The 121,896-nt window shown below is 37.0% G+C and overlaps 8 protein-coding genes and 1 long non-coding RNA gene across 18 annotated transcripts in view; 4 read left to right on the forward strand and 5 right to left on the reverse strand.

Moving 5' to 3' along the window:
- The window catches only part of LOC139967924 (monocarboxylate transporter 10-like), a 12,245-nt gene extending 8,608 nt beyond the window's left edge, over nucleotides 1-3,637 (forward strand). For both annotated transcript variants that reach the window (XM_071972146.1, XM_071972145.1), the window contains exon 7: nucleotides 963-3,637. In XM_071972146.1, coding sequence (XP_071828247.1) covers nucleotides 963-1,150 — 188 coding nt within the window. In that variant the 3' untranslated portion in view covers nucleotides 1,151-3,637. The remainder of the gene's footprint in view (nucleotides 1-962) is intronic.
- A 10,966-nt stretch (nucleotides 3,638-14,603) lies between these two features.
- On the forward strand, nucleotides 14,604-44,432 carry LOC139967929 (monocarboxylate transporter 13-like). 3 transcript variants are annotated; one of them, XM_071972154.1, is made up of 8 exons: nucleotides 18,619-19,473; nucleotides 21,051-21,258; nucleotides 24,106-24,266; nucleotides 38,887-39,025; nucleotides 39,872-40,257; nucleotides 41,642-41,864; nucleotides 42,390-42,533; nucleotides 43,362-44,432. In XM_071972154.1, exons 2-8 carry the CDS (start codon nucleotides 21,111-21,113, stop codon nucleotides 43,595-43,597), a joined length of 1,437 nt encoding a protein of 478 aa, XP_071828255.1. In that variant the 5' UTR covers nucleotides 18,619-19,473; nucleotides 21,051-21,110; the 3' UTR covers nucleotides 43,598-44,432. The 3 variants fall into 3 exon arrangements, 2 of the variants coding, with proteins under 2 accessions (XP_071828255.1, XP_071828254.1); XM_071972153.1 differs by having other exon boundaries at nucleotides 18,620-20,157; XR_011793188.1 differs by lacking the exons at nucleotides 21,051-21,258; nucleotides 38,887-39,025; nucleotides 39,872-40,257; ... (1 more) ...; nucleotides 42,390-42,533; nucleotides 43,362-44,432 and having other exon boundaries at nucleotides 14,604-20,157; nucleotides 24,106-24,244.
- LOC139967931 (uncharacterized) lies at nucleotides 24,543-38,819 on the reverse strand. Of its 5 annotated transcripts, XR_011793190.1 has the most exons (7): nucleotides 37,704-38,819; nucleotides 36,806-36,923; nucleotides 32,927-33,087; nucleotides 32,336-32,626; nucleotides 31,553-31,753; nucleotides 31,240-31,444; nucleotides 24,543-28,455 (listed from the first exon to the last, which is right to left on the reverse strand). It is a non-coding gene; the product is annotated as an uncharacterized lncRNA (long non-coding RNA). The 5 variants fall into 5 exon arrangements; XR_011793191.1 differs by lacking the exon at nucleotides 36,806-36,923; XR_011793189.1 differs by lacking the exon at nucleotides 37,704-38,819 and having other exon boundaries at nucleotides 36,806-37,158.
- LOC139967930 (uncharacterized) lies at nucleotides 41,740-47,829 on the reverse strand. Its single transcript, XM_071972155.1, has 2 exons — nucleotides 45,681-47,829; nucleotides 41,740-41,862 (listed from the first exon to the last, which is right to left on the reverse strand). Exon 1 carries the CDS (start codon nucleotides 46,705-46,707, stop codon nucleotides 45,772-45,774), a length of 936 nt encoding a protein of 311 aa, XP_071828256.1. The 5' UTR covers nucleotides 46,708-47,829; the 3' UTR covers nucleotides 41,740-41,862; nucleotides 45,681-45,771.
- Nucleotides 47,830-48,072: 243 nt separating this feature from the next.
- LOC139968200 (uncharacterized) lies at nucleotides 48,073-53,454 on the reverse strand. The gene is made up of 3 exons (XM_071972592.1): nucleotides 53,075-53,454; nucleotides 51,123-51,591; nucleotides 48,073-49,751 (listed from the first exon to the last, which is right to left on the reverse strand). The coding sequence occupies exons 2-3, from the start codon at nucleotides 51,532-51,534 to the stop codon at nucleotides 49,411-49,413; spliced, it is 753 nt and encodes a 250-aa protein (XP_071828693.1). The 5' UTR covers nucleotides 51,535-51,591; nucleotides 53,075-53,454; the 3' UTR covers nucleotides 48,073-49,410.
- Nucleotides 53,455-61,867: 8,413 nt separating this feature from the next.
- On the reverse strand, nucleotides 61,868-67,260 carry LOC139967936 (oxaloacetate tautomerase fahd2, mitochondrial-like). The gene is made up of 6 exons (XM_071972161.1): nucleotides 66,828-67,260; nucleotides 66,271-66,547; nucleotides 65,094-65,256; nucleotides 64,063-64,171; nucleotides 63,576-63,666; nucleotides 61,868-62,947 (listed from the first exon to the last, which is right to left on the reverse strand). Exons 1-6 carry the CDS (start codon nucleotides 67,103-67,105, stop codon nucleotides 62,885-62,887), a joined length of 981 nt encoding a protein of 326 aa, XP_071828262.1. The 5' UTR covers nucleotides 67,106-67,260; the 3' UTR covers nucleotides 61,868-62,884.
- A 361-nt stretch (nucleotides 67,261-67,621) lies between these two features.
- On the forward strand, nucleotides 67,622-75,727 carry LOC139967937 (mediator of RNA polymerase II transcription subunit 28-like). Its single transcript, XM_071972162.1, has 4 exons — nucleotides 67,622-67,850; nucleotides 71,345-71,417; nucleotides 72,665-72,777; nucleotides 74,045-75,727. The coding sequence occupies exons 1-4, from the start codon at nucleotides 67,791-67,793 to the stop codon at nucleotides 74,342-74,344; spliced, it is 546 nt and encodes a 181-aa protein (XP_071828263.1). The 5' UTR covers nucleotides 67,622-67,790; the 3' UTR covers nucleotides 74,345-75,727.
- On the reverse strand, nucleotides 75,719-89,515 carry LOC139967934 (cytosol aminopeptidase-like). 3 transcript variants are annotated; one of them, XM_071972158.1, is made up of 14 exons: nucleotides 89,376-89,515; nucleotides 87,634-87,842; nucleotides 86,435-86,550; nucleotides 86,155-86,209; nucleotides 85,444-85,618; nucleotides 84,871-84,976; nucleotides 83,896-84,072; nucleotides 82,679-82,834; nucleotides 81,884-82,097; nucleotides 81,236-81,341; nucleotides 80,029-80,108; nucleotides 79,326-79,438; nucleotides 77,994-78,124; nucleotides 75,719-76,863 (listed from the first exon to the last, which is right to left on the reverse strand). In XM_071972158.1, exons 2-14 carry the CDS (start codon nucleotides 87,793-87,795, stop codon nucleotides 76,811-76,813), a joined length of 1,644 nt encoding a protein of 547 aa, XP_071828259.1. In that variant the 5' UTR covers nucleotides 87,796-87,842; nucleotides 89,376-89,515; the 3' UTR covers nucleotides 75,719-76,810. The 3 variants fall into 3 exon arrangements, with proteins under 3 accessions (XP_071828259.1, XP_071828258.1, XP_071828260.1); XM_071972157.1 differs by lacking the exon at nucleotides 89,376-89,515 and adding an exon at nucleotides 89,067-89,220; XM_071972159.1 differs by lacking the exon at nucleotides 89,376-89,515 and adding an exon at nucleotides 89,036-89,152.
- A 25-nt stretch (nucleotides 89,516-89,540) lies between these two features.
- On the forward strand, nucleotides 89,541-120,789 carry LOC139967933 (PDZ domain-containing protein 7-like). The gene is made up of 17 exons (XM_071972156.1): nucleotides 89,541-89,680; nucleotides 98,476-98,995; nucleotides 101,068-101,214; nucleotides 101,942-102,113; nucleotides 102,580-102,717; nucleotides 103,110-103,315; nucleotides 104,308-104,519; nucleotides 105,302-105,482; nucleotides 105,980-106,198; nucleotides 106,660-106,848; nucleotides 107,533-107,702; nucleotides 108,227-108,318; nucleotides 108,986-109,083; nucleotides 109,522-110,500; nucleotides 111,179-111,387; nucleotides 111,965-112,065; nucleotides 112,984-120,789. The coding sequence occupies exons 2-17, from the start codon at nucleotides 98,623-98,625 to the stop codon at nucleotides 113,119-113,121; spliced, it is 3,624 nt and encodes a 1,207-aa protein (XP_071828257.1). The 5' UTR covers nucleotides 89,541-89,680; nucleotides 98,476-98,622; the 3' UTR covers nucleotides 113,122-120,789.
- The last annotated feature ends 1,107 nt before the right edge of the window (nucleotides 120,790-121,896 follow it).

Genomic DNA, 121,896 nt, shown 5'->3' on the forward strand with positions numbered 1-121,896 from the left:
ATCCCATGGAGACTTTGTCCAAGTCATGATCGAGTAGTATGAGATATTCGGGAAAAGGTTTTTTCTCATTTACGTTCATGATTTTTCTTGTTAGTTTCAACAACAAAAAATCATCTAGTTTCATTAGAACTGCATTTTGCCTGCAAATACGCAGTATTGTAGTGCGCATGGAGTGCTTGCAGTATTAGAAAGAACTTTTCGCTTGTTCATGGTGTTATTTTTTTGGCGGACAACACACCAGGGAGTAAAGTCATTTAGGTACCTACAAAGTGAGGGCGCTTGTTAGCGCCGTGACAGGCTCAGAATAATTTGGCTACGCAGCTTGCCTCTGAAACTGCAAATGTACACAGACTAAATAAAACTTAAGGTTTCAACGTCCAGTCATGTTAGTATCGTTCATCACTTGGTCAGCAATGCCAATATTGTAGCGCGCTTGCGCACTGCAATAATTCCGCTGAATCTTCTATTCCATTTGGGAGGAGCGAGGGGGGGGGGGGGCGGGAGAGAGAACGGGAGATGAGAGGGCGGAACCTGTAATTAAACCTCAGATAAGGATCAGCGATGTTTTGGCTTTTGTTATATGAAAAACCAGTTCCTTTGCTGGTGAGCGCTGACTTGAAGCTAACATACAATAGCCTGTTATTTTATTTAAAAGCAAGTGACCAACTTTTGCAAGCTTGTAAATACATATTGCACATATACACTGCAATGCAATAATGCAATGCAATTCATTGTCATGAATAGCGTAGAGATGGTTGTCAATAGCGTAGAGATGGTTGTTCAACGCATTACTATACGATAGCCGATGCCACTAGCTAGTGTGGTGCATTCCGAACATCTATTTTATGTTACGGAATATTGCAACCATGAGAACCGTCTGTTCTGCCTACAAAGATTCATGTCATGCAGATATAATAGTAAACTGATTATCATTTTCTTTTGTAATTTATTCCCGCAAATAGGTGCAATCTACGATGCAACCGGCTCATATACGTACGCCTTCATCATCAATGCCTTGCTGTATCTCATTGGGGGACTGATGCTCGTCCTTTTACATGCGCATAAACGCATGCGTAGAAGGAAACTTACAAGATGCAATCAGCATATTGGAGCTGTGCAATTTGCCCTAATGAAGGAAACAAATGTTTAAACTTCTGAATTTACAGCCCCAATTGGAAATTCGACCCGGGACTTCTTGCTCGTTAAAGGAATAGTCCCATGCTATTTTGTGTTTACATATATGCTTACTAATATAATAAACTTCAAATACATGCATTACGTTCATTTGAAAGTGATCCAGGAAGGCAGAAATAATGATGTTTTTAAGTTAATTTTTGATATAAAAAACGACGGGTTTTCCTTTGCCAACATTGACCTCGCTCGACCTGTGACGTAGCAGCGACAAATACAACCCTTACGCGTTATCTGATACTGCACTCGGCTGTCGGTACGAATCGTCTTTCAACTATTATTACTCTTTGGATTTGCTTATTTACCTATACCGTTTTTAATATTTACAAATGGAAACATTTTTCTTTTGATTGCGTGGCTACTGCTTACCTTCAATGGCTGAAAATTACGACGGACCCGTGGGGTATAATTTCGAGCCGGAATTCACGGACGCCTAGTAATCATACATGTTGGCAAAAACAACAGTACGTAGGCCAAATCGAAACTAGCTGTACTAGTAACGCGTAGTAATATTTATGCTTCCTTTTATTATTTATATTTACGCAATTTTTATCTTCCATTACGTAGAAAAGACGTTGATCCATGTTTCGATATATATTAAAATATAAAATTACGACTTACTCGCCGGGTTTTCATTCTGTTCTTGGCTTCGGACTAGGCCAAGTATATACGAGTCTAGGTACACAGTTTGGCGTGTCCTAAGTCTCGACCTACGCTACGGTCGATTTTTTTTAGGCCATAAAACTAACTTTCCGTGACCAACATGTATCTGAAAAACAAGTTGTTAAAAGATGAAATATTGATTTACATATTGCTTATCTTACCTGGACAACTGCAAGGTATTTATCCCGGAATTCCACTGCCACTCTGAATAGGTTTATGCACTGACAATTGCGATGTTTGTATACAGTACAGGGAAAGCACTCAAACCAATTTGTAGCTCCTACGTCATCACCCATCTTACACGTGACTTGTTCAAGATTTTTTGAATTATGAATTTCGACGTTTAAAAATCCTTTTTACAAAATATATGATATTTTTGACTCTAAGATTTTGTCAGTTCATTTCAAAAATCCCAATTGCAATTATAAGATTTTTAAGAAAGGCATGGGAAAAATCCTTTAAGCGGACGCCCTAACCTATATAGGCTATAGCGTCACTGATGTTTTTTTAATTTTTATCTACGAGTGCAAACCAGTAAAGGTAGTTCGCATAGCACTGTACACCGTGCCCAATTTATCGAACAATACTAGTCCATTCTGGTGACATATTTGCTCTTAAACTCGAGTTCAATCATGATGCTATCCAACCCGAAAATACTTGAGGATCTCAATTTCGGAAAGAACTGTGAACATAACTCTGTTCAATACATTCGAAAATTAACCACTAATGCAGATCCATACATACATATATAAATCTATCAATTTGCTTGTGGTTGATTTAAGTAATGTATTCATATTTGACATCAAATTGTGCTACTTATACTGTCTGTTTAATTTGTTGCTCCATGCAAGCGTGTAAGGAAACTAGCGGAGGTCTCTTCCGTGTAGTATGTATTATCTATAAACTAACTCCATACTTACATAAATACAAAGATGCATTTAATCCAAGAGAGGTTTTGGGTGGTTTCTTTCCCGATGTTACTTTCGTTCCGGCGAGGGGGGGGGGGGGCATTCTAGTAGCTACGGAAGCGTAGAAGTGACATTGCATTGACGACTGCTACCCATTCTTAAACGACTGGAAATTACCGTTCTAACGAGATGTACTAACCGTGCAAAACTGGACAAATCTGCTCAAATTTCCGTTTTTCAAACTTAGTACAAAATTTCTGACTAGATTTTTGTACTACTTTTTAGGTTTAGACCTTCTCGTTAAAATGGCAATTTTTCAGATTTTTTGACGAGACGAACACACATATAAGCGTACATATCATAAGACACATATAAAGAACAACAGATTCCCGCCCCCTCCCCTCCCCCACTCCCCTCCCCAAGTAACAATAATGATTCCGTTTGGGAGGTTTCATGTTTTCAACGTTACCCCTTATTAAGTAACCTGAAGACTTGAGAAAGTTTACAAAAAAGATTCATGAGCATGCATTGATATTTGTAATGAAATACGCGAAATTATAATGATCTGTTGTTAGTGGTACTAAGAACCACAAATGACAGCCTCACAAAGTACTTGTAACTTGTTACTAACAGAAACCTCAAGTTCATATCGTTGTGATATTAAAGTGCTATGAGAAAATGTATCTTTAGAGAATTGTTCTTACTTCGATTTGACGAATGTTAGTGCAGTTGTATATATGTTTCATGAAATGTTATATTTTTTTTACATTTTCTATACTGCGCTGTCTTAATATTTCATGTTATAGTGAACTTTCACAATTTTATAGAAAAATAAAGAAGAAGAAAGATGTAATAAAGGCCAAGCGATTACAGAATATATCGTGTCTTTTTGTTATATATACTTTGGCTTTTGTTATGCTTTTTTTTTGTTTTTACCACTTAAAGGGTGTGAAGACTCGTGCAAAAAGAAACGTCTAATGGCGGTAATCTGACCTAGCTCTAATGTGGTGTAACAGAAGTGTTAGACACCACCATCGATCCCAGAAAATACACACACAGCTTGCTACCGTCGGTAATTAGACACTAGTGTACATGTCAGTACATACAGCTGCGGTCAATACCCACAGCACAATGTACAAACGATACAGCGATGGACATCTCAGGTCCAGCTAAAGATAAGCAGATATCACGTTTCATTACTGTCTGCATTATGTAGCGACAAGAGAGAAACGTCACTTGCAAGCAACAGAAAGTTAACTTTTTAACGATGGCGGTACGCTATTTAGGCCAATTCTTAATGCCTTTAAATCACTGAAGAGCAAATAATTCAACAATTTTTAAACCACTTTCTAATCCAAAAAGTATGTTACATGAGTATCAATCACGACCCATATCAACCAATATATCTGACAGAACAATTCACTAATAGGAATAATATAAGAAATATAACATGATAACATTACATCTTGAGAACAATGCCGGAAAAAAGTTGGAAATTGGGAACCCAACCTTGATTTTATCCTCCTTTGTTTTTGGTATATGCAATTTTGCGTGACGGCAAACAAAAAACTAGCGAAGTCTAAGAACCGTGCAGGATAATCAGATAGAAATGAGACAACACTGTAACCGTAGATTCTACGGTAATAGATAATTGACATAGCACCATCTATTAAAAATAAGGTGTTTGTTTACGCGTCTGTAAACCTATCGTTGATAATTGTCAGTTTTTTGTCACGTGACCTGTTCCCAACCTCACGTTTCGTCTGTTGGATGTGATGCCAACAACAACAAAACTGGAATTCGACTGATGGCACACCCAATTGGACATGCGGGGAAGGGGACGAGGTTATTTGCTTAAGCGAAAATATTCATTTCCTTCTTACCTCGTAAGGTATACGTATATGACCGGATTGCAACAACCTTTGAAAGAAAAGGGATGAGATTTTAAGAAAGTATTAAGAAATAGCAAATTCAAACTTGTAAATTATTTTCCGGTTTTTCCCCGCGAGATGGTTTGTATTGCAACGATAGTGATCACTGACTGTATCTTAAAGTCAATATTTTAGGTATGTGGGGGGGGGGGGTGGGGAGGGGGAGGGGGAGATCTTATTCATCTAGATCTGAAGATAACCAATTTTGTTAATTGTTCAAGATATGTATCACAGTTGGTGATCATCACCATGGTGTTCTTCAAGGTTTTGGATCTTAGTGACTCCTCCAAATAATAATTAATACAAACGCAAGAGTTTTGCCTTTAAACGGCAATTTATTCTTTCTTCCTCTGTACTCGTTCTACTATACTTGGTTGACGCCCAACTTTATAATGCAATAATTTCACTAACAATTTCTACACTACTTCGCACATATAACTTTTTGTATACCAAAAAAATGTACCCTGGCAGGTATCTAGGGTCAAGGGGTTATCACTCTGGTATAATTGGCTACAGCTAAGGGGTAATGGTTTATATCAGGGTTGTCCAACCTTTTGCTGAGGAGGGCCACATGGAATAATTATGATGAAGGAGGGGGCCGCATGAACCCCACGCTCGATATTTCGATTTTTTGCCCAAAGCCCAAGGCAACAAAATGTGAGCACTGCGCGCGGAGCGCACTGATTTATTTTCCTTCCTGATAAAACATGAATAAAGTCCAGCCGCAAAGCTGCAGATTGTAACGTCCTGCTTACGATCACACAAGTTATTTCCGTGATGGTTAGAGTTTTTGTATATCAACTTGGTTCTATGAAGGGATTTGTTTATATTAGGAGACTCGAGGTAAGTTGTGTACTATTTGGTTTGCTCGTTGTGTGTGTGTGGGTGCGTTTGTTTGGCTATCTGACCGACGACTTGAACAAAAGAATTTCAGGTCCTCGGTTGTGATTTCTAAAGAATCACCACGTCCTCGGAAGAATTCTATTGCAAGGGTATTGTTAAGGTTAGGGTATGTTGATTTGAACAATGGAAAATACAATGGGGTCCTCGGACTGAATGTAATACAAACATGTGTGTGTATGTATGTGACTGTGACGCCCAGCTTCTAAACACGACATCTCAAGATAAGGATCATGGATAATTTTCACACTTGGTATATGGATTTCCATATTGAGTACAAGAGTCATGTTGTTGTTTAGATAGATAGTTGTTGTTTGTGAAGGTAAAAAGTCATTTGAAGTTACTAGAGGTCAAACTCTAAACCGTTAAACATGATATCTCAAAGGTATCAATCATGGCTACTTCTCATACTTGGTGTGTGGATGCATCACTTTGAGTACAAGACCCCTAAAGTTGTTGGTGGAGGTGTGTATTGCCACGTACCATATAGACTGACATGTGTTTATCATGCCATGGTATAATTGTACATCAAAATAGTGGTTCGGGACATTTATATTATAAGAACTATTTCTGGTAAACAAGCAGAAGTCTAGTGTAATGAATGTATTGAAACCTCAATTCATTGTGCATTCTGGTTTCTATATAAAATGATTTTGTATTTCCTTTTATTCCCATGATGTTTTGTTACATCACTATGTTAACATTACATGGTTCTAAGTGGTAAATACAGGAACACCCTCTCGCGAACCATCTTTTAACTGCCAACAAAAGTTAGTTTTGAACTAATAAGTTATCAACAAAGTAAACGCACCTTTCATTGCATGAAGGAACAATATTGTTATCTACGTATTACTGACTAACAGTATAGTATAGTACAGTATAGTATAGTACACCACAATTCCTTGCTTCCAGATCACGATTACAAAATACTTTACATGCAGAATTTTTGGTAACTTGTAGCAGAGCGGGTGATCTATAGTGGATAGGCGTATATGAAAATGTAAGCCTAGCTGGCCTATTCTCAATTTGAATGTTCGTATTTACAAGTGACATATACTCTCTCGCAATGTGAAACATTTGTTGTGTTTGTTTACTTTAATGCAAATCATTTAAAAAAAACTTGGCTCATGTAATTTACCCCCCTCCCCTCCGCTGAGAGTGTCAAACAAACTGACCTGTATGCAGTTTTTTGGACCCAGAAGCTTCGAATGATTGATTATATAGCTTCAAATTGTTATCAATAAACCTGCTCACTAAAATTTCGCACCGTACAGCATCTCTGGCGGGCCGGACGCAACCCTGCGGCGGGCCGGACTGTGGCCCGCGGGCCGTAGGTTGGACAACCCTGGTTCATATCAAGTTGACAGGGAGTGGAGTTATATGGGGGAGCTCTATCTAATTTCTAAATATAATCTCTATGCCATTTTTTGCTTTCGCCCTCTATTTTAGTTGTACTTCTCAAGCACGGAAGCCACTAAATACTAACCCCTACAGCGGGTCGGACCATTTCGAGTGCTCTCGGAACTCGGTTTCGGGTGCAACTGTGCTCGGCGCTCTCGGTTCCCGAATTACGTTATTTTGCCCAGGTCTCGGAAGTTAGTTGACTCTATATATGTAATAACTTGTGAGACCTGCTACTCGAGATAGAGATAGATATAATAGCGGTTTGAAACGGTTCTTGTAGTTTTTAAATGATATTTGTAAATAACCAGGTCTTGGAGGTTAGTTGACTCTATGTAATAACTTGTGAGACCTGCTAAGAGATAAAGATAGATATAATAGCGGTTTGAAACGGTACTTGCAGTTTTTAAAATGATATATGTACACAACCAGGTCTTGGAGGTTAGTTGACTCTATGTAATAACTTGTGAGGCCTGCTACGAGATAAAGATAGATATAATAGCGGTAGTTGAAACGGTACTTGCAGTTTTTAAATGATATTTGTAAATAATCAGGTCTTGGAGGTTAGTTGACTCTATGTTATAACTTGTGAGACCTGTTATTTGAAATGACGATAGATCTAAACGTTTGAAGTGAATTTTGCAGTTTTTAAATTTGATATTTGTACACAACCAGGTCTAGGAGGTTAGTTGACTCTATGTAATAACTTGTGAGACCTGTTATTTAAAATGAAGATAGATCTAAACGTGTGAAGTGAATTTTGCAGCTTTTAAATTTGATCTTTGTACACAACCAGGTCTTGGAGGTTAGTTAACTCTGTGTAATAACTTGTGAGACCTGCTACTTGAGATATAAAGATAAATACAACAGTACTTTATTGCAGCTTTCTAATATACATTTGTTAACTTAAAATGTCAAGAATAAACCGTGAAACGCTTGGATATTTGGGTATTTGTCTCCTATTTTCCCCTCTTTTACTTAATCGCGAGCGGGACTTTGCCCGGCAATTCGTACGTGTTACACGAGCTCGTACCCGCACTATACACGTGAAATGTACACCATGTGCATCTACGTAGTTATGCAAGACTGTGACGTCAGGTGAGATCATTCTCGCTCGGGATCCTTACCGATGAACCGAACCGCTACGCGGGTTAGTATTTAGTGGCTTCCGTTCTCTACTTAGTCGATATACGCGCGCGTATGGCAAGCCGTTTTAACATTTACCTCGCAATTCGACTTAAGTCGAATACATTTCACTTAAGTGGAATTCAATTTCACTTAAGCAGAATACTATTTAACTTAAGTGGAATTCTATTTCACTTAAGTGGAATACCATTCCACTTAAGCTTAATTGTATTTTACTTAAGCTGAATTCATCAACTTGTCACTGCATTTTACTTAAGCTAAATTCTATTTCACTTAAGTGGAATTGCATTCCACTTAAGTGGAATTGTATTCCACTTAAGTGGAAATGCATTTCACTTAAGTGGAATTGTATTCTACTTAAGTGGAATACAATTCCACTTAAGTGGAATTGTATTCTACTTAAGTGGAATACAATTCCACTTAAGTGGAATGTCCTGTCTATTTCACTTAAGTGAAATACAATTCCACTTAAGTGGAAATGCATTCCACTTAAGTGAAATGTGATTGGATAGTCTATTTCACTTAAGTGGAATGTGATTGGCTAGTCTATTCCACTTAAGTGGAATGTGATTGGCTAGTACATTTACCGCTAAACTTTGCCCATGCCTTTGCGCGCCATTATAAACAACTTGCCGCGATACGTGTACGTACATACGTGGTGTCGATATGTGCACAATGAATATCGGCTGTCCATCGGGATCCAGCTAGCACTTAACATCCGTGCAAGGTGTGTACGTACGTACCTGACCTGGTACCTGACGAATACCATTACCAAAATAAAGCCATAGCAAATACATTATAAGTGGTTGGAGCTACAGCCGAAAACGCATTGACAAGGGCAAGAAAAAGTTTTACTTTTTGTGGATCTGGGGTTTTGGATGGAATCTTTTATTTCGTCAAAGTTTCACTATCTAAAAAGTTACGAATTCTGCCTATGTTACTTAAACAAGATGTAAGTCGCCTCTGTTGTGCATCATACTGATTGTTCCCCTGTGCAAGTGAGGAAACAACACTTCGAATTGTGTCTCTAACAACAACAATTATTTGATCGCATTCCAGCAATGTTAGATGTGAATGATTAGCCGTAGCCATGATGTACACGTGCAACGAGGATCGTCTAAATCATCATATGTGATGAGCAATTGAATGCGTTACGACGAACATTACCCTAAATTGTATTTATATGTAAGCCACATATCAACATTTCCACTTAAGTGGAATTGTATTTTACTTAAGCAGAATAGAATTCCACTTAAGTGAAATTGACGCCCAAAAGATGTTATTCCACTTAAGTGAAATTGTATTCCACTTAAGTGGAATACAATTCCACTTAAGTGGAAATGCATTCCACTTAAGTGGAATTGTATTTTACTTAAGTGGAAATGCATTCCACTTAAGTGGAATTGTATTCCACTTAAGTGAAATAGATGGGCTATTTAGCTTAAGTGGAATACAATTCCACTTAAGTGGAAATGTATTCCACTTAAGTGAAATACAATTCCACTTAAGTGGAATTCAATTCCACTTAAGTGGAATTCAATTCCACTTAAGTGAAATAGAAATGTCCATTTCTACTTAAGTGAAATTGAATTCCACTTAAGTGAAATTGAATTCCACTTAAGTGGAATACATTTCACTTAAGTGGAATTCCATTTCACTTAAGTAGAATGTATTCCACTTAAGTGAAATGTATTCGACTTAAGTCTAATTGCGAGGTAAATGTTAAAACGGCTTGCCATACGAGCGATCACTTACCGGTAATTTTGTTGCAAATACGCACAGTCTTCTCTTTCCAGTCGTTTTCATGTAGAAATGTTTTGATACTCGACCATCACAAGTTGAAACAACGATATCTTCATACGTTGATCTACGTTTCCGCATAAAACTTACGTAAATCATGTTGTAACGCTTATAATAACATTATTGAGTCATCCTGACTGTCATAACCCTTGTTCAGAAAGCTCATCTACCGGTTGGGTTTTACAGTGTAGCTTGAGCCCTCTCCCGCCACCTCTGTACGTTTCTAAAATTTCAGTGGGATGAAACATACATTAAAGCTGTGGAGGGGGCATATAATGTAATTAATCGCTACCGCCTGATTATACGTTTGTAAAACTATGTAAATATATCCAAGAACGCATAGTATCACCCGAACTGTAACATTCTAATCGGAGGATCTAAGATGTATAATTATACTGCGCACTTTCAACTGTATGGAAGCAGTGTGGGAACATATCAAGTACTTGGATGTAATGCGATACACTGTTTCACTTATTCTTGAGATTTGCGATTTCGAAAATATAGCGATAGAGATATCTGTTTATATTTGACGAGTATTTACCCCCCCCCCCCCCTTTTTCCTTTAAGAAAGAGAATAAGATCTTTTCCTATTCATTATATAACAAAACCTGATGCCCCTTACCTCAAAGCAATAATATATATATGCCATAAAAAGTGCTATTTTTTACTTCTTCTGGGTTCATTATTCAATTTTCGTGTTGAGTTTATCATTCAATATAATTTCTGTTAGTCTTATTTTAATTTTCCCCATTTTTGTGTTTCAACTTCCAGGCGCAATATTTGATATAACTGGCTCATATACCATGGCTTTCGTTATCAACGCTGGTCTATATCTCTTTGGAGCGGCGCTTCTTATTTTTTTACAATGTTGGAAACATTTGCGGCGCAAAAGACGAAGGCGGTCCCGTCAGAGTGTCCATAAGAATCCGTCCTCAGACCTTCAAGGTGTTGACAGCCACATCGAAGTGAATGACTGACTTTAACATACTTTAGTCAGCTAGGGACACCGGAAAAATATTGAGATTGGTGGGGCTGTTAAACAATCCGATGAGCAATCTGTGTCCTCCGGAAAAGATCTAAGGTTGGGGGAGGTGGGGGGGGGGGGGTTGGAGGAGGTTGGGGGGCTAGTATAATGAAGGGTGCCTTGCATCCGAAATGGTGCTGTTTTGCTACTTTTGTATAGTAGATTTGTTTCTCAAAACTTGACGGAAACTCTGAAGAAAAATTTATGATCGACCAAATTATTGGTGGGGTACATGCCCCATCTAGAGGTCTCTCCAATATTTTATAAAGGAGAATTGTGGCCCTTGGGCCGTTCAAGCCTACTCTGCATGTATGGGGCTTGGAGCATCCTTCCCTAGGTCTTACAGCAAGGTTGTTGCTAATATCCACTTTTGACTTCTTGTATATGCGGTTAAAAGGCGGTTGATCCGCCCCATCCAGGTCCCTGAATCGGTACCTGCGACCTGCTCCACCCAATCTCGCGCCCTTGTCAGTGTTGAACTCTCGACGTATGATAAGTCACATTTTGGTTCCTGAATATACCAGCGCCCAATATGACACAAATTACATGGAGGAAAAACATATCACATAGCCTAATTTTATAGTAGGCAAGCCCGTTTAACTTCCCAATGTGCAATTACATATAGCACCATGTATCTGCTTAAGTGCCTATAACCTTTGTTCATAGAAAGTATTGATGTTGTAGATCTGTACTATGGAGATTTGAACAGCAGTCATAGTGGCGAGTGAATTTTGCGTTTTAGCGAGTAGATTTTTAGTCACGGTCGCCAAATAGCGAGTACTTTTAAAAAATATTTCAGTCTCGAGGACTGAAAACCTTTAAAACATAATTTCTCATAGTAGAAATCATGGATTCTTTTCATACACTGCATATGTATTTGCCATATTGAGTACAATAATCCTGTTGCTTGTGAGGTCAATCTCATTTGAGGTCACCAGAGGTCAAACTCTGAAAACCCTTTTACCTGATATCTAACGATGGTAATTGTGGATACTTCTCATACTTGGTGTGTGGATGCATCACATAGATTACAAGACCGTCCTATTGCTTTTGGTGGAGTTGTGTATTGCCACGTGCAGTAGACTTGCGTTTACCATGCCATAGTGGTATTGTACATCAAAATAGTAGTTCGGGCCATTTATATTCTGGCTAACAAGCAGAAGTCTAGTGCTATGACGTCATCGAAACCTAAATGCATTTTGCATTCTGGTTTACTTGATTGTACTACCGTAAAATGATGCAAAGATGTGTTCGAATATTTTTTTTCTAACATATAAACTGTACGCTTGGCTGAAGCGGTCACATATTTTTGAAGCTTTAAAAATTATTCTAGTCGCATCCATCTAGTTATAGGGAAATTACAATTTTAAAATTAAATTCCTAATCAGTCGTGCATGCAGTCTGACGCTTAACGTGATGAGCCAATGAACTTTAAATATGTAAAAAAGGAAATTATGACTATCGTATATGGCAGGATAATCGTATTGAGGTGAGTAAGGAGTCATTAAAACTACTTATCAACTGGTCAAACCCGTTAATTTAATATTAGCAAGAAGGCTAATACTTTACTACAACAACGCTAGGTGAGAGTTTACTCTAGCAGTGTTATAAACACAACTAAAGAGCGTCGTATTGTCTAAAAGAGGCTATGCTAAATTTCAAATGGTGTTTTAAGTGATTCTATAATCTTATCGAAATCGGTAAGTAATACAAACAAACACATACAGCCAATCCCAGTAAGCTGATACAACAAGCATATGCCAATACATGTGTTTGTATGTATGTGTGTGTATGTGTATGTAAAGCTTCATTAACATCTTCACTAATATCTTCATACATGGACAGTCACGATGCGTTCTTCCTCTATGAACAAAACAAGAACCCTATGAAAGTCAATCGACTATATCCATCAGATACTTGGTTTTGAAAATAAATAGCCACGGAGTATATACTTTGCCAGAGCATTCGTACTTCCTCATTCGTACTTCCTCGGCGGAGTGTATAGCCTAGTGGTTAACGCCGGCGTCTCCCAGTCATGAGATCCCCGGTTCGATTCCCCGCCAACAGCAATGTGTGTCGTCTGGCAAGGGTGTTGTTCAATAACAACTTCCCGACATGGACGTTAAATGAATGTGTGCCGAGAGATTGGCTTCGGTCAGCTTGCGAGTCTACAAGCCTCCATGGCTTCTTTCGCGAGTTCCTGCTTGCGGGAAGATCACATATACATACATATACTATACTGGCGGATTGCGAGACGAAATAAAGCCATATTTTACAGTATACTATAGTGTAAGATTCTATAAGTTTCACCGTATGAGTTGGATGAATGAATACTAAACCCTTGTGCGGGATGGTTTACCTTCCGTCACAACAATCACAAATCCAGCATCCGTAATAATGGTATAGAGGGTTACCAGATCACGGCTTAGATGACCTAAGTTAAGTTTGCTATCATAATGGGGGGGATTATCGTCGACTGAGGCACGAAGAAAGCAAGAAGACTAATATTCCGTTGTGGGAACTCTAAATACGGCCTCAATAGAGATTTATCATTCATGTCTGATATTGTGATCGTTGAACTGTTCATGTTTAAGACATGTATTAGACTAAACGTATGGAATCACTACAAATCTGGCAGGTTGTATTCGATTCGGTAGTCTTACTATATTCATAAAAAAAATAATGTTTTATCGATTGATGAGCTTTGGAGATTTATTAAGCAAGTAATTTATTTACATCAAACCTCGCTCTGAAATTGTTAGATTATTTCAAAAGGGTATTTCTCTCTGGAAATTAGAATAAAAATGCAATGGCATAAAGGACTATAAAAAGAAGTTTATATCTTAAAGAAGATAATGTTTCTTTGTTGATAACGTTTTTTAAAAGAAAATGTATAACATTTTATTTAAGTAAGGAACTTCATGCGTTCTAAAAGTATGAAAATATAAACATATGACTTTGTTGAACTGTGACCGATTCGTAGGTTTTTGTAAAAAACCGAACTTTTGTTGTTCTTGTTGTCGATTGTGCACAATTGGCGATCACACATAATTTGGAAACATGATATTCCTAAAAAAACATGGTATTTCAGTTTTGCTTTTCGCTTAGTTTTTCTGGTTTTATCTATATTTTCCACTAATATGAATGCCCACACACACATATACAAAAACACACCCGATTCAAATTCAAATCAATTAAAAATTTGATTCCACATATCATATAAAGGTATGGAATATTCATAAGAACAATGATTGTTTGTCAAAAGTTTTATCAACATCCGTTTCAGCTCTTCTTCAGCAACGGAAAATGAGCGATTATGTAGACATTTTTTATAGTGCTCTTTGTCATTTTAGTGGACTCGATTTCGTCATCGTTTGTATAGCCTCAGTTAATACCTGTTGTAGAAAGTGTCAAACATAATTAGGAAGGCCCACACAAGCCCCTTTTACGATATGAATATTAAACAACCTCCGCTGATTTCCAAAACTCCTAATCAAGGCGAAACATATATCGTAAGTTATTAATTTCTAAGGTTTCGCACATATCTTGACCCCGGGCAGTGGCGTAGCCAGAGGGGGCAATGGGGGGCAATGCAACCCCCCCCCCAAATTTGCTCTGTGCTACAGTCTTCCCCCCCCCCCCCAATGAAATCCAGTGATGTATTCAAAATACTTCTTTTTTACATTTTTCGAGTTCTAATCACAAGTGTTCATACCTCAGGGCTCATGTTCATACTTCATATAAGGTCAGAACTTGGTAATCAGACCGAGATATTACACATTTTGGGCCTTCATCATACCCACATACGGAGACCGTTGATCAATATCGTCCTACAGAATAAGCGCCAATGATTTGGCCGGTTGTATACCATTACAAACTAGCGCTAGCAACCCATGTTCATTTTCAGCGACCAATGATGCCACTCGTGGAGAATTTTCACCGCACGTATAGGCCCTATAGGCCTAGTGAAACTTGTTTGCGTGGAAATCTGGGCATGTAGTGAATTAGAGTAGTTAATTTATTCTTTGTATCCTTTTCATAATTTGCGGAATTATTTATTCATTTTCACATGCTGCGTTACTGTTATTTCTTAAACCATAGCTCCCCTATAGCGTATTTCGAAACGATGGAATTGAAGATCATTATATTCATTTTCGTATCTCACATAGACCTGGGTGTGTTTTTGTGCAGACGAGGTGCCCATTCATACATATATTTCTTGGTAATTCCTACCATCAACCATCACGGGGTTGCCCCCTTAAGAAAAATCTTGCCCCCTAACAATAGAATGCTGGCTACACCACTGCCCTGAGGGTTCCCATTTGTGTAATAATTACATTGAATCCCTTTTGAAATTCCACTTCCATGTAAAGCAATCAAACAAAACGCTCATCATTCCACAATATGTATGTTATAAACTTTACCTCGAAAAGTCATCAGTGTTGGCCCACACATTCTAGCATGATACACACACACAAAAAACATGCTAGAATTTTTTCAAAAGTACTTTGCCCAGAGACTCTGATCTTTCAAATTCTTCCTTGCTAATTTGTGGATAATTGAAATAAACTTAAAATGATTCCGTGCCTACCGAAAAGGGGGAAAACACACGATAATGTTTGATCTTGTGTTTTCTTTATTTTCAATGTACCCACAGTGTTATTCATGGATGAAATATGCCATTTCTGGGGGCCTGTCCGGTTTGAATCTTATTACTTGTTCTTGTCACTGGTGCGTGAGATTGCTGTAAACATTCACTTCTATACATAGAAACTTTAATTACATAATTTACAGAAGACAGTTCATTATGAGTTTCGATGAATATATGTGTCATGGTAAGGAACTAGGTCTTACAGGAAAAGAACTATTAGACTTCGCTAGGGGAACGGGAACAAATCCAAAGGGAACGTGAACAAGTCCAGAGGGACGAACGCCAAGCGCTTAGAGAGCTTGAAGCAAAAGATAAAGAAAGAGAACATGAAACCAAAATGAAAGAGTACGATTTAAGACTGGCAGAAGAGCGAACAATGGCAGATCGTTCTTTTAACGAACATGAAACAAGAAGGGTTTCAAGGGCTGTTGAAAGTAGAAGATTGCCAAAATTGCCGAGTTTCGACGATAAAAATAACAATATAGACAGCTATCTCAGGCGTTTTGAGAGATATGCTGAAGCCATGGAATGGGGGAAAGAGGACTGGGCACTGCCACTAGGGGCGTTGCTCACTGGTAGGGCTCTTGAAGTATATTCCAGGATGGGTGACATAGAGGCAAAAGACTATGACCAATTGAAAAGGGCACTTTTGAATAGGTACGAACTTAATGAAGAAGGTTATCGCAGGAGATATCGTACTGCAAGGATCCAAAACGGGGAGACTTATGCGCAGTATGTAGTCGGGTTGAAAGGGTACTTACTGAGATGGGTAGACATGGGGAAAGGCACTAGAGACTTTAACCCATTGGTTGATTTACTGTTAAAGGAACAATTGAGTAATATGTGTGGTAGAGATTTGTCTTTATTTTTGAGGGAAAGATGCCCCACTGAGATCAAAGAAATGGCAGAGCTTGCCGATAAGTACGTTGCGGCACACGCAAAACGGGAAGACAGAAATTGGGGTGAAAACAGGTATCAAAGTAAGGTAAAGAAAGCTAGTACTGAAGCTAGTACTGAGAGTGTTGAACCTAGCTAAGGCTCGTGACACTAGAACTTGTTTTAAGTGCAATCAAACAGGCCATATTGCCAAATATTGCCCGTTAAAAGGTCAAAGGTTTAATAAGTCTGCAGCCCTCCAAACGATAGGGAAAATGTCTGCTGGAGCAGGGGTAGATAAGGCAAATGAGAATCAGTCACTAGGTGCTTGCATAAAGCAAAATCATGTAAAAGATAGACATGATCGCAAACCTGGCACGTACATTAGGGTGCCATCAGGAACAGAGGTTCCGGTGATCAGTGCAGTTAACGTAGAAGTCGGTAAGATACCTGTAAAAAGGGGTTTAGTGAACAAATGTCTGGTGGACGTGTTGAGAGATAGTGGTTGTAGCACAGTGGTAGTGCGCAAGAAGTTTGTTAACGATGAACAGTTTACAGGTGAAACACAGACTTGTGTATTATTAGATGGCACTGAAAGAGATGCGTCTGTAGCATTAATATCTGTAGATACACCATTTTATGTAGGAGAGGTGGAGGCATTGGTAATGGAATGCCCATTGTATGACCTTATTGTAGGAAATATAAGCGGTGTTAGGGATCCGAATAATCCAAATTCAAACTGGGAGGTCACACAGGTGACCAAAAAGATAGGTGTACTGGGTGCAGAAGGGGGATTAGCTCAAACACGTAGTCAAAGTGAAGTCAGGAAAGCACTTAGGCCTTTGGCTGTAGCGAATGCACCAAGTGTAGTAACAAAGGAGAAAATTCTAGATGCCCAAAGAAATGAGATTGGCTTAGCAAAGTTATGGAAATTAGCAGAAAAGGGTGAATCCAGACGATCGGGGAAGGGAAACGACACTAGGTTTGTCATTCGTCACGGAATGTTATTCAGGGAGTTTATGTCCCCAAAAGAACAGGACGTGCAACCTCTTGTTCAGTTGGTTGTCCCATCAGAGTTTCGTGGTCATGTACTTAAGATAGCTCATGACTCTCCCCTGACCGGTCATTTAGGGTGTAACAAGACGTTAGATAGAGTACAAACGAACTTCTATTGGCCAGGTGTACACGGAGATGTAACACGCTACTGTCTTTCATGTGACTTATGTCAACGGACGGTGCCAAAGGGTAAAGTTGGAAAAGCCCCTCTTGGTACCATGCCCATGATCGATACGCCTTTTCGGCGGGTAGCGGTTGATCTCGTAGGCCCAATCACCCCCATGACCGACCGCAAAAACCGGTATATACTTACCGTGGTCGATTACGCCACCAGGTACCCAGAAGCGGTTGCTTTGTCGGGTATTGATACCGAACGTGTGGCGGAAGCGCTTCTAGAGATTTTTACACTGGTTGGAATCCCAAATGAAATCCTGTCTGATATGGGAAGCCAGTTTATGTCTGAACTTATGAAAGAAGTAGGACGTCTTTTGTGTATCAAGCAGCTCCACACCACCCCATATATCCGCAATGCAATGGATTAGTCGAGCGCTTTAATGGCACTCTGAAACTCATTCTAGTATGTGATGAATATAGTTTAATGAATAGAATGAATACATTAATGAATATGCAACACTAAACAGCGACGGTGTCAGCGTTATAACTAATGCATACTACTCAAGTTTTATTTTTAGATTCCAAATTTAAATTAAAATGTTGAACTGGAAGCCAGCCACCCGACGTGGAAGTTGTATCCATACATCGGGCTTCTACAAAAGTGATCGTAAAATTAGGTGCCTCGTGGCATGTAGATAAGTGTTTATTTTCATGGTCGCGCTACCATAGTAATGCAGGTATGCAATGTACACTAAACCTGTCAGATAGTACAGTAGTCCTGTACTACTATAGTGATACCGGTTGTTTTCTTTCTTAATTAATTCTTCCTCTACTTTAGGTTTAATTACCGTACAAAGGACCTTGAAAGCGAAATTATTGCTGAATTGAATATTGACTCATATTGAATATACAATAAGTATGGTAAATCAGTGTTCCTTTGATTAGTTATACTGTAGCTAACTGTTAGTATATAGCCTATAGGTGTCAGTATAATATTAGTAGCCTATAGTCAGATTCCTATTTCTAATAAAGTTACGCTATTAGGTCTAGTCAGAGAGAGATTGTGAAGATGATCAACTTAGGTCTCTGGTACCTAATGTAGTATTATGTATAACCATAGGCTAGGTTTTGCACATTTATTACTGTTGTCACTAGTCTGCTAGTCGCAACGACGATCAGCTACTCTTCGGGAAAGAACCGCTACGTTTGTATTGAATATACATTACAGTGCGTTCTCTCATTGGCTTTGTTTGAGGCATGACGTAACAGAATACGTGGATTTTGTTTGTGTGGATACTTTCGTTCATTAATGTCTCATTAATGAAAAGTTTTTGGCAAAATCAGCTCGGTGAAACCTTCTCATATTTCATGGTTCGTCAGATAAGCCGCTTAAACCAAGTTTCCATTTTTTGCAAAATGAACAGTTTTATTTTTTTTGTGTCCAAACGCACGGAATCAACTTTATATATTTCCGAGGATGGGTCGGCTACTTTTACAGTGTCGGTAACATGCTGTTGAGATCCTAGCATGGCTGACCGGTATCATTTGACCTTCTAACACACTTGAGGGCACCGACACTGTGACCTTATACGTTCGATAAAAGTCCATATACAATAAGGAAGAATGAGGAGATTAGGTACAACAATTACTCCTTTGAATAACTGTTAACGATCGTAGTTCTTTTACGGATACTCAGGATTCACGAATCCAACAAAGGATTTGTACTTCTAAGTATGTAGGATGCCTTCTAAGGATGCCTTACAATGTACACCGTTCATCTACTGAAACCATTACCTTCGCAATACCGTTACGGTATGTGTCAATCTTATAAATTCGTGTATATATTTTTTATATATATATACATATATATATATATCATTGAAATCGTAGTGAGTTGGAAAATCAAGAACAGTGAAAAAACTTCCAGCCTCCACCGGGATTTGCTTAATATGCGGACACCCTAACCACTAGGCTATGGACGCTGAATGTATGTCCAGAGGTTCGAAAGCTGTAAGGAAGGTCATAGATATACAAACAATTTAAAATTCAAGAAAGGTGCAACGGTGCAATGGAACCGTGTTATTGTATTCAGTGATGTAGTATAAAAGTGATTCGTTAATTGATAGTGCCGTTTGCCCGCCGTTTTATTTCGAAAGAATTCTCCAGGATTTAAGGAGTTCAGAGAAAGGGTTAGCTATTTTCTCCAATTATCATTCTCAGTATCTGGAGCCCCCGTTAAAAACAGAAAGAAATGTCTGTGTGTTTATCTTTATTATAAAGAGAGAGAAGAGATCGAGACATACCTAATCTGATTATGCCTGTGGCGGATTCTGTAGAGATGAACCAAGTCTTTTCCATAGCATATAAACTGAAAATAAACTGAAACGTGTTGTCAAGTGACATTTTGAAGTTTGAAAGTATAGTGTGTTTTTTTTTTAACGAAGTCCGACCAGCACATTGCAAGAGCTTATCGTTAAGGTTCGGAATTAGCCATTGGTGAGTATATGCCTACGTATATTTTTATCACTATTCTTTACATTCGAATCAAACGATATTAATATCAGGTGGTCACATTCGTTGTGGCAAGGGCCTTAGGGGCCCGGTGAAAGCCTGCTGAGAGATGCATTTGGCCCTTCACCCATCTAATCTGCACTCGACGCTATGCCATGTAAGTGTAATAAAAACAGATATGTAAGAAAGATGTCTGGCCATATAAGACTTACTTGACGGGCAGTTGTTAACCGTTGACTCAACTTTTCGGAACCACTGTGGCCATTGTGACATTCAAGGTGGGCCCGGATTATGAATGAACCCTCGGAACCTCTGCTGCGCCTCTGGTCACAATATGTTAGGTTTACGGAGTCGTGGCGTGTGAGAGGCCGAGAGAGGGGGGGGGGGGCGCACATAGTTTCATGCGCACCGTCGATATATTGTAGCTCACTGGTGAAGCCATGTTTAAAAATGTAACATGTAGGTATCAAAGGTGAAACAAATGATCAAACTGAGACTGAAAATGGCCTTTAGATTTTATCGATAATTCAAGATGTTTTATGGTCAATGAAAGGATGTAAACAATGAAATCATAATTTTTTTCACTGAAAAGTTATAGAACACTTCAATTTTTACAACTGCGACGCTTGCTTGTTTCCATGGAGACCTCGTATGCCTAATTTTCTGAGTTGTGCATTGGTTATTTACACGTTCGAACGATATTCTTCCAATGTTCATAGTATAAGTTACCATTCATACGCCGCCATTTTAAAGTTTCCTTCCCTGTACATTTTGATATGTATAAGTAACCGTGTAAACTCCACATTAAACCTAATGAAAGTGGTACATCTTCAGTGTATTAAAAATCGCACACCAATCACTTTTTCCCCTCTATACAGGTGACATTTTACTATTAAAACCTATCCTGAATTCGATAATAGGAATACTTACCAAGTACTATGAGAGACTTTATTCGAAAAAGATGGGGCTACATCGTCTGTGCGGCTGGCTTTTTCATATGTTGTGGAATACTTTCCCCGATTAATTCCTATGGTAGACTGTTTACTGCAATACAAACCGACCTAAATACGACCACGGTACAATCTGGTAAGTGAACAAACTTAATGGGTAACTATAATGTCTCACTTATAGTTGATTTTCCTATACGGTATATAGTAAAATATTACGAAAATATAACATTCGTGTCCCCAAAGCATCAGTTAAACGTAATATCATATATACTAAAAATGTAAAGGTGTCATTTGAATGTTAAATTGTTCACTTACAAAATGTCAATCCATAAAGAAAAACAATACTCAAACAGTACAATCTATTATTACCTGATGAATTTTGACAATTTACCATGTCCGAATTACAGATCTCTCGTTTTTTTCGGTTTCTGATCAAAACTTGGCAATGTGACTATTTTTACCAGTTGTCGAATTAATTAGATCGAGTACTGTTAATTGAAACAGTGTACGTGAACAGGTTAAACACAGGACGAGACATTTTCCATATGTTCATGAAAAATAGCATCGACTTTCGACAATTGCTGGTTGGATGCAGTAATTCACGTCTGTGACCATTAACTGAGAGTGAACAACTCATCACCATATTGAAATATTGACATTTAAGGGCCAAACCTTGCAAGCAGGCACGTTAGCCAGCAATTCTGAGGTGGAAGGGCACCAACAATGTAAGGAGTGGCAAAAACAATATGAGGACGGGTATCACAATAAAAGGACGGGAACCAACAATATCAGGAGCGGCACTGACAATATATGGCGTGGCACCACCAATATAATGAGTGGAAAAACATTATCATGAGTGGCACCAACAATATAAGGACGGGTACAACAATATAAGGACGGGCACCAACAATATTAGGACGGGCACCAACAATATCAGGAGCGGCACTGACAATATATGGCGTGGCACCAACAATATAAGGAGTGGAAAAACATTATCATGAGTGGCACCAACAATATAAGGACGGGTACAACAATATAAGGACGGGCACCAACAATATCAGGACGGGCACCAACAATATCAGGAGCGGCACTGACAATATATGGCGTGGCACCACCAATATAATGAGTGGAAAAACATTATCATGAGTGGCACCAACAATATAAGGACGGGTACAACAATATAAGGACGGGCACCAACAATATCAGGACGGGCACCAACAATATCAGGAGCGGCACTGACAATATATGGCGTGGCACCAACAATATAAGGAGTGGAAAAACATTATCATGAGTGACACCAACAATATAAGGACGGGTACAGCAATAAGGACGGGCACCAACAATATCAGGACGGGCACCGACAATATCAGGACGGGCACCAACAGAATAAGGACGGGCACCAACAATATAAGGACGGGCACCAACAATACAAGGCAGGGCACCAACAATATAAGTACGGGCACCAACAGAATAAGGACGAGCACCAACAATATAAGGACGGGCACCAACAATATAAGGACGGGCACCAACAGAATAAGGACGGGCACCAACAATATCATGACGGGCACCAACAATATAAGGACGGGCACCAACAATATAAGGACGGGCACCAACAATAGAAGGACGGGCACCAACAGAATAAGGAGGGGCACCAACAATATAAGGACGGGCACCAACAGATAAGGACGGGCACCAACAATATAAGGACGGGCATCAACAATATAAGGACGGGCAACAACAATATAAGGACGGGCAACAACAATTTGAGGACGGGCACCAACAATATATGGACGGGCACCGACAATATAAGGACGGGCACCGACAATATAAGGACGGGCACCAACAATATAAGGAGTGGCAAAAACAATATAAGGAGTGGCACCAGCAATATAAGGACGGGCAACTACAATATAAGGACGGGCACCAACAATATAAGGACGGCGCCAACAAAAGGACGGGCACCAACAATATAAGGACGGGCACCAACAATATAAGGAGGGGTACCGACAATGTAAGGACGGGCACCAACAATGTAAGGAGTGGCAAAAAACAATATAAGGAGCGGCACCGACAATATATGGAGTGGCACCAACAATACAAGGACGGGCACCAACACTCATATCCTGTAACTTGTAAAAGTTTGGTACTCACGGTGGTGGTACAGATCGGGGCGATGACGTAATTTTAGCGGCAAATTTAAATCAACATTTCATACCTAAATTGTTATGTTATGAACACCTCGTACAAACCTTCAGAATTAATCTCATAATTTCTATCAAAATATTACTGTACACTACATGGACTATTGAAATCGGAGATCAAAAACGTGTCGATGTTTCTTGATATTGACTTCAATCCTCTCTCACCTGTCGTATATAAATAAATACACACTCTGATCTACCAAGCTTACAATCATTGGTAACAGTTTGAGCACAGCGCCCCGCTAACTCCTTCAAATAGCCATGGAGGTAAATCTGTGTTTACCTCCATGAAATAACTCACGTATCCGTCGAAACAGCTGTTACTGAAAACATAATTATTTTAAAGGCAACCGTGTTCTGTTAGTGTTTATTGTTTTGGATGTTTCTCCAACAGGCTACTTGCGTAGGCATTCATTTGCATCTCTCCTAATTCTGATCACTTCGCGGTCTTTCGTTAAAGTGTATTCAGTATAGTGGTTATCAGACCGTCGTGATCACGTTGTCACGTAAGGGGACAGTCGCTGAGTGCCGCAGCACAGTGAACTTGTTTCGCAGTAGCCTGTCTCTTAGAGACACTATTTATTTATTTTGGTTTTATCTTAAACTGAAAATAAAAAATAAAAAAATATATTCAAGCTAATATCCAATTGTTGGATTTCCGAATCGTGCAAATGCGCATTTCTCTTTAGCGCAAATGTGGCTTCACGTACTGAACATTCGACCGTTGCCATGGCAACCAAAATCTCCAACAACTTTTCTTCTTGTTTTTTTCTGTAACATAGGCTGGATCGGATCCATCTCATGGGCTAATAGCTTTTTTTTCAGTCCACTTGCTGTTGCTATCGAACGCTGCATCGGTCATCGGTTGACGGTAGTTCTTGGATGTACGCTTGCGTCATGCTGTTATCTTGTGACGTCATTGATGACAACCTACATAGGAGTGCTGGTGTGACAGGGAATAGTGTCCGGGCGTCTCACGGACACTATTCCACGGGAATTGTGTCCGTAGGACAACTTTCTCGGGGGGAATTGTGTCCGGCGGACAGTATTATCTGTCCGGACGGACACTATTAACTAGGAAAAAACGTCCGTGTGTGGTGATTATCTGTCCGCGCGGACAGGATGAGAGAATAGCACGGATAAATGTGTCCTACAAGCTCTTCTGCATGGAAACGTAGTGCAAAAACATCAGGACTGCAAGGCTTCTTTGGAGTACGCCTTTTCATCTTAATTGCATTTCTTAATGGCAGGATTTATAGAGGAACTTTAGACCAATTTCACTACATGATGAACGGCTGAAATATATGGTCATTAATGATTTCTTGCATGATACTATTTGGACAGACACAAATGAATGGAAATATCAATTTAATTTAAAATTTATTGCAAATTTAATTCTCCTTCATGTTCTCTGCTGCATAAGATAAATACATTTCTATAAAATGACAAAAGTGCTGCAAGACTCGTGCAACATCCTACGTCTATTGTGACATAGAACAACTGTATCTGTTTCTTTATTTTTAGTACAAGCTGTTTCAAATACTTTGTTTTATAAAAAATCATCCGATTTCCCTTCTACTTTTAATACTAATGCTTGACAACCATTGACAATAACAGATAGCCTCACATATAGTAACTTTTGAAATCTTGGGGATCTCAAGACAAAATGACATTCACATGGAAAAAAAGGTTACATAAATCAAAGTAAACCATGCTTTGGCGTCCACAGTTGTAGCCTAGCAGTATTTGTTGGTCAGGCAATCAATTCAAGGTAGACTACTGTTAATCCAATTATCGACAGGCTGTGAATGTGAACTATGGTGAAAATACTTGGGAATTCCTTTTCATGTGATATATTTTAAGATTGGGCAATGCCTAGCTGGTTGGAAATGGTACTTGGGAAGCAATATAAAATCATATGGTATAGGAGGAGCAGAGGGTTTGTGTAAGGTGTTTTCGTGTGTTCATGACATATCAACGATCGAATCATGATATATTGCCTGCACAGTCAGGCAGTGCATTATTCATTAGAAGGTATTTCCAAACGAATATCTCACCATGCACAACTGGTATTGATAAACACCAAAAACGTTTGTTGCTACGATGTATTGTTAATGGACATAAAGGCCTCTAAGCTATATCATTTATTTTCAACAAAAATCAGCTGAAAGTATGTTGCATTGGCTTCAAATATGCCAGATACTAAAATATGGTCACCTATGGTCAAAATTATTGTTTTTGTACCACCTGTAGGAAATTTACCTCACTGGGACATTCTGTCCTTTTGCATGTTCTTTTAAAATGTCTGAGAAAACTTTGGAGATTATAAAGACCTCAAGGAAAGTACTTCTTGATGTCACAATACAAGTTTGTGGCCTATACAGACTACCTTCAAATGACATGCTGCTGGTCACACTAAGTATCAGGCTTAATATAAATACTGGGAAAGGAGGCTGTGTGAGAACCAGTTCTACTACACTCAGATTGTTTAGTGTTAGTCAAAGTATCTCAATGACTATTGTTCAAATGTTGGAAAAGAAAAAAAAAATGAATTAGGGCTAATTAGGAAATGCAAGCTGAAGCCAGTGAAATCATATTTGTACACAATTCAGACAACTTGGTATCAGTTAACATTTCTCTTGCTTTTGTCTACATATTTGGCCCACCTTTTCCTTTGACATTAAATATTCTTTGCACTAAAAGTTTGGCCTTGACACAGTCAACAGTATAATCACTTGAATCCTTTACTGGGGAGCATCCAAGGCCAGTCAACACTGAAAATAAAAATACACATATATACACATACATATGTACACATATACAAACATATACACACATACATACACACATACATATACATATATATATATATATATCTATACAAAACGTACAAGTGCAGCTGTCTACAATAAATTATCCAGATAACCATTTTGTAAATAAATAGCAGCACGATAAATAAAACTATTTCTATACACATTAATTCTGAATTTTGGTGTTATTGCTTTGTTTCTCAGATTATACCTAGTAGTTTCTCGAAGTAGAGAGTTAAGTTCGGTTTGCAAAGAATGTCTGTCATTTCTCTGTATGCAATTTACACTTCTAATGAACTCATTTTTAGCAGCATTGTTTACAGTACTCATAAGAAAGTTAAAATCTATATTAAAAATTTTAGAACAATACTTTAAAAAAAAAAATTCTCTTATTATCTTTAATTCGTAAAAAGTGATACCAAGCAGAAACAGCATATATTAGGTGTGGTAAGATATTGGCAGTAAAAACTCTTTTCCTTACATCAACATGGAAATATGGAACTATATACGATAGAGTTGAGACTATGAAGTACACCCGTTTAAGTATTCTGCTTATATGACCACTGAAACTTAGTTTGTCATCAATACAAACACCTAGATATACTGTATGATGAGTGCGTTCTACTTCTGCATCTTTAATTGAGATTTTAGTTAACTTACATGATAAAAGACCTTTTCTATGAAAACGCTTATTCAGTTGCAACAACTACATAATGCATCACAGATAAAGAAACTATATCCCAGTTGTTACTTGCCTTGATATACTTGAATGGCATATGAGGACAGCTGTCAAGTAGCATCTATGCATAAACCAGGCTGTGGTTTCTCTGATCCAACATGAGTATCATTTCATATGAATGGGACATACTGACACACTTGATCTTAGTAATACAGCAAGAAGTGACAAACAGTATATTCACAATGACAGATGCTGACACAAATGACCACTGATAGCCTGCTTGTACTCATTCAATGTGATACATACTACAGTAAATATGAGATTTCTTCCAGCTTCCTCATCTTGAGATATCAAGTTTTAAAGGTTTACAAAATTTGACCACTGTTAATCTCCACAATAACAAAGGCCTCTTTTAGCCATGTGGTATACTTACAGACTAAATATGATATCTGTTCAGCTTCCTTTCTTGAACTTATAATTTACAAGGTTTTCACAACTTGAACCCTGTTTACCCTTTGACATCCACCCCAAAAATATAGGATATAATCAATATGATTCACATACATACCAAATCTTACATTTTCCAAGCTTCCCTTCTTTTTACCTGAAGAAAGACGAACTAACTGCCATTTACTGTCCTGGATGTGACACATGAGTTTATAGATTACAACTACCAATAGAACAACTTAATTTCTATGTGTGGTAAAATATATGCTTGTAATGTGAGACTTTTGTTAGAATTTTGTCACCTTAGAGTCCTTTGAACTTCACAATCAACAAAAACAATCCCAGGATTTACTTATACCATCATTCTGACTGGAGTTCTCTGGGAACATTGCTCTTGATTCAACCTTACAATGACATTACTTATGCATTATAAGATAATAGAAATACTAATTCTATTCAGTATACTAATTGTGTGCATATTTTTCTCCTTGCCAGGGGGAGAAAAACAGACCCTTTGATATATGTGGAGGGGGAGGAAGTGTGTGTGTGAGGGGGGGGGGGGTTATAAATTGAAGTGTGGTTTGAACAGAGGGAATGTGTGAATTAAATATTGCTTAATATAAGGACACTTATTGCCGTTTCCAAAAAGTGATCTGACAGCATTTATGCTTTGTTTTCTTGTTGCTTGTTGTTTTTAATCTAACTTGCACATATAAACATACTTAAACTTCAAGCAGGATTTTTTTTCTGGAATTGTCTATCAGTGGGGGTGGGGGGACAAACAATAACGATATGCATGAAAGAAAGAAACCTTTTTATCGTAAATTATCAAGTTCTTGTCTTAACCGCTGGTTGTTATACTCAAACACCTGATCATCTCCAACCTCATCATATTCAGCTTGGATAGCCCTGGTAAAATGCTCTGACCCTTGGCACCAACCTATACCTAAACATAAAAGTTTAAAATAATTGACTGAATAGAGAAGTTAATAAGTAACCACATTCAAGCTAAAAAAATGCATGTTTACACCACATATCATATTGAAAAGATAATTGTGCATCAGGATCATTACTTTGGTAAGCTTTTGCCCAGTTGACTACAGGCTGCTTCAGCTTCTGTTTCGGTGCAACCTGTGACAAGGTGGTAGAGATGGTCCACAGCATGAGAGACAAGAACGTCATTGAGGTAATTCAGCCTGCAGAAAAGGACGCATGAATAGTAAGCATTGCTTCAAAGTTACAGAAATTAAATAGAAAGTAAATATTACTGTGAAAACATGATTTCAGCAATCATTACGAATGGGTACTTCAAATTAATGTATGTTGCAGCATTCGGCAATAACAAGGTGAAGCATTCAGACTAGCAATATTGTTTATTGCCACAAATGCAGATCTGATCCTCCATGAGCATGCGAGCATTCAGACTGATCCCCCAATTGTGGGTCTGATCCACCGTGAGCATGTATGGAGTATATTCAGACTAGCATGTCGTTCGCCCTTGTGGGTCTGATCCTCCTTAACCATGCAATAATTTATACCATCGGATGTTGATCACCCAAATTGTAGGGTCTGATCATCCTTGAGCATGCGAGAATGCAAACTATAGCAAGTTGATCGCCCTTGTAGGTCTCGTCCTACTTGAGCATGTGAGATTCAGACTAGCAAGTTGATCCCCTCATTTGTGGGGTCTGCTTGATCCTCCTTAAGCATGCGATTATTCAGAGTATAGCAACTTGAATCCCCAAATGTGGGATCTGATCCTCCTTGAGCATGCGAGCATTCAGATATACAGTATAGCAAGTTGATAGCCTATTGAAGTCTGTACGCATTCCTGTGTATTGTATCAAGGCCAAGCTTAGAGTGAGATCTGATCAAGTGTGACCTATTTGCAGCACTAAGGTCAAACTGTTGCAAACAGATCTCTGTTGAATCAAAGCAAAGAACACAATCATAGCACACTAGAAACTTACTTAACCATGAATTGTAAAAATAGGCCTTACGAAAATTTTTTGAAAAACTTGCCACTTGGCCAGTGTAAGGGATTCCCTCTCTCCTTCAGCTATCATAGCACAGAAAATTCCTTGGGAATATTATTATAATATTACTCATATTACTAGCAATATTGTGAGCAATGCCATGTGCTTCTTTCAAATAGCGTTAATTCAATGATGTAACATGAGCTGTTTTTTTTTCATGAATCTGGCATAATTTATAGTTATAGGGTGTACAACTTACTCGATCTTAGTAAAGCAGTGTGATGTGACAAACAATAAATTTGCAATATCACAGGCTATCCTGAAATGATGATGACCTCAACAACAGGTTTCTTTTAATAATTGTGATACATCAACATACTAAATATGACATCTGTCCTTTTGAAATATTGTGTAAAACATGGTTTTCACAATTTGAACCCTCAAACGATCCATTGACCTCGGCCATAGGCGTACGAGGCGGGGGGGGGGGGCAGTCTTAAAAAACAAATTTCCAGAGGACAAGAAATTCAGGCAAAAGTCCTGAAAAATTCGGGCAGCCTATGAGGAGAAACTATATATATATATATATATATATATATATATATATATAGATATATATATATATATATATATATATATATAGATATATATATATAGATATATATATATAGATATATAGATATATATATGCAGTAGCTTGCCCAAACGTTTTTCAAATTTTTGCCCGACAATTCATTGATTTTCTTTATTTAGCATCATGATGCCCGAATATTTCCGTGTAACACCACCGTAAGCGCAGCTCACCTGGGCTACCACGCTTTTTGCACGATCAATTTTTTTCTAACTAGTCAACTGTATACCTGGACATCTCCGACATGAGTTTATATAAGAAACATTTTCTTTTTGATGGAATGGATGGTGGGGGGGGGGGGGGAGTGCCTACAAGCCTAGAAGTACAGGTTTACCACATTCTTTGTTACATTTTATACTGTTTTGTGAGACAAATTGCAGTCTCACCCGACATAGCGACATTATCCCGCCTACGTGTCGTTGAACAATGAATGTTTTTCTGGAGGTACTGTAGCTGAGTACTGTGTTATTATAATAAATACGGTAACTAAATATGAGCTTAAAAATATACTGTCCTATTTTTCCTCTTCAAAGTGATGTAACCATTTTTTCTTCCTCTAATTTGCCAAATTTTTGTAGGGAAGTGTAAATTTCTAAAATATGAGATTATAAAAGAAAGAATGTTTATATGCAACTTGCAAGGCCTCAGATGTGCCGTTCCCGGCAATCTGGGAGGCTTTTTTTGCCAAAAATGTTCCTGTACGCTACGCGCCAACCGATGGTGGCGCGCCGCTTAGATAGTGTCACGGGAACTTTCGGACACAAAACTTTCTGCCCCCCAAACTAAAATGGTCCCGTACCCCTATGACCTCGGCCCACAACATTAGGCTTCTGACCCAAATGACCTTAAACAATACAAAACCCTTCTTGTGCTCAACAATGTACTCTTTTGCACAAACTATGGGATCAATCTAAGCTTCGATTCTTGAGATATCGTGTTTACAATGTGGGCGGTACACACATGCCAGCATGAATGAGTAGGTTACAATTATTATCAAAGCCAGGAAAGCTGCTCTTCAGAAGTTGAACATTATATTGCAGAGTTTCAAACTGACATCACATAAAATTATCTTCTCGAAACTAAAACAAATGAAATTTAATTTCTGAAAACAATTGTCAGGAAACTGAAGTTTTCTTCTAATTAACTTATTCCTGTCTTTATTATTGTTGAATGGTTAATTTGTTAGGCCATTAAGTCGAAACTGATTTATTGTGTGAATACAGCTACAGTCCTTTACCCTCACATAAGCCAGCAAATACTCAGAACTGATTAAGTTGCTGACTATTTTTAAGGAAATTCTGGAGGAATCATGCCAATCCTCCTCCTCCCCCACCCCCCCCCCCCCCCAAAAAAATACTGCAAAGAAATCTTACTTGTGCAAAATTCTTTAAGTAAAATTAAATTGAATTTCTTCTTCTGAGGAAGGCCTGTGGTACTGTTCATAAGTGTGTACAGTCCTTTCTCATTCACAGCCTTCACTTCATACGGCCCAATTAGCCGAGAGTTTTCAAGCTTCCCTCCTATTCGGGCATCCTTTCTAGCATTCCGTACGAGAACACTGGAACCAACTTCGAAGCTCTGAATAAAATAAAATCCAGCAGATATACGTAAACATCATAATACAATGCATATGTTGCCATTCATTTAACTACAACTTCAATGTACAACATAGCATTATATAATTACCTTTTTTGGTGCCTATTATCCAAATTCTTTTTTTGCCGTTCTTGGGCTTTGCCAATATTTTCTTTCACAACACCTTTGATTATGTCCCACGACTGTGACATGAGTTGAAAAACCCTCTCCCGCTGTGCATCGCTGCAGTCTGTACTTTGGAGCTTCTGGTTGGACAATGGCGTCTTCAATGTCGACTGGTAGCATTGCTCTCTGGATATATGAAGATAAATTAACAATCAATTATTCACAACACTTTGTTGACTGAAGAATAAATAAATTTTTATATATTTTATTTTCACTATTAAGACCATTGAACCAGAAATTTGAGTCACATGACATACTCAAACCAGCACAAATATAAAACCCATATATATATTCTGTGCTGTTATACGTCCAACTTGCATACCAGCCAATTATGATAAATATATAGTATATATATGAAAAACAAAACCAATGTCAGTGGCATTAATTGCATGTATCTTTTAAATTAATGGGCATGCATTTACAGTTTAATGAATGTTCATATTTTGTACTTGCTGCAGAGTGTACCATATACAGGGTTAATATTTATTTGTTTAGATATTGTAACTTAAATTGGGTTATTGATGGTCCTCTATTTAGCGGTTTTTCCCAGGACCTGGCATGTGTCAAATTAGATTTTATCATACAGAGGACTGGTGTAGCTATGCAAGATTTGTCCAAACTCTCTTATCCCTGATTGCTTTTCTCTGTATATGGCCTTAGCAAATGTAAATCTCTATTCAGCAATGGTAGGTTTAAATTATTACAAACCTTCCAAACATCACAGCAAAAGGTGAAAGACCTATTGAACCATGTTTGGCTGTATGGTACCCCATGAGAACTGAAGACAGCATTTCATCTCAGTCATCTTGGTTTTCATTGACAACCTTGATGAGTGACCTTTGCAGAGTTTGGTTGAATCTTTCATCAAGCCCATTGGTATGTGGGTGGTAGCTAGAGGATTCTCTGTGTTACACCCCTATCATGTCAAACAGGGACTTGTTCAGAGCATTAACAAATTCTCCTCTCTGGTCTGAGATGACAATTTTCATGCACCCAAATCTAAATAAATGGAAACATTTAAATAACTATTGTTAAAGTATTGATTACGAGTAATGTAATGAACTACTGGCATCTGCAGAATGGCTGCATGGTTTAATCAGGAAATCATTTCAGCACTGATTTAAAAAAAAAATTAAGTTAAAAGCACTGACCATATCCCACTAACATTTTATTGACATTAACTTAAAAAACAACTTCTATAAATTCCTGTAACCATTTGGCCGCTTTCTGGGTCACAGTTAAAACAGTGCAAATGCAGGTCTGCGTAACTAATTCCATGTAAAGTAGATGGATATTTACCTGGCCATGGTTTCAAACAGAAAGTTTGCAACAGTTTTTGCTGTTTTGTTTCTTACAGCAACAGCCTCTAGCCATTTTGAAAAATAGTCACATAGGGCTTATATGATGTACTTATTTCCATTGATGGTCTCTGGAAGGGGTCCAATCATATCCACACCCATCTAAAAAAAGAAGTAAAATGGCATTCAGAACCATACACAATCTAATCATACAACTGATGTTCAAGTGATTTATATCTGAGTTTTGTAAAATGCTAAACATTCAATTTTTTTTATTTTTTTTTTATTGTAACTCACACTGGAAGACTCTGTTACCAATTTTTTTCTTCATTACCAAACCTATTACTTACTGACTTGTCAAACCCAACTGTTATATGGAAGTCCAATGGGAAATCTCTGAAGTGAGATGCAAATCACATGCAGTGATCTAGCTGACAATCTAGCTGGTAATTGTCACTAGGGACTATCATAGTACCTGGATGAGTGATTGATAGTTAGTCAGAAAATTGCCTTGGAAAATGTCAGTGAGATGACAGGGTTACACCTAACTGATGTAGGAAGCATACATTGGTACAACCATGGAGTTTACCTCCATCGTACAACCTGTACTTTGGTATATATATATTGTAAGCATTTAGAAATGTTAGAAATTAATCTTTGAAGGGAATTTGCAGAATTTTTTATATTAATGACAGAAATTCACACTGTAGAGTTACAGTATGGAAGGAAAGACTTCTTGGTTATTAACCAAGTAGCAAATTTTACTTAAATAGATGTTGAAATAAGCATATGGGTTCATTGGGGATGAATTTTGGACAAAAGGATATGGCTTTGTTGGTACTTTAGTTATGAACTGCATATGAATGTACTACCTAGGACATTTTCTCGGATACTTCTTTATGACAACAATTCAACTACTGAACTCTGTTATGTTCATGTGTCATTCTTACTTCATATCACAATTCAGTTTTCTTTTCATTTTGAAATTCATATCAGATAATTATGAAGTCCTATGTAAAGGTTTTCCTGTTGCTTTAATTATACGCAGCTAAAAAAAATACCAACATGTGTTCTTAGCGGAATTTGTGTTTATGGCTGCAGTACATGAAAATTCGCGACGGTACTGCAAGTCATTAAGTCTACTGAATGTACCACCATCATGATCATCTTTAATATATGCTTAGTAAATTATAACTTTAAGAACAAATGAATGAGCTAGATCTTTCATTCTCTGGGTAATCTCCACACATACTCCTTATACTCTTGCACTGGCCAACAAAGGGATGCAAACTTTAAGCATCGGTTGATAACTTGATATGCATATGGTGAATGACATAGGCGTAGGAGCCTCATTTGATTTGGGGGGGCTGTAACGACTTGCCCGAAAAATATAACCAAAATTTTTTCGCGCGCTCCACGCGCGTTCCACATGTTAATGTGCATATCATATAGGCATCCATCAGTTATTAAATCACCTGCCAATAACATAAAATCATTTTCCGTGTTATTACCCTTCCATATTGGTTAGAATTATTGGGGAAGTCGTTACAACAATAATGATAATAATAATAATATAAGATTAACCATTGAAAAACACATTGCAAATTCTTCATCATTTTCACTAGGTGCCAGTGGCGGAGCTAGGGGGTATTTGGTCAGGGGGGGGGGGAGAGAATGGTCTGTAGGGGCGCTTTTGACACTATCTAAGCGGAGCGCCACCACAGGTTGGCGCGGAGCGTACAGAAATTTTTTGAGTAAAGTTACTCCCTAGATCGCCGGAAATGACCCTTCCCGAGCCTTGCTAATTTGCAGGTAAACGAAGAATAAATAGGTGTCATCGCCATTTGTCAGAAAATTGCACCAACAAAATGTGACAAATGTCAATAGGTATTTGAGAGCGCAATAAAAAAGTCAATAATCGCGAATAAGTAAAAAGTGGTAAAAAGCTGAAAGGGCGCCAGCAGTCCATTTGAGTCCGTCAGGGGGGGGGGGGGGCATCCGCTCCCTCTGACTGTATGGACGCTCCGCCACTGGTAGGTGCACGCAAAGTTCTCAGCATATTGCCCAAATTTTCACCAAAAAAAATTGTGAAAAAAATGCAAATTATTATTCTTTCAGTAGGTGCCCGAAAAAATTCTTATTCTCGAATTTTCACCAAAATATTGAAAAACACATTGCAAATTATTATTCTTTCAGTAGATGCCCGAATAATTCTCAGCATATTGCCCGAATTTTCACCAGAATATTGAAAAACACATTGCAAATTATTATTCTTTCAGTAGGTGCCCGACAAAAATTCTCAGCATATTGCCCAAATTTTCACCAAAATATTGAAAAACACATTGCAAATTATTATTCTTTCAGTAGATGCCCGAATAATTCTCAGCATATTGCCGAATTTTCACCAAAAAAAATGAAAAACACATTGCAAATTATTATTCTTCCAGTAGGTGCCCGAAAAATTCTAAGCATTTTGCCCAAATTTTCACCAAAAAAAATTGTGAAAAAAATGCAAATTATTATTCTTTCAGTAGGTGCCCGAAAAAATTCTTATTCTCGAATTTTCACCAAAATATTGAAAAACACATTGCAAATTATTATTCTTTCAGTAGATGCCCGAATAATTCTCAGCATATTGCCCGAATTTTCACCAGAATATTGAAAAACACATTGCAAATTATTATTCTTTCAGTAGGTGCCCGACAAAAATTCTCAGCATATTGCCCAAATTTTCACCAAAATATTGAAAAACACATTGCAAATTATTATTCTTTCAGTAGATGCCCGAATAATTCTCAGCATATTGCCGAATTTTCACCAAAAAAAAATGAAAAACACATTGCAAATTATTATTCTTCCAGTAGGTGCCCGAAAAATTCTAAGCATATTGCCCGAATTTTCACCAAAAAAATTGGTTGGGGGGGCTGCAGCCCCCCCAGCCTCCTACGCCTATGAGTGAATGACTTTGCAGTTACAATCATACAAACAAATATTGCTTTTAGATGACAAAAAACAAAGTGATTTAGTAATAACTGTGCCGCTTGTGAACAGTATTTTCGACCCAGGCCTAGCATTTATAAGCTGAACGCATAAGGTGGTCCATATGTATTCCATTGACATGTAAGGCCTATGAGCTAGGATAGGTATTTGAAGAAAAAATACATGTTACACAACTTCCATTGCAGATTCCATCAAAATCAGGTGTACATGTGCCTCCTGCTGAAATGCCGATGAAAATAATACTTAGGTGGTGAAATTGTCACCACTCGCATCCTACAAGGACTCTTACAGAAATAGAAATGAACCGGTATTTCTATTGATTTAGACACCTTCTCAGATCCCTTTCTTTCAAATTAGGGTCTTATACCAAAATACTCCTATCATTTGGTCAAATAAGTTCATGATAACATGTGGGATAAAACGAAAGCAAATTGTTGTGCATTTTTATTTGCTCTCTTTTCAATTGTTTTTCTCAACACCCAGCTATCCTCCTGAATAGAAATTTATTCACCCACCCTAAAATTTGTCAAAGAGATTACACTAGGCCTATATTAGTTTTTAGGTCCATTCTGGTCACTATTTTAGCAATACTACAGTATATCACCAAGCAGTGTCTTCATGTGATAATACATTGCAAATTTAATATAAATGATATAAACTTGGTTTAACCATGGAGCTATAATCCCAGGTTTATAGCTCCATGGTTTAACCTGCACTAATTTAATTGCAACATTGTTTTGTGCATATATTAACAACCTTAATTACTGTGGTAGAATGTTTAATGAATATTCATACCATAACCATGTACATGTTTGCATAATTAAAATATCACCAGCAAAAAGGCCTATTAAATCGTACATTATTAGCCAACACAGCTAACCTTCTGACAATGAAGTGATGGGCAGGTGGCCAACTGATTACCTATAGCATATATTCGACCTGCTGCAGTGTCTGTGCACATCCCGGCAACAATGTATTAAAAAAATATGGGAAAACCTCTAAAAAGAAAGAGATAATAAAGTAACACTCATTAATTTAATTGATCCTCCAAAATGGACAAGACAGGGACCCCCCCCCCCTCTCCCTTGCTACCTTGTGTTTTAACTAGTAAGGGGACTAATCCCAGGACATATCTTTCAGAAAATCTGAAAAGTCCTATCCTGAAGATTTCTTTTTGTTTGTTACCTAGCAATTTCAAACACATAATCATTATTGAAATTAAAAGCTTGTATATTGATGGTAGCATGGGTACACACTACACAGCTGATATGTAACTGACAGCTGATCCGGAAGATTTGGAAGCTACCACAGTAACATAAATTATACCAAGTAGGTTTATTTCAGAGATTGCCAATTGGAGTGGCTTAAATTTGAATAAAACAAATTATTTGCAAATAGGGTTAACTCTCGAAATCCTACTCCTAGGCTACAGCAGGCTAGCCTATAGTAGCCTAATACTATTCGTGTCTTGCCGATTAATTATGCATCACGATATTCTCTAACACTAATAAAGTTTAGACTTTTCAGTTCTACTCTTAGGTGATTACAAATAATAAAATATACCTATAATCTGCAAGGCCCAAATGGCCAATGCACTTAGTTCAAGTTATATGCATCTATGGAATCATTTTGGCCTGACTTTGGAATCCGTACCATATGAATGTGCAAGCTTAATTCGAATCGGCAGAATAACAACTGTATAATCCGGCTGAACGTACGTTTCTTCAGTGGAAATAATTCCTAAAAGTTTTATACAAATAAACAAATAATACACTTACCGCCAAACCCTTCTTGTAAGCTTTAATTTTGTGGGCTTTGGCCAAGGGCCTATCTTCGTTGCCATGTGGGCCGACGTAAACTAGATTGGCATCTCCCGTCAGTCTAAAGCTCTTCGATCTTCCCCTTATCGATCTTTCTGGATTTAACGTAGACTTTTCAGGGTACAGTCCTGACGAAAGATATTTTCCAATGATAATGTAGGCCTACTCGTCATCGGTATCCACCTCAGGAGAAGTCATCTTGTAATATCAGATCGGGCTAAGTAAGCTAACGGTCTCAACTCTTAATGCAATTACTGTGCGTGCAAATATTCAACTACTAAGAAATTTTGGGCTTGCGACATGTAACGTTAACGACGTAGACGGCACATTCGGCTTACTTCACTGAGTAAACAGCAGTATACATTTTACAGTAGAATGCAAATACGCATGCGTGAAATAAAAACTTTGTCACACCCAGAACGTAGAGCGGGAGATTTCCACATTTCCCGCGTACTGAATAAAATATATTGACTCTGACCAGGAGTTTTTCCATAACAACTCCCTGCTCTGACCCCGGATTTGACCTCCATGCTCCGGATGGCGGGGAACTTTCCGCCGCCGCGTACCGGTTGAAATACATTTACCTTCAACCTCTACATGGTTGATCTTTCTCCAACGTTTAGAAATTCCGACCTTCCAAACAACTACCCTAATGGTAGTAACGATTGATAAGCAGCAGAGTCAGACAGACATGACTAATTAGTTCGGAAGATAAGTTTAACATTCATTATGCAGCCTTCTGACAGTCGACGATCGAAATAGAGCGGACAGCGTCCCTCTGGAGTGTAGTCTCCATGATAATAATAACATTTTGCCACCTCTTCCCACAACAGTCGACACTGGAAGTATTAGTTATGCTTTAACCGAGTTTTGAGGGTGCATGCTGACCGATATATAACATTGTCAACCTGGTCTTCGCTAGTAAATTACCTCCTTTTAAGTAATAAGGGAACATAGATAGGGCCAGAAATGTTTGTCACTCAACAGAACCACGTTAAAGCTCTTTAAAGAGAACCCGGACACTTTCCACGGTGGCGTAGAAAGCAAGGGAAAGTGTCCCTGAGACACTATTCACGCAAATGGGACACTATTTTCTAGTAATAAGTGTCCTACGGACGCCCGGACACTCATTACTGCCACACTGGCATTCTTAGGCATTATATGCGGTACAGCACTTTGCTTCTCTATACACGCAATGATGTGTGTTCTCTTCAAAGCGTTCGCTGATTCTGGTCGTCAGTCAATGGCTATGAGTATCGCACTTGTAGGGGCTTCAGTTGGTAAGAAACTTTCAGTAAGTTTTAATTAATTGATATAATTTATTTCATTGTTCATTTCTTAAATTAACTTTCTTAGTGACATTTGCAGTGGTTGAATGCATAGTATAGATTCATTCGATTACATGGAAGCACTCAGAGGGACATGTTTTAAATGCTTCCCTCCTCTCTTAAACCCGTCTCCTCCTCAAATAATGCGCGTTTGATAAGTTTTACAATTAAGTCACACCCTACAAAGCTTATTTATAATATTCTTGTTAAATCAAAACTTCTGACACCCACCCCCCATCCCCCCTCCGGAGCTGTTTCTAAGTCGGAACAAATTGGAAACTTCAATTGCAACTGGAATAATGTGTTCCTGTTACCTAATTTTCAATTAAGATTTATTCATAGAATAATTGGTACCAACTTCTTTCTTCACGAAAGACGACTCCCGCCTTTGTAGATTTTGAAATTCTGAGGATGAGACCCGCGAACTCTATTTTGGTCCTGTCCAGTTTACTGAAATGTATTGGCAAGCTATTTCTGCAACATGTCTTTGATAATAACCTTTGACCTCAATTGAGAATATGTGATTTTTGGATTATTACCGTATATGAAATGAAGAACCCAAGCAACTTGTTTATACTGTATGCAAAATATTTTATTTTCAATTGTAAAATGCATAACAAAATTCCTGACGTATCCAGTTTTCAATGTAAGTTCCTCTCTGTGAGACAAGTAGATCGTCATATATATTGCTTAAATTGTAATTTTCAACACGGAACATGTTTGAAATATTATTCTGTGGCAATTGGTCAATTTCTATATATTCTTAAATGGTAAACCACTCTCTTTATTTCTTCGTAGGTACCATTTTTCTCTCCTTGACCTACGAGAAGATTGTACCTATCATAGGATGGAGACAGACGCTTCAATTATCTTCTGCCTTCTGCGCGATACTTTCCATCCCTGCGTCATTCTTGGTCACTGCAAGAAATGAGACATCGACTAAGTCAACGGAAACAACCACCGCTGTGATTGACGAGAAACAAGAAAGTCATAAAAACGAAGATAGACCCATCTCATCGATAAGTGACAAGGTTGATAGAAACATAGTAGATCAGTCTGCGGTAGATACTACTAAAGTTCGGGACAAGCATTGGCTACGCCTCATCGTGTTATGGAGGGCGTGGTTCATATTCTTCGCTATGTCATTTCCAGCAATGTCTTGGTCTGTGTATTGGGTGAATTCGGTAAGTGTCTAGTTTTATAAGTACCGATGTTTGTTAGAAGTTAAAATCTAACGTTATAGCATAAAAATTAACCAACATTCAATGCTGATCTAACATGTCATTGGTATAATAAGTTATATATACAATATTATTCTTTCTTCCTGGAGCAGTGGCGTGCGCATGGTTTCAAAAGTTGGTCGCTAAATTCTAAATTCTGATTTAGGTAAAGGCATGACCGCTGTGAAAGGGGCGGAGACGAATGACAGATTTTTATAAAGGAGAGATGTGGCCCTGTGGTCGACTGCCATGTAAGGGGGGGGGGGGGGGTCCTCTTCCAGAAACAATAACAGTTTAGACGTCGAATGGTGTAATCTATGGTATATTAAGACTTTAAATTAGGTCTATAATTAGGATTAAACTTGTACACTCGGAAGAGTGGTCTTAATAGTCCCTGACTGAAAGTACAAATCACCCGACTGAACTATTTCCCCCGACTGAAGATGGAAGTGGACGGGCTATGACCCCTGTCCCCCTCCCTTCCCTTGAGCACGCCAATTTCCAGAGACATTCAAAATATGTGTACTAAAAATTGCAACTGTCACCATACATAGAATAGTATATACAAAATAATAATAATAATAATAATAATAAAAATAATAATAATAATAATAATAAAAATAATAATAATATCGGTTGGAAAACAGTTATATTGCGAATCTAAAAAAGTGGTATGAGCATAGGTTATAACTTACATTTCACGTCATGTGTGGATATCCACTTTATAGTGCTAGATCATTCTGGATTTTGTAAACAATTGCTCAAAAAATATTTCAGATGGGAATACTGTGAATTTCTCCTGAATTACGACCCCCACCCCGCCCCTCCTTCCAGCCAGCGTTCGAACACGTGACCTTCCAAATATTATAGGCTTCATTGCTTCTAACGTCATCTTCCATATCATCTCGCCTATAACACTCAGCCAGTGTTAAATCTAAGTTTGAGTGGATAACAACTAGGACACCGTATGGTCTATAATTTAAAGTTCAGAGGTTTTCTTACATTATTTATAGATAACAATTAACACACACCAAAGATTGACTTTATCTGATTTACAGGTTCAGAAAAATTACGTTTTGAAACTTACCTCAGGATATATATATTCTCCTCAAAATAATTTTGGGAGTCTAGGCAAAAGATAATCAATGACGTCACCATTTTTCTGGGATAGAGGAGTCGATTTGTCCTTACTCTTAACCTGTTGAGCATGTGTTTTGGTGAAGTGTTGTTTTGCATTTATCGGATTAAATTGCACACAAAAAAAAGTTGACAAATTTCTGAACTATTCTTCTAACTATCGAATGCTGATCTAATGCCAATCATCATCGCCTCTCTTACCTCTGCCCAGATTAGTTATTTTGAGAGTATTTCAGCTTCCGCAGACGACATCTTGGTTTATGTAACCATAATGACGGTTTCAGATTTCCTGGCAAAGTTATCTGTCATCATCGTACCACGTGGGACACTAAACGAAGTTAACGCTCTAATCCTCTCCGATGTTGTAGGCGTTTTTATCACACTCCTCTTCGTCCTGTGGCCAGCTAAACCAGTTCTTATAGTCTGTTGTGTCTGTAAGTTGCAAATATCAAGAAGATAAAACCGCTTCTTAAATCTTTTAACTGTTTTCTTTGTGTGTGTGTGTGGGGGGGGGGGGGGGTTGGCTTATACCTAACCTAAATAGATACACTTGTTACGGCATATGTGTTTGGTCTACACCGGTAACTGATGTTTTCCTTGTCTTTTTCTTTCAACATTACAACATTACGCGACTCATATAACACACTCTGACGTCATTAGATACATGTTCAGCAATGTCTTTTAGAAGAGAGGCACCTCATTCACACAATATGCTATCGCCTCTCCTATAGATCTATAAAAATGAATTGAGAACTCAAAATACATTATGTTAGGAGAGGGACACCTCACTCACACCAAGCAGTATCACCTCTCCTAAAGATCTATCAAGTGTATGACGAATTCAAAATACAATGTTTTAAGAGAGAGACACCTCACTTACGCCATGTACCATTGGTAAGCAGGTTAGTTATATTGTTCATAGGATAGTTATATTGTAATGTTTATTGTTTTTTATTCAGATATAGGAATAGGTCGAGCTTTGTACAATATTTTACCATTCAAGGCTACCGTAGACTTGCTAGATGTGGCCAACCCAGAGCAAGGTATCACGCTTGGCATGTTTGCTCTTGGAGTAGGATTTGCTGTCGGAACAGTTCCAGCAGGTAATATAGTTAAAAGGTTAACCCGGAGGAAAATTTGCCTTTCACAGATGATCGAGGAACATATTATAAGCATACTGGTGAAATACAAAAAAAATAAAATCCTACATAGCGTTATCGATATATATATATTGATAAATTTCAGAGAATTCGCAATGTTTTGAAAGGTTTGGATTCATCATATAATCACTGCTATATACAGACTTTCTAGAGGCACTATGAATCTGGGTCCCCTCTTTGAAGTTCCTTAAGCATATTATGATAATGAGCCTAAACATTTCTTTACCACATACATCATTGATCCCCCTTAATGACCCAGGAACTGACCCCTCCCCCACCCCGCCTTATCATGGCTGGGCCAAGTGTCCTAAAAATTGCTTTATACCCAAAATGGCAACAATTGTTTCAAAATATCAATACAATTCTTTGGTACTTATGGGAACATCCAATTTCCATGACATCCGCCGCTTCGAAAGAGTCCCGTATAATAAAATGTTACAATTACTGACAAAAATCGATTAAACCAGTCTTTCAATGAAATTATTTTCCATCAAGTGTGGCTTCTTCTTTTTCACCGTCTTCTAGTTTATTATATCTCAAGTGACTTCCATGATCAAATTACTAGTCCACTGGACCAATTGGCATCATATCCGTATTTAAGAGCGATATGTTTAGATTATATTTAGATAAAAGGGAAAGGGGCCACATAGCTCTGTCTGACTCGTCGAAGATCGATAATTTACGCAATCTATATAGAGCAGGTCATCTTTCCATCTCCGTATTCCAACTTTTCTCCATTTTATGCTGTTCTTTTCTCTTTCCAATTTCCAGGCGCTATATACGATATATCTGGCTCTTATAGTGTGGCGTTTATCATCAACTCTGTCTTCTTCAGCATTGGAGGGGGATTCCTCATGATTTTGAAATCGTGTAAACCAAGATGGAGAAGACGTCGGGAGTCCCGTCACAGTGTCCACAAGAGCCAAACATTGTGTCAGAACATCCATGGAAGACGGACCTCTTCCGATTCCCATGGTGTTGACAATCAGATTGAAATAAAATGCTGACACATATTAACAAAAACCTTAAAAACTTTAAAAATAAAAAACTCGGAAATAAGAAATTCCGAGAAAAAATTATAATTATTAATCTGTGTGGCTGCTGTCATTAATGTAGATGGATTTTTGTACCTATATGCTAGCTAGGTATATTATAAAATGGGCAGTCATGGAGGGCCTCGATTACAGTCGAAAAGTAAGTGTCCCGAGGCTGCCCGAATTTTCAACAGCTTTTCGGGCTAAGAAACGGGAACGATTTGGGGACAATGGGGAATGATTTGGCAAAAAACGGGAACAATTCGTGCAAAAATCGAAGAAAATTCGACCAAGCGACCGTATACTAAATCTTCGCAATATTTATAAATTTTTTCAACAACTTTTGCTCGAATTTTAAACCCCCTGATATATTTGGGGCAGTACCGTATGTTCCTTACCGCCTTCCCCGTGCCCCCCCCCCAGCCCGCCTCGTACGTATATGGTCTTATTGAACCTACTGGAAGTTTAACCTTTTACTTTCTCTCTTTTTGTTTCCTGTAATTGGTTCAAAATGAGTCAAACATTGTTGTTAATAACAACAATGGGAACATAAGATCATATTTTAAGTTTTAAACGGTATTTTAGATCAAGTCCCACATCAAATTGAATCATGAAGTGAATAAAAAACAACAACATTAATAATTCGAGCAAAAGTGCAACATAACTGCCATCTTCTTCATTTTTATATCGTGGAAGAAATTAATTTAAAAAATATTGCATAAATAATTTATACCTTAACTTATGGGGATGTTATAATTTCTTTTGTAACTTATAATGCCACAATTAAATTTCCATGTGTGTTAACCGAGACCTTCTAACTTTGCATAATTCAACCACGTGAGATTAAATTTGGTTTAATGATTAAATTTGAAAGAAAACAGTGGCAATTTATAATTATTTTGCTTTATGTTTTTTCTGATGTACCTCGGTAGTCTGACCGTACATTTTCTTTAAAGTAGTATCAGGAAAATTAATTCCTAGGTCCCAATGCAACCGATTCACACAGAGATTACAGTAACTACTGTAAATATTAAAACGTGGTACCACAGTAAAAATTGGATTGTGCTGACAAATCGGTATAGCATGTGCTTTTAGGTTTACATTAAGAACTGATATGTGTAATCCCAAACAACTGGATGTGTTGGAAGTACACATATCCTCAGTTCTTACTGTAATCCTACATCATGTAATCACACCATCAATCATCAATCCTACATCATGTAATCAACATGCTACCGATTTATTGCACGATCCAGTTTTATTTTGGTACATAACTACAAATGACCGTTGGCCTCCACCAAAAACAATAGGCTTCTTTAGCTTAATATGGTACTTTTGCACTTTAAATTTGAGATCCTCCCAATACTTGTACTCAATGTAGTACTTCGACACACTAAATATGAAATTGGTCTGATATTCCCTTCTCGAGAAATCGTGTTAACAAGCTGGGCGTCACAAACCCACTCACACACACACACACACGCACATAATATTTCATATGAGTACACATTGATTACTATTGCTTGAACTTTAATCAGGTGACGATTCAGAAAAAGTTAGTGTTTGATTGGAATAAGTATACGTTAAGGTCAACATAATATAAATCTTTTTCACATAAATTGGACCAATACACTGATGACCCTTCAGTCGATCCTTCAGTCACGTCATTAGGTGTACTATATATCTTCAGCTCTTGGCAATACCGCGGAGTATCTTTGTCACGGTATACGCAGTTTCCCGTAGGTAGGGCGGATAAACCTATAACGGCTTATCAGTGGCTCCGGTTGCGCCGCTCTTGTCCGAACCCCCGAACGTGCCACCCGGTTGAGATGTGGAAGGCGCCCATATTTCTTCTTGGTCTCGAAATGTGATATACCAATGTGTAAAACGACAGTAGACAATGCATATACATGGTAGATGGCCCTGTTGGTATACCTATATAGATACTCTTCAATCTGTATAAAATTACTGCCCTTTCATATTTATATGTATATATATTTTTTGTTTACAGTTTAAAGCTATATATAACAGTAGAATCGAAAACGACTTGTATTACCTCGAAACCATTCATGACTTCTTATGATTATTATTCCATGATTTGTCTTTTTTAAGAGGCAATGTTTACTTCAGTTACCACGGTTACAGATTCACTTTTGACCAGAAAATTGACATAAGTCGCGTCCCTTGGACCATACTTGTTTGACGTCAGAAGTCACTTTCCTGCTATCGTCCAATCTTATTAAGGTTTGCCAGGGTCTGGTCATGACTATATCCCTTAATGTTAAATCAAACGGCTGATATATATAGTCTACATCAACTTTTTGATTCGATAGGCGTCGAGTGCTCTTGAGGTTAGGTGCTTTTATTTGCACACTCGGCAAGCTTAGCATAAAATCGTCTTTTGTCCGAGCAGCCAGAACGTCCCTCTTTCTCTTTTTAAACTTATGTTTCGCAACATTTGAAATACGACACAATTTTTGCAGATCTGATTTAGTTTCATGATTTTCAGCACAGGTCTGAGATAAGACATCTTGCGCAATTTGATCATGTGAGCAAAGACCTCGCAAGGTTGAAGTTGGATTGGCGAACACGGTCATTGGTGGATAACCCTTTTCTGTAGTTGCCATGGACATATTTTGCAGTCGCACAAACACACGACATGGGTCGTGCGTACACACTCTTGAACTTTGTGATGGTAAATGAGTCTCCAAACAAGAATGTTTCAATTGATTAACATGACCCCCGACTCTACGATCCCTACTTAACTCACTTACAGTGTCTTTCCTATTTCTAAACCACCATCTTGGACGTTTTTGCTTCAGAAAAGGCCAAGTCTTTTTCGAATAATCCCCTTGGTGACATGAATGCGGGGTGAGGCCTTCTTCGTTTCCATAGATACGTGATTCCGGTCGTTCGTCCCATGGAGTCGTGGGTGGATTATCTAATACTGATCTTAATCCTCCTGTTACTGTTTCCGGGGATGGATATGTCCCTTTATCGAAATGATTTTGTAATCGAATGGACATACAAATTGGCGGTAAAAATTGCTTCGGACGAAACGAAGCGTTATAACCCGGTTCCATTTTGGAGTAATATATAGGTACACCTAATGAACTCAAAGAAATTCCAGAATTCAATGTCAAAACTTTCTGAAGTTAACTGACGTTAAATCAATAACAAATCGGCTACAAAAGAACGAAAGCATCTGTACAGTTCAATCCAAATCAATTAGCTTGTATGTTTCAATGATCACAACGTTACTCGAGCCGAGTAGGTGTTTGTAAACATTCCGCACAATATATTTAGTCAAATATGTCAATTGCTGTTCAATTCCAGTTACGAAACAAAACAAGAAAGGTGCATTTAAAGAAACTGTAAAGATGTCTTGAATTCACAAGGTATTCTGTCAATAATTATCTGTGGAACTCCACACGATCCTTTACATTATCCGATTTCCTTCGCAACTGCGTAAGAGCAACACCGTACTATAATATACCACACTGACTGTATGTCAGTGCCATGGTGACGTGTATAGGTTATAAAATACTGTTCTTCTTAATACGAAGGCAAAATAACACGTATTTCCCAGCGGAGGGCTGAGGTGAGTATCAGGGTCATCAATAAATAAATTTTCACCGAAGGAACTCCTCAGATCTCGCGAGCAACTATACACAAATCACATTCTTTTTGTGTCAAAGGTGACAAGTCGGATAAATGGTAAAATTAATGGTAAATACAATTTCCGGGAATATTTCTTCCGATATGGGTTCGGGTAGCCTATATATAGTTTATTATTTTATTGAACTGCTGGTCCATCTGAGTTAGTCTAGTTCTCTTAAGTTCTGCTATATTGGGTAGGCTTTAGTAAATGTTTTGTTCGTTCCAACTTTAACCTTATATTTCATTGCTTATTCAAGTACAAGCAGTGCCATGATATTCTTATTGTGTATATGTTTACTAACGCTACTATTTATGTCGCCCGATGTGAAAGGCACGTTACTAATAAAAGTACTTATATAGAGTTTAGGATAGGGTAACGTCTGTCATACCAACGACGGACAACTGCACATGTATAGGGTTGAACCTAGGAAATAGATAAAGGGAGACCCAGACACAGGTTTGCGATGAGGGGCAGGGGGGTTGGAGATGCCATAGCAATTGCCGTCTGTGGTGGCACCACACCTGAGCTTAAATCATTACTGTAGAAATCATCGGATCATCCGTCTCACTCCCCACTTCCATTCCCGCCCAAACCCTCCCCAACCCCCACCCCCACCCTCCGAAACCCCACCCAAACCTTCCTCAATGCCTCCTCTCGTCGGGATTTTGCTCAAGCTAAGCTGAAATAGGCAACACGTGGCTTCAATCAGTCTAATGTTCATGTATTCATAAGATTACATATGAAAGAAAAAACATCAATAAATGAAAGTCACATGGCAACATATATCTCGTGTGTCATGATAAATGTATTGTGCAATCATTTGCTTGAAATGAAACAAATGACGTCAGACCATGTAGATGGCGCAAAATTAATCTGTTTGATCAGATTGTTTAAAGAAATTATATTCTGAACCACTTGTAAAAATAAATCTATGTCTATAGCATGTGCGTCTTCTATGAAAATACATTTGGAAGCATTGACAAAGACATTACATTTACATGAATTATCATACAAAGTAACAATATACAATTGCCAGACCAGTGGCGGAGCGTCCATACAGTCAGGGGCGGATGTCCCCCCCCCCCCCCTCACCCCCTGACGGACTCAAATGGACTGCTGGCGCCCTTTTCAGCTTTTTACCACTTTTTACTTATTCGCGATTATTGACTTTTTTGTATTGCGCTCTCATCTACCTATTGACATTTTTCACATTATCTGCAAATTAGCAAGGCCCGGAAAGGGTCATTTCCGGCGATTTAGGAGGTATCTTTTCTGGAAATGTCTGTACGCTCCGCGCCATCCTGTGGTGGTGCTCCGCTTAGATAGTGTCGAAAGCTCCCCTACAGACCATTCTCGCCCCCTGACCAATACCCCTAGCTCCGCCACTGTGCCAGACAACCTAATTATAACCAAAAACTGAGAGACACATGATAACTCCCTCATAACGTTTCTAATATCAGCAACGATAAACAGATCGCACATTCTACTCAACTGCGTATTGCCATTCAGAACGTTTACGCATTTCCTTTCTCAGAGCCATTGTTTTTGCTTCGCCGTGGCGGATTTTCAAAGGAACGGTACTATACTCTGCAATTAGGGTGGGTTTAGGAGAGGGTTAAAAAGGTTTCACCCAGAACAAAAGACCTCTTTTGAGGCCTCTTAATGGTAAGATATGCACCAAAAGAGCAATGTTATAAGATACAAAAAAAGCAAGAGAAAGTATAGTTGCAGAAAAAAGTTGTCTGACATTTTTCTCTCTGTTTCGTTATTTCCAGAGGCGTAGCAATAGGCGATTCGGGCGGTTCGTCGAACCGGGCCGTAAATGACCCCAGGGTACGTTTCGACAACGGATCATAACGGTTTTTACATTCATAGCTTTGTGCCTAGTGTAGTTTGGAACTTTGCAATGATGAAGTAAGGATAAAGGGACCCAACTCTCACTATCGAACCGGGTCCCCTGAAACCCAAGCTACGCCACAGGCTATATCAATCAAGTTGGGTGTATCTGTACCAATAGGCTCCCTATCCATAAACTTGAACCGCTACAGACTTGGTTTTGCTTGTGTTAACTTTGATTGCTGCATTGGTCCAGGGAGCCACAACAACTCGTAATTGACTGGTGAACCTATGAATTCGTTTGTGATATTCCCGCCATTTGCTTTCTAGCATATCGTCTGCTCGCGTCTTCATCTAGTCCTCTGAGCCAGTGTATTACTTTTCTCCCAACTTCCTCCGGAACCGTATCTTCCAGGTTTGACATAGTTGCCTGTGAGATGCGAGAGGCAGGTCTGAGAGCTTCATCTTCAACAGAAGACGCATTTTCGAAGGATCTAAGAGATTTCTCTGTCACTGGAGGACTTATCACAGAATCTATGTTATTGCTGTTTAAATCTTTGACTGTCTTAAGAGGACGATCTTCCTTCTTTAAAGTTTTCCTGTGTTGCTGAACATTCTGTGACCGTGCAGCTGTTGAATAAACAAACAAATACAATATAGCTGATTTTAAAACACGCGTTAGCTGTTTCTTTCGTTATTTGCAGTTGATGAACGGAGGAGTGGGTGTGTGTGTGGGGGGCGTGGGGCGGGGTGGGGGGGGGGGCTACACATCGAGAGCCTATTTGGATCATGCCATTATTGATTTATAAAACCCTTAATTATTGCGATAAATCAAGATGTCCGCGATATCCAAAGAACCAACTTTGTTTTGAGAGGGATTAAAGATTAAGAATTGTTGTCTTTTAAATTTTTTATCAAAAGTTACAATGATTATATATTTTTGTTTTATACTGATTCGTAACGGAGGCACAAAACCACTAATTTGCCTATAACTCATACGCCTTATTTACGTGATGGTGATATCGATGAATAGCCATGAACTATCAATCGATCAACAGCCATGATCGAGAAATCGTTAATTTGTATACCATTAACAATTAAGATTTTGCAGTTTAGAGTCGTATTGCAAGCTTCAGGTTAACTTGAGCTACAAGTTAACATCGAGTCGGAATAGATGCGATAAAGAGTGATTTTGTTGTATAGAGAACTGGTGAATTGCTTTTAGACAGAAAATTGTTTCAATGTTCCTCGTCCGTTGTATCCTAATGTCAATCCCGCCCTCACCTGTCTCGTCCAATGTTATATCAACTGAATAGCCTTATATACCACAAGTTGAGAATTCATGCAGCTTTTCATGCAAGATAAGAAGATGCTCGAGCAACCTAGGAAAGTTGCTCAGCGTGTAATCGGTGCTCAATTACCATCGTCGGAGTACTTGTACCATGAGAGGGTCTGCAATAAATTGAAACATATCATGCAAGACCCAACACACCCTTTGTTTCAGCACTATAATCACAACCGCTCTGGACTGCGTTTATGCCCACCACGTACACTTAGGGGTCGCTTCAGATACTCATTTGTGCCTAACTATATTCATATATTTCATTCACAAGTGAGAAGATAAGTTTCTTATTTGTAGGACTTGCTGTATATTTGTTGTATTATTGCATGGGTATCGCAGTGTATTGACTTAAACTATTACTATTTTTTTCTTTCGTTTACCACCTGTGAAAGCCGAATTTCCGATTGTGGACAATAAATTCAAATTCAATTCAAATTCAATTCAAATCAAGATAGGCCCTATATAAATGCGGTCCATATTCGGGATGTTGATGGTGGGACGCTTGGGTTTATATTACGTGTGTTTATGTGTGTTAGTAATAATAGTGTCTGTATGTATATATGAGATGGTGTACTTATAGTACAGGACTACAAACTTAACAAGATTCATTAATGTATAAAACAGGCGGTGATGGCGTAACGTATTATTATATATCGTACCTTCATATTGTATATGTTTAGAGCCATGTGAAGCCTGCTGTCTTCGATGGGTTTCCACTGGCCTTGCTGCTGGTACTTCCGAGATGATGATGTCTTTTCGAGCTGATGGAACCGGGAAGAAAAGGAAATCCCCGGAGTTGCGCTTTACTGGTGCAGATTTTGGAGATGTTGGACTGTTGGAGGAGGCTGACGTCACGGAATTTCGACTTCTGGGGGATAGAGCTCCCTTAGGAGAAGACGTTTCGTTCTCATAATAGGTAGATCGTATCGACTGTCTGCCGTTATAAGTTGGTTCTGTCCTCACATTGCTGAATTGTAGATAAGAGCTCTGACGACGGGTTTGAAGCGATCGATGAAAATGTAATCTAGCTTCAGCTCGGAGTTCTGTCTCAGACTTGACACGACGCAACATGAAGAGGAATAAAGTTGAGTCGACCGTAAGGGGAGAACTCTAAACGGTCGCATACTTCTGTAAAAGAGGGGAAGACACTAATCGGCTATAAATAAAGTAGACCAACGGAAACAATGCCTTATCACGTACTTCTATAGTTGTTATGGCTTAAAGGAAAACATATTAAATGTAGGTTTCAAACTACTACTATCTGCAAGAAATATTTTCAGAAGCTCCCAAGCAAGCATATTCTGAGAAACACAAGGCTAAGTAAAATATGACCGTGTACTGTTACGTGACTTCTGACCAGGGACCTTCGAGAGCCAGACCGGGTCCATGGACGGGTATGTCACCGGATCTCCTTTTAAAGTCTTTGTTTTTGCATAAGTATATTATCAAAATGTGAATACATTATTCTAGCTTCGCCGAAAATTACCCCAGGCTCCTATTATATGAACAGGGCACCTGTGGACACACAGGCCCCCCCCCCTACCTCCACGCTTACGCTCCCTTCTCGTGAAGGATACTACTAACAGTCTGAATGCCTAAATATAACAGTAAATATTTCGCTTCAAAATATGTTGTACGGTCCAAGAAATGCCTATTTCAGTTGCAGGAAACTGAATGGGACACCGACACTACTGTTAAACAAAAACATGAATTTATTGCACATTAATCAAAGAAACATTTAAAGCGTCATTAAATAAAAGTTTATCATTTGTAAGTAATGCCTATCTTCAGCACTCTTTGGTTCAATTACATCAACGTAATTATTGCCGTATTTAATCAACTAAAAAATGCGTCAAATTCCCAAAGACACTTATCCATGAAAGACAAAGTTGAAAGGTACGGTGTGTGTAGTTCTTTAGTTAGCTGTAAAACAAAACGACTGATGCTTATTCCTCCCATAAGGTACATCCTGTACATATCATGTCTTCACTTCATCCTCAAATGCACTCCACCCTCCTCCCCCCCCCCCCCCTGCAAGTTTTCAAACTTAGTAACTATTTCAGCATTGCTATAGTAATTATTGTGTCACGAAATGCGGTAACGTTTTCATTTGATAAGTGACAGATCGAAGCTCCAAGCAGAGTAGCCTATATACTATGACTCATACACAAAAGAATGATAGTAATACTAACGTTTAGCTGGTTAGTGTATAGCTCTACGCAGTGTATAGCCTACATACTTCTGACTCATAGTCATACACAGAAAAATGCTAGGAATACTAACGTTTAGCTGGTTATTATAACTCCAAGCAGAGAAGCCTTCATTCTTATGACTCATACGCATCAGAATGGCAGTAATACTAACGTTTAGCTGGTTAGTATAGCTCCAAGCAGAGTAGCCTACATATTAATGACTCATACACAGATGAATGTTAGTAATTCTTACCTTTGGCTAGTTAGTGTAGAATGATTTTGATAAATTATTAGTTCACTACCGATAATTCCATGACGTCATCAAATATTGCACATACTCACCATTCTGGATGGTTCAGTTGCATCCTTCATTCACAAGAACAAAACTGAATTAATTTCTCAACAAAACGATAACTTACCTCCAAGATAGGAAATCCGTTGGTCTCTTCTTTAGATAATGTTACAAAAGTTTCCTATCATTTCTATTTTAATACACATTTTGCTTTCTTTGTGTTCTTGTAGAGATGTACGCACTTTGAATCCAAGAATTAGAACGTTGTCATGAAACTAAACGAGTCCTCGAGACACAATTGAGCTCCGTCTGCTTGAAGACCTCGAAAAAAAATCAATAAGTAATCGAAATTGTCATGGCTGAATAAATTGCTGTCTTTATTTAACAAACCCTCTTCTTTCTCGCTTTTGTAGTTTCTGAAGGGGGATCCTCGAGGTCCTAAATTGTGTTTGCTAATCATTGTTTTGGCATGACACCAGTCAATGCATTTAACGGACGTTCAATTGTCCAAGAATGTGCAGTACATTAAAACTATCTCTCTCAAGTTAGTTGATAAGCTTTAATTTACATAGAATGGTCCAGTCACAGTTAAATGGTATGTATGATGAGTATTAAAGTAATATATTTGATTTAAATAGACAAAAAATAACTGCAAGAAGGACATTTATATGCAACATTTTAGCTGAAACAAACCTGAATACAGATTCCATTTATAGGTCCCTTCGAACAATCCAATCCGGTCGGATGATAATCGGCGGTGTAGCCATGGTGGTTGTATATAGGGCCTGGGCCCGACGCTCCAGATTCTGGCAAGATCGATGCATTGTTGGCTCATGTGTATCAACACGACCACTCTATATAAACCCCCTTTCAGTCACCGCAATGAAACATACACAATTCCAGATGAATTGTTAAAATATCCTTGATGTTAAAAATTGATATCTGGCTTTACGTCCCTGAGAGATAACATAGAACATTTTGTGTGTGGAATAAGTTGTTAATTTTGTTCTGTTTTATTGTCTAAATATGCAACAATTCCATCAAGAGATGAAGATAATTTCACTGGTTAGTTATTACTGACTAAATTTTGAAGTGAATGTCACGACAAATAAACAGAGTTCTCATAAAATTAGATAACTGTAACGGTTCAACGGTGTAAAGGGGTAACGGTGCAACATACCGCTTGAAGGCATATCAACTTGATTAACATATTGTCATAGGTTTGTTTTCAATTCAGATTGGCATTTGATGACATTGCAATTGTTTATCAAATTTCACGAATCTCGAATGATTTAAATAGCGAATTAAACACCTGCGTTTTAATTAAATCGGTGTGAAAACACCAGCAAAGCTGTTGACAAAAGTTGTTTAAGTCTCGATAAATAGCTAGCAGATTATCGCTGAGTTCAAAGGTTGACAATCAATAAATTCTGACCGAGTCGTTTGATATCACCAATTCGTCACCAAGTTTTGCAGTTTTGGATTCGAGCTCATAATATGAGCTGAACATGGCAGTAACATACTGAGAATAATGAGTTAGGGCACAACATTAGTTTTGATATGTTTCATATCGTAGATAAATACAGTTATCAATCCTGATTGTGTTTCTATATTACTGTGAAATTTTTAGAAATGACCCTTCAAACAGCTTAGGTTCATCAAATAGACTGGACTATGTAGTCTAACGCAAAGACAATTAGATCAGTTACGCAGATGTAACACAAAACTCAGAAAGAAAATATAAGTCTACTTTTATGGCCACAAATGACATGTTTGACGAGTAAAAATAGTTATGAATTTCATTCAGTTCTTGTTCATTTATTAAAATTTATAAAACAATGTGTTAACATTTAGGCCTGCACTGTGGAGCCGACATCATCACTTGTTTTAGCCTGAAAAGGAGTATTTAAGAGTTTTATCATACTTTAAAGGTGGATATCTTAAATGAAAATCAGAATAGCTGTAGAAACATTAGTGTTACTTAAAAACTCAAAAGTTTCTTTTAAAAAATGAGATAAATGACTGAACATGCGATGGGGAGGAGTGTAGAGGGGTGGCGGTGGGGGGGGGGGGGGTTGGGAGGCTTGTCCCTCAGATCAAGAAAGGGTATCGTTCCCCTAAATTGTGTATTACCCTGTACATGTTTCCCTGAGACCACTGCAGGAATACTACGAGAAGTACAACCCCATATTTTTGCAATACCGCCATCATTTTGAAGCAAGCCTGAGCGTTAGCAGTATGATGTTATTATCTCTTATTCATATAGTAGAAAAATATATATGACGATCCGACATGTTGTGATCATTTGTTTATGACAAAGTAGGATAGTAAATCCAGGAGACAACCACCAAAACGTGTTGTCTATGAAAGGGGTCAGTCAAGTTGGTCATGTGCCGGGGGGGGGGGGTAAGCTTTGTCATGTGAGGGTGGGCAAGTGTTTTCCTCCAAGATGACACAACAAATACTTTGAACACAGATTATGTATAAGGTATAGAAATACCTATAGTGCCCATGGGAGAAGTTCCTCTCCTCGTCCTTCAAATGATACAAAATTCACGAGACTGTTTGAACATACATGTTATTTATCTTTCGAAATTTCAAATTACAAGTTTGGATTATTTCTACTGAGCTCGATCTGTACAAAAACGAATAACCCTCCTGCACTTCCCCTTCCCCCACCCCTATCCCACTCCAAGTTGACGGAAATAACATCTTCAGCAGAACTTTTTACCTGAGTAAATTTATAGCAAACTATAATAAACGGCATCATTTAGGTGAATCGGTCAAGTGAGCTAACTATTATTTGACATTGTGGTATTTCTGTTTACGTTTCATACATATTTACGTTATTACCTTCCCACCGTAAACACAGATAACGCATTGTTTATGGCATTTGCAGGTTTTCTTAATACAAAATTTGCTTTTCTTTCTTGTTGGAGGGTGGTGAGATGTCGCCCGTTCGTTGGTAAACGGGAACGGATAGTATATGTTACACACATTCGCGACCTCTTCGCGGTATCAACGGCGAATAGCGGTATCTTGAACAACCACAACAATCATACGAGAATAAACAGCTTGACAATTTAAACCGTATGAAGCGATATAACCAAACGTAACCCAATCACCATGACTGCTGAACTTACATTAGAACACAACTTTAGGGAAAATAAACAAACTTACAGTGGTTCGAAAGTAAAGTCACTTAGGACAAAGGGGTATATTTAGCAGTGATCGCAAAACCAATATTTGGCCGTCCATTAACACCAGCGAGGTGTCAAGAACTGAACAATTCTTACATCTATTCGATGTAACTTTAAGTCAAGGTGTAATTTACTTGTTACATTTACAATAGGATGAACTAAATTTCAGATCACTTTAAAGGAGGTCTCTGTCGCAGCGAACACTTCAACAAAAACGTCTGCAGGTTTGCTTCAAGAGTCTCTGACTTCAGCTTTGAAAGGATTTAAAAATAATTATTCCCATTTAATCTGAAAGAAATGAAGAGAACAACTAATAAAACGACTAAATATAAACGAAAGATAAATAAATCCTCGCATTGTGTATATATGTGTGGGGTAACCTAGGGGGGGGGGGAGGGATAACCTCGCTGGGGCAAACCAAATGCATTTATCTCTAATGGAAACGTTTGCTACATCACTGTATATGTGAGGTCTCCAAAGTATGACGCCACTTTTTTGGGCATTAATCCTACATATGTAACAAAGGGCACAGGTCACGTGTGTGTGTGGGGGGGGGGGGGGAGGACTGGGTATGAATTACTACCAGCTGAGTGTTCCAACTGGCAACTTGATGGAGAATTGAAACAAGACTTCATATAGATTTGTTGTTTCGCGACGAAGAGGTAATCATCATTCCTGCCTGGTTGCATGCAGTGGTAATACATGGAAAGTATATCATATCTCGTTTAGAGTTATTAAGTGAACTTCTTTGCAGTCGGTGTGTTTGACTATCCGTAACTTTTCTAAGCATCTACACTTCAACAGTTATATTTTCTGCGAGGGCGAGAGAAAGACATTGGTTGAAGTTGAAAGGGCCACTGACTACATGGATTGAGCAATGTGCAGGGTATGTCGGAACTCGTACTCAATTAGCCTATAGGGCCTTAAAGGTCTGCATATACCCTATAAGTGCATGATTAAGTTAGCTGGGTTTTTTTTAATTGGTTTTTTACTCAGGGTGGACTAAATTCTTTCCCGGGCCTATTTTTGCCCGCCCCGCCGCATATTGACTAACCCTTGCCGTATACCCCCAAACCTCTCTCTATAATGAGATGACTCTTATACAAGTGGCTATATGAAGCACAAGTAGGCAATATCCGGCTACGTAGCATACCATTGAAGCAAACAGTAGCGGAATGGGAACGGTGATGCCCTGTGAATAGTGATTGGAATGAATGTGCCTTTTGTCGGTACTGAATTACGGATCCATTCGGTCAGTTTAAACAATGATTAAACTTTTGTTTCTTTGGGATATTGCTTTGCTTGACCAACCCTTTGGTTAGGTCACAGTCCTTGTCAAATTTCTGGTTTGTTTGTAACATTTTGTGTGTGTTAAAGTTCGGTTTTATTTATTTTGTTAAGTCCACAGGAACAATCATTGTTATCAATTGCAGTCAAATCACACTCGCTGATCATACGCATATATGAATACATAATATCAACACAGCCTATATGCTTAGGCATGGAATCTAGCTAACAGATCATCCACATTTTTGAACACATAAAAAGCGAAGACTGTTTATCATATTGACTATGCATGGAAAGCAATTAATTAAAAGAAAACAGAAAACAAAACAGAAAGAAAAACATTAAAATGTTACCAAGTAACTACACCAACATTTACATGCCACCCGGTGGGAACTCTATAAAGCAGAAATAAAGTATGTGTACAAATCACACAGTACACTTCCCCTGTAAATATATCATTTTAACAATTGAGTTGAAAGAAGTATTTTTAACAATAGAGGTTGAGAGGTCATGTTGCCTCCAACCTTCAATCCACACATCACCAAAACAAAGAAACTATCAACTCTTCTAACCACACTCCCTTATACAATTCGTTGTGTCGAAAATTTAACGGGGGGTTCACATCGCAAAAATCTATTTTGGGACTTAACCTTTCTACATGTGGAACATGAAGAAGAATTTTAATTTGAAGTGACCATCTCTTCGGTTTTCAATAAGAAAATTCTTTTATTTTTAACAATGAGAAATCGTATATTACACCCCGCAGAAAGAAAATTAAAGCAATGATGATATAATGCTCTCACATACTATAATATATACCATTGATTTAAGACAGTCGGTGTTATTGAGAGGGCACACCATCTCTTTAAGTTCGTTGCACATAGTCAAGACGATAGCGGGCGGGCTCGACTTGTCACAGCTGGATGTCATAAATTGAAGACCAAGGCATCCGAGGAGTAATTTTTATACTTCATAGAAGTTTTTTCAACAGCAGACGATACCCTTTTATTTCACGTGGCTTGAAAGTGACTTTCATCATTGAGTACGTTTAAGTGCACTTTAAGGAACCCTGAGGATGTTGGGGATTTCAACAATCAATTCGAAGCTATTACCTGTTAAGTTCTTTCCGTGATACGTTACTAAACCTTAGGATACATAGGTTTGTGCATCAATTTATGTGCTCTGTCCGGATATACCGTTTATGAATTCTTCTTGCATATATATAGTCACGTTAATAACATTTTATGGAGCGCGGATTGTAAGAGATATAATAAAATTTGGATGTCATCAACCGAAAAGAAGTGGATAAAGTTGATAAGAATAAATTTGTTCATGATCCAATTCGCGTATCGCATCCTAAACAGCTGAATGGAAAAAGTACCGGTATCAAATTTAGCCATTTATCAAGATACATTTCCCCGCAATTTCTTTTGTTTGTTTTGGCCAACAGAGAGTTTATTCTTCTCGTCTTGAAGAAATACATTTTTTGGAATTTCATGATTGCTTTTCTCGGATTGAAGGGAGATTATGCAAAATATTATACTTATGCAAGCAGGAGTCGTCACATCCTTAATATACATTCTTGTTGGTAACTCTGAAGGCTCAAAGTTACAAATTTTTAGCTGTCAATGGATCAATGGCTAACGGATCATCATATATAACGTTACGTCATTGAAGTAATGCAACAATTGCACATTCTTCGTTCTTTTGATGTATTTGCATGGGCTCCATTTTGTTGAAAGAGTTTATTAATATGAGTTCAAATGACATCGTGTACTTGCTGCAGCATGTGCCCATGTTATAAAAGCGGGAAATATAATAACTTTGATGGGTAGATTACGATAAGTTTTGTGTTATAGATATGGTTGTCTTTTGGTCAGAAATATCTGGATATATCTAATTTCATAACCGACGTGACGAACCATCTTTATATGTTCAGAAATAACCTTGAAATTTTACGCAAACGCCTTTAAAAATATTATTAACACTAAACCGTATTGCTTAAATTAATGGGATTTCAATTTTAATGAAAATTTTACAGACATGTGGGAGAATCGATATTTCGCATAATCGATAGAAACCTACTTTAATTATGTATGCAAGTTTATTTCTGGTGGTATTAACATGCATTGTACGTAATATATCAATGTTAAAGTTTTATCGATTTGATGACGCCATAATATAAACTCTTACTAGGATAATGTATGCTTATTTCAACCATCATAATTTACTCAATGTGAAGTCTGGGAAACGACTTAGATCGATCCAGGAATTATCGCAGAGTTGCTCTTTACCGGCGATCGCATATCTGAATAACAGACTATTGAATGTAGAATTGGGTCATTTAAACACATTCACTATGGAGAATATTGATTCTACCGCTAACCAGAAGAGTCATCGCCGCGTTAGAAAACAACCAGGACAGAAACTCTTACCAAAAAGACAGCACGTTAATTCTAGAGATAGCCTGGGCCTACATAATCCAAAGGAAATCTTGCCAAGACCTTTTAAAGACCCTTCCCCTCCGATTGAAGACGTCACCTTGCCCAAGGAAACAAAATCAGACGACGAATTGGAAGTTGAGGTTAAAGAGGAACCAAAACGAAAATTATCTCATAAAACTCTAGAGTTTGTGTACGATGAAAAGTTAAAAACAAGTGCCCTGGTTGCTGAGCGGGAAGTTGAAAGAAACGACTTAGAAGAGACTAGATCCTCCGCTAGTGAATATTCTCCGATGCAGGTCGTACATTTCGAGAACAGTTCATCATCAGAAGCAGACTCAGAGAAACTAACTCTTGAAAATATACAAAACAGACCTGAAGAAAGTACACGAGAGAAGACGTTTAGACTATTAAAATGGATATTGGACGACCAAGATCGATTGACTAGCTAATCAAACAACGGATACATGAAAACAGTCCATATTAAATGCAGAAGAAATAGAACTTTACCTTCAAGGACATTGTAAATAAGTGGTACCATGTTTTCCATTGTTGCAGTAACCAGAATGTTTCATATGGAGGAGGAAACTTGGTGTGGTGGGATACGTAAGTAGGATGGGGGGGGGGGGGGGTCAGCATTGAGCAGGGTGAAAGTTGATTGGTGGCTTGGTGCCATATATGATGCTTTGGGTTGTTTAATTTCCACTCAGTAAGTTGGAGTAACTGTTGACACTCCTTTGCCAGAATTTTCGTGATTTTTTTCGTACTTCATCACAGTAAAAAGAACTCGAATTGCATGCATTGCTTCTGCAACTATTACCATAATTTAATGAGATTTAAATTCTAACATGTTTAAAGTCTGGAATGCTCCTTTAAGGCTTAACCGATGATGACGTCATTGTTCAGTATCGGCCGGGTATGATTCATATTTCTCCATTGTTGATTGAAATCTTGAAACTTTGTCCCAAAAGAAATTCCTCGTTTATGACAAATACTAATGGGATAACAATATCACTGTTTAAGACTACTTGAGCCCTATTTTTCTCATAATTTAATTTTAGCTTACGAGGAGCTGGTATGTGCACTAGACTAGATTTTCCAGTCTCTTTACGATGAGCAGGATACGATTATGCAGTATTTTCTCAAAACCTAAGTGAGATAGAATTGTAACATGCACCGATAAAAACTGTTTTAAATGTTCTGTAATAACCAAATTGTTTTTTTGCCTAAAATCAACTTTTCATTCAATGTATGTATGAATACATAAGATTAGCAAGTTTCCCCCCCCCCCCCCCCCCACATATAGTCACTCTCCTTTAGTATGATAATGGAGGGATTAAAACATGACAAAAAGATATATTTTGCCCAAAAAAACTATCATTGAAGATGATATTAGAAGTTCAGGAAGAACTGATTGAAACTCAGGTAAAATGGACAAATACATTAACACAACATTGAAATGTAATTTTCTTCATAAAATGTTATTATTTATTTGTACGTATATCTTTGATATGCAGGTATCAAAGTTTCTAACAAGGCCATGGAATCATCAATATATGTATTTCTTAGTATATCAAAATTATCATCATTAGAGGACAAGAAAAGGCATGGAATAATTAGTTATCTCATAGAATCAAGAGAAAAGGCCTTATCTAGATTTAAAAGGATGCTGGTTAAAAAATGGGTAAGTCAGACATGTGGTAAGAGGTCTGGGACTGCCCCATTGACCCCTCTTTCCCAGTTTTCTCATAGCGATCAGGTTACTACAGTTTAATTTACATGCTAATACACATTACAGAGCATGGATTGAAGAATTTGAAAAATAATGAAAAAAACTTCCTCATGATCATGTACAAGATATTTTACGTTAATGCCACAAACTGAGACAAGAAATACCCATATTTTTGTCTGTATGGTAACAGAATGTTGAGAAGCACTATGTACCTTTACCCTCCCTCATAGAGGTTGACAATGACTGACAGCAGTTTAAAAAAAAAAGAATTATGAAACCATCTCCAATGCGGGACAGCAAACCTCCAAAGAAAATCTCTCATGTTTGTGCTAGCACTTTATCACATTGCCACAAGATGGATATCAACTTTGGAATCTATGAACATGTCTGTTCTATGTTTCACATGACCAGGGTTGGCAAGATTCGGATAAGAACAAGTATTTGAGTGTTTAGGATAATTCATTATACAGGAATAATTAAATGCTCTTCGAGTTTTAGAACTTGAAAAGTTTGACAAGTTAATTGCTTTCTTAGTATGGATGTTTGAAACACTGATAATACTTAAGGTCAATTACAGGTCGGAGATAATTCTCGGAGATAAAACTACGAATCAACGATGAGTTATTACTGTTCTCATGACTGGCAGCTGGCATACCTCCCTGAGGAAGCCAGTGAAATCACGAAGGAAAAGGTAAAAAAAATTAACAAAATGGTCAGGACTGTTATTATTGTAAACTTGACGAAGTATTTCCAAAGTGACTGTTATTCAAACCTAGACAAATTAATCAGCTGGCGTTTATATCCTCTAGTAGGATTTTTGCCGACTTAACCCATTCAGATTCAGATTAAGCAATTCTCAACCAAATTGTCAAATATGCAAAGAAACAACACTAAAAAATAACTACATTGAGTACGGTACAGTAGAGAGGGTTCAAAAAAGGTTATTATCATTAATCCAATGGAGATGGATGACCTCTGCAGCTGGACAATTAAATAAGTCCACAAAATAATATATTTATCATTTAATCACTTCTCATAAACTTGGTCATTAAAAGCTGAATAAAGACATGTTTTCCCTTATTTATTTGTTTTGTCATCTCAGTCATTTACTGAAATAACTCAAGTTACAATTTGGCATCTGGTTCCCCTGCAATATATTTTACTGGAAGAGCTGTCATGGAAAATACCAATGCTTTCCTACTTTTAGATGAGGCGACACAGTTCAGCAAATTGCTTTCTTTGATGTTAAAATTCCACGTTTTAACTCTCAGGGGCATTTAAATAATCTTGTTGGTGATTGTTCCAATTTCATCTACCTCACACTCCACAACATCTCCTCTCTGTAGAAAAAAGGGTAAGAGAGAAACCAGTATAGAAACTTGATGAATTTTGAATTAAGAAATGGAAGTCAAAAGCAACAAAAGTCGTTAAAAACCGTCGTAGCCAGTCATAAATGCATCAAGACACGGTCGAGACTGATCACAACAGCTATCTTGCAAAGAGCATAGAAAGTGTTGGCTAGAATAAGATTCAAACCAGTGACCTAAGGGTTATAATCCCTCACTCTACCAGCTAAAACTATCCAGCCCTTAGTTGGTGGTGATGGTGAGTTCATGACACTGTTTATACAATGTGAAATATTTTTGAGAAAATGGCCAAGTTTTACACCATTTGAACCAGCTTACACCCATTTGAAATAACCTGTTGACCCCTTGAAGCTCAGAGGGAGACAACTGGTGGGAGACTCATGTGCATGTTTAAAGCAAAAGTAAAAACTATGGTGAACTAGTCCAGTCTGTGGCGTTAAAAGCTATAAGACCAACAATAGCACCCATTGAGGTCATGATTTGAAGTATTGGCCAGTCAAAGTAAAGAAGTGGGTTATTCAGTCAGGCCAAAGCCACAGTTTTCCGGAACCAGATGGTCTCTGGCAGATGGGCATGGAAGCAAAGAGGCAGGTAAGCTTACCTTTAAAAATACTGGCTCTGGTTTTTGAAAGATCCCAACACCTGGAGGGGTACCAGTCAGTATGATATCACCTGGTTTGAGAGTCATGAACCTGAAATATTAAAACAAAATGGTCAAGGAAGAAATATTCTACTGCACATTAACTCCTAATGATCAACCCAATTGAACATTAAAAGAAAAACATTGTTCTCTTTTGACATTTATTTTTTGGTTGAGACGTAACAGTGTATTCCTCCTATAGCAATTTCTTGCACATCTTCCCCCTCTCCCCTCCATTCTCCTTGCCCTTAATTTGCCCACAGCCAAACTAGTAACAAAGATAGTTCATAAAGCCCTTACACCATGTTGAGTGCTAAAGTTATTTTTTTTTAGCTTGCTTCTAGTCTTTCAAGCCTTGGTATCTTCTGCAATTAGCCCTCAAAAAAAACTCTCGGAGAAACTATGTACTTCGTGGAAAAGGGACATCAGTAAATGAAACTGTATTCACCTTGAGACATAGGCCAGCAGCTTGTGAGTGTTGAAGACAAGATTCTTGGTGTTACTATCTTGCACTGTCTTCCCATTCACTCTACACCGTAATCCCAAATTATTGGGATCTGAAATAATCAAGAAAATAAAGATTTGAAGGAATAAAGAACAAGGGACAAGGATCACCCTAATAAGTTAAAGATCACCAGTATCTGCCAGATCTAGCATTGAGGGTGCATCAATGCTCAGCAAAGGTCTCACTTCAATCAGTATTTTACTGCCACCATAAACACGTCATCCCTTCCCTCCCCTCCCCCCCCTCCCCCGATTCATTTCCTTGCAAAGTTTTAACTCCTCTTAATATCTGGAAATTGTTTGGATTACCAAAATCCACTGGGAAATTATTTTTAGTGATAAACTGACATAAGTCAGTCAAATTATCCTTGTTCTTTTGGCTGATTGTCCATTTTCAAATATATTTTCCCCAGAGTGGTTCCCAAGGTTGAAATTTATTGTGATAATATTTCACCACAATTTTACCAGCAACATTAGGCTTAGTCTGTCTCAATATAACCGTATCAGATTTACTGCAGCAAACTTGCATATATGGAATTTGAAGCATCAAAATTAATGCAAAAAATAAAAGAGAAATCAACAAGAAAGCCAATAGGCTTATTGTGATTCCTTGCCAATTGAGATTAGGATCCCAAGCTTTCGTCATTGTTGATTAAATTGATCAGCAAGGTTCTTTCACTGACTTGAGCCTTCGGGCAAGGAATCAAAAAGCAGATTATTGAGTTAGGTTTGTGTTTTGCAACAACAATGTTTTTATCATATATATATATGTATATATTATTCTATTTAAGCAAAAAAAAACTTCCATATTTTTCTCCATAAAAAAAAATTAAAAGAGAAAATTCAATCAAGATGAATAATAGCTTTAAAAAAAAATATAAAAAAATTAAGATTGGATGGGTACTGCTTTTGAAGAACATTTCAATATAATTAAAACAGATTAATAAACATATCAGTTCAATATACTGACTGTACCTGATATTGCATCCTTTGTAACTAAAGCTGGTCCCAATGGGCAAAAGTCATCCATAGCTTTTCCCAAAAGCCATTGTTTGCCATTACGTCTCATCTGCCAATCCCTTGCGCTAACATCGTGAGCAACTGTGTACCCGGCAACATGGTCCATGGCATCTGATTCCTGCAGGGGCATTCAAATTAGAAATTGCACTACAAGTAAGAAGGGGAAGAAATGTCAAATCGCTTCAAATCAATAGACATTTTAGATGTTTATATAGAAAAAACAATGCAAACACTTTGTAAAATCCATGAGTCATAAGATGTAGACATGTTCCAGGCCTCAATAAGACAGTAAAAATTGCATTTCATAATCCTTTTCCAGTGTCCACAAAACTAATGCAAGTTACTTGAGCAATGCTCTCTACTTGATCTCTGAAATTTTCTTTTTTGAGCAAACAAAGGGCCAATCAGTCTGTAGTCAGCTTCCACACATAACATCAATACTGGGTTCAGCCCTGATTCTAATATGCAAATTAGACAATGTTAAGTATTTCTGTAATGAAAGCCTGACAGATGTAGACTAAAGTGCTGGTGTAAGCATTGAAAATGAATAGACTTTCTCAAGCTATTACGTATACCTGTTGTGTCACATTCATGTGACAAACTAATTAACATAATAGTTTCTGTTCAATCAATATTGATTGCATGAGAAATTAAAATAGAGATGCAAGCATTAGCTTTGAGAAAACTTGTTAAAACTGTTAAATATTTCTATTAAAGCATGCTCTGGCCAAATACAGGTTTAGGTATCTACAATGAAATGGATGTATGACAATTTAGTTGTACAGTAGTTTATTTCATGAATGCTCTCAATTGTTTTGTTTGCTTAACAATAATTACTTGAATCAGCTTGTGCTGAAAATCACAACAATTGCCCAAAGTTTCTAACATTGACAAAATAGTAAAAGTAATGGTTTAAATATCCACCAAAAGCTGTGCGCATGTGATAATGAACGCTGGTTCCTAAGCAACTGGTATTGTATTAACATCAGTTTTGTTGCATACGCAACAAGCAGTACGCCATCTGCATAACGTCAATGCATCAAATGCTCACTAACATGTCAAGGTTATTGTTGCAAACTAAAATTTAATATCTGCTTCAGAACAAAATCTGAATATGATTTTCTAAACAAACCTTTATATTTTTGCCAGCTTTACCAATAACAATAACCATCTCAACTTCCCAGTCAAGTTCCTCTGTCTCATCAGGATACCTAATGTCATCTTTTGGTCCAATGATACAGCTAGCAAATTTGTTAAATACAAGTGGTTCTTTTGGTACTGGCTGATTTTGTTCCTCGCAATGGTCCACATAGTTCATTCCGATGCAAAGGACTTTCTCAGGGTCTGTGATTGGAGCCAGTATCTTGATGCTATTTCTAGCGAGTACATTTTCAGTAGATACGGATAACCTGCCAAAACAAAATAAATATACAGTACTAAATAATCCATACAGACCATGCATTGATGAATCAAAGAAGGTGATTTTTAAACAAGGTTATGTATGGTTCAATTATATTGTGCTTGATCAATCATAATTTAAATGCGAACATACAGTATACTGTTGTAGGTAATTCCATTTTTTTCTGGGTATAGTGTTATTACTATTGAAAGATCTGAATAATTTTATGACAAACTAAGTTACTTTAATCTAGATCCATGATCCAAGTAAATAACTTACTTTATACTTACTCTTTAGCTCTCTTCATCAGAGCTTCACCACCTTTCAAGAAGCCCACCATGTTACTTGGCATCTCAGGATCAACAGAGAGATCAACCACATCACCATTCACCCCTTGCTCCACACCAATCTTTCTCTCACCATTTTTCTCAAATTGGACGAGTCTCATGTTGTAAAATGGACGAAAACCAATTGACCACTTGCCCAGCCGTTTTTCAATCCCCGAAAACAATGTTTGGCTGAGCTTAGTCTTGCAGCCTACGTTCAGGACCTGTCGAAATTGCTGCATCACATGAGTATGCAGGCATTAGCTAGGCTATACGGACTTCCTTTACAGGGGGCGGGTATGATTCGTGGTACAAGGTCTGCAAATACAATGCTGATAACAATCTGAGTAAATCGTACCAGTTGTCTTGTTGTGATGTCGAACGCGATTGGTGACTGTAAAATGTACGATCATGTCCTTTTAGTCGAAGGTCGTTTTATATCATTCGAAAATAGTTTGGCGTCGAGTTTAAAAATGGTAGTATATTTACCTAAGTAGGCTAAATGAAAATATTAAAGGAAACCGTAGTCCGTGACGACAAACTGACATTTTTGGTTTCTGCTGCCGTGGGCAAACCTTTCCATCGGCATTGACTTTTTTCATGTGATCATCTTTGATGTGACCTTTGTCCTCTACGAAAACAAGTTGGCAAAGAAACTATTTTGGCTAACATTAACAACAGAAAAGCATATATAAGAATGAGAGTTTTTGTTTTACGTCCCTTCGAGAGAAAAAAAAGTTGGTAAAGTATTAAATACATATGCATGTTCTTTCTCTGAAAGACTTGTACTATGATAGCATCCAAAATTCGAAGCATCTAGCAAGATAGTTTAGCTACTGATCTGTACACTAACGTTAGTGTACAGAGCAGTGAGTGTAGCGTCTTTGATTTGATCACACTGGTTACTCATCATCGAGAACAATAAACATGGCAGCCACTTCTGGAAATGAGAAACATCTTGTTGACGAACTAGAAAACGCATTCAAAGTGAGTTTTTAAATCCATGACATGAAACATGTATATAATGAATCAAGTATGCTAAGGAAGACATGTGTTATGTATATATCACAGAAGAAGTGCCAAGCGTGCTATTTTGTTTTTCGCGTAACCCATTCATGTACTCTAGCGATAAGGTGAAAAGGTTTCTCACGCATATTTTGTGTGCTACTGCTAGTAGTAGTAGCATGGTGGGCTCATAATTGACGCACTTAAGGATTGGATTGACGATGTCGGTCAACATAAAATCAAAATCACTCAACTGCATGCACTTTTCATATGTGTAGTTCCTTAGAAATGTAATGATCTCAAAATATTTATTGTTCTGTGCTTACGCAACGTACAATTGAGAAGAATTTGACCACAAAATGTCTGCTGTGTCAAGTTCTTTCATACCCCTAAATTGACACATGCGTCGATAAGCTAACTGTATTGTAGGCCTAAGTATACATCCATTGACTTTGGATGCCGTTTGCTGTGCTCTGAACCTCTAAGCTTAGACAGGTCAGGTCCCAGAGAGAAGTGGTATCATTTTGTAGTAATTTTGGTTATTTTTAGTGAGTAAGATTTCCAAATGTCCAAAAAATGTGTAAAACTGGGGGGAGGGTGTTAAAAGCTTAAAAAATACCACAATTTGGTCAGCAAATAGCTGAAATGGATTCAAACTCATAAAATATGTAATTCTGCTTGACTGCAAAAAGTTTAGGTGGCCTTCAGTATCCTTGCTAGTAATAATTGAAGGTGCGTCAATTACGGGGGTGCGTCAATTACGAAGCCTTTACTATACTACTACTAGTACTACTGACATCTGAAGGCCTTGGTTAGGCCTAATTAATAGTAGTAATAAGTAATAGTAAAGGCTTCATTATTGACGCACCTTCGTAATTTACGCACCTTCAAATATTACTAGCAACGATACAGCCGTCAACCTAAACTTTGTGCAGTCAAGCATGAGTTTGAATCCATATCAGCTATATTTGCCTACCAAATTGTGTTTTTTTAGTTTTTTTAACACCCTCCCCCCAGATTTGCACTTTTTTTGGCATTTAGAAATCTTACACCCTAAAAATAACCAACATTACCTCAATATGATACCACTACTCTCTGGGTGAGTTTAGAGTTAGAGGCTCAGAGCATAGCAAACAGCATCAAAAGTCGACGGATGTATACTAAGGCCTACACTACAGTTAGCTTATCGACGAATGTGTCAATTTAGGGGTATGAAAGAACTTGACACGGCAGACATTTTGTGGACAAATTCTGCTCAAATGTGTCAATTTAGGGGTATGAAAGAACAGGGCAGACATTTTGTGGTCAAATTCTGCTCAATTGTACGTTGTGTAAGCACAAAACAATAAATATTTTGGAATCATTGGATTTCTGAGGAACTATACATACAAAAAATGCATACAGTTGAGTGATTTGGATTTTTCCTTGATAGACATCGTTGATCAAATCCTTAAGCGCATCAACTATGAGCCCACCATGCTACTAGTAGTACAACTAACTAGTGTTTAAATTACAATGCTTAAGTTTCAGTTAGTAGTAGTGCCATTTGTCCAACCACAACATGCAAATAAAACTTAAAATAATAATGCCTATCCAGTTCATCATTTAAAAATATTTATACAAAATAGCTTTAGACTAGTCTAACTTAGCTCAAGATTACTAGTCTTAGTCTTATTTTATTCCATAGCTAACTTTAAAAGAACATTCCAGATCAAAATTTTGTTTTGATATGTTAGAGAGTAACATAATCTAAGTATTCTGGTAAAATTTGCATTCCATTCATATGTACCGTTTTTTCTTGACAGTTGAAGTTATCTAATATTCTACCAAAAGTGAATTTGAAGCTAACTTTAAAAGAACATTCCAGATCAAAATTTTGTTTGATATGTTACAGAGTAACATAATCTAAGTATTCTGGTAAAATTTGCATTCCATTCATATGTACCGTTTTTCCTTGACAGTTGAAGTTATCTAATATTCTACCAAAAGTGAATTTGAAGCAAACAGGTGTGATGTCGTAGTTGCACACTGACAAATAATGTTTTGTTTTTTTCAGTCCATTGAATTGATTTGACCATGGATTGGATAGGGTTACTAGTTTATTTAGAGGGTATGTGAAGTTTATAAAATACCAATACCTATGGTACATTCACATTATGAATGCATCCAATTGTGGAGTATAAAATTAGCCGTAAATTTTTAAGGTAAACAAAGCATTATTTATCAATGTGCAACAACTATGTCACAGACTATCTACAAACTAGTGTTTACACGGGTCCAAAAATCGGTAACCGGGTACCCAAGAGTCGTTACCCGTCGGGTATCCGGGTACCCGGAAAAATTTGTTTACCCTCGTGTATCACGATTTTCAAGAAATGACATATTGGATGCTATCATAAATGAATCATATTCTCTACTGACAATGTTTTCATGTTCAAACACGTAGGTGTAAGATAAGGTATATGACCTTCCTCAATAATTTCTATTTGCTATTGTTTCCTTCATTAACTTGTTAATAACTTCATATAATTAACATTACTACTAACATCGCATTTTCCATCGATGCTTATGCATGCTCTCCACGTCTATTGATCACACCATATAAATATCCAATTTAGCTCTTAAACAGTTGTTACTACTATGCAGGCCCAGGGTTCGCATTAGCCGCGAGATTGCGCAATTCGCGCAATTTGATCGCATTTGGAATAAACGATAAGTAAACAGCCACTTGCGATTATTATTTTTTAGTTATCCCGTCCAAAATCCGTAAACATCTCGTAAAATTCCTTGTCAGCCTTTCCTTCCATGAAATAAACAAATGAATAAATAATAATTTCTTCCACATGGTAGCCTAACACCACACTAAGTCAATTAGAAATCTAGCTAGGCCTAACCATCTGTTTATTTGCTGAAATTGTGACGCAGTTATAAGATATCCATGGATATTTTCATTATTGCTGTTACGTTCGACCACATGGTTGCCTAACACCACACTAAGTCAATTGGAGAAATCTAGCCTATACCGCTGAAATTGTGACGCAGTTATAAGATATCCATGGAATACCTTCGTTATTGCTGTTATCTTCGACCACATGGTAGCCTAACACCACACTAAGTCAATGGGAAATCTGCCTAACCGTCGATTTTTTTTTTTTTCAATCACACTTTGCGTAGGATTCGGGTAATAAATTAGGACCCGGGTAGTATCGCGTCAGGCGGGTACCCGGGTACCCCGGATAACCCGTGCAAACACTACTACAAACTATCACAGACCTCTCCCCACACCCCAAATGAATAGTCCTTTTTCATTTGACTAACTTGACAGTTTCTAGATACCCTATGCCATGCCTTCATGAAAATTAAAACCAAATACAGTACTCATTATTTAACTATATTTTAACAGTTACCCAGCCCACCCTTGATGCTTGTGTACTTTGCTAAATACTGATTACCTTTTCTGTTTTTTTTAATGCAAGGGATGCTATGCTGCTCTTGTATCTCAGGACAATGTCAACTTACAAGGAACAGACCAAGAAGAGTCCAAAGCAGGTATGCTGGTTCAATTTAACTTTGCATTGTCACTAAATTCACATATACTGTGACAAACATGTATCTGCTCTACTAGCAATACTCATAGAATTTAACTGCAGATGCCAAGTCTGAATATACTTTTAGTTCTGATGTTTTTAGCACAATGCTACAGTAAAATTTAAAAAGAGGCTAGGCATAAAGTTTTAACAGCAAGACAGAGGAACATCAGTTTAATATTTTGACTATAACAATTATAACTAATAACTAGTCTTATGAAGCGCAGACTCCAAAAAATGAGGGTGCTGACTGTAAAAAACTAATAGAGTTGAGAGAAAAGAAAAGTTTTAAGACAGCGCTTGAATTAAATAATAGAATCTTAAGACCTAATTTCAACCGGGAGGGAATTCCATAAAAGTGGTGCAGCATTTAGAAAGCTACAGTCACCGAAAGATCTTGTAAGTGACATTGGAACCTGAAATTTATATTAGGAGCGGATTGATCTACATTTAGCTTGCTGATGTAAGAGAACATTAAGGTACAGTAGGTTGGGGTACCAGTTTTAATGAAACGAAAAACTAGAATGAGGATTGTATAGTTTAATATGTTCTGACTCAAGTCCTGTACAGGTATGAATGTCCTCTGCACTCTCACTCTGCTGTGCCTAGGCTACCATGGATTGAAATTGTAACCTTTTTATCACTGTACAGTGTACACCCTCTAGACCTGTCAAATGACATTGCTACTCATTCAAACAATAATAATACATCATATTTATATAGCGCCAAACAAACTATGAAATAATTCTTATGGCGCTTAACAATAGTTACAACATGTATGTTTTAGTAGAAAGATATGTTTTGAGAACCGATTTGAAACCATTCACAGTCTTGCACATTTTAACATGTTCTGTAAGTGAGTTCCACAAGTAAGGAGCATGATATGAGAACGTTCTTGAGCCATAAGTCTGTGTTTTAAACCTAGGCATGCGAGGAATTAGAATTAGAGCAGAGTGATTGTGTGGATATCGGCCGATATTGAAACAAATTAGTTGAAACATTAGTTGAAGAGTTGAAAAAATCTACCACCCAAGGTGCCTAGTCCAAGTGCTTTTGGCATACTGTGTTGTGGTGAATATATGATTTCGTATATGTTTTGCTAACATTATGTAATTTGTATGAATTTATGTAAAGTTTAGTGTCTACATGTCCATGTGAGTGACAGTTAATTTGCATTGTAAGGTTAGCAAAACTTTCAATCTTTTCTAGATGTCAGCCAAGCAATTCAACACTTCCTGGATTCTGCTAAGCAGCTAGAGGGGTACTTCCTACAGAAGCAAATGATGTTTTCCATCGCTAGGCCTGAAGAAGCCATCAAAGAGGTAAGTTAATCCCAAAAGTATTCAGTAATGGTAGATTTATTGTAGTCCCAATCATATTTTAAGTTTAACTATTTTTAAAACAAAAGTTGGTTCCTGTTTACTAGCGGTGGTGATGAATACCAGTTTTACCTATATTGGTGTGGTATGAAATCATATTTTAGATTTAACCTCACATTCGCCAACCATTGTATGAAAGTTATACCATGAAGACTAGGTACATTGTGACATGTGTGTAAGTGGCAGAACACTCTCTTTATAAACCTACGGTATGAATAACGAAAATGTCATTCAAAATTTCGCAATAGATCTTGGCAAAATCCACTGAATTGCATATAAGAAAAGACAGAAATTTCTGCTGCTCACATTCAGCAGAGAATTTAAAACCATAGCATACAAGGTCACTGATTACAATTATCTGGGAAATGTTATGAACTTGTTCTAATTTGCCCCAAAATGGCTCCAAAGAATTAAATCAGCTATTGAAATGATTTTCATTAATATTTTGAGGCTGTTTGAAACTTTTACACCCATACCAATGTAGGTCATGTGCTTGACAAGCAAAGTTTCATTTCAAAGAGAGCAATATTAATTATTGGAAACTTTGAAATTTACGGGTTTTGGTGTTAATGCATTTTATCTTGCTATGAAAAGTGTGTGGACAACAAGCTGAACATTTAAAGTTAAATAAAAACCATTAAGAGGATCATTTATGTTCATTTGGCATTTACTCTATAATTTTGGCACAATCACAGACCAAAGTGAAAAAAGGTTCCTTAATGTACAGTCCACTTACATTATAAGGACACCTCAAGGTAACACAACATATTCATTCAAGATTAAAATTTGAAGCAAGTTTTCCTTGAATTAATCAGTGACTACAGTTGTAATCTCTCAGTTTAACTCTGTGACTGGTCTGTTATTGACGTCAAGAATATATTATAAGTGTCGATGTGGCACGTAGAAATTGTTTGCTTACAATAATCAACAACTGTGATTGTTACATCATCTGGATATTTCTTGGATTCACAACAGAGATGTGCTGTTTTACAATGTGATTGATAATGATCTCCATAGTATAAACAATTCATGGTCATGAATCCATGGCACATTTCGAGATATCAAAGTAATCTAAATTCATGCATCCTGTACTGAATAAAACAATATAGCCTATTGTTTCTAGGCAGATATCCAATGTTCTCTGAGCTTCATTTTCTTTAATCATAATCTTGATGATTATAACAGTAATATCATTTTTCACTTTTTTTAGGATATTGAAGAACTGAAGTCAGAACTTGCAAGGAAAGATGCCTTGATTCAGAAGCACCAGGCAAAAGTTGACCGATGGATCCAGACACTGTCTTTGGCACCGCAGACTCCACCTGGTGGAGTCAGCCATCTTCAGAGCCAAGCTCGACACACTCCACAGGTCGGAATGCATTCTCCCTCTGCTGGTTATTCAGGCAAAGCTTCTCCGAGGGCTGGATCATCCGGTGCTCCTCTTAATAGTCCATTAGCCCATCTAGAAAAAGCAACGTCAAGTCTTTCCGCATCCTTTGAAAGGAGATGACAAGGATGGAGTTCAGACTTGCCAGGGTTTTTTCGCTTCTCAGGGAGTATCAGTTTGCTGGTGTCGGTCGTCTCAGTAGAAGAGAGGAACTAGAGTACCTGGAGAGGTTTGTGATTCTTATGCCAAACTGAAAAGCGCATTCATGACAGCAGATGAAAAGATAGGGTCACGACCTCTGTGGTACTCAAGGTTGCACGACATTGTGAGGATGCTTTCAGGCTAAGGGCTGAAATTATGATGGGTACATTTGTTTAGAAATAATTTGTAGTACTGTTGCTAAAATAGTTAACAAGTTTATGTGTAGAGCATATATGTTTGCTCATGTGTAGAGCATATATGTGCTTGCTCATATGTAGAGCATATGTGCTTGTTTCGAGCACTACTTGAACTTAACTACCAGTCTTATCTGGATGAGTCGTCATTGTAATTATCTGCAACGACTGTCATTAGTAGAACAAACGTTATGATATTTGCATCACCATGCTACATTGAAAAACTTATTTGTCTGACGTGTAACATATGGGTTAGACGTTTGTTTATCACAGCACAGAAGTTGACTGGAGTGCAAAATTATTTCCATGGTTACCAGAGAATGAAAGCTTACAAAATTACCAGGAAGTACAGGCATTGAACTGTGAGAAATTTTAACATTTCAGCCTGCTGGTAAACCCTCTGACAATATGTAAAAGTTAGCTGTTATCATGTGTTATTTTACTAGATCTGTTATGGTCTAAGTTTACATCCTAAGATTCATACGCATGTGTAAAGTGAGGGGGGGGGGCATGAGCATCTGTCCGGGAAAAACATTTACTCGTGGGAAATAACAGTCAGTCTGGGGACCCTTTCAAACTCATAAAAAACTTATCAGCACATCCCATTGCATTTAGACCTAATATATTGTCTAAATAAGCCTCAGAATTAATCATTTGATCTCTAAACTTTGAATTTAGGGGGGGGGGGGCGGACTCCAAACACCCTGCAAGGGAGTCATATTCAACAACCCCACTACCTACTGTAACTCCTCGTAAAATTTTGGATCTATCTACAGCCTGTCTATAAAGGTTCATGCCCCTACCTGAGTCAGTCGGAAATTTTAATCCCCTCCCCCTCCTCCATCTTTGAAATCCTGTATGTGCACCCCACATCTTAGATTAGTGGAATTTCAGGGGGTAAATTTCTTTTCATTTCTGAAGTATTTTTCTCTTTATTGTTTACAAAAGCTGGGGTAATATTTAGGGATGCTTCCACAAAGAGTTAATACAAGACAGCTAATGACCTGAGGCAAAGGTTTCACAAGTTGCTACAATAAATACATTGATAAAGTCATTATAACTACGTTATTTTCAAATAACACAAAGATGAAATAAAAACATGTACAATTTATCCAGTTGTATTAAACATCTCTTCTTTCTTGCTTTACATCCATAATCAGAAATTTACAGATTGTACGCAAGAATGATGATTTTTTCTCTCAAAGTATTAACAGACATCCTCCCACCCACACAAGTTCCCTACCTACTCCCATGGGGTCCACATCATGTCATCTGCTGTCTCTCACTAAAATATCCATAAGAATACAGGCAAAATCTGTAGTACCTCAACAGGCTATTATTTAGCCCTGTCCAAGCCTTTTGCTACTCATGATTCTTGAAAGTCAAACCAAATGTCACTCTAATTTCACAAAATAAAATGAAATTACTGCAATAATGACTAGAAATGACACATTGCATTGATATACTTGAAGGAGGGCTTTGGTGTATCCGTCTTACAAGTTTGAGCATGGTCACGTGTGATGTAATTGTCAACTGATGTATTCCAAATTTTTGATGAATTCCGAAGAAAGCATTTTGTCAGTTTCTGCAATATGTCTAGATATTAACCCATGTGAGTCTATCCTTTCATTCTGCGAACATTGATTGATATGTTATCGATGTCAATCTGTTTAGAAGGGGGAAAATATTTCCCCACCTACAGAGAGGAGAGGGGAACAAAGGCTGCAATATCATTGTTACAATTCTAATCAATCTTAAGGGGTTGGTATATATCTTAACAACACAAAAATATTTGTATCTTTCTAAACCTGTCATTTTGACCTGCCTCCTACACAGCACTTTCCATGGTTGGATCTTTTGGAGTTAAGACCTTTCCCTTCTGAGATAACACCTTATTGAAGACCAAGAGGTACAATTGTACTTCTATCCACTGTTCTGTTAGTAATACACAATGTCACTTTCAATTCATTCGCTGGGCTGTTATATTATATCATTAATTTTGATCAGTATTAATTTTGATCAGTACTGATTCATTAATTTTGATCAGTACCTCTGGTAGCATTGGATACTATTTCTTTTCTTGCTGAAGCTATAGCAATGTTCTAAACATATTTGGCAAGTTAAACTACATTGAGAATGGCCATCCAGATGCTGCAGATCAGCATTGTAACAGTAAACTTTGGAAGGTCCTCGCTCATGGTGTCGCATGCCGACGCATAAATTCAACTAGAGTCCTCACAGGACGACCTGAAAAGATAGTAGAAAAGAGGTACCTTTGAATTCATAGAGTTATTGCAATTTTTACAGTCAAGAAAAACGGCCAGAAAGATTACTAAGGAGACTGCCAAGCACACAAGCAACAACGATAAGAATTGCTCTGTAAGTTAGTTATATCAAACTGTGAATCACATGTGCACCTTAGAAAAGTCAAACTGCTTGAAGTTTAAACATTGTTCAAACGTTTGGAATCAAGCTATAAAAACGATTTTAGCCCATATTGGATGTCTTGTTCAATTTGAGAGATCTTTTCAGATAGGCAAACTATAGGTCGCTCGTGACGATAAACATCCTCTGGGCGCTATGGCAAATTTTACGATTATCCCCTTCTCCCCCCCCCTCTCCCCCCAACCCTTATTAAGACTTGCAGGTGCAACCTGAAAATAGGAAGTTGATATGTGTTGCCTAGATGTGTTCACTGAGGCCCATGACCTTTGACCCATACATAGACACTTGCCTCGTCAAGCTATCGAATAATCCTGCACTGATTTGAGCCCATGTTACATTGAAGTTATTCTTGCTTTGCTTCAGCATCTACACACTCAACTATAGCACTGTTTTATCAACGTAACATATAGTCCCGCCCATCATGAATAATCATGAGATCAATTGTTACCACAGTCTGTTGGGAAAATTTCCTCATGCTGATACCATGCTATACTGTCCTACCATTGCATGCTTCACAGTACTCACACTGACAGTATCAACAGTTCCTAACTTTTGATAGAAATATGACATTCATATTGCTCACACTGTCAGTACACGAGTGCTTTGTAACAAGGACATGAAAGTACAGCGTAGAAATAATCGACCCAGCTGTGTGGTTACCATCGTCTACTACTTTTTTACTAAGTTCTATAATATTTCATGTCACATGCAAAACATATATCGTACAGCTGTCAAGCTCATATCATTGGAAAAATTCACTACTAGTATTAACTACTTGTAGCCCATTACAATTAGTAAAAGTTAGGAATAAATTATTTGTCACTTAGCTGCATTCTTCTTCCCATCTCTCTTCCCCGAGATTCCTTTTTGTCCAACTTTATAAAATCTCTCTATAATAACTCTGAAATTGTCCAACTTATATAATCTCTCACCTGACATTCCTTTACCGAGGTAAGGTACCTCATCTTTATTCTGCATCACGCCAGCAATATCTAGATGAGCCCACAGAGGGCAGGTTACAAACTCACGTAAGAAAGCAGCAGCAGTACAAGCACCACCCGATCTGATGAACGAAGGTAACATCAAAGTCAACATGGATAACTGGGATTATGAGAGATACTGGAATGTATACATTACACTAGCAAAATATGTGAAACCCTGTCTTGTCCCTCCCCTTCACTCCATTTTTATAAAGTAGATGAAAATATATTTAAAATTTGAATTCCTTTCTTACAACTCTACATCAACCATCAATGCATATTATTTACAAACTGATGTTAAGTCATTTTTTGTCTGCAACTTCATCAATAAAATATGAAAAATATAAATATTTCAAATAATATAAAAAGGATTTCAATGGCTTGAAGTAAGCATTAAAAAAAAAATGAACAGAAAATTTCAAATGCAATTACAAAGACAGGAATCTTCAGTAGAACGGACATCACCCTGCTTCCATATCGTAATGACATTTACACATGAAGTAGTATGGAGAGGGAGTTGTAGGGTAGATTTACTAGCTACACTTCACTTGCACTGTATTCTATTAATACTGTAATGCTGTTACTGTAAAGTTGTGGAGCAATGGGATTTCTGTGGAACCATTGTGGTAGTTTAAATCCCCTTGGAATTATATAGGAGTTATATCTCCTGGCATTAAGTAAACCAGTTGTAATTGTTGGCAGATTATGGCTTTTGGGGCTGCTTCTATGGGTCGGCATGTGGTATCAGGCTTATCCTGGGATTGTGATGTAACACATGTGATATTTTCTAGGGATACTCTTGTGATCACATTCATCCCTGTAAAGGAGTACAATTGTTTGGGGATGGTAGGAATGCACTGTAGTATTTGTGTATTATGTCTTAAGCTAAGTTGTAGGGTAAAATTCATCATTAGTAAACATGTGGTATTTCCACTTATTGTTAAGGGATTGATATAAAATGCATTACCTGGGAGGGACAGACCAGTCTACTCTGGTTGCTGTTGGACAAAACACTCTTGATGGTAGGCTTCAGGGCCACATAGCCTCAAGTTTGTACCACATATCCAGTACAACACACTTAACCTTACTGTAAGAAGTTCTTTTCAATATATCGCTGTTAAAATCCCATCACCTCTCTGGATTTATTTTGTGTACATCTTCATTCTCTGGCCAATTACAATACTACATCTTAGGCCAAGAACCCTGAATCGGCTGGCCGGCGCTACTCACAGAGGAAAGTGTAACAATACAATAAATACATGAAATAAATATCCTGCCATGTACCTTGCATATTTTCCAATGTTGTTCAGGTCAGCTAGCTGACTTTCAGTGACCTGTTTACTGAAATGGTGAAACAATGGCATCCTCCATAGACGATCTCCGGTCTCAACTCCACACTGGATAAATACAAAGATATGTAAGAAAACCATCAGATAAAAATAACAAAGCTAATGTTTAAAATTCCCCCATTCATTCCTTTTTCCTGACATAACTCTCCTAGGTAGTTATTAGGAAATTGCAAAGTTGCATCTAAATGTTTTGATTGACCGGAGATGATCAATTCAAACATAAGCTTGATAACAAAATGCTAAATACCTTTTCTGTGTAACATAGTGTTAATATTTGAACAGCTGTAACTATGTACTTGCTCTTAAAAATGAATAATACATCACTGCATGAGTAAATCACCGTGGAAAAAATGAATATTGGTGATCAAACGTGTGATACATCGTAAAATAGTCCAATAACATATACGGATGGTTAGAGTAACTAAATTCTGAGTAAATTGTGTTTTAAGGGTAACCTTAAAGAATGGCAACATGCCTCTACAACGCAAAGCATTTAATTCACCAGCACACTGGTAACCTTGGAATTTATACGACACTGAAGTTCATAGGAACACAATATTGTATCTCTTTCAGGTATGTAATGTTTTAATCATTACCTCTAGTTATTTGCAACAAGTAAATTATCAAGGTAGACTTACGGCACCAAGTGCTTTGGACAGATTGTTATTGTTAGAGAAGACACCCGTAGCACCAGAACCTAAGGCAACGTCAATTGCTCCTGGTTACAAAAAAATAATAATAATAATAATTATAAAATAAACCAGAAATATTCAAGAACATTCCGTCTGAAAATTAAACTAAAATAAAAAGTATTACAAATAACAAATGCGGTGTAATAAAAATGCAGACAATTTGTAACAATCCCAAGCTGTTACTAGGTTAGCTTCAACCAATGTCATTATTAAAATATCTTTTTTTATGTATGTAGCAGGTAATAATTTTAGTGTTCAAATTTTGTGAAGGCAGTTAGACTTTCTCTTACAAAATGCTATTGTTCCCTGTTTGCGACAAAATACCCAATAAACTATTCCAAAATGCATATCAGGACTTCCATGTTGATACAATACTCTGGAGAAAGATATCTGAAGCACACGATAAGGTAGAAATTAAATATTGTACTAAGCAAATTCAGTTTATTCATGATTTACAAAATATTTTCGCCCCCAAAAAAAGGGATTCTGCTTGACCTGATACTTCTGTTGTGATGTTTGGTGGTGATTTTGCACGTCGATTGAATCTAATCTTAATATCTTGGTGAAATTGTTTATATTTCAACTGTGAGAAAGTAAAGGGACTCTCATCAGGAAATGGAGCTATGGATTACTTGAAAGATTATTTTGCTTTTACAAAAAATATGTATTTTCTAAGAAGTATGTTGGAATGTAACTGGGAAAAGTATTGGCTACCTTGGTATAATTTTATTTTTATATTAGCACATTTGAATCCCCTTTTTTGAATCTTCCTTTTTATTGTTTTGCTCTGCCTACATGTAAAAATATGTATTTCGCTGGATTGATTTTCTTTATATGAATTATCAAGAACAAATGAAAGAAAACCGAATATTATGTCAACAAGCCATGGAAACTTTCACCACAAATGAACCTTTCAACAGCCAAAAGTGTAAAGTGTAAGGGTTGATAAATAAGAGGACAAATTGTGTAAAGGATGATACAATGGATATAAAAGGCTTTATATAAAATATACTAGAAATATTGATGTTAAACAGCAAACAGTCAATTTTAACTACTGAACTCATAATAAAATTAAATCAAAGAAAAATTGAAAGAGATTATTTGGAGAGAATCAATCTAATATTCTCCATAATTATGATGTATAAAGACTGACCTGTCAGTGTTGCAAGATCAATAAGGACCTCTGGTTGGTAAGTTCTACAAGCATAGCAAATAGCATCTGCCAGTATTAATCGACCCTCTGCATCAGTATTATCAACCTTGAAAGGCAAACAAAAAATACAATTGTTGGGAAATGTCATCCTTGCTTTCCTTTGCTCTTGTAATTAGATTGATATCACTTCCATAAAGAGCTGATGGCCTCTCCATAAAAAAAAAATATCTCACTTTCTCTATTGAAGGACCAGGCATGAAATAGCATAAACATAGGTAAGGTATGTGAGTGGTATGGCCGAAGATGAGGAGAGGGGTGGGAGAAAAGGTTAGGTTAATTTGCATAATGCACCCACATCAGAAATGGAAAATTGGGAGAATTTTTTTCAACTTAGGGTCATGTAAGTAAATTTGGTCTATAAAGTTTATTTTCAATGAACATCTTTCTTTTCCCCCTCCTTCCCACCCCACCCCCCCCCTCCCTTCACCCCCACATTCCTTTGCTATATTTCCTGATACTCTAAATCTCCAAACAGCTCCACTGGCAAAAAATTACTTCCAAATAAGAACACAGCCAGTTACGGCCATGCACTGAACATAAATGAATAAACAAAGCATCTAGTAATAAACATAACATTTAGGCATATACCTGAATTGTTTTGCCATTCATTGCTGTCACCACATCACCGGGTTTATTAGCCACACCACTAGGCATATTTTCACAAAGAGGAACAAGTCCAACCACATTGACAGGTAGCTGCAGGGTCAATGCAGCCCACAGAGCACCAGCAACATTAGCTGCACCACCCATATCTGCCCTCATAAGATCCATCCCCTGGGATGGCTTGATAGAAATTCCACCACTATTGAACGAAGAGTAAAATAAAATGAATTCATATCTTAATTTTTAAGATTTCAGAGGTATTCATCTTGGCAACCCTTTGTTGTAAAGAAAATGCCCTAAATTCTTAACCTTGGTGAAAATGCAAATGCTTATAAAGGATTATCCATCGTGTCTCACAAATACATTTATTTGTTGCCAGATGCTTCGTTGAATGTGTTTGCTTCTGTAACAGACCACAAACTTTGTACACTGTTATATCCACATCTTACCGGGAGCCTTGGTGAATGTGTTTGTTTTCGTTACAGACTTCTCACAATCTTGAGAAAGTGTGTAAATTTACACAACATAGAAACATCAGTTCTTCACCTAAATCTACCACTCTTTTGTAACGAAGGTGCCCTAGGCTGTCTAGCCTACTTTGCATTTATAAATTGGGACTGAATCTGTTACTGTTATCGAGTGTTTTAGGCTGACTGCTGTCTAATCGTGTTGTTTTTGGAAAAGAAACATTTCATAGACAGGCAAGAGGACGTTACTGCAGTAACTTGATTGAATCTGGTAATGAGTGTAATATGGTTACCTTAAGCTGAATCAACTTACCTATCAAAGGTAATACCTTTACCAACTAAAACGATAGGTTTCTCAGAACTCGCTCCACCTTTATAGGAAACTTCTAGGAACAGTGGAGGCTCGCTCGATCCTTTAGCGACACTTAGAAAAGCACCCATCTCATGACGCTCTATCCAGTCTTGTTGGCTTAGGAAAAATAAAACAATAGGACTAATTATATCACAAAAAAAAAGAACAAAAATGAGGAAATTTAAATGGTTTTATAAAGCCTGCAAAAGCTGAGAATATGCTAAAATGGCTACAATGATTCAAAATCTACAGTACCAAATCTAAGGCAGCTCTTTCACATACAAACAGATATTATAGAATATACATTGCTTTCATGATATCAGTATTACATACATATTAACAAGATGAAAAACTGTGTCGGACTAAAGCAACGCGGGGTTTCTATGTATCTTTGGATCAACCAACAAAGCTTCTTCAGTTGCAGATCGCTGCCCTTTTAAATTTATAACTGTCCTAACTCAATCTACAATGGTAATTAACATTGTATCATCTATTTCATATTACTGATACTTAATCATGTCTACTAAATATGGAAACAACTGAACCCTGCAATGCATGAAAGGCTTTAGTATTCATATGTGAAAAAGAACTTGATTCAGTCCTTATTCTGACAACATAAAATAGAAAGTGATTCTAATTAAAAATCATGTATACCGTTTGACAAGACAGACATATTTCAAAAAATGTTAAGTAGCACATCAATCCCAGTTTATAGTACTTTTAATCTATAAGCAAATTACTCAACAAGCATATAAAACGAGGCAAATGTTTTTGGTTCGTCTGAAAAGGAAAGTCTTTTCGGTACATTCAGACACCAAGTTTGAGTTCCATTTTCTTCATGATGACTTATACCGATAAATGTGAGCAGATATAAGTGACCAGAATTTTGTATGTTTGTTGCTATTATCAGATCCTATGAGCTAATAATTAAAGGAGCAAAGTGAAATGTAGATAGACAGGTGAACATAAGACCTAGTACATTCCATCAATTACCATTGCTTATATCCCACATTAGTCAACATTGATACATAAATGTAAATAATGAGATCCGAATAACATGTAATCTTTTCGCATTCTCACCAGACGATTTAAAGTACATTGGCATGGCACAGGTGTTAGCTGTCTGAGTAACAGAATGCTGTATAATTAGGGAAACTGAATGATGAACTTTAACTCACTGAGCACGCACTGTCAGTTTGGACGGATCAGAAGAACAGGCATCAACAAGTTTCTCCGAGACCATCTCTCCGTAAACAGAGGGAGTGAGTTTATTAGCTGGCATTTCCATTAGTTTCCTCGCAAAATTCTGGCTCTTTGCATATGTGCGTCCAGTAATCCAGTGACTGTGGTCATTACTTATGTGAAGGTAAAATTACAGAAAATGTTTTTTGTTACTGGTACGTCTTAATTTTCAAACCAATACACAGGAAAAATTTAGAGCTCAAATTTAAAAAAAAAAAAATCAGAAGGTCTCCTTACAAATGACTATGGTTTGTGTGTACAAAAATGATATACATCTTTGCACTTCAATAGCAATTTGCCTATTTTGCATAGCAATTTGCCCATTTTGCAAAGCAATTTGCCCATTTTGCAAAGCAATTTGCCCATTTTGCAATGCGATATCGAATAAATTATTCTCTGATATACAGACAGACAGAAAGATGAATAGAGAGATGCAGGGGAAATGGAGTAGAAATATTAGCGTGAATTCAGGTCCAAACAAAGGTTTCTTGACTGCAAGACCTGTGCTCTGTGCTTCAGTCTAACATGGTCATAAAAACGGAATAACAGTGCTATCCACTCCAGTCATTCTAGTAGTTTTTGACTATGCTAGAAACTAAGTTTAGTTCTATTGTCTGGACTGGACTTGTACAGGTAGTCTTGTACTACATTTTTATGTTAGCCTGATTCTCATTTATTAAATCTAGTTAAATTTCACAAATGGTGTCAGTGGTCAACAAACTATCTCACAAATCTAAAGCACTGCTAATGAGTTTAATCAGCTTGAATATAACTTGCTAATACTTCACATTTTTTTACACAGATACATACATACATATATACATGCATGCATACACACATACATACACAGACAGATCCCATTGTCTCTGGATTGGTAAAGGGGGATAAAAAGCTTAGAAAAGGAACTTTACCTTCCAGTATTGATCCACAGGGATAAATCCATCTGGGGTTTTTGTTTACTGTTACTCTTTAGTTCATCATATTTGAATGCAGATAAGAAAGCACCCTCAGCGGCAGCTGTGACAGGATAAATATATGAAGGAAATAATACACTGTTGTAAACGTATTCATTGCTACAATTAAATTTACGCTAACTACAACAATCGCGTAAATGACATATGAAGGTGACGATAACGTGAAGCAAAGAGAGGTACATATTAAACAAAAACATCTCCAAATTTGGTTATGCTGTAAAAAATTGGTTTGCTGAGTCTGTCCCTATGTAACATTTCATATAAAAAGAAAATCCCCACAAAGCTATGAATATGTATACAAACAGGATCATTCCAATACAAAGATCTTCTCAATACTTGTTGTGAATTTTACTGAATTGTGACCATTTTAGCATATATCTAACAGTTTTGGAATCAGCATATAGTATCTGTAAAATTCGGTCTTATTGGAGATTTTGAGAGCTTTCTGAAGTGATTTCCAATATTGTAATCAAATACTTATGGTTATCAATAAATTGGAAATATAAGAACCTTGTGCATCTCCACATGGATCCACTCTTACTCTGATACAGTTGACATCTTTTAGAGCCCTGACTCCAGCAGCTACTGCAGTTCTGACATTTTCTTTGCAATCTTTCAGCCCTTCCAGTTCATTAAATCCTGCAGACTTCTTGCCCAAACCAACAACAGCAATGCTGGTGTACTTCTAACCAAAAACAAAACAAAAAATCTTCCAATTGACATCATTCACAGCAGTTAAAATTTGTAATGGTTGCCTGATCGTCCGACGACCAAATGCCTGTTCGGACAACCAAAATGTGCTATGGAGGTTGTCCATCAGATGACTAGTTGTTTACATCAACTTCAGACTGCAAACTGTACAAGTGGAACCATGATCTAGTCAAACACCCAGTGCTTCAGTTTGCAAGTTCATCAGGCATATTCGCAGCTTGTGAGCTCTTACATGCAATCGTGTTACTTTGATTCATCATCGAACAGTACAGATCACACACACTAGGAACCATATTATTAACTCCCTCTGTTGTAAAGCTGGCATGCCTCAATCTAGTAAAGTTAGTAGATACTGATTATTTTCAACTCACATTCACCTTCACACATTAATGAGTCATATATACTAACTCACTTATAAACTCAAAAGTTGCATCAAAAGTCAGAGGAAACATGATTCCTAGCTTTCTCCTCAACAACATGAACTGGACTTCTCTCTTAAACATACTGTACCTCATCAATTCCATGGTACACCCTCGCCTTGCCAGCTTTGAGGTTTCCTCCAGATCTGTGGAAAATATCAGAAACCATGTTTCTTACCAATTATCTCTGGACCAGTTCGGGCTACATTTGCATACAACTTGTAAAATGTTTAAAAGAATGACATTGCATCAATTACTGTTTTAAATGGGTAATTAACAATTGTAGTAATCAGTTTCTTTTATTATCTATATAACATCAAGAGGCAGACATCTCAGGCCAAATGTCTTTAATTTGTCGATTTAGAACTTACATCTTTAGTAATTCTAACAGACGCCCAGACTGAGATATGTTTATATGCTCAGCTGCTTCAGACAATTCCATGTCGTCATTTTCTGTTTCTGGTTCATAAACGCCCAATATCAGACCCTTTAAAGTAATAAAAAAGAATTAACAAAGCTTATTATTTTATAATATGCAGGCCTGTAAACTTGTAAAGACTATGATGTTAATGTGTATATATGTGAGTCATTCATTTGATTTGTTTTATCAAAACGTACATATGTGGAACAAGTTAATTAATATGATGTTGACGTACATTGCCACAGGATGTGACCAAAATCCTTTGTAGGCTTATCTAGTAGGTCACACCATGTATAACACAGTTAAACTAATACATAGTGACCAAAAAATATATACTTAGAACAAAAACAAAACATAACAAAGCAATAAAAAACAAAAGCAATGCCAAAGAGTTAAATGTGGTATTAATAGTATTTCTCAAATAGCTATTTCTTGATTTTCTTCTGATAGATGAAACAGTGCTATAATTTATATCCTGTTTGTAATGAGTTCCAGAAAGAACTTGCATGAATTTTCAACAACAAAAATTCAGTATGAGATCTTAAACTAAAGTAGTGTTGGAGGGGGGGGGGGGTAATATCACTAATAATAATTAAGTATCGAAGATGATTTCAGTAATTCAGTGTTACTTTCACATTTCAAATATGAACAGAGAAAAAAGTGCCTTAAGATCCATGACTTGTTGTTAAAACTAAATATTTTAACATGGTTGGTAATAGTATTGACAATGATTTCAGTAGAAACCAGTGAACAGTAGTTGATGTAATAAAAGTATATGAACAACAAACAGCTCAGATGAGAAGCAAATCTTCACCACTAGGTGGTATGTTGACAAAAATGACAGCTTTATGACAGGATGTTTAATCTCCTGTATCTCATAAATGAAAAACGATGTTAATTAAAGTGTTTATCAATCATTAGTAAATGATGTAAATGTTTGGATTGATGTCTCATTTGGTGCAAAGAGAAAAATTTCTTTCAAATGTAGTTTATCTGGAAATGATACATATGAATTGAATGCAAATTTCACCAGAGTGCTATAAAAATGTCCTTCTTTCAATAGTCAAAAATACATTTTCCTCTGGCTTATATCCTTTTAATTTCTTAAACTCTGAATGTTAGATATTAACTTACTCTTAAATCACTTACTCTTTGCTCTGGTTGTATATTGTTTGTGCTTTGCAGCAAACATGGCTGAAATGGAAGACTCTTCTTTACTTGGTAGCTAGGCTTACTCCCCGACAACACAGACGATTGTGCAAACTGAGTCAATATCCTTGAGCGTAAAACTTTCACATGATGACAAGCCATTTTGATTTCACAATTGAAGACCTTCCCTGGCTAAGATGAATAAAATTCTGCAAAAAGGGAACAAATGATGAGTAAACATAATAACTGAAAACAACTTAAAAAGGTGACATATCTGTATGATGCAATATTAAAAATAAACACTTAAAATTAATAAAGAATTTTATAAATTACTCAGATGTAAAACTGAAATGAATGAAATGTTTGCAGAGGTCATGGATGAGGGGGGGGGGGTGGAATTATAGGAGAGGATTTAAAGCTCTGATGAATCACAAATTGTAATTTTGTCATTCTCTCATAGTTGAAGTGCCTGAAACCTTTAAGACATATGATGTGCTAGAAATAGGCACCTGAAAGCTATGGAAGATTTTAAGGTAGCTTGTCCAGGTCATTGGTATCTGCTGAAGTTTTTAATTTCATAACCATATGTATAGACTGAAATTGGTCAAAATCATACAGATACATTGGCAAACACATGTAGCAGGTGCCAGCAATGAGTAATAAATAATATTTTATAAAGCTCAGCATTATCCATCGATAAAATGTTCACAGGCTGTATTACAAAACTACAAACCATTGAAACTTTTCTAAATTAATTAAATGTTACATGACCAACAGATTTTCAAACAGCATTATCATTCATATTGTAACAACAACTGGCTCCTCCCTTCCCTCCTTCTTACAAAAAAAAAAAAAAAACATTGTGTAGCGATGCAAAACAGGCCCATTACCACAATTTGGTGTTTACTAATATTGAATCTCTAAATGTGTCTTTGAACAAACATGACATATTTTTGCAAATCTAGGAGAATATAATTACATTTTTAACTGCACCCAGTAACTGCTTTTGTGGTGAGCTACCTATTCACAATCATCCAAACACGGTGCCATTAGCACATCTCACCATGCGATATGCTGTTTGCTTATGAATATGACACACTTATGGAAACTTAAAACATAGCAAAACAAATTAAACCAGACTTGAAGTAAGTTAATAGCTTGAACCTCAGAGTGTTTTTCACAAGTTCGAAAAATAATAACTTGACAATGCGTAAATGTACCAGTTCAAAGTCATGACAGAACCTTGATTGTGTTAGGCGTACCTAGGCTTTAATAGCCTAGTACTACTATTACTACTAGTACTAGTAACTTAGTGTCAGATGTTACTGTGAAGTGTGGTGCGTTGGCATAGGTCTAACCTAGGCCTAGATGATTTTCTTTGAAAAGTATTACAAAAAAATACATAAGTGCAATGAGTCATTGCCTTACCATACCTTGCATTCGCATTTTTGAACATAAGCTCAAGAATGTGACTCTATTTTGCTAGTATGAGTTTAGGTGTGAGGTGTATCTGTAACATCACAATGCTAGAATCATATACGCTAGCCTACTACTACTACCCGTGGTATACCACGCACTGATATGTATGTACACAGATCAGCGGTACCACGGTCATATTTGTTTACAAGAATTTGTGCCCCGTACGTGCACATGATTGACTTTTGACCTAGGCTAGCTCAGGTACAGTTATTCATAGAGTAATCTTTCGTTATATCGAACTCTATTGTACGAGTTATTCATACCACAGAACAGAAGTATGAATGCGAATAGATAAAAGTTTTAAAATCCGATTTCTTCCGTTGCAAGGTCATGTACTTAAAGAGTATTCTTCATTTCAAAATCGTAAGAGTTCTTGTATCGTTTTCATTCTGTAGGCCGTGTTCGGTCACAGATTTTATCCACAGTAGTACCAAGCTGGTCGATGACCCCTTGAGAACAAAAGCCCGGATGAGCGCCATTGCTAACGACGCCGATGTCGGTTGTCAATGAAATTGACTTGACACTTTTCGGTAAAAATGTTCTAAAATCTCGTGGTCTTTCTTATCAGGTATGTTGTCTTCTTTATAATCTTTCACCAAACGTTTGATAGCAATAGCGAGTCGGATGATTGGTAGGAAGTTTGACCGGCTGTCATAACTAAGAAAATAAAGTAGCATAAACGTGAGCCGTATTCTACCTGTTACACTATGTTTACCGTGGCTGCACAGTAACACAGTATAGCCTAGTATATAGTATGAGCCACTGCAGTATTGATTCAAGGCCACAATAGTATACAATACGAAATGGGGTTTGTGTTGGCAATAGTACAACACCAGTGCCACTAATTTAGACAATAAAACAGTTGTACTGACTCAATAGCCTATAGCCAAATTTGCTTTGATCATGCATTACTATTTATTTTATCGTTATATATGTCAAAGTCCAAGAAATAGTACTAACCTACCCATAACTAACTTAGGCCAAATCAGTTATTATTGTGGGGTAAAGTGATGGAATGTTGAGAATCAGCAGTGACTTAGGCCCCTATGGCTAATTCATACTTTGTATAGTGTAATCCAACCTTTAGTTGGTGAAGAAACACAGGAATTATGAATTGTGTGGCTCTCAGTTTGACCAAATGCAATCTTTCTTTGAGTATTACCCAAAGGGCTTGGTAAAATTACTGACCAAAATTAAAATGCAGCTTTAATTCAAAGGATAAAATATTGTTCCTGTTTAATAATATTTATTGGCACATCTAGTCAAAAGACAGCAAATAATTATTGCTGGATAATTTGTTTTCAAATTTTGTGATAACCAGCATTCGATATATATTGCAGGGAATATTATAGTGTTCAAAGTTTGTGTAGAAGCTTTGGAGGCTAAGAATTTTTTCTCTTATAAAATATTTTGCTTCCTGTGCAAAAATCTGCTATACATCTTTGCACTTGTAATTGTAAAGCAATTTAACCATTTTGCGATGCAATCTGTATAAACTATTCCCGGTATTGTATAGTATGATGGCATGCGGTATGTTTGTGATAGTAAGGGCTTTAATGTTCTTTTAAAGGATAGCTGTTTAGTTCTATATGTAATGTCATCTATGGGTTGATCAAATTGCACCTTACAGTATTGATAGAGAGCATTAACTGTATACTTGTTAAGGTCAGGAGTCAAACAGCGTGAGAAGAGAAAAACATTTCTCTAATTATGTTATGCATGCATTAAAGTTCACTGTATGATTCCACTACATGAGTGAAATATTGCACGAAAGTGTCTCAAAATACAAAATTGATGTTTGTTAGTATCACTGTCAGAATTTTGGCCATTTCTTTTAAGGCTATGTAGATTAAAATTGAGAATTGAAAAAGTGGTTACAATTTGACTAACAAACACAGCAACTACAGTGTCTATTAGCGCAGTGCTATGCTACATATTTATAACACAGTATACCAATTTAGGGAACATACAATTACTGCATTCTATCATACTATATGAGTTTCTGGTGAAAATTTTACAACATGACCAAATCCCCCAGATATAAATGTCACCTGAATATTTAGCAAAGCTAAAGAAGCTGCTTAACCTAGATATAATTGGAAATCTTATAAGCAACAATGACTTGATAATGAAAATATTCAAATATTTTTTGGAAAAAATCAATTTGACATTTCCATTGTCTTTCAATGTTCACATCAAAGTCAGAAATGAACAGGAAACAGTGCCATTAGTGTCCTTAACAAATTGACATTTGCAATCCCTGGTCAATTAATGGTATTGGTATGCGGGTCTGTTCACGTTAAAGCGCCCAATTTGGTTGCCTGAGGTACCAAATTTTCAAATTACAGTAAAGAACTTCTGTTCTAAGTAAATAACATAACTAATATCTGCAATTTATGAATCAGAATTGACCAGAGCTTAAACTATTCTGGAAATTATATTCAAGATGGTTGAAAGTGTGACAATCTATAAATTTTCCAAAATTTGTTCTTTTTTTAATGGTGGTGTGTCATTCCATTGCTGCTACATTTGGGAATTCTGTTTTTATTTTCTTCATTAACACAAAATTCGCTATTGTTAGACAAGTTTTCAATGATATCGATGATGTTTTTTAAAAAATATTAGAGTATTGTCAGAAAATATTCAATTTTTCCTGAAATAAAGTTAAAAAAGTTTTTCTTTAAAGAACAAAATTGAAATTAATAGTTACAATTATACTATAAAATTAAACCACAACATAAGCACATATATTAACCAAAAGCTGAAAATTCAGGGTCATGTCCTCTCAAATTTTTTTTTTTCTTGACTCTTGTTTCGGACATCACCCCCCAAAATGATCTTGTTTCGGACATCACCCACCAATGGTTTACCTAATATATTAAACCTAATATTTAGTAATAAACCAAATGATGTTCATTTAATGGCAATAATAATGAATAGAAAAGCATTTTAGTAAGTTGATACCTGTACCAAAAGAGATCTATGGACCCTTCATAGGTTCCAAGTTCAAAACAAAGAAAATGGATACTTGGATCCAAGTGATCAACAAGACAATTATTAAACGAAGGCCATGCTTGTTAATACTTATATCAGTACATCAGGATATGTTAACAAACAGCATCAAATTCATTTGAATAATGAAAAATGCAGACACTTGTTTTATAGATTTGCATTAGACTGTCTTGGACTATGTTTCGGACATCACCACAGCTGTATTAGTGCATCCCTGTTATGTTTTCTACACAATGCATATCATATCAAAAGTTAAATTTGTAACAAAGGGGTCTTTGTTGTTGACAAGCTACCTACAAGGTATAATGACAGTTTTGAACTTATTATACAGTAGTTCAAATCCTCAGTGTTCATTAAAAGTTATTTTTTATGAGTGCTTCAGACATCACTGAATGTTTTGGACATCACCTTGGAAAAATGTTCACAAAGCTGCATAACAACAATATGAAGTAATATTTTTGCTATTCAAACCTGTTCAAGCAACAAAAGTCTGAGCACAACAGTCAGTCAGTAGCAGATTTACACTAGATATTATGAATTTTTGAGGGAATGCAGTTTATTAAAACACCATAGACTGGGAAATCAACAAGGTGTACTGAAAAATAATGGCACTGTAAATTCTTGGAAAAAAGCAAATGCCCTGAGGCACATTTCAAATTGAACATCTGGACAGAGCCTATAGGTGAAAAGATAGGTGATCAGTGAAAATCTGAAGGCTTGGTGTAAATGATAACCCTATTTAATGTAAATGAATAATTACTGTTTACTATATACTCAATTCATACATATATCCAAAATACACACATGTAGTTTAGATCCTCCTGCAAGCAGGAACTCGCGAAGAAGCCATCATTGGCTTATCAAAGCCGCAAGCTGACCAAAAATCAGTCTCTTACATTCATATTAATGTCCATGATTATGAATTGTCAATTGTCAACAACTCTGTAACTTGACGACATACATTAATCTTGGAGTGACACAAACTCGGGACCTAATGATTGAAAGGCACCGGCGTTAACCACTGAGCTAAAACTCAATAACACTCCACATAGTAACCATTCATTGATCACCATTTGCATAAAGTTAATCTCTGCTTCACCACATTCGTTACCTGTCCAGCATACCTTTTGCATGGCCAGCATTCACCAACACTTCCCAGAAACATCAACTTATGTATTATTTTGCAGAAAATGGTATTATTATTGACTGCAAAGAAATTTTTACCCCAAAAGGGTTATAGAATTCTTTTTAAATTTTACGGTTTCCACATTTCCATCATTATCTAGATGAAGTCTGCAATAATTGAAACAAACAGCAAATATTTACCATTTAATAAATATACAGATGTACACAGGAGACATCCCTACTGTACATAGCTAATTTGGCACCCACCTGTTGTAGCTAGTATCATTGAGTATACTATTTAAACAATTTTCAGAGGGAAGGTATCATATCCTAAACTCTACTAGAATGCTTGGTCCTATTTTGTAATGTCAGCAATATCAACTATTTTGCACCCCTTCAAATGGTACCCACCCGCTCCCACCACCTCCTCATGCACCTTTGAGCTGGATCTGCCAATGTTGAAGATTGCTTCCACTGGCCCAGCTAAGCAACAGTAGTAGGCTATACTGCTGTAGTAGTAATCTAAGTACTAGTTAAAATATCCTTCTTTATTGAGATTCATCATTATGCCTTGGCTATTATAATGTGAAAAACAAGTATTCATGGTTTGTACAAATACTCCTTGTCACATATATGTATTAAATGATTTACTTTGTAAGATTGTTATGATTTAAGCTTATGGCCTAAACTTACATTTAAGTATAAGGCCTAGATGTTATGATATACAGCAGCTCAGCAAATTGCTCAGCTTTATCCTTAAGTTTCATAATGATAAATATCTGTAATCTGTATACATATCACTAAAGCTCTGAAGTCTGAAGCAACTCAGAATGAAAACATGGTCATGCATGATGCACCACTCTGTGTATTAATACTGTTGACACCATCAAGTAAACCTGGAGGTTTCATCACACGGTAAATCCGCATTATCAGTCATAGAGGGTCATGTACTGTAATGTGTTCCAGGGTGGTACTAATAATCTGATATACTGCATTAATCTCCACATTGCCCATTGTGGTTTACTAACTAGTACAGTAAATGTATATTTGGGCTTCGAGCAGCAATCAACACACAGTTACCTAGCAATGTCTGTACCTTAACATTATAGTTATAGTCGTTGACCAACATTTATAGGTTAGATCACCAAAGACGTTCCACGGTCCTACTACTTAGCTAACATCTTCCCAAAGTACTGGTAGCTTTTCTTGACAACCATCAAGTTCCCATCAACAGTTAAACTGCTCTGACATAGGGTGTTATAGATGCACACTGATTCCAAACATATAGAGCGACAGACGACACTGAACGGTGTTCAGTTTTTCAAAGTGACGTTGTCATACTATGCTGTAGACCGATGTGATAGAAACATGAGCTACTGTGCTACAGAACTCGTCTAGGCCTATTCCAATTGTGTGTAATTAACTTTACAATTCTCAATATGATATTGGGAAATATCAAATTGGTACCGCCATGGAAGCTGGAACACATCACATGACAGTCCATGCATGGTAGCCACGTGCCCTTTGATGTAGTTCTTTTAGCCTATAAATAGGCTTTCTATGGTTGTGACAAATAGCTTGATTCAAGCTATAGCAGACAATTACAGCATTACTTTCTAATGTACTGTATACTGTGATGGCATCCTGATACATGTACTGTATATATATGTCAGAAAAAATTCACTAAAGGTTTTTTTAACTTCTTCAGTACTAAATGATGGAAAATTGTAGTGTTAATGATGTCAGTTCTACAAAAATCCAAGTAATTTGATGTTCCCAGTAACATTCATACCCAAATATGTAGAATATCATTTTAGACTTGTCACAAGTCATCAAAAGATGAATACATGTTGGTCAAATGACACCAAAAGTTTAGAAGCATTCTGTTGTAGGAACTTAGTGTATTCTAGCACACTGAAATCAACCAATTGAATCATTCAGTGGAAACTAGTGCTGTTTTACAATATGTTGGATTCACAAAAGTGATGTCCGAAACACATGGTGATGTCCGAAACATACTTTTAAGGTTATTTTGCTATAATATTTGGTAAAGATGGAAAAAACTTTGAGTAGTGCAGTATGTATGTTTGTAACAATAGAACTTGTCATAATATATGAAGTGCTCATCTATTGTGTCTTTTTTTCAAGCAGCATAAAGCAATATTAATTAAAACTTGTTTCGGACATCACTGGTGTTTCGGACATCACACACATGGACGGAAAAATTGAAATGGTTATAAAATCAAAACGGATGAGTGGAAATGTGTCATGTACATACTGTAGTTGAGGGAGTACTTATGCTTTAATTAGAGTAACAAAACAGTCTTGTGGGTTTTAACATACTTCATATATTAGTTGCTTCATGACGTTTCGGACATCACCAAAATGTGGACGGAAACATTTTGCATGTTGTTTAACTTTATCGTGTAGTAAAATGTGGCTGAATGGCCATGCATCTGATATATATTTTATTTGATACAACTATGACAGTATTGAAAAGGGACACCACTTTCAACATTTGTTATTTAACCCCAAACTATGCCACTCATAAATTAGTGTATAAATGTGGACGGAAAAAGTGATGTCTGAAACACTGGTCCAGTTTCGCAATAATTCGCAAATTCATCGATGAAATTTTCTGAAATATTTATGAGAGGGAACCTATAGCCACAAAGTTCAATCATGACAAAATTTGGAGTAATCCTCTTTTGGAGTGTAGAATAGATCAAAGTACAAATTGTGCAGTTTGAAAATGGCAACATTTTCCGTCCACATTTCGGCACTTCTGGGAGTATAGCATACCATATGCATATCTCAGGAAATTGTCTATGCTATGGTAGGTACAGCTAGGTGGACTCTATCCATGGGGATAATATTTGTATCTCTAGAATCTCTAATTATCTTGTCACAATGCTCCAAATGCCATTTATGCTAATTTGGGCGCTTTAACGTGAACAGACCCATGCACCATTGGTGCCCCCAAGCCCCCCATATTGCTAGACCACAGTCATTGTGAACGTTTCGAAATTACATCAAGCTCTGTTGCATTGATGTATTATAATATCTTTATAATTGACTTTTGTCTAAATTATTGTGCATTCACAGTATAGAAGTGTTGCATTCATGTATAACTAAATAATTGGTGTGTATCTAAATTATTTTCTAAGGTATTGTATTTTCACTGTTAAGTGTTGCAGTCAAGTATCACCATAGAATTGATCTATGTGTCTCTAAATGATAAAAGTTATTAATTGTGTTTAAACTGTAAAGAAGTGTTGCATTTAAGTTGAAAATTTGTTGGTTTTATACTCAGCCACTACAGCCCGAATGATCAGGTAGCTTGAAATAAAAAAAAATTGCCAAAACCAAGAAAGAGAGCCATGGCATCATCAGTTATTATCAACAGTACTACTTTTATCTTCAAAACGGAAAATTAATGTTGAAAGGGTTTCAAACAAAAACATTCAAATGATTCACTGTATTGAACTACTGAAAGTATTCAATTGCTAGCCAGTCAGCATATATCTGTCAGCTAGATTGAGGGATAGCCAGTCACTGGTCAGTAATTACATGATTTGGTCAGAATATAAAATTTGATATGCCCTTCCAGGGCAATTTTTTAAGATATACTCCTTTTTTTTGGTCCTTCAGACAACAGAGTCCTACTTTTTGGTTGTCAAAGAGCAGATTTAGTTGTCCCCAAAAAGTAGCACATGTATACAACAATTTGTACATTGTGGGAGAGATGTTTAGGTTTTGGTATATTGAACACCAGGATTGGGCCAGTTAAACTGTACCTTCAGGTGGATCATATGCCTACTGCTATTATTGTTTATTTCAGTATATCTCCAAAGTGATAGAGGATAATACCAATTGATCATTGTGGGTGGTATTATGTTTAATACATTGCAATGTGAATTTGATGTAAACAACAAGTGGTCCTCCAGACAACCTCCAAAGCTCATGTTTGGTCGTCGGAACAGAAATTTGTTCGTCTCAGACAACCATTAAAACTTTGCCCCGTTTCCTCAAATTACTTTCGTGACACTTCCATTATTTTTTAGCTTTACAGGGAAACTCTTTCATTACACATTGTTATGGGTATCCTAGGAAAAATTTTAGCAAAGTATATTTCACAAATTGACCAAGTTGTATTTCAGACTTTTCTGCAGTACCTTTAGTAGGTTCACTATTCTATATTAAACATGAAATGATCAATTCTAAACCTGCTCTGCAAATGTAAAGCTACTGGATTATTTCCTGGTATTTGAAGACCCCCCCCCTTTCCCACTCCTACCTTGAATAATATTTTCACCTATCAACTTGGATTAAAAATCCCCCACTAGATACAAATGCCATGAGCCAATTATTCATACAACCTTTTGCCATGATTGTGTATTGAAACCAGCCATTTGTGTGTGGTATCTAACTCGCTTATATTATTGAACTTCATCGAAAGACTTCAGTTATTGACTTTTGGTTACTTCTTTAACCCTGGAAGGAAACTCAAGATCAGCATATAATGGGTTACCATGGTTACAGCTTCTGCCTTATTGTCAGGCTATCTAAATTTTTATGGAGACGAATCACACAGGGTCCTATTGTGTATGTGCAGCAGTGAATAAATCATTTTTGCTACCTTCATTCATTGGTTGCTTTCAGACAAAAACACAGAGTGTAGGATAAGAAACTGAAGGTTAACTTGTTTGAAGTATTAGTATGCTTTCGAATTTTTTACAATATTGGAGAAGGGAGAATACGTTTATTACAGTGATCAGTTAAGCCTACTGTATTCTCAATGTCAACACTAACAGAGTTCGGTGTTATTAAATTCAAATGGCTCTTTGTGGCCGAAGTTTTACCTCTCATATAAATTTCCTAAGTGGAAGGAACCGGGGAGGAGGGGAGAGGTGTTGTTGAGGGTGGACAGGAAGTCAATTTCCATGGCACCTAAAAAAAATCTTTTCTAAGATGTTACTTGTGAGAATTATGAGCATTAATACATTTTGATATAAAACTTAATTTTCAAAGACGTATCTGTTAAACTTTCCATGCATATCGAGTCCTGTAGTCTGCCAGGCTCTAGCAGTTGAAAATACAGTTAACATCTTCAAGCAATGGCATTATCCTACAGTTAGCTTTTTTTCATTCTCTAGGGCTCTATTAACAATTTTATGAACTTTTCTTTGAAAGTATAGTAATCACTGTTTCTTTTTCTATCGATAGGATCTTGGAATATTTCATCATTTTCCTAAAATGGAATTGAACAAAGTGGAAAGGGGAAAATAAACTAGGAAACGACAGTCAACCTTCTTGTTTAAATGCAGTACAGTTTGCTTACCCCCAGAGGACACACTGCGAACATATTGCATCATGTTCTCGGACGAGGATCGGCAGAGAAACCTCAGGTCGTTTCAAAAGAAAGCTAGACTTCTACTCACTGAATCAGAGAGAGACTATTTACATGACGTACTGAAGCAGTATCAGACCTATAAAGACGTACATCGTCTTATGACATGCTTGAAGAGTGCCTTGGACACGCCGACTAAGTTAGACCTGCTTCGAGAAATTCGGGGGCTCGTGCCGCCCGGTCACCTGCGACAATTCGACGACACGGCACCGTACAAGAAGATGGCTCACCCTTACCAACCACCACCACCTGTCGGTGATAACGTTTGGCGGAGAATGCCCAGTTGGCACGGTAGGAGTAGTCAACCTACCTCTAACCATTCAGACTGGATTCAGTGTAAGTCTACTGGTGTTCCATACCTCTAGAGAGTTATTGCATTTTTTTTTGGGGGGGGGGGGAATTCCACAGTCAGTGTTCTGTTGTTGATAAACTTAAATTCGTATTTCGTGAAATGCTTAATTTCTCTTGAAATTCCTGCCTCAGTTTGGGTTGTATTCAGTGTTCGACTTATGGCCAAAAAATTGCATAGCAACAAATTTCGACAATTGCTATACAATATTTTTGTTGCATAGCAGTTCCCCAATATTGAATAGCAGTTTTGAAATTACCACAAAACGGACCAAATGTTGGCAATCAATGTATTAACTAGAAAATGTTTGTTTATTATTATTATTTATACTAGTGTTGCTACGATAATCGTTTTCAATATCGGTATCGGCCGATATTTGCAATATCGGCAGCATATCTGTATCAGTAAAATTATGCCTAATTGCCGATAACAGCAAACTGATATTTAACTTTTCTTTTTAACAGCAGAGCTACCTGTACTTATTTATACTTGCAATGATTTGTTAATCTGCCCAAGACGATCCATTTCTTTAGAGTCAGTTAAACTCAGATTCATTTTCGAATAATATCCATGGAAACCTGACTCTCCGTAACATCTAAAAACACGTCTACGGCGCGCGAATATAACCAATGACCTTCGTGAACCTTGGCCTGTATACACTGTACTAACCATTCATTTCCTCAAAGGCCTCTGTGAAAACCTTGAACATGATGCATACAGTAACTGCACAGTTCAGCAGTGTTGGAAAACTTTGTTCAATTTCCCGCGAACACACTGCTGATTTCCCGCCGGTGTTCGACTGCCTAGCACGCGTAACGTGCGAGCATAAATGCGTGGTGTCCAGGGGCCCGTCTTAGGGCTATGGTGGGGTCATGGGGTAGAACCCCTCGTGGGGATCCTGGGGGCGAAAGCCCCCGAAAATTGTCATTTTTTGCGATGTCTGGCGATGAAAAAATTCGCAGTTGAGGATGCAAAATACTGACAACTTTTTTTATTAAAATTGTCACGAAACTGATGAAAATTTTAAAATGACAAGTTAAAGTAGCTATATTATGTTATAAAATGAAAAGAGATTTAATTTGTCTTTCAATCTTTAAAAAGTGCAACTTACAAAACTTCCGATATTATGAAACAAACATCGTTCAGCAAAGCCCGGTTTCTAGACTGCCTAACAATGAATAGCATGCACTATGCATACATTTTTACAACTGCAGTGTTTAACCCTATACCCAACTACTGTACCACGGTACATGTGCTGCGAATTTGCCCAGGTACCTTCCCAACAACTGTGAGCTCATCCCCTGTGTAACACCTGTTTGTTAACATTTTTTTGGCACGTTGCCAGGGAACCTTTTAGTTACGTGAGATCCGTAACCGCCGAGGTGGTTAGGCTATTTGCTTTACACTTAACTATGGTAGGATATTATTTTTTCAGGTTTTTTTTCGCTATACGGTCAAGTGAATAAGTTGTACATTGAGTATAAACTCAATAAATTATAACTTCTACATTGTGATCGACAGTTCGTAAGTTAAGGTTTGAGTATTTGCTCCCAAATCTGACTAGGAATTTGTATCGCACAAATCGGCACAATGTGCGATGCTGATTCGGAAACGTCTCGCAAGTTTGTCGTTTTGGATCGCATTTTGCGATGCGATACCGGAAAAATCGAACACTGGTTGTATTGAATAAAAGTGAGGTGTGATTCCTACTGTTGTAGCACGGTATGCAATGAACTGTGGCTTCTGACTGGTACCCCCCAGCTATGTATGGTTTCATCAGGATCGCTAGCAACTGAGGACTTTATAGCTCAGTTGGTATCTGAGCACAGGACTTGCATTCCTGAGGTCCTTGGTGCAAATCCCATCCTGTCCAAACAATGTCATTATTCTTTTCAAAATAGAAATACAATCACACAGAATAACAAAATATGTACTATTTTTTGTACAGTATACCAATGTCAGGATCTGGTGGGAAGTACAGTTTGTATAATGTAAGTTCTAAATCCAGCCAAGTGGTTCATCAAAAAAGACATTACTGTTAATTTATGTTGATTCACAGCTCCTAACGGGATGCTCAGCCCGGTAGATGATTCTCGAATCATCACCGTGGATACCGAGGGAGAGGACATTGGTTTTATCATCAAAGGAGGAGCAGAACAGAAAATGGGCATTTTTGTTGCAAGAGTTGAACCAGATTCAGATGCAGGTAATAGAAACATCAGGCAAAGTCTACAACTGATTTTGATAACATTCTCGGTAATAAAGTAGTACTTTGCAGCACTGTACATACGGTATATATTCGTGAATGATCTAGTATTTAGATATATATGTGATGCAAATTCACATTTTTGCCATACTCTTTTACTTGTAAGGATGGGTCATGTGAACAATTTCATCTCTATTCCTTTCATTTGGTGAGTCATGTTAGACAGTCAGTTTATGACGGTCAAAAGCTGGGATAACATTTACGAGATTTTGGGCTCAATTGATATTGTAATCAGGGGTAGATCAAGGGTTTAACTAGGAGGGATGTTGCACCCCCCCCTTTCCCTGAATCTATGCCTGGTAATATGTTTGATTAATTAATACTTGTAATCCACTAATTCCATAAAAAACATGAATTTGTGACACCCTTACATTTATTGCTTATATGTTTGTTCATGCTATGCAATTCAAACATCAGTTACAATGATAATTGAGTATTATTCAGATGTCCTCTTGTGTGGAGAACTTTCAAATGTTAGCTAACATAATTCATTAATTACATACTCAGCTTATTTACAAGACATTCGTTTATGCTCACAAAATTTCACGTTGGGATATGGATCATGATAACAATGATCTCATCTGTGAATTCCTTGAAATTAACAAAATATCTTTTATCATTTTATTCGAGCAAACTTTAGTCCTGTTCTCTTTTTTATCCTTCGCAGAGATGAGCGGTCTTCAAGCCGGTGACCAGCTCTTGGAGGTTAATAATATCAGTTTTGAAGTAATCCCTATCCACACAGCTAGCACTGTTCTCAGGAGCAGCAACAGGCTAAAAATGAAAGTAGTAACACCTCCAAAGAAGACATCGCACAAAGACAGAAAGGATGGCAAATGGTATTGCTTGATTATTTTATACCAGCATATTTTAAGATTTATTTCAAATGTCTTGCATTTCTTGGTGATTTTGGAAAATTGGAAATTTGGAAATTGTTGTAAGAAAACAAGACATGCTCTTTGTAACTTGATTTTAGGAAGTATCCCTTTGAGAAATGTAATTGGTTCATGAATGCTAGAATCCATTTAATCTCTAATGTTGTTGTCAATGCTACTAAGCTTCTATATTTTAACAGCCAACTGACATAATCTATAAAAAACAGTTACTTAATAAAGGAAGATTGAGAGACTGACTTATAATCTCTTGCAGCCGTATCTTTTTTCTTTTTTTCCCCCCTTCTTTCTCCATCCTGCTTTTCTTGTCTGCCAACTTCTTTGTAAGTGTGCTCACCTTACAAATTTAGCCAACGAGCGATATTATCTGTTGACCAATATTAAAAACTTGTTGTTTTTTCTCATTCTATAGGTTCGAGAGCAGAGGCAACGTAAATGCAAGCATCGATAAAGAGAGGACCGTTCTGATTCAGTTAGATGAACATCATCAGTTTATTGGTTTCAACATTCGCGGTGGGAGTGAATATGGACTGGGTGTTTTCGTTTCTAGGTAAGGAAAGTTCATTTATGTGAAATATTGTTTTTGTATTGGCCAACAGGTTAAAGGTAAGACAACTTTGGCATAGTTACTAATTTAATGAGATCTTTGAATTAATTTTTTTTTATTTTTATGAAATTGCAATGGGAAGTATCATTGTCAGTAGTCCACCTGAGTTTATCATCCCGTGATTATGATAAAATATGATCACTTTCAGCCACTGCAATGCAATGTGATCTTAGGGCAATTAAGGGCTGTAGTTAAAAAAAGTTTTTGAAAAATTTTGCTTCTCCCCTAATCATTGTTTTCAAAGTCAAGTTCTGCTGATATGATTAATATAATCATCAGGATTTCTTCATGTTTCTTTCTTTATTTATTTTTTTTGTTTTTTCTTCAACTTTTAGAACTGATCCTGGTGGTTTAGCTGAGCTGAATGGGATCAAACCAGGCGATCAGATTCTTGAGGTGAACGGAAAGAAGTTTGATAACATCACTCACGCGGAGGCAGTGGAGATTATTCGTAACCAAAGAAACATGATCATGAGGGTTAGGAGTACCAACAAGGTACCAACATACCCTAGAATAGAGGACAACTTACCTCCCCCTCCAAGTAAGTCTTGTAGGTTGCAGCAGCTCTTGAAGTTGGTGAAACATTTTCTCTAAACTTTAGCAAAGTACTCAGACTTCGACACCTGCCAATCTTTCTTTATCAAGTTAAGGTTAATGAGTGTGCAGTTAATGAATTTGATTTGATCCACAACATTTAGTTGCACCATAACTTTTTCATAACAGTGCATGTCAATGACATGGAACATGCAAGTTGGAAAACCTCAAAGTTGTTGACTTTGATTAGCCGAGCTGATGAACTGCATACTTATTGAATTGTAAAATCAAGTAGCATCAAGTAATTTATCAAAGTCAACTGGAAGACTGCTGTTTGATTCTTCACTGTACTATATATGTATTTTTCATGCAATGTGCATGAACTGTACATGCATTGTGCATGCACTATATATGCATTGTACATGCATTATACATGCACTATATATGCAATATGCATGAACTGTACATGCATTGTGCATGCACTCTATATGCATTGTACATGCACTCTATATGCATTGTACATGCAATGTGCATGATACAATGTTGAAGAGAGAAACTGCAATATGAGGGAACACATTCAATGGGTGTCAGATTCATGGATACAAAAGACTGTAGATAATCTTTCATAACTAAGAAAAGGTGGCATGGCTACTTTATCTAATCCCCTCTTGAAATTTAGAAGATGATGGAGTGGTAGAAAATTGGTACGATTAGCAAGTTATTACTCAAAAAGGTCTCAAACAATGCAGTTTATTTGCATAATGAGTGTGCTGAAGACAGATGCTTTCTGTGAAAACAGTTTATAATGGCATTCCTGCTGTTATCACCAGATACATTTGTCAAAGTTGAACCAAGCCTTTTCAAAGTACAAGGGATCTACATTACCAAATGTTTTCTGGATCCAAGTGTTACCTCCTGATGAAGAGTTTTCAACAATTGATTCAGATCTGTGCTTGGAAGCATCCCTCTATATTACTCCTCTTTCATCATTACATACAGGATCTCAAAGTGCAGTTCCTCTGAAAGGTGGTTCTTCTTCTTCTCCGCCTTCCTCTTACGATGGATCCGTCAAGTCTGCGCCGCTCCCAAACAAAGACTGGCTGGTACGAAACGAACCAGTCAACAAAGGCTTCAGCGATGAAATAAAGAGACCGGCATCCGCAGCTAGTTCACATTCTTCAAAACATTCCTCAAAGCAAAACGCCCCCACTGTGAGTACTTTCGATATTCTTTCCAAAGTTTAAGCAAACCAGTAGTGACAGTTTTTCCTTCTCTTGATGAATTTCTGACAAGTTGTGACACCAGAGAAGCTGAAGACATGTCTCAGAGGAAAGCATACGTAACTTGATGGTTTTCAGTTTCATACATGATGTGGGTGGTGGTATGGTGGGTGGGTGGGTGGTGGTTTGGTATGGTGTTAGGTATGGCATCATGTCAAAAATCAATGTGTCAATGAATATTCATGATGCGTTACTTGGACAAATGAACAATACATAGATATGACCACCTGTAAGCACACCCTTCCTGTGCCAAGTTCTTGGCTATTGTCGTTTCTAAATTTTACAAAGGGGTGAGACGACTCATTAGCAACCGATTCATTTGTTCCTGTAAACTTCTAAAAGTTCTGAGAGTTGGAGAGCTGGTAGTGTTTTAAAGAAAACATTCATGTCATTATGGTTTTTGTTTCATGAATGATATATGAATGTTATACCTTGGGTAGGTATGTCCATAATGTGAAAAGATCATTTTACATGGTGTTTCATTCACGACTGACAAGGCCAAAGGGGTATATATTTAAGATATAACTTGTTAACATCGTCAGTTTTTGGAAGGATTGCAAGTATGAATACCACAGTGGCTAGATTTACACTAATGTTGTAAATGATGTTAAATGATGATATCTGGCATGTTACAAAGTATAATAGTGAACACAGTAAATGATTTGCAATTGTTTATAATATTCGGATGTCTCTGGTTTCTAATGACCTTTCAGGGACCTAGCTCTGGTGGCGTTAAGGAAGGTCATCAGGACCCACAGGGAGGAAAGGACGCCATCAGGAAGGAACCGGAACCACCTCCACGAACATCCACACCTACAAAGAGGGGACCTCCCAGGGTCAGGGAGAAGAAAGGAAGAAAGCTTGGGAGGTCGTTCAGCATGAAAGTTACAGGAGGTAAGCTTTTAAGACATCCCAGGTTTAACTTTTCATAATACTTCATGATGGTTCTAAGGGACTTAGCATCTTGCAAACTACACAGGACAATTTCTAGGGTACTTGAAGAATCCAAAATTTCAATAAGGGCAGAATAGTTTATTCTTTATGATGTAATGGTAACTAAGACCCTCCGGATTACAAGTGCTATGCTTGGCAAACAATATCCCCTACAATATGAATATTCCCAAAGTATAATCAGTTTTATCTGCCACTAAGATGCCTAGCGAATTTGACAACAAATTTTGACACTCAGAAGATACCAAAGTGAAGTCCACAATGTCTGAAGATCTATTGAAATGCATGTCGAGCATGATTTGTGCAATGTCGTAGCATCTCACTTTTAGCACTGCATCACTTAGTCTATCCCTCAGAGTACATTGGACCACCGAAAACATTTAACGATTTATTAGTTTGTTCGTTGAGACAATGAATATTGTTTCTATTTTCCAAATCAGAAAAGCAACGACCGATGCTAGACAGAGATGATGTCTACCACAAAAGAGAGAAAAAGGGTAAGACTCTAAGAGAAATGTTCTTTGGAACCAAGTCTGGCCATAAGAATAAGACCTCAATGGAAGCTGTTGAAGAAGAACATGACATTAACAAAAGCAGAGACGGTACCAAAACAGATGAAGAACTCAACGAAAGCATGGGCGAGAGAAAAGGTCGCAAGGGTAAGATTCGCATTTCATTCTGTTCTTTATTCCTACGTTGTTCAATTCTGATGGTAAGGATCCATTTATCAATAATCTTGGAATCACTTTGGCGGTCTTAAGATATTTCAATTTCAAAGGTGAGGTTAAGTTTTTGTTTGAAAATAAACAAAATTCTTCTATTTAGAAAGCTGAATGAATATATATATATATTCAAGAATAACTTCAGTGGCTCCAGTAGGGCATCCAAAACTTGTATAAGTCAAAGTCATCTAGGGTCATTTGAAGCCACTGTTGATTCCAAATTGGCTTGCAGTGTGAGGCTATCCACCGCTTTTTGTTATTTATTGTTTACATTATGTTTTTCTTTTTTTTCAAATCTGGCCAGCAGATTTTGTTTCAACTAACTTGAACATCTTTTGTTTCAACTGTAATTTAAAAATCAAATCTAAGTAAGAATTTTTTATTTTTTTTTTTATCAGGTAGAGGCAAGATGCACGGACTTCTGAATAGTTTCCGTAAGACCAGGGAGGACGTGAAGGTCAAAAGAAGGGTGCCGCTGCAACGAGATGACTCAGATGCAGATCTGGACGATAGCAATCTAGAAGCTAGCGGTCAATGGGCCACTAGGAAAGGTACTCCTGGTACTCCAGACAAAGCAGAAGACATAGGTAGGACAAAATTACTACTAAATCTGTTGTTCTTTCTGAAGGAGATCAGATGAAATATGTATTTAAAGCAGTATATGTTTTAAAGTAACATACTGAAATATATCTATATATATATATATATATATATGATGAAATCCCTTCAATTGTTTTGACATGTTTTGAAATTGTGTTTTGTGTTTTACAACATTCTAGATTGTCTCTTGTGAGCTTTCTGTCATAGTTTACCCTGTATTGTTGTTGCAATATTACTGTAATTGAAGTGCAAAATGTGTACTTGTTTGATAGGGTGATTGTGGCATATACAATATATATGATACTTGTAGCTAAGACAAAACAGGGTAAATCCTTCAAGTTGATATCCTGAAACATATTCCTCAGTATTAACTTAGGGAAGGGTAAGTTGCTTGGTTCGGTAAGATAGTTAGACTCCAGCTAAAGAAGGCATTGCTAGTTTTCACATTTATAGCACAAGAGCAAATACGTATTAATCAAATTATGTCCTCACTTATTACCATGTTAGACTTATCCCCTGCCCCCCTTTTTTTCCATGTTAGTGAAATGTGATGCAACTGTTATTAGTCAATTCTTAGTTATTCATTTTGAGTTTGATAAGCAGCTCTCAAAAAGTAATTTAGAAAATAGATGACACATTTCATCAAGGAGATATTAAACTTCTTTTTGCAGTTCCGTACGGTAGCATTGGGAAGCAACGTGGGTTATTTGTTCAGGGAGCCGGCACCCAGGTGATGTTAGCGAGTATAACAGCACCGTCTCACCATGCTATGTTGGAAGAATCGGCCAAGAAAGTTTTGAATCCAGATGAAAGTAAAGCTGTCTTGAGACACATCAAAAGGGTAAGTAGAATCAAAACTTTAGGGAACAGCAATGCCGAACATTGAGATAAAATCTTCCTACATGCATGACTTACAAATACACAAAACTTACAAAAGTTAAAGACATACAGGACTTATAAATGTGCAAGACTTTACAGACATACAAACCTAACAGATATTACAAGAGTTATAAAAATTAAAACCTTAAAGACATACAGACGTTTCCTCATTATAAGCTCATTTGTTTATTAACCATTAGTTTTCAAATGTTCAAAGATTATCAGTTCATTACCTGACCACTGGAGGCAGTGCGTTTTTTCAAAGAGGTGCTTTTGTGACATATTTTTGAAACCTGCACAAAAATACTTCATTCCAATGACTATCAGTACAAACAGATGCCATTAAACAATACTCTTTAGGCATTTGGCCAAAATGTGCTTCAGGAAATTCCCTTCAAATATTATCAACATGAATGCTGGTTTCAAGTTTCCTATATGTCACATAACCATGGAGATTTGTCATTTTTTTGTCTGTTGCTCTTGCAGTATGATGAAGAAGGTAACATTGATGCTCTAGTTGTTCCACTTCTTGCAATCTTGGATCAACCTGAGAAAGTTCTCTTACTTCGAGATATCAGGTAAGAATCTCTGTCTTGTCCATATGAAAGAGAAATATTGTCACTGAGGGGAAAATTGAGTCAAGCAAAACAAATGCGCTATATTGACTTTTATTTCATTGTTCACACTGTAGTCTAGGTTAATGAAAAATTGATATTTTAAGAAATAGGAATCCTTGTTATGTAAAGGTATAGATCTCAAATCTCATTGCGATGATTTGAAAATACAAAAGCATTCGTCCACCAATGAACTCATTTTGAATGCACTACCAACTGTGACCTACAGATTGTTAATGCTGCATTGGAACGTAGCATGATGTCACGCTGACGAAGGCATGTAATATTCTTATATAGTTAGATAACCCACATTCTAACTATGATATCTTAGGTACAATCATTTGGTTGCTCCTAATTTAGCAAGGCTATAGCTACTGCTTATTCCAAATCAGAATATTTTGTGTCCCACAAATTAACTATCTGTATTTCTTCTCCTTTTTTTTTTCTTTTTCCATTTGTAAAACCTTAATCCAAATTCCATCATTCCTGATATGATTTTGGTAAACTAAAGTAACAGTCTAGTTTGGATCCACTATAGTGTGACATATTCAGCTCTAAATGTATAGCAACCTATGCCATGGAGCAATATGTCCACCAATTACAAGACCTCTCTCTGTTTCTCTATTTGTAGGGGATTCATTGCTCCTAAAGACATCGGAAGGTTTGATTCACTTGTCTCAAAGAAGGAACTGGAGGCCATGAAACTAGTCAGGAAACAGGAAAAAGAAAGTAAGCCAAAAACCAGAACTGGTGTCAAGTTGATAATTCTGTTTCACCTGTAACTGGATAGAGTGTAGTATGGGGACCAGGGGGGGGGGGTTGATAACACATCTTTATAACCTCAATAATACTGATCAGGGAAAGAAGAGATATTGTCTGACATTGGTACCATCATTTAAAGGTATATCAAATGTTTCTCCTTCCTCTGGTAATGAAAAGACAATTCAATAAAATTTCTCATTAGTATCGTTGCTTATTGACCTATTTTGAATGTGCCGAAACTCTAATGGTCATTTTGTGAAATATCTGTTGAGTTCATTAATATAAAATACTGTTTGAATCTTAGGTTTGTTGACCCTCTAGTATTTAATTTTTTTGATCATTAAAGAAACCTTAATAAATTTGTTTTTTGAAGTGGCTCAAATTTTCTTTCCTTTGGCTTGCCAGATTCACTTTCAGCAAATGTTCATCCATCTTTACATAAGACACAGTCGTCAGAGGGGTATAATGGTCCCCAGAGGTCCCAGTACAGTCACATACCTACCATATCAGCACCTCTGGTCGCCCCCGAACCCATACCCGTTGGACCTTCGGAATATGTGAACATTAAGACCAGCGAGGATAGCAACCTGACCAGGTTGAGAGGAAAGAAAGTAATGATTTCTTCTAATCCAGAGATAATCCCCAGACAGGATTCCTACGCCGACGCCTCAAGCCCCGAACTCTCACCCGGGGAGAAATCAAACCGGAATTTCACCTTTGGTGAGTCAGAAGCTGCAGTCCTTGCCAGTTTGAACTCGGCCTTAGGGCCAGGGGACCCTTCAAGAGACTTGAATGCAAATTCGGTGGTCAATCACAATAGTCCTCATTCTGCGTCTTTAGAAGAGAGGGACTTCAGAGGAGGCTTCACTTCAATCCCGGTCAGACAGCAGAGCCCCTTACAGACTTTTACGCCCCGTTCGAATTATCCTCCCGAATCCGACGAAATCTCGGGAGATTCGGACAGCAGTTCGGCCGCTGTGAGACTGGGCTCGTACGGATTTAAAGGCGAAACACGGAATGATATGGACCAACCTATTTCACAGAGATCACCGTCACCTTCGCAGAGACCTGCGATGCCCCCTCCACCGCCTCCCTTTGCTCCACCTCCCCCTCCGTTGTACGCCAACCCGCTGGACTTTCCGCCACCCTCGCCTCCCGAGAGCTTCGCCTTCAGCAATGGTTACGGTCACACCGTCAACTCTCCCGATGAGCCACTATACGCCAAGGTTAACAAGTCCAAGAAAGGCGGAAATCAGGATTCACGGATCAATTCTGGTATGGCGGTGGAAGCACCCTACGCTACCATCTCGGAATTTGACAAACTTTCAATAAACAGTGCAGAGTCTGAGAGAAGTTCATTGTCATCTCCAAAGAAAGGAATCTTGTAAGTTATAGGCCCTTGGGTTGCACGGCCATATTACAATTAGACTTCACACATAGTCCATATCTTACCTGATGTTTACCTCTTATTTTACTCATGTAACTAAACCATTGATTAATACAGCAACGATGAGTCATTTCTTCTTGCGTGAATGGGTTGCAATTAGCTGCTAATTTAAACCTGTGATAATGAGTCAATAATTAGAAGCTTTAGAGTCTTATGAGTCTTATGTGTAGATCATTCAAATTATGTTAGGCTTTGGTACTGTCTGTTATGAGAGTAGCACAGGCCTAGTGTTAACATATTTACATAAAGAAACATTGTTCAATTCAAAATACAGTAGACTGACCTCTAGAGGGGAACCATAGGTCATTACACTCCATAGAAACAAACAAAATAACAATATGTCTGTGCTGGAATCAATTTTGTACTGGAAAACTTCAAGAAGTGCTTTCAAAATTTTCAAGAATTCTGTCTGTTAAGCTAAAAACTTATGCATTAAGGTACCCTAACCTTGTTTTTGACCTACATTTCCAAATTATATTGGACTGACGTTTTGTTTTATCTTCAATGATCAGCAAATGCCAAGACCTTCGCTTTGTTGATTTTGCAAGAATTCGTCTATAAACTGTAATAACATATCTCCAATAATGACATTTTTTGTTCTCATAATTTCATCAGGAAAACCAGTTTTAATAATGACATGAAGCGCCCGAACATTCAAGTACGGAACCGTGACCTAGGTGACGACTACGAACCATCTCCTTTGCGTGAGATTGGCAACGAAGCTAGGATGGAGGGTACCCTTGAGGTTGATGTTCCTTGGCCATCTAGTCCCCCTCCCACTGATTCATTCAGAGTAGACCTTTATAAAATTAACCCTTCATTGGGTGAGTGTTACTGATAACAGCTGTTACAGAAATTGTCGATCAACCAATCTTTTCTTTAGTGTATGACATGGTGTTATGATATTCATCGCTTATCATTTGTTAAAACAATCATCCGAGTGGTCTGCATGGCAAATTTTTAAGGATTCTTCCTGACATTGTCTCTTGGACAACCAGGTCTTATATTTTTTGCTTGTCTGAACCGCAAACTTGGTTGTCTGTAAAAAAAATATTGTAACTAAATAACAAAAAAGGTACAATATATAAACAGAAGGAGAATAGTGTAGGTTTGGTGAATAGGACACATAGGTTCCGATCGGTAAAACAACCCTTCAAGGTGCATCTTGGGCTTAATACTATTATTGTTTTAAAGTGATGGAGAGGTGACACCAATTTATCATTTAACATATTGGAGTGTATTCAGTAACAAAACAGTCTGAATTTTTGTTAACAACTGTGTCTGAATAGAAATTTGGTTGTCTCGGACAATTGGTCAACTGTGAAATGTTAACCCTGGTTTGAATGGTCAGAAATATGAGATTGTTTTTTTTTTTTTTAATTTTTGTGTGTTTTCTTCTAGGTTTAAGTGTATCTGGAGGCTCTGATTGCAAGCACCAACCTAGCGTGAAGATTGACCAGATCATACCAGGTGGTGCAGCAGCTGAAGATGGTACCTTGCAGGTAAAACATCATCTCTTCCTCTCCACCCACCCCCCCCCCCCCTCCTCCCAAAACCATCCTCACTGCTGCCTCCTTGACTTTCAGCATTACCAAAGTTTACTAATTAATTAACCAATATTAGTGAACCATCAATTCTTTTTTGCCAAACCTAAGAATTACTTTCTTTTGATTTGCCATTGATTTTATCGGTACAATGGTTTAGTTGTGACATTCAAATCATGAGAGATACTAAGTTGGAGAGAAGGAAAGCCAAAGTTCGAACAAGTGAAAACAGAATTCCAAGCAGTGAGAACTGGTCTACAAGTCCTCTGCTCTATCAACCAGCCTCTCCTAGGTGGCATCGTTCACTCTGTTACAATTTCTGTTGAAGCAAACAGTTTCTTTTTGTCGTTCAAATCGACAGTTTTGAATATTGGTACGTGGAAAGCCAGAAGGCTCGGCAAATATGATGATATTTAAGAATATTTCTTCATAATAAACATGTCATTTTACATCATGTGTACATGCATCACATACTGGTTTGCACCGTGGATATTTATGTTGTCATGAATTTGTCACTTTATATCGCATTGTATTTGCTCCAAAAATTACCCACAGGGGGTAAAAGAAAGCCAGGTTTTTTTGTTAGAAACAGGTTGTGCAATGATTGGTGCATATTTAGTTAATGAGAAAGCAAGGATCATTTTCAATTCTGTAGATGTTAGAGAGGGAGGGAATTATGATGGACAAACTTTTCTTATTGAATCCAGGAAAGATAAGTAAAATTTGAGAAATGAAATTCAAAACTCACTGTCCCTTTCTAAATATGGGACCTGTACAAAGATGCTGGGTTTTCTGGGTAAAAAATTGTATTTATCAACTTGTGATATGTTCATTGCCAATAAGGAGAATATATTTCATATATTCCATGTTGACTAGGTATCCTACACCCTGGTGGGAATCGATGGCACGTCTTTACGTTACGTGACACACGATGAGGCGGTGGACATTATCCGTCACTCGTACGCCGACAAGAGCACCCAATTCATGAGCGTGGAGTTTCTGCCAACTACGTGATGTTGTAACGAACTAGTAATTCTACCCTGTTCGCAAGTGTTTAAGTGGTGATAAATCCAATTTATGTGTGCTTTAATGTTCAACATTTACCTCTAAGAAAATCTGGTCTGAATGGCATGGAAGGCTATAACTTAAGAGAAAGGGATCTTCTTGCAAGGCTTGATCATCTTCTCTTCAAATTGCAAATAATGAGCAACTAAACCCAGTTGTTGTCATTGACACACAGACAAATATCGAGGGAATGGTGCGAATGATGAACTTAGATGTAGGCATCTCCTTTGGTACAAGTAACAGGAGTTTAATGTTACTGTATATGCAACCAAGAGGACTTGAGTAAGTCAAACAGCTGACATTACAGAGCCAGTTGAGTTTTAAATTTTGATGTCTTTTTCTTGATGATTTTCTTGGGTTTCTTTAATTGAAGTGTGTGTAATAATTTGCTAAAATGTCAATGATTTTTGGCATCGGTGATTATTGACGTTTAATTTCTTTAATCAATTTCCCTAATTTCATGATGAAAATGCAAACATAGCTATAGAGTAAAACAATTTTGTTTTAGCAAACATGGCGTAAATTATCGTAATTGATATTAGTTTGAACTTATACTAAAGGACACCCCTGTCAGAAAGTGCTCTAATATTTTTGTGTGATTGTGGAAGGAAAGAATACCTTTTGTATCAGTTTTTTTTAAAGAATCCTCAACAGTATATGAAAATGATCACTCTTCATGTCAAAGGGATTGTCTTAACAGAGGAATTTCTCTTAAGTTTCTGTGTTCTTGCCTGAGATTAAACCACATGTTTCTTCTTAAAATATATGTGGCAATTGATTGTCGTTGCCGTTATTTCTTATTCTGGTGTTTATCAGCAAACGTATATCATTCATCCAAATAATTAAATTGGTCACCAAATTTAGAGTTTTTTCATTAACTTATGTCTTTTGGTAGAAACAGAGGCTTTGCTTTTCTACGATAGACATATTTTACGATTTAAGATTTTGTTAAAGATTATTCTCAATATTTTTTTTTTAATGTATCCATATTCCAAGAGCCTGACTTTTGAATACTTTCTACCGTGCCTCGTCATTCTTTCATATATGTTGTTAACTTTTAGTATGAAATTTTATAGAAAAAATATATTTCTATGTTCTAAATATTTCAACCTTTACTTCTCAACATCCATGGCGAATTTATATAAATACTAAAAAAAAACATATTTTATGGTTCATGAGGCTGATATCAAGAAAAGTTAAATCCTTTTTTGAGAAAGAATTAGTATATATTTGTTTCTTCATTCATGGGATATTTCATTAAAAATTAAACAATCTAAACATAAATCAATTCAAAGAGCAAATTTTGGCTTGAAATGATATAGCTGAGATGATAGTTGGCCCAAATGATAAATCATGATGGTTGGTCAAAATGTTTAAAAAAATTCTAAGTTTTTACATATTTACAGAGCAAATTTGAATCAGCTGGTGAGGGAGATGTCTATACTTCATTCCATTTGTGTTCCTTCCAGATTTCTATCAAAAGGTAGCGGTATAAAATTAGAAAAGATATCTCTAAATATTACTAAATATTAACTTACATCTTTGGTATTGAAAAAAGCAGATCTTTTTATCCAACACACCTTGATACTTTGATACCTTGAAATAGTTTTCATCTTTTTTTTTAACCTTTTTTAAAATCTTTCTTTTACATATTTTTTAAAGACGATTATTCAACAATAGAAATCATGATGTGAATTTTATGTTAAACTGCTTTAATTACAGATAACCTAATAAACATTCTTTATAAAAATGATAAAGTATATAATTTTCAAGTAACCAAATATGTCTGAAATTATTTTTCACACTTTTTTGTAGTGAAAGTACCATGATATCCTTATAAAATTTTGCTTTATAGAGAGTACCTACAAACATTAGTTTTCTGTTCAGTTTCATTCCTTTGTGAAACATAATTTGGTGAAACCTTTTTTGCTGAAAGGTATGCCTCTGCTGCAAAGCTTATACAAAGTGCATCATGTTTTCATTACATTTAATTTGGAATATTAAAAGGAGGGTTATGCCCTGCTCTTTTCACACCCCTTCCCCTCCCTCCCCCTCCTAGAAAATAGATTTTGCCTGCCCCCCTGAAAAAGCTTTGGGCCATCTAACAAAGAGAAGTCTAGCTATTACCCTGCTGCTTAGTGTCCTTAAATGGACTTGCAGGCCAGTTATATAAAAAACATATAAAACATTTATATATGCAATAGTTGAAAATGCAGTTTTGACAAACTAATTGATTTTGTGGAGAGAAAGCATGGCAGGTTTCACTAAGACACTGACCAAAGACAATAAAGGCTGATTTAATTAAGGAGGCAATACAAAATTGTGTATTTGCAAGATATTTTAGGATATGAATAATATCTCATTTTATCTATGGATTATTAAACATCCCTTCTTACCAGAGGTTTATAGGTTTTTTAAAAGTGATATGTTGTTTTATATTTAAACGTTTGCAATAACATTTTTTTTTTTGTATATTGTTTGGCTGTACTTGTGAAGTTTGATTGCAGTTTTTGTTATTATATTGATATTATAGGTGATATCATTTTTTTAGCCATTATGTGCCAAATTCTTCAGTGAATGGTTTTAAGTCGAGACCGTTCTGTGTTAAGTGTATCATTAATGATGGATCATTCCTTTCAGGGTTGGTAAAAGGCGAGATTTGGTCGTGGAGAACAAAACTAAAGTCAAAAGCTGACATTCCATGCTGTAGTGTGCTATAAGACATTCACAAAATTTGTGATATTCATATAGAATTCCCCTGTGCTACCTTAAATCACATTAACTTACTTAATATACAGTGAAGTCAAATTACCATTGAAGGGAAGGTGTCTTAAAATAAAATTATACCTGATTCCATTTGGTCTCAAATGTCAGAGAATGCGAAATCCACAGAATATAATGCTGTTTTTCTTCCGTTTTTATTATTATTATTCATTTATTTATGTTTTTTATATATTTTTTTTAGTATAATAAATGTTTAGCTTCATATCTGGACTTAACATTCATAGCAATATACTCCTTTAATTAAACACAAAGGGTCTTTAACTCTCATAGCATTGAAGGAACAAGCATACACATGGTCTAAAAATTAATAGGTATTTGTAACACATACTTTTTGAGTACTTTTTGACAAGTTTATTGTATATTTACATGGTTTCAATATCCCATTTGAGAATCTTTTATCTTTTTGCCAATAACCTTCTTTTTCCTATTCAGTCCCTTACCTCTCTTTTGATGTCCCTTACCTGTCTTTTTACTATCCTATCCGGCTTCCCCCCCCCTCCCCCACCCCATATTCTTCTTCCTTTAATAACACCGACAGTAGTTATGAGCTCAATTGTTGCATAGCACTACCTTAGCAGGTTTTAATATTTTTTTTTAAATTTTAATATTTATACCTTGTGTTAAGATCATCTTGCATCTGAACCTAGAGAGCCAAGGCCTTCTCGACAGTATTTGTCCCAAATTTATGCATTTGTGGAAAGTTTTGAAAAGTACTTTACTTTACCTGTGGTTGTGAATCTCCAAAGTTATTTCCAGACAACAAGAGGTGTTTAATTAGATTTAATCTTTGATTCATTGTCTCAACGAGGCAAAATACTTTCCTCATTGAAGTATGAGTGACCATTTTGTGACTTTTCTAGCATATTTTGGGTCAATTCTGATGACCTGTGTATCTCAACTTTGAGTTTGTTTTTAAATAGAAATTTTTTTTTTTTTCACTGTGACATTCTTGTTTTAAGTCCAATTTCTTATTAACAGAATAGTCAGATGTTTGCTACAATGAAAAGGTAAATGCAGAAGGCCAGTCGCAAAGAGATACTTCCATTTTTGTAGATTGCTGTTTTCAGCAGTAGTTTTGACTTTGGTTCTAACCCATATGCCTTTACCATTGTCTTTCAGTTCATGGTATGTATTTTATGCCTTGTATCTCAAAACAAGTGAATAAGGCAAATACCAGCATGCTTTGTCAAAACAACAAAAAAAACAAATTGTCTTCTGTATTTGCTCGAAGTTTGTTATACGGACCAAAAGTGGTCATTTAGTATAAACATTTGCTTTTATGGCCTGGAAGACTTGGTCCATGAGGGTAATTACACTGTAGGCCTCCTTGCAGAGGGATAAATTGTGGGACATAAAATTCAGTCGCCATAAAATTCTTGTGCACAATCACTGGAAAGCATTTTTAGCTAACTTTTGATAAATCTTCATATTTCTTCAATTATTATGATCTTTTGGTTTGATAAAATTCTATATATGCATTATTTGATCATCTTGAAGTTTTTGTATTTTAGATACATTTTCTTTTTTTTACTTCTTTTGTACCTTTTCTTATGACTTCCTGAATCAAGTGTCCTTTCAAACCTTTTTCTTCCTGTTGTAGACTTCTTCAGCTTTTACCTTATTGTATACAATGCATAAAATATATTTCAGATTAATATCAGCTTTCATATATGGGAAGAAATATGAAGATTTCACTTAAAACTTAAGAGCAATATTTTTTATATTAGTATGTTTAAATTTAGGAAGCAGTTTGCATAATATCTGGAATCTAAAAGTTGAATGGAAGTCAAGCTAAACTGCCATATTGATTTTAACTTGAAAACAGCTGCTGCATGATAAATTTTTTTCATTTAATAGGACTTTGGATTGGATAATAATTTCCATTCCGGTATTCTGTATCTTAAACATTCTTTATAGGGAGTGGAAATTAATTACCCACTGAAGTAATTCAGAAAGAAAGGAAACTGCCAACTTTTAGGAAATGAGTTTAAATGGGACGGGTGATTTCAGCATGGTATATATACGGTCAGAAGAGAAGTTACATTGGTTCAAAAGTTGCAAACTGTAGGTTTTTATGAAAGTGGATATTTATCTACATATCTCTAGGGTCTATGTTAAACATTCCTTAGTTGGCATAGTTTTAGCAAATTAATCCTTTGGGAATAATGCAAGGAATTTTAGGACAACAAATTTGGGGTAATGATGATGATCATTAGTGGGGGAGGGGGTAGATGGAGGAGCATGGTGATGGGATGGGGGTATCCTGAAGAGAGTGGTAGGGTAACAGGTCACCTGCAGGGGGTAGATGGTGATGGGATGGGGGTATCCTGAAGAGAGTGGTAGGGTAACAGGTCACCTGCAGGGGGTAGACGGGGGAGCATGGTGATGGGATGGGGTATCCTCAGAGAGTGGTAGGGTCACAGGTCACCTGCAGGGGGTAGATGGGGGAGCATGGTGATGGGATGGGTATCCTAAAGAGAGTGGTAGGGTCACAGGTCACCTGCAGGGGGTAGATGGGGAGCATGGTGATGGGATGGGGGTATCCTGAAGAGAGTGGTAGGGTCACAGGTCACCTGCAGGGGATAGATGGGGAGCATGGTAATGGGATGGGTATCCTGAAGAGAGTGGTAGGGTCACAGGTCACCTGCAGGGGATAGACGTGGGAGCATGGTGATGGGATGGGGTATCCTGAAGAGAGTGGTAGGGTCACAGGTCACCTGCAGGGGGTAGATGGGGGAGCATGGTGATGGGATGGGGGTATCCTCAAGAGAGTGGTAGGGTTACAGGTGACCTGCATTATAACTGCCAGTGTGTCTGACAACTGATGCAAGGCCTTTACCTTACACCCGTTACATCCCTGTTACTTCTCATGTACTTGATGTACCATGTTGTAATTATGTCATTAATCTTGATCCATTTCATCTGCTTATTAAGTATAGAATTTTTCATATTTAAGAATAACTAATAAATAATATGTTTACCTTGTTCTGTGGTAAAGAATTTGTTTTGTTTTACTTCCTTTGAACAAATGTGATTGATGTTGGCCATAGGTAGTTTTTTACTTTTTAAATTGACTTTCTTTGAATGCAAAAAAAAAAAAAACTGTTTTTTTCAAGATTGTTTTTTGAGTTACTTTGAATAATGGGCAATGCTTTTTATGATCTATCAAACAATGATATTAGTTCATTTAGTGCCAGTTCTGTCTTATAGCCTATCATGCTTGTCATTGTCATGAATATTTGTAAATTTTGTGCTGAACCTTCTTGAATGATCTCTCCCACAGTGCAGTGTGAATAAAGCATATTTGTATTACGTCATTTCGTACTTGTGCTAACTTTTCTTTCTTTCTTTTCTGTCACCTCCACCACCCTTCGCATAAACCTGGCAAATTTGATTTGTCTATTGGTTACATTCAGGATGTGAATGATTGCATTAACGACACATTCATCTGCCTGTTCCTCCATTAACAAGGCATCTTCATGCATTTTGAGTCATACTTTTAAAATGACCTATTATTAAAGTTAAAAGAGGCATGACATGCAGAACACATGGTCTTTAACCTTCGCTCTGAACTGGACTTCAGCTTACTGATTGTGATAGGGTCAAAATAAGGGAATAGTTCCTAGTAATGATTTTGTGATTATTTACCACAAGTCAAATGCCAAGAAAAGAAAGTTGATTTAGAACATAAAGATTGGTATTTAGGCTTTGGTCTTGTTTGCTGTGGAACGCATACTGTGGTCATAAGATCGTACCTGACTTTAACCACATCCCCGAAACCGCTAAGACAAATGGCTTGTTTTCTCTTAAATAGTTTACAATATCTTTAATTTTAATGACACAACATTTTCAATAAATTTAAGCAGACATGGAGTTATTTACAACTTCTAAGCTCAGTTTTTTATTTAAACCCAACTTTTTCATATAAGAAGCAAATTTAATTACAGCAAAAGTGGTTATGTTCAATTCCATAAAAAATGCAAACCTTTGTAGAAACCTAAATGGCTTTGCAATACTACAGTATTAAGTGTATAGCATCCTGAAGTAAACTTGACAGACCAATGAAAGAAGTCCAATGGATTCAACTATTTTAAACCATTGATGCCTTGTTCGTTCAAATGAATTAAAATTGTTTCATCTTTTTATAATGGCTTGCATGTCTTAAAATGACATCTCTCTTTTAAAACAATTGTAGTATCTTGCAGGCATGAAGACTGAACGTTTTAAACTTTATCCAATTTGATATGATATATACAGATCATGACATAACAAAATTTGTAGCATTAATGTACAACTTGAACGTCTTTGATAACGTTTCAAAAAAGAACGCTTTATTATTGTCAAGAAACCAACATTAAGTGGGCAAAAATGAGCAGTTTTTCAACTGTAATGTACTACTGAAGAATTATGTGCATTAATATTTTAACTGCGATCTCTTCTGAACTGTCAACACTTTTATCTGTAAAAATACCTTCCAAATAATTTCAAAACTTCATCCCGGAGGTAGAGGTTGACAAAGTTTAAGTATTGGACAACTTTCTCCTTGACAAAAAAATTCTTTGAAATTGAAAATAAATAAAGTTGGCCATATTTTTGATCTTCAATTATATCCAGATTGATAACCCAGATGGCTTGGAATACAGTATTTATCCTTTTTTTTATCCCATCCTTACCTGTGAAGTACTGGGAATGAGATATTGTACAATTTTAACAGTTTGTGCAAAAATTGGTATTGAAATTGTTACCCACCTCAAAACACCCATAAGACACTGAAGGCATGGGTTGTAGTGCCTGCATGACTTATGAAATCATAGGGTCAGAGGTTACATACCCCCCCCCAAAAAAAAAAAAATTTATATAACATGCATACCAAAATGGCCAAAACCCACAAAAGTATGTAGCATAGCAGAGTCTATGAGTTTAGACTGCATTTATTAATGCCAAAGGTCACACAGTTAATGGAGTTCAACTTGGTCAAACTTGGCTAAATTTGTCATGTAACAAAATGGCATACAATGTATGGTAAATTCCTTTTAATTTAAAAGGATACTTTGATTGCTGCAAATTTAAATTAATTTTTTTTTTTTTTTTTGCTATTGTGCACATACCATACCCATGGAAGAAGTAATGACTGTTTGAATGAATTGTTTGAATTACTGTTTAGAGAGTATTTACATAAAATGTCAAAGGTTATAAGGTCAGTATAATTATAAATGAAACAGAGTGATGATATCATGGCTGGTGTCATATACCCAAATTCTGGGATGAGAGCAAAAATAGTTCTTTAATACATTTATTTTCTTCTTTTATGACTCCACCATTTACCCTGAAAGTCCCTGAAAATACAAACTACACAATCTGTCGCTTTCATTTCGACAACAAGAATGACCAAATTAAGGCATAGAATTACAAGACTTGCCAATTTAGCAAAATAAATTCTTGTTATGAACTTGTGTGTCTTGTTATGAACTTTGTGGGACACAAAATCTTCCGCATTGGATTAAACCATTGATAACTCAAAGAAGAGTTAACAGTGAAGCCACTAGATATAGGTTTAACTCTAATGTGTTGGATATTGTTTGACACATAACAGGGGTTCTCAAAGGGCGGCCCCCTGGTCAAATTCAAACGCTTGGACACCGTAGCTACCCTACCATGCTCATTACTCAGTCTAGGTCTATGGAGAGATGTTGGCTTCCTCCGAACCTCTTTGCTCTAACCTAGTAAAAACTTAATTAATGACCTCTTGGCCTCGAACAACCTCAAGTTTCCACACAATGCAAAAAGGCGGAACAGATCCCAGATCGATTGAAATGAAACACTTGGCAGGCGTACGGAACCTCTCCCATACCAGTGCATAAACCCACTCGATATTCCTTCTTCTCAGTGCATACTGTACAACGACTAAACTTTATGCAGAGAGAGGTAGCAGCTTTCAAT

Source organism: Apostichopus japonicus, chromosome 5 (genome assembly GCF_037975245.1).
Source record: "Apostichopus japonicus isolate 1M-3 chromosome 5, ASM3797524v1, whole genome shotgun sequence".
In the NCBI taxonomy this organism is placed as follows: Eukaryota; Metazoa; Echinodermata; class Holothuroidea; order Aspidochirotida; family Stichopodidae; genus Apostichopus; species Apostichopus japonicus.

Bases quoted from the DNA above. Each gene is read 5' to 3' on its own strand.
- LOC139967937 (XM_071972162.1), top strand. From the start codon at position 67,791: ATGGCAGCCACTTCTGGAAATGAGAAACATCTTGTTGACGAACTAGAA. The intron at 67,851-71,344 runs GTGAGTTTTTAA...TTTTAATGCAAG, and splicing joins AACTAGAAAACGCATTCAAA to GGATGCTATGCTGCTCTTGT. The intron at 72,778-74,044 runs GTAAGTTAATCC...CACTTTTTTTAG, and splicing joins CTGAAGAAGCCATCAAAGAG to GATATTGAAGAACTGAAGTC.
- LOC139967936 (XM_071972161.1), bottom strand. From the start codon at position 67,105: ATGCAGCAATTTCGACAGGTCCTGAACGTAGGCTGCAAGACTAAGCTC. The intron at 65,257-66,270 runs GTTTGTTTAGAA...ATGCCCCTGCAG, and splicing joins AAGCTGGCAAAAATATAAAG to GAATCAGATGCCATGGACCA. The intron at 62,948-63,575 runs GTAAGCTTACCT...TTTTTTCTACAG, and splicing joins CAGAGCCAGTATTTTTAAAG to AGAGGAGATGTTGTGGAGTG.
- LOC139967933 (XM_071972156.1), top strand. From the start codon at position 98,623: ATGTTCTCGGACGAGGATCGGCAGAGAAACCTCAGGTCGTTTCAAAAG. The intron at 98,996-101,067 runs GTAAGTCTACTG...GTTGATTCACAG, and splicing joins CCATTCAGACTGGATTCAGT to CTCCTAACGGGATGCTCAGC. The intron at 102,718-103,109 runs GTAAGGAAAGTT...TTCAACTTTTAG, and splicing joins CTGGGTGTTTTCGTTTCTAG to AACTGATCCTGGTGGTTTAG.
- LOC139967929 (XM_071972154.1), top strand. From the start codon at position 21,111: ATGAGAGACTTTATTCGAAAAAGATGGGGCTACATCGTCTGTGCGGCT. The intron at 21,259-24,105 runs GTAAGTGAACAA...TCTGTAACATAG, and splicing joins TACGACCACGGTACAATCTG to GCTGGATCGGATCCATCTCA. The intron at 24,267-38,886 runs CTGGTGTGACAG...ATTACTGCCACA, and splicing joins TGACAACCTACATAGGAGTG to CTGGCATTCTTAGGCATTAT.
- LOC139967934 (XM_071972158.1), bottom strand. From the start codon at position 87,795: ATGGCTTGTCATCATGTGAAAGTTTTACGCTCAAGGATATTGACTCAG. The intron at 82,835-83,895 runs GTGAGTTAAAGT...ATTTTTCCTAAG, and splicing joins AAACTGACAGTGCGTGCTCA to CCAACAAGACTGGATAGAGC. The intron at 76,864-77,993 runs GTGAGAGATTAT...CTATCTTTTCAG, and splicing joins CCTCGGTAAAGGAATGTCAG to GTCGTCCTGTGAGGACTCTA.
- LOC139967930 (XM_071972155.1), bottom strand. From the start codon at position 46,707: ATGGAACCGGGTTATAACGCTTCGTTTCGTCCGAAGCAATTTTTACCG.
- LOC139968200 (XM_071972592.1), bottom strand. From the start codon at position 51,534: ATGTTGCGTCGTGTCAAGTCTGAGACAGAACTCCGAGCTGAAGCTAGA. The intron at 49,752-51,122 runs GTACGATATATA...TTTATTCAACAG, and splicing joins TAAACATATACAATATGAAG to CTGCACGGTCACAGAATGTT.